The 144,179-nt window shown below is 44.2% G+C and overlaps 1 protein-coding gene across 1 annotated transcript; it reads right to left on the reverse strand.

The window, feature by feature from the left end:
• Nucleotides 1-35,400: 35,400 nt before the first annotated feature.
• On the reverse strand, nucleotides 35,401-70,835 carry LOC147972315 (uncharacterized). The gene is made up of 9 exons (XM_087524293.1): nucleotides 70,734-70,835; nucleotides 70,424-70,618; nucleotides 70,164-70,337; nucleotides 69,699-70,076; nucleotides 69,447-69,611; nucleotides 69,293-69,354; nucleotides 69,114-69,186; nucleotides 35,615-35,779; nucleotides 35,401-35,454 (listed from the first exon to the last, which is right to left on the reverse strand). The coding sequence occupies exons 1-9, from the start codon at nucleotides 70,833-70,835 to the stop codon at nucleotides 35,401-35,403; spliced, it is 1,368 nt and encodes a 455-aa protein (XP_087380419.1).
• Between the last annotated feature and the right edge of the window lie 73,344 nt (nucleotides 70,836-144,179).

The following is a 144,179-nucleotide window of genomic DNA, read 5'->3' on the forward strand; positions in this document are numbered from 1 at the left end:
CCTATAACCTGTGATAATTCTTTGTGGAATCAATTCATCTTTATCATTAGGAACAACAGTAATACCTCCCTTCTTAGGGACACAATGGACATGACTTACCCACTCACTATCAGCAACGGGATAAATTATACCTGCCTCCAGAAGCTTGAGTATTTCTTTTCTTACCACTTCTTTCATTTTAGGATTCAGACATCGTTGAGGATCATGAACTGGTTTGGCATCTACTTCCAAATTTATTTTATGTTGACATAGAGTGGGACTAATGCCCTTAAGATCATCAAGAGTATATCCAATAACAGCACGATGCTTCTTCAGAGTTTTCAATAATCTTTCTTCTTCATGATCTGAAAGGTTAGCACTAATAATAACAGGATATATCTTGTTTTCATCAAGATAAGCATATTTAAGATTATCAGGCAAAAGTTTAAGCTCAAACACGGGATCACCCTTGGGTGGAGGAGGATCCCCTAGGATTTCAACAGGCAAATTGTGTTTCAGAATGAGTTCCTGTTTAAAGAATACTTCATCTATTTCCCTTCTTTCATTCATGAACATATCATTTTCATGGTCTAGCAAATAGTGTTCTAAAGGATCACTAGGAGGTACGGCAATAGAAGCAAGACCAATAATTTCATCCTTACTAGGTAATTCTTCCTCACGATGTTGTTTACTAAATTTAGAGAAATTAAACTCATGAACCATATCATCCAAGCCAACAGTAACAACATTCTTTGTGCAATCTATGGTAGCATTGACAGTATTCAAGAAGGGTCTACCAAATATAATGGGACAAAAGCTATCTTGTGGGGAACCAAGAACAAGAAAATTAGCAGGATATTTAGTTTTCCCACACAAGACTTCAACATCTCTAACAATTCCCATCGCTGAAATAGTATCTCTATTGGCAAGTTTAATTGTGACATCAATATCTTCTAACTCAACAGGTGCAACTTCATTCTTAATTTCTTCGTATAAGTCATGAGGTATAACACTAGCACTAGCACCCATATCACATAAGCCATGATAACAATGATCTCCTATTTTAACAGAAATAACAGGCACGCCTACCACAGGTCTATGTTTATCCTTAGCACAAGGTTTAGCAATTCTACCGGTTTCGCCTTCGAACTGAATAACATGCCCATCAATATTATCAAACAAGAGATCTTTAACAATAGCAATATTAGGTTCTACTTTAACTCACTCAGGAGGTGTATAAGTTTTAATATTGCTTTTATGAACAACAGTTGAAGCTTTAGCATGATCCTTTATTCTAACAGGAAAGGTGGTTTCTCAACATAAGAAGTAGGAACAATAGGATCATTATAAGTGACAGTCTTTTCTTCAACTTTAATAGGTGCAGCTACTTTTACTTCTATGGGAGGATGATATTTAGACCACTTCTCCTTATTTAGTGCTACTTTCTCAGAGTCAAGTCCATATTTAGTGCTAAACTTACGGAAAATATCGGTATCCATAAAAGATTTAACACAATCAAACTTAGGTGTCATACCTGTCTCCTTACCTTCGTCGAGGTCCCAATCTTCAGAGTTGCGTTTAATTCTATCCAATAAATTCCATCTGAATTCAATAGTCTTCATCATAAAAGAGCCAGCACAAGAAGTATCGAGCATGGTGCGATTGTTTTCGGAAAGCCGAGCATAAAAACTTTGCATAATTATTTCTCTCGAGAGCTCATGATTGGGGCATGAATATAACATTGATTTAAGCCTCCCCAAGCTTGAGCGATGCTTTCTCCTTCGTGAGGCCAGAAATTATATATATAATTGCGATCATGATGAACAAGATGCATAGGGTAATACTTTTGATGAAATTCTAGCTTCAATCTTTTATAGTCCCATGATCTCATATCATCACATAACCTATACCATATCAATGAGTCTCCCTTCAAAGATAAAGGGAAGACCTTCTTTTTAGCAACATCATCGGGTATACTGATACGTCTCCAACGTATCTATAATTTTTGATTGCTCCATGCTATATTATCTACTATTTTAGGCAATATTGGGCTTTATTATCCACTTTTATATTACTTTTGGGACTAATCTATTAACCGGAGGCCCAGCCCAGATTTGCTGTTTTATGCCTATTTCAGTGTTTCGAAGAAAAGGAATATCAGACGGAGTCGAAACGGAACGAAATCAACTGGAGAAGTTATTTTTGGAAGGAAACACACCTGATGAACTTGGACCCCACGTCAGGGGAGACACGAGGTGCTCACGAGGGTGGGGGGCGCCCCCTAGGGCGCGCCCCCTGTCTCGTGGGACCCCCGTGGCTCCTCCGACGTCCTCCCTGCACCCATATATACCCACGTGACCTAAAACTTCCACAACGCACAGTAGATCGGGAGTTCCGCCGCCAGAAGCCTCCGTAGCCACCGAAAACCAATTTAGACCCGTTCCGGCACCCTGTCGGAGGGGGCAATCTTTCTCCGGTGGCCATCTTCATCATCCCGGTGCTCTCCATGACGAGGAGGGAGTTTCTCCCTCGGGGCTGAGGGTATGTACCAGTAGCTATGTGTTTGATCTCTCTCTCTCTCTCTCTGTCTCTCTCGTGTTCTTGATTTGGCACGATCTTGATGTATCGCGAGCTTTGCTATTATAGTTGGATCTTATGTTTCTCCTCCCCCTCTTCTCTCTTGTAATGAATTGAGTTTCCCCTGTGAAGTTATCTTACCGGATTGAGTCTTTAAAGACTTGAGAACACTTGATGTATGTCTTGCCGTGGATATCTATGGTGACAATGGGATACCGCGTGCCACTTGATGTATGTTTTGGTGACCAACTTGCGGGTTCCGCCCATGAACCTATGCATAGGGGTTGGCGCACGTTTTCATCGTGATTCTCCAGTAGGAACTTTGGGGCACTCTTTGAGGTTCTATGTGTTGGTTGAATAGATGAATTGAGATTGTGTGATGCATATCGTATAATCATGCCCACGGATACTTGAGGTGACAATGGAGTATCTAGGTGACATTAGGGTTTTGGTTGATTTGTGTCTTAAGGTGTTATTCTAGTACGAACTCTAGGGCTGTTTGTGACACTTATAGGAATAGCCCAACGGATTGATTGGAAAGAATAACTTTGAGGTGGTTTCGTACCCTACCATAATCTCTTCGTTCGTTCTCCGCTATTAGTGACTTTGGAGCGACTCTTTGTTGCATGTTGAGGGATAGTTTTATGATCCAATTATGTTAGTATTGTTGAGAGGACTTACACTAGTGAAAGTATGAACCCTAGGCATTATTTCTACACATTGCAATACCGTTTACGCTCACTTTTATCACTTGCTACCTTGCTGTTTTTATTATTTCAGATTACAAATACCCATATCTATTATCCATATACCACTTGTATCACCATGTCTTCGCCGAACTAGTGCACCTATACAATTTACCATTGTATTGGGTGTGTTGGGGACACAAGAGACTCTTTGTTATTTGGTTGCAGGGTTGCTTGAGAGAGACCATCTTCATCCTACGCCTCCTACGGATTGACAAACCTTAGGTCATCCACTTGAGGGAAATTTGCTACTGTCCTACAAACCTCTGCACTTGGAGGCCCAACAACGTCTACAATAAGAAGGTTGTGTAGTAGACATCAAGCTCTTTTCTGGCGCCGTTGCCGGGGAGGTGAGTGCTTGAAGGTATATCTTTATATCTTGCAATCGAGTCTTTTAGTTTCTTGTTTTATCACTAGTTTAGTTTATAAAATAAAACTATAAAAAAATGGAATTGAGTTTGTCTCAAACGCTTCACCTTTCTAATATCTTTCGTGAGTATGATGGAAAGGATAATTGTGCTCAAGTGCTAGAATAAGAAATCTATAAAATGTTTGGCACTAAATCTTTGAACGATGAGCATGATTGCAATGTTGTTAGTACGAATTCTTTGAATATCCATGATACTAATGATGATTGCACTAGTTATGATGAAAATGTCTCCTATAAACATGTCAATTTTTGTGGAGTGCATTGGGTTTGTAAGTACACACCCAATAGGGAAGATAGATATTACAAGAGGCATAAGTACTTAGAAACCAAATTGTTGCAAGAAGAGCTAGATGAATGTGCTGAAAAATTCAATATTTTTGGCGCTCCTTGTGAACTTTGCAATGAACATGGTCATTTAAATCTCCAATGCAAATTGTTTCATGACCGAATCGTATCCAAACATTGTGATAATTTGATTACCCTTGAGCATCATAAAGATCTTAGCCTTCTTTTGGGTTATGAAGAAATGAAACGTATAACTGAGGGTATTCCAAAGTTTAATCTTGATAAAGTTCTTCATTTTGATCTAGAGAATATTTATATGTATTGTGCGGTGAATTGTATTGAAAATCCTTATATTGCCAACTACATAAAGAAAAAAAAACAAATAGAAGATGAAGAGAATACTAATGAAAGGGAAGAGACTTCCCAATATCCTCCTATTATCTCTTATGATGAATCAGGTAACGAGGAGGAGCCTCCTATTCAACCAATCTCATTAATAAGGAGCTCCAAAAAGAGGATTGAACCCACACATGATGTGGTGAAGAAGAAGAAAAGAAAAAGGAAGAGAGGTAAAAAGATATCTCTCCCAAATAATGCTGCTCCTATTACTATTGTGCCTCATGAAAATATAATTGTGGAAGATAATGATACTTCTTATGATCTTGAAAATATTTTTGGCACATTCTTGGAAGAATATAATAATTGCTATACTATTGGTGTTATCCATGCTATTAATGATGAGAGTGATTATGCTTATGATACGAAAAGTCCCAAGCTTAGGGAAGCTATGTTTGATGAGGATGACATATTTGAGAATATATTTTCTGAATTAATGTTTGTCCCAAGCTTGGGGATGCTATGTTTAATAATGATGATATTTTTAGCCTTCCATGTTTTGATATGCAAAGTGATTATGATGAGAACAAAATTGCTACTTATGATGATTATTGTGATGAAACTTATGCTATAAAAAGTAGTGATGATTATATTTATAAAACTTGTCATGATTATGATTACCTATTTTCTGAACATTACTCTTTTATATGGAAACAATTTATAGTATTCGAGTTTCCTATGATACTCCCACTATTCCGAATGAGAAGAATTTTGCCTATGTGGAGAGTAATAAATTTTCTATGCTTGTAGATCATGAAAAGAATGCTTTAGGTGCTGGTTACATTGTTGAATTCATTCATGATGCTACTGAAAATTATTATGAGGGAGGAACATATGCTTGTAGGAATTGCAATAATGTCAAGTTTCCTCTCTATGTGCTTAAAGTTTTGAAATTATGCTTGTTTTACCTTCCTATGCAAGTTGATTCTTATTCCCACAAGTTATTTGCTCACAAAATCCCTGTGCATAGGAAGTGGGTTAGACTTAAATGTGCTAGTCATATTCTTCATGATGCTCTCTTTATGTTTGAATTCTTATCTTTTATGTGAGCATCATTGAAATGATCATGCCTAGCTAGGGGAATTAAACGATAGCGCTTGTTGGGAGGCAACCCAATTTTATTTTAGTTCCTTTCTTTTTGTTCATGTTTAGTAATAAATAATTCATCTAGCCTCTGTTTAGATGTGGTTTTATGTTTTCAATTAGTGTTTGTGCCAAGTAGAACCTTTGGGAAGACTTGGGGAAAGTCTTGTTGATCATGCTGTAAAAAATAGAAACTTGAGCGCTCACGAGAACTGCGGCCTTTTTTATTGGAAAGTTCTATTTAGTTAATTATTTTTGAAGATGATTAATAGATAAATTCCTCAGGTCCAGAAATTTATTTGAGAATTTTATGAGCTCCAGAAGTATACGTTTGATTCAGATTACTACAGACTGTTCTATTTTTGACAGATTCTGTTTTTCATGTGTTGTTTACTTATTTTGATGAATCTATGGCTAATAAAATAGTTTATAAACCATAGAGTAGTTGGAATACAGTAGGTTTAACACCAATATAAATAAAGAATGAGTTCATTACAGTACCTTGAAGTGGTGATTTATTTTCTTATACTAACGGAGCTTACGAGTTTTCTGTTAAGTTTTGTGTTGTGAAGTTTTCAAGTTTTGGGTAAGGATTCGATGGACTATGGAAAAAGGAGTGGTAAGAGCCTAAGCTTGGGGATTCCCAAGGCACCCCAAGGTAATATTCAAGGATATCCAAGAGCCTAAGCTTGGGGATGGCCCGGAAGGCATCCCCTCTTTCGTCTTCGTTCATCGGTAACTTTACTTGGAGCTATATTTTTATTCGCCACATGATACGTGTTTTGCTTGGAGCGTCAATTTATTTTGTTAGGATTTGCTTGCTGTTTGAATAAAATACCAAGATCTGAAATTATTAAATGTTAGAGAGTCTTCACATAGTTGCATAATTATTCAACTACTCGTTGATCTTCACTTATATCTTTCGGAGCAGTTTGTCATTTGCTCTAGTGCTTCACTTATACCTTTTAGAGCATGGTGGTAGTTTTATTTTGAAGAAATAGATGAACTATCATGCTTCACTTATATTATTTTGAGGGTCTTAAATAGCATGGGAATTTTCTTAAAATCCTAATATGCTAGGTATACAAGATTAATAATAAAATTCTCTTATGAGTGTTTTGAATGCTAAGAGAAGTTTGATGCTTGATGATTGTTTTGAGATATGGAGGTCATAATATCAAAGTCATGCTAGTTGAGTAGTTGTGAAATTGATAAATACTTGTGTTGAAGTTTGTGATTCCCGTAGCATGCACGTATGGTGAACCGTTATGTGATGAAGTCGGAGCATGATTTATTTATTGATTGTCTTCGTTATGAGTGGCGGTCAGGGACGAGCGATGGTCTTTTCCTACAAATCTATCCCCCTAGGAGCATGCGCGTAATACTTTGCTTTGATAACTTGTAGATTTTTGCAATAAGTATATGAGTTCTTTATGACTAATGTTGAGTCCATGGATTATACGCACTCTCACCCTTCCACCATTGCTAGCCTCTCTAGTACGGCGCAACTTTTGTCGGTACCATAAACCCACCATTTACCTTCCTCAAAACAGCCACCATACCTACCTAATATGGCATTTCCATAGCCATTCTGAGATATATTGCTATGCAACTTTCCACCGTTCCGTTTATTATGACACGCTTCATCATTGTCATATTGCTTTGCATGATCATGTAGTTGACATCGTATTTGTGGCAAAGCCACCGTTCATAATTCTTTCATACATGTCACTCTTGATTCATTGCATATCCCGGTACACTGCCGGAGGCATTCATATAGAGTCATATTTTGTTCAAAGTATCGAGTTGTAATTGTTGAGTTGTAAGAAAAATAAAAGTGTGATGATCACCATTATTAGAGCATTGTCCCAGTGAGGAAAGAATGATGGAGACTATGATTCCCCCACAAGTCGGGATGAGACTCCGGACGAAAAATAAATAAAAGAGGCCAAAGAAGCCCAAATAAAAAAAGAGGCCATACAAAAAAAGAGAAAAGGCCCAAATAAAAAATAAAAAATAAAATGAGAGAAAAAGAGAGAAGGGACAATGTTACTATCCTTTTACCACACTTGTGCTTCAAAATAGCACCATGATCTCCATGATAGAGAGTCTCCTATGTTGTCACTTTCATATACTAGTGGGAATCTTTCATTATAGAACTTGTCTTGTATATTCCAATGATGGGCTTCTTCAAAATGCCCTAGGTCTTCATGAGCAAGCAAGTTGGATGCACACCCACTAGTTTCTTTTGTTGAGCTTTCATATATTTATAGCTCTAGTGCATCCGTTGCATGGCAATCCCTACTCACTCACATTGATATCTATTGATGGGCATCTCCATAGCCCGTTGATACGCCTGGTTGATGTGAGACTATCTTCTCCTTTTTGTCTTCTCCACAACCACCATTCTATTCCACATATAGTGCTATATCCATGGCTCACGCTCATGTATTGCATGAAGATTGAAAAAGTTTGAGAACACCAAAAGTATGAAACAATTGCTTGGCTTGTCATCGGGGTTGTGCATGATTTAAATATTTTGTGTGGTGAAGATGGAGCATAGCCATACTATATGATTTTGTAGGGATAACTTTCTTTGGCCATGTTATTTTGAGAAGACATAATTGCTTAGTTAGTATGCTTGAATTATTATTATTTTTATGTCAATATGAACTTTTGTCTTGAATCTTATGGATCTGAATATTCATACCACAATTAAGAAGAATTACATTGAAATTATGCCAACTAGCATTCCACATCAAAAATTATCTTTTTTATCATTTACCTACTCGAGGACGAGCAGGAATTAAGCTTGGGGATGCTTGATACGTCTCCAACGTATCTATAATTTTTGATTGCTCCATGCTATATTATCTACTGTTTTAGGCAATATTGGGCTTTATTATCCACTTTTATATTATTTTGGGACTAACCTATTAACCTGAGGCCCAGCCCAGATTTGCTGTTTTATGCCTATTTCAGTGTTTCGAAGAAAAGGAATATCAGACGGAGTCGAAACGGAACGAAATCAACTGAGAAGTTATTTTTGGAAGGAAACACACCTGATGAACTTGGACCCCACGTCAGGGGAGACACGAGGTGCTCACGAGGGTGGGGGGCGCGCCCCCCCTAGGGCGCGCCCCCTGTCTCGTGGGACCCCCGTGGCTCCTCCGACGTCCTCCCTGCACCCATATATACCCACATGACCTAAAACTTCCAGAACGCGCAATAGATCGGGAGTTCCGCTGCCAGAAGCCTCCGTAGCCATCGAAAACCAATTTAGACCCGTTCCGGCACCCTGTCGGAGGGGGCAATCTTTCTCCGGTGGCCATCTTCATCATCCCGGTGCTCTCCATGACGAGGAGGGAGTAGTTCCCCCTCGGGGCTGAGGGTATGTACCAGTAGCTATGTGTTTGATCTCTCTCTCTCTCTCGTGTTCTTGATTTGGCACGATCGTGATGTATCGCGAGCTTTGCTATTATAGTTGGATCTTATGTTTCTCCTCCACCTCTTCTCTCTTGTAATGAATTGAGTTTCCCCTTTGAAGTTATCTTATCGGATTGAGTCTTTAAAGACTTGAGAACACTTGATGTATGTCTTGCCATGGATATCTGTGGTGACAATGGGATACCGCGTGCCACTTGATGTATGTTTTGGTGACCAACTTGCGGGTTCCGCCCATGAACCTATGTATAGGGGTTCGCGCACGTTTTCGTCGTGATTCTCCGGTAGGAACTTTGGGGCACTCTTTGAGGTTCTATGTGTTGGTTGAATAGATGAATTGAGATTGTGTGATGCATATCGTATAATCATGCCCACGGATACTTGAGGTGACAATGGAGTATCTAGGTGACATTAGGGTTTTGGTTGATTTGTGTCTTAAGGTGTTATTCTAGTACGAACTCTAGGGCTGTTTGTGACACTTATAGGAATTGCCCAACGGATTGATTGGAAAGAATAACTTTGAGGTGGTTTCGTACCCTACCATAATCTCTTCGTTCATTCTCCGCTATTAGTGACTTTGGAGCGACTCTTTGTTGCATGTTGAGGGATAGTTTTATGATCCAATTATGTTAGTATTGTTGAGGGGACTTACACTAGTGAAAGTATGAACCCTAGGCCTTATTTCTACACATTGCAATACCGTTTACGCTCACTTTTATCACTTGCTACCTTGCTGTTTTTATTATTTCAGATTACAAATACCCATATCTATTATCCATATACCACTTGTATCATCATCTCTTTGCCGAACTAGTGCACCTATACAATTTACCATTGTATTGGGTGTGTTGGGGACACAAGAGACACTAGTGCAGAACCGGGCGATAGCACCGGTTCGTAAGGCCCTTTAGCGCCGGTTTGGTAACCGGCGCTAAAATGTAGGCACTAAAGGCCCGCCCTTTAGTACCGGTTTAGCACGAACCGGTGCTAAAGGGCAACCACGTGGCACGAGCCAGCTTCGGGGGCAGGGAGCCCTTTAGTACCGGTTGGTGTCACCAACCGGTATTAAAAGGTTGGGGGGGGGGTTTGGTTTTATGATTTCTTTTTCATTTAATTTTGTGTTTTCCATTTAATTATTTTTCGTTTGCTGGCATTTTACGATACTACATATTGTACACGTTATGCATATATATAAATAGAATTTCTAGTAGAACCGATCATAATATATATATATATATCATCGAATGTCTCACAACCACCATTAATTAATTCACACATATATACACACATGTATATATATATATATATATATATAGTTTCTCCTAATTGGTGCCTTCGGAGCATGATAACAATTGGAAGTGGTTCATGGGGGCGGTAGCGGGTAATAGTATTCTCCTTTGGGATCTATGACCTGGTCGAGCAAACATCTCGCTATTTCCTCTTGAATTGCTTCTATGCGGTCCTTGCTAGGAGCTTGTCCCGCACCTCTTTGAACTGTTAAGAAGGAGATCAATATGCATGTGTATTAGTTGTGTGACTAGATATCGATAATGGTGTAAAAATTGTGAATAGTGTTCTGACAATCGATATCGTACCCACTCCTGTCTGTGAGATTTGCTCCTTTCGGACGCCATCATGCGAATGTTCTCGCAAACGTAGTACGCACATAGATCATTCCCCGGCGCCTGCTTCAGGGCCTTTAAGAGATGGCAGCTAGCTAGTACTACTTAATTACTTACCTTGGGTCGATACCATTTCAGATTTTGTTTCCATGGGCCTGGAGTGGACCTGATGAACTTTGCCCAAGCCCTGCCCGCCGACAAAGAAAATGAATAAATGGGTTATTAAATAGTCGTTATCAGGAAATGACGAACTAATTAAATAGGCCGAGATATAGTTAATAATGATTGAAATTACCTGTTGACTATCCCCTTCACGATGGTGTAGTCACTTGCTTTCTTAAGTAGTGAGTCTAGTACTTCAACTATTCCTTCATCAACTTTAATGATTAACAAGATCCAGTGAAATTTGCATGCACACACGTTTGCATGTCTTAATTAAGCGGGCATATGTAAGAAAAAACATGTAGCTAGCTAGTAGGGAAAAACAGAATTTGTAGTACAAGACAGTGTGACTCACTGGAAGTTGTAAGGAAGTAGTATATCTTCATTGTATTTGAGTTCCTTGAAGAACTATAGCATGCTTTCCTCTACACTTTTTTCGTGATATGGATCTACTTTCCATGTGTATTCATTAATGGTATTTGGGTCAACGAACCCAATGCCATAGCGTCCACCTTTTTTCATTTCATAAATCTTCATCCTGCATAATACCACATAAAAGAATATAGTGAGGATAATTACATGTAATGATTGATCAAAATGATCACTACAGCTAGCTTGAGACTTAAATTACAGAAAGAAATCACTTACAGACAATAGCAACTGACGATAGATTTGTCGAGTGCGTCTTGATTGTATAGCTGAAATAGTTCTGAATACTCAACGGTCACAGCTTTCTCATGGTAGTAATGATCCTTGTTGACATTCACCATGAGGGACTCTCGATTGGAAATCTTGGTAATGTCCATGTACCATTGATGCAATTCATACATTCTCGTTGGGAGCTTATGGACCTCCTCTGGCTCGACCAAAGGTTGGCCCCGGGCATATTTCCGTTTTATTTCCTCCTCTCTAGTCGGAGACATGGGCTCGATATCGAGGAGTTGTCCAACAGTGATCCCAATCGATTCAGCCTGCGCAATATGCTCCTCGGTTATTACCACATCGCCCACCCCGGGAACGTTAACGGTTTGCCCACAATAATATTGGGCGCGCCTACTCTCATGTGTTGTTGGCACAACAAGCGGGGGATTGATTGCGCCGCCTGTTCTCCCAGCCGGGGAACGGTTTTACCGCTCCTTTTGCCAGCTGATTGGCTCGAGCTCGAGCTCGCCTCTTTCTGTAGACGTGCTTGATTTAACTTCTTGATGTGGCGCTCATAGTCTGGGTCAACAGGCTTGGGAGCTGGTGCTCTAGCCATACGAATGAAGTGGTCAATCTTTTCCACAGGCACTTTTTCCCTTGGCGGCGGTGGCGGTTTCGGTGCAAAATGGGCTTCCACCTTGGCCTTCGATATGGCTATGTTTTCCTCCTCGGACTTGTCGTAAGGCCTCTGCGGAAGAGGCACGAGGCTTGGACCATATTGAAATCGCTTACCTCCGCCTGTACCTCCAGTACTACCTCGACTTGTACCGCTATGCACCATAGCTGAGGCGGCTCTCTTCCGTGATTGCTGAGGTGGCGAAGACGGCTGACGTGGCTGAGTTGGAGGAGGAGGAGTGGCCTAAAGCTGTGCCGGACTTGGAGGAGGAGTGGCCTGAAGCTGTGCCGGACTTGGAGGAGGAGTGGCCTGACGCTTTGCCGGACTTGGAGGAGGAGGAGTGGCCTGAAGCTGTGCCGGACTTGGAGGAGGAGTGGCCTGGCGCTTTGGTGGACTTGGAGGAGCGGGACTCTACTGACTCGGTGGCGGACTGCGATGAGGAGTCGGATGACGCGGTGTCGGTGGCCTTCGAAAGATGATGCAATCCTTTCTCCATAGGATGATACGATGGTTGGCCTCTCCTAATGTGTGCTCTTCGTCACCTCCAGGAATGTCAAGCTCTAGCCCCGAATATTGGTCCACCACATCATCAACCAAGACACGAGCATAGCCCGCTGGAATCGGGTTGCAATGGAAGGTTGCCTCGGGGGCATTTGTAAAAGCAAGGGCGTCCACCACCTTCATGGATATGTTCTTCATTTTGAAGTGTAGCTCACAGTTAGTGTTCTCCATGATGTCATCCACTGGGTAGCTATCCAACAATGCGTCACCCGGGGTGGTACCCACGCTGCTTCTCATCATGGATGGGACGGTGCTATCCAATGGTGGATAATCCGCTAGCTGCTGAGACCCCCTTTGCTGGCTAAGTGAGTCGATCTGCTCCTGCTGCCGCTGGAATTTGACTGCCAAGTCCGCGTGCGTTGATTCTAGGCCTTGAAGGCGTTCATAGTCTAGCTTCCTCTGCTCCTCCTCCATCTTCCTCTTCTTCTCCTCCGCAATCTTCTTTCTCACACGGGTTCTGTAGTCGGCGTTCCAGTCCGGAAACCCCTCATACCACGGAATAGCGCCCATGCCTCGTGTTCTTCCCGGGTGTTCAGGATTTCCTAGGGCACGCATAAGCTCGTCGTTCTCTCTGTTGGGCTCGAACAACCCCGATCGATCCTCTTCTATTGCAACAAGTAGCTTATCTTCGGCTCCGTCCAGACATGCCTTCTTCGAAACTTTGCCTGTCTTCGGGTCCAACGCCCCCCCATGCGCATAGAACCAAGTCCTGCACCTGGGGGGCCAGCTCAATGTTTCTGGAGTGACACCTGCATCCAGCATCTCTTTCTCAGACTTATCCCACTTAGGCATTCCCACCGCATAGCCACCTGGCCCCAGCTTATGGAACTTATCCTTTTTTGTGGCATTGGACTTGTTTATTCTCGACCATTCCTTAGATAATTCCGAATCCTTGAATTTCACGAAATCGTCCCAATGAGCACTTTTCTTCTCTAGTGTTCCCTCGAATACTGGAGTCTTCCTTCCTCCCTTGACGTACTTGGCCCATTCATGAATCTTGTGGTTCTTGAATGCAACCGCCATCTTCCTAAGAGTAGCGTCCTTGACTTTCTCCACATCTGCATCTGTGAAATGATCTGGTAGGGTGAAATGTTCCATGAGCGTTTCCCAAAGCAGAAGTTTTTGTCTATCATCGACAAAAGTAACTCCTGGACGTGGCTTTGCTGGCTCTCTCCATTATTGAAGGGAGATCGGGAGTTGGTCCTTCACAAGAACTCCGCATTGACGAATGAACTTGTCCGCAATCTTCTTAGGCGCTAATGGTTCGCCATTAGGTCTGATGGCCTCGATATTGTACTTTACGCCCTCCTTCAACTTTTTGTTCGGGCCACGTTTCCTGTTGCCTGAAGATTTGCTCGATCCGGATGGCTGAAAGAAGAAAGATCGATTCGTTAATATATCTTCAAGTCATTTAAAACATGTGATGATCACCAGATGCCTGCTTATATAAATATATATACCTCGCCGGTCTTTGTTGTATCAAGATCAACATTTTCTTCATCATGTTCATAGTTCATGACTTCATCAACTCGGTCGTCGCGATCGAATATCATATCACCCTCCCCGGTGTTGTTTAGATATTCAGAGCCGTCATAATCTTCTTCATTCTGATCATCATCTGGCCCGCGAGGATTGTGTATGATATTGAACAGGGCCTCTTCTCCCTCTCTGCCGGTATTGTCCGCCATAGGTTTTGTTTAACTAATCCAAAATAAATATATTCAAATTATAATGCATGGATGCAATCAATTAATAAGGAAAAACTGAATCAATCATAATACATAATAAGCATCATCAAATATAATCTCGAATACATCGTCTCGAATAATAGATATAATCTCGAATACATCGTCTCAAATAATAGATATAATCTCGAATACATCGTCTCAAATAATAGATATAATCTCGAATACATCACTAGCTAGCTAGCTAGCAAGCTAATAAAGATCGAATACTATAGAGTAATCTAGGCCACTCGCGGTTCCTGAGGTGCGGGCGGTGGACACCCAAAGAGAAGGAACCATCACTGGATCATAGCTCGGGTGATCTCCCAAAAGAACCTGCCAGGTATTGGAGAACCTGACGTCCATTGCAGCCATGTAGCGATGGACGTGCTCGTCCTCCTCCCTGACACGGCGACGTACCACCTCCGGCGGGGCCTGCTCCCTCCGCACCGAAAGTGGCCCACGCGAACGCCACCAAAGGAGATGAGGGTCGACGACGGGACCCGGGGCTGGGTTCCTCACCAAGCGTCGCACCCCTGAAGGTAGCATCTCCCAGTGCCAGCCCAGCGGAGCCCAGTCCCGGACATGGGTCCTCTGAAGCAGGACGTCGTCGCGAATGGGTCGACGGCGAGGATGCGGGCCGGGCATCGTCGACAACAAATACTATATGCCGCAAAAGTAAAGTAACATTTTTTAAATGATGGATTGTGATTTCATATATGCAAATTCTAAATTTTATAACTAAAACTAACATTTCTAATATTTCTATAACTAAAACTAACATTTCTAATATTTCTATAACTAAAAAACATTTCTATATAACTAACATTTCTAATATTTCTATATAACTAACATTTCTATATAACTAACATTTCTATAACTAAACTAATATTTCTAATAATTCTATAACTAAAAAGCAGAAAGATTGCTAACAATTCTATAACAATGTGTGGGTGTGTGTGTGGTTGGCGGCCGGGGCACAGCTCACCGGCGAGGCGCGACGACGGTGGGCGGCAACGGGGACGGGGACGGAGACGGAGACGGGGCGGCGATGACGGGGACGGGGAGGCGACGACGGGGACGGGTCCGGGCCGGGCGGGGACGATGTACGGGAGGACGGGCCGGGCAGGGACGACGGGAGGACGGGGCGGGGCGCGGCGACGGGGCATGGCACGGGGACGGGGACGGGGACGGCAACGGATGGCGACGGGGACGGCGACGGACGGCGACGGGGGCGGCGACGAGGGGCGGCGGCGACGGGGCAGAGGAGAAAGAAGCAGGGAGAGATGAGAAACTAACAATTTTTTGAAGTGTTTTCTTATATAGAACAACCTTTAGTACCGGTTGGAGCCACCAATCGGTACTAAAGGTCTGTTTTGGCCAGGCCAAGCGGCGGGAACGGCACCCCTTTAGTACCGGGTGGTGGCTCCAACCGGTACTAAAGACCCCCCCCCTTTAGTACCGGTTGGAGCCACGACCCGGTACTAAAGGGTGTGCACTGCCAGGCGAGGGGCGCAAAAGTTTAGTCCCACCTCGCTAGCCGAGGGGCACTCGCACCTGCTCATAAGCCCCGCCGTCGCTGCTGTCTCGAGCTCCTCTCTTAAGCAGGCCTTCTGGGCCTACCTCTTCTGCGATGCCCTATTGGGCCTACTGGGCTAGCGGGCCTGCATCCTGGCCCAACTAGAATTTGGGTTTCTAGTCGTATGCAGGCCGCTGTGGCCCAGTAGGTGGGCTTTTTTTTCTCTTTTTTTGCTTTATTTATTTTTGTTTTATTTATTTTAGAGTTGTTTTTGCTATATTTAGAGTTTGTTTGTGAATCTTTTTCCTTTAGGTACAAAAAATTACAAACTTTCTGTTAGTACCGGTAGTTTACAAATTTGAATAGTTTAAATTTTGAATTATTTGAAATTTGTGTGAATCACTAGTTTGTGAATAACTTAACTTTAAAAATAGATTTTTCAGCGATTCTTTTTTATTATGTTTAATATTAGTGTGTTTTATCATTATATTCAATTTGGTAATGCTTAGGTTATTTAAAAAATGAAATGCCTTTGTAACGGATGAGTTTTTGTCCGAAACCCTGATACTTCGAAAGAGGTTGTCCATTTTGTACACGAAGTGCATCCAGTTTTTGTGGTAACCCTCTCTACTTTTTTGCACATGCTATGTGGGTGAAATTATGATACCATGCCAACTTTCAACCTTTTCTGAGTTCATTTGTAATGCTTTTCAATTTCAGGGTCATTTAGTTGAAAAAATCAGTAAATGCATGAAAGAATTTGCTTGCACATAAAATTTCTTCGCGTTTCAAATGCCAAAACACATAACTAGCTACCCTAACTATTACAGAGATTCCCTCCTGGGTGTGAAACACAGAAGAAAGTGATGATAGTGAAGCTGATCACATCCCAGATCTTCGGGTGTGAAACTTTTTCTTCGCGTGTGTCCCTTTGCGCCGTAGCCATGGAAAATCTTCATCATTTAACTGGATGCTCGGGTCAATATTCACTGTGAATGGAGCAATTTCATCAAACTTTTCATAATCTCCTGACATGTCTGTCTTGTCATCCACTGCCATGATGTTTCTCTTCCCAGAAAGAACTATGTGCCGCTTTGGCTCATCGTACGATGCATTCGCTTCCTTATCTTTTCTTTTTCTCGGCTTGGTAGACATGTCCTTCACATAGAAAACCTGTGCCACATCATTGGCTAGGACGAATGGTTCGTCTACATACACAAGATTGTTGAGATCCACTGTTGTCATTCCGTACTGCGGGTCTTCCGTTACCCCGCCTCATGTCATATTGACCCATTTGCACCGAAACAAAGGGACCTTCAAACCACGTCGATAGTCAAGTTCCCATATGTCCTGTATATAACCATAATATGTTTCCTTTCCCGTCTTGGTTTTTGCATCAAAGCGGACACCACTGTTTTGGTTGGTGCTCTTCTTATCTTGGGCGATCGTGTAAAATGTATTACCATTTATCTCGTACCCTTTGAAAGTCATTATATTTGAAGATGATAACTGGGACAGCAAGTACAGGTCATCTTCAATAGAGGCGTCATGCATGGTACGTGTCTGCAACCAGCTGGGAAACTCCTGGTTTGTTCACGTGTAATCCAGTCATCAGACCGCTCCGGGTGTTTGGAGCGTAGCAAATTATTGTGTCCATACATATACGGAGCCACCAAGGCGGAATTTTGTAGAAGTGTGTAGTGTGCTTCAGTGAGAGAATGTCCGTCCATACATATTATTTGTTCCCCTCCTAGCGTGCCTTTTCCATCCAGTCTGCCCTTATGCCGCGATTCAGGAACACCATTCGGCTTAAGGTCAGGAATAAAGTCAATACAAAACTCAATGACCTCCTCATTTTCATGGCCCTTGGAGATGCTTCCTTCTGGCCTAGCACGGTTATGAACATATTTCTTTAAGACTCCCATGAACCTCTCAAAGGGGAACATATTGTGTAGAAATACAGGACCCAAAACGTTAATCTCTTCACATAGGTGAACTAGGACATGAGTCATGATGTTGAAGAAGGATGGTGGGAACACCAAATCGAAACTGACAAGACATTGCACCAAATCATTCTCTAACCTTGGTATGATTTCTAGATCGATTACCTTCTGAGAGATTGCATTGAGGAATGCACATAGCTTCACAATGGCTAATCGAATGTTTTCCGGTAGAAGCCCCCTCAATGCAACCGGAAGCAGTTGCGTCATAATCACGTGGCAGTCATGAGACTTTAGGTTCTGGAACTTTTTCTCTGCCATGTTTATTATTCCCTTTATATTCGACGAGAAGCCATACGGTACCTTAATACTGAGCAGGCATTCAAAGAAGATTTCCTTCTCTTCTTTGGTAAGAGCATAGCTTGCATGACCCTGATGTATGCTGTCTTTTCCGTGCATATATTGCTGGTCCTCTCGTGCCTCAGGTGTATCTTTTGTCTTCCCATACACGCCCAAGAAGCCAAGTGGGGTCACACAAAGATTCTTCGTCACGTGCATCACGTCGATTGCGGAGCGGACCTCTAGGTCTTTCCAATAGGGAAGGTCCCAAAATATAGATTTCTTCTACCTCATGGGTGCGCGTCCGTCAGCGTCATTCGGAACAGGTTGTCCACCAGGACCCTTTCCAAAGACCACCTTCAAATCCTTGACCATATCATGTACATCAGCACCAGTACGGTGGCGAGGCTTCGTCCGGTGATCCGCCTCACCTTTGAAATGCTTGCCTTTCTTTCTTACGGGATGCCTGCTCGGAAGGAATCGATGATGTCCCAGGTACACATTCTTCTTACAATTAGCCAAATATATACTGTCGGTATCGTCCAAACAGTGCGTGCATGCGCGGTATCCCTTGTTTGTCTGTCCTGAAAGGTTACTGAGAGCAGGCCAATCATTGATGGTCACGAACAGCAACGCCTTTAGGTCAAATTCTTCCCCCATGTGCTCATCCCACGCACGTACACCTGTTCCATTCCACAGTTGTAAGAGTTCTTCAACTAATGGCCTTAGGTACACATCAATGTCGTTGCCGGGTTGCTTAGGGCCTTGGATGATCACTGGCATCATAATGAACTTCCGCTTCATGCACAACCAAGGAGGAAGGTTATACAAACATAGAGTCACAGGCCAGGTGCTATGGTTGCTGCTCTGCTCCCCAAAAGGATTAATGCCATCTGCGCTTAGACCAAACCATATGTTCCTTGCGTCATCTGCAAACTCCTTCCTGTACTTTCTTTCGATTTTTCTCCACTGCGACCCATCAGCGGGTACTCTCAACTTTCCGTATTTCTTACGGTCTTCTCTGTGCCATCACATCGCCTTGGCATGCTCTTTGTTTTGGAACAAAAGTTTCAACCATGGTATTATAGGAGCATACACATCACCTTGGCAGGAATCTTCTTCCTGGGGCGCTCGCCCTCGACATCACCAGGGTCATCGCGGCTGATCTTATAGCGCAATGCACCGCATACTGGGCAAGCATTCAAATCCTCGTACTCACCGCGGTAGAGGATGCAATCATTAGGGAACGCATGTATCTTCTGCACCTCTAACCCTAGAGGGCAGACAGCCTTCTTTGCTTCGTACGTACTCTCGGGCAATTCGTTGTCCTTTGGAAGCATATTCTTTATCACTACCAGCAACTTTCCAAATCCCTTGTCAGATACACCATTCTCTGCCTTCCATTGTAGCAATTCCAGTGTGGTGCCCGGCTTTTTCTTGTCACCTACGCAATTCAGGTACAACAATTTTTTGTGATCCTCTAACATGCGCTGCAACTTCTTCTTCTCCAAATCACATGTGCAGTTTCTCTTTGCATCGGCAATGGCCCGACCTAGATCATCAACGGGCTCATCCGATGCCTCTTCTTCAGCTTCTTCCCGCATTGCCGGCTCAGCTTCTTCCTGCATTACCGGCTCAGCTTCTTCCCTCATTGTTGTATCATCGTATTCAGGGAACCCATGGCCAGGATAGCTATCGCCGTCCTCTTCTTCTTCATTGTCTTCCATCATAACCCCTCTTTCTCCATGCTTGGTCCAAACATTATAGTGGGGCATGAAACCGGACTCAAACAGGTGGACGTGAATGGTTCTTGACGTAGAGTAATTGTGACCATTCTTACAGCCAGCACATGGACAAGGCATAAAACCATCCGCCCGCTTGTTTGCCTCAGCCGCAAGCAGAAAAGTACGCACGCCATTAATGAACTCGGGACAACATCGGTCATCGTACATCCATTGCCGGCTCATCTTCAATACACAGCACCGAAAACACCAAATTAATACAATACATAAAGTTCATACATAAAGATCATACAACACTTAAATGCAACAAACAAATAACTCTCTAGCTAAAGAATTTAAATGCAACAACAAATGCGATCAGGATCGCAACTAAGGTAACAATTGATCCAACAGCATAATGATACCAAGCCTCACTATGAATGGCATATTTTCTAATCTTTCTAATCTTCAAGTGCATTTTCTCCATCTTAATCTTGTGATCATCGACGACATCGGCAACATGCAACTCCAATTCCATCTTATCCCCCTCAATTCTTTTCAATTTTTCCTTCAAATCCTCGTTTTATCTTTCAACTAAATTTAACCTCTCGACAATAGGGTCGGTTGGAATTTCCGGTTCAACTACCTCCTACATACAAATATCTATGTTAACTTGATGGGCATAATTTGTTATAAACACGAAATGCAATGAATAGTTTAAAAGAGAATATACCACATCCGAATCATAACCCGGACGAGGGCCGACGGGGACGGACATCAAAACCATGGCACTATGTATAACAAACAACGTATGGGTAAGATAATTATACGAGTAACTATATATCCAAATCACACAAACATCAATTTTTTATATAAAACTTCATGAACAAGAGGCTCACCACAAGGTGGTGCCGGCGACGGGACGTTGCGAGCGATCGACGGTGGTTACGACGGAGATTTAGAAGGTACTAAGTAAACCACACCTACATATGCAAACTAAGTGTTATAACCTCAAATTGCATATAAATCAAATACTAGCACATATATATAATTCCTCCCAAATTACTAAACTCAAAAATCAATCACTATATAAAGCATTGCACGAGCTAATCTAGCAATGAGAGATGAAAGGACAAAGTTGCTAACCTTTGTGATCATTTGAATGGATGGGGGCCTTCAAATCTTGACAAATTTTGGGCAAAATGTGTGATGAGCTTGAGAGGAAGAGGGAAAAGAACAGAGAGGAGAGGGGAAAGGGGAAGAACAGAGCGAGCTCGGGTGGACGAATGGTCTATGTAGGACGACCTTTAGTACCGGTTCGTGATACGACCCGGTACTAAAGGTGCTGGAGGGGCCCCGGACTGACAACATCCTGCCACCACTCACTTTTGTACCGGTTCGTGGCACGAACCGGTTCTAAAGGTTCTTCACGAACCGGTACTAATGAGAGCGGCCGGCTAGCCGTTGGAACCGGCACTAATGCACACATTAGTACCGGCTCAAATTCAAACCGGCACTAATGTGCTTCACGTTTAACCCTTTTTCTACTAGTGGGACTCTTTGTTATTTGGTTGCAGGGTTGCTTGAGAGAGACCATCTTCATCCTATGCCTCCTACGGATTGATAAACCTTAGGTCATCCACTTGAGGGAAATTTGCTACTGTCCTACAAACCTCTGCACTTGGAGGCCCAACAACGTCTACAAGAAGAAGGTTGTGTAGTAGACATCATATACCTGCAAGCTTAAATAATCCACATACTTCATCCACATATATTAAGTGCTCATCAGGATGCTTTGTTCCATCTCCTGTAAAAGGGTTAGCTAGCAGTTTTTCCATCATACCCGAAGGAAATTCAAAAGGAGTTTCATTTTCAATAGGTTCAGTAGGTTGAGGAGCAACTCTTTGCTCTACTGGACGGGGTGAAGATACCCCGAACAAGCCCCTCAGAGAATTACTTTCCATAGTAACAAGTGACAGTAAATTTCAGCACACTATATAAAATTTTCCTTACCAAATTCCACCTACCAAAGGCGCTACACTCCCCGGCGACGGCGCCAGAAAAGAGTCTTGATGACCCACAAGTATAGGGGATCTATCATAGTCCTTTCGATAAGTAAGAGTGTCGAACCCAACGAGGAGCAGAAGGAAATGATAAGCGGTTTTCAGCAAGGTATTCTCTGCAAGTACTGAAATAAGTGGTAACAGATAGTTTTGTGATAAGATAGATTGTATCGAGCAACAAGTATCAAAAGTAAATAAAGTGCAGCAAGGTGGCCCAATCCTTTTGTAGCAAAGGAAAAGTCGGAACAAACTCTTATAATAGGAAAAGCGCTCCCGAGGACACATGGGAATATCGTCAAGCTAGTTTTCATCACGTTCATATGATTCGCGTTCGATACTTTGATAATTTGATATGTGTGTGGACCGGTGCTTGGGTGCTGTTCTTACTTGAACAAGCATCCCACTTATGATTAACCTCTATTGCAAGCATCCGCAACGACAGCAAAATTATTAAGGTAAACTGACCATAGCATGAAACATATGGATCCAAATCAGCCCCTTACGAAGCAACGCATAAACTAGGGTTTAAGCTTCTGTCACTCTAGCAACCCATAATCTACTTATTACTTCCCAATGCCTTCCTCTAGGCCCAAATAATGGTGAAGTTTCATGTAGTCGACGTTCACATAACACCACTAGAGGCTAGACAACATACATCTTATCAAAATATCAAACGAATACCAAATTCACATGACTACTCATAGCAAGACTTCTCCCTTGTCCTCAGGAACGAACGTAATTACTCACAAAGCATATTCATGTTCATAATCAGAGGGGTAATAATATGCATATAGGATCTGAACATATGATCTTCCACCAAATAAACCAACTAGCATCAACTACAAGGAGTAATCAACACTACTAGCAACCTACTAGCACCAATCCCAGACTTTGAGACAAGAATTGGATACAAGAGATGAACTAGGGTTTGGAGATGAGATGTTGCTGGTGAAGATGTTGATGGAGATTGCCCTCTCCCGATGAGAGGAGCGTTGGTGATGACGATGGTGATTGTCGGTGTCAAAACCGGCGGATCTCGGGTAGGGGGTCCCGAACTGTGCGTCTAGGCCGGATGGTAACAGGAGGCAGGGGACACGATGTTTTACCCAGGTTCGAGCCCTCTTGATGGAGGTAAAACCCTACGTCCCGCTTGATTAATATTGATGATATGGGTGTTACAAGAGTAGATCTACCACGAGATCAGAGAGGCTAAACCCTAGAAGCTAGCCTATGGTATGATTGTATGTTGTGATTGTTGTCCTACGGACTAAAACCCTTCGGTTTATATAGACACCGGAGAGGGTTAGGGTTACACAAGGTCGGTTACAAAGGAGGAGATATCCATATTCGTATTGCCTAGCTTGCGTTCCATGCCAAGTAGAGTCCCATCCAGACACGAGACGAAGTCTTCAATCTTGTATCTTCATAGTCTAACAGTCCGGCCAATGGAGATAGTCCGGCTGTCCGGAGACCCCCTAATCTAGGACTCCCTTAGTAGCCCCCGAACCAGGCTTCAATGACGATGAGTCCGGCGCGCAGTATTGTCTTCGGCATTGCAAGGCGGGTTCCTCTCCAAACTCCATGTACCTGTCGAAATAGTGTCCGGTTTCTTATGAATGTTTGTACTCCTTGGCTTCTACGCCCAATAATGGCCACTTTCCACGTGTCGAGCGAATGTGAAGAGCCAGGGTGTTTTCACATTTACCCCCCTAGTTGTGCGAACGAGCCGCCTATTTAAAAAGACGAGGATTCAGATCCAAATCACACCATCCTCCCTTGGCGAGCCTTCATCGGAGCGCACCCGACAGAGATCCATTCCATCATGGCCAGTCGACGCAGCTCCTCCTCTCGCACCCCTAGCTCCAAGCCTGGAGATTGGGAGAAATGTTCCATCCCGCACAGCAAATTAGTGATGCTTCAGTCCAAGGGATTTCTTCCCCCAACGTACTTGGTCCCGGTTCGAGCCGGGCTTGCCACTTATAATGGCAGAGAGCAAGCAGAGAGCCTTCCCAATCCCTCCAAGGGAGAGAGGGTATGCCTTGTCCCTTATTTGGTAAGAGGGCTCGGATTCCCAATTCATCCATTTCTCCGAGGGCTCCTGGAGTTCTCCGGTCTCCAGTTGCACAACCTTACGCCTGCCTCCATGCTGCATATCGCGGGATTCGTAGCCCTTTGCAAGTTGTTTTTGGGCTGTGAGGCTCATTTCGCTCTGTGGAAGAAGCTGTTCTGCCTTGTGCCCCGTTCTCAGAAGGGGTCAATATATCAAGTGGGCGGGGCTGAAGTATGGCGTATTGTCGGGACCGGATACCTGTTCGGGACCCCAAAGAAGACGTCCGATGATTGGCCTTCAGAATGGTTTTATATAGAAGACGTCCCCTCCCGGATCCTATTCAGATCGGCCTTCCTCAGTTCGACAACGCCTCTTTAAAGAACCACCGGAGTTGGCGTCCACGGAGCTCCCTGGAGGAAGATGACAGGGACATTCTTTACCTGATGAGCCGGATAAGTTTTTTAGCTCGATCCGGATTGACCATGATCGAGGTCATGGCCACATGTATCATGCGGGGGTGCAGCCGCTTCAGTATAGAGGCCACCCCATGTAGGATTTCAACGGGGAGGATGACGCCACCCGCCACGGCCGCAAAGGGCCGGGATCAGCTGCCGATCTAATAAAGATCTTATCCACTTTGTACAAGGGAGAAGAGGAGGAATTCCTCCGTGTCAACCCGCAGGGCGGATTTTCTATGTACAATCCTCCGAGCTGGGTAAGCGGAGGCTTTTTATCGCCCATCCATTTTGTATTCCCATAGTTAAGTATTTATTCTAGCGATTTCATCGCAGGAGTTGCACCAGGCAGTAAAGGAGATAAACAACCCTCCTCCACAACCCAAGGACCTTGGAAGGTCCCTTGACCCGGCCTCCCAGGAGGATCTGGACATATCTGTGGAGCTGATCGATGGGGTATTTTACCAATGGAGTAATGACAACGCCTTGGTGGCCATTACGGCCGACTACCCTGGGCTAGTTCCAGCCTCACAGGTGACTGAGACCGAAGTTCCAGCCTCACAGGTGACTGAGGCCAATGGGATCCATCCTTGCGCTTTTTGATTGCCGTATAATAGCCGTATTTTGCAGGGGAGGCCCTCGGGGCAGAAGGCCGAGCCTGTGGCAACTAGCCAACAAGGGGCCACGAGGCCAGGCAGGCTGAAAAGACCCGCAGTCTGGATTGAGACGCCGGCGCAGCGGTACGGCGCGCCATCTTTATTGCAAGCCATTATTCTCAGAGGCATACTGACGCCCATGCCTTCTTTTCAGGAAAAAGAGCGCTCGCCGGACTATATCCGGAGAGGCTACCCATCGCGCCTCCACCAGCCAGGCTCCAAGGCCGGATTCGGAGGCGGGAACGAATATGAGGCGTGCACCGGGCACTCCTCCGACAGAGGATGCGGACAAACTGTCCGCCACCAATTCCGAGGTGGAAAGTGCCATGAACCACATGCGTCGCCAGACTGTTCTTCGTGACGCTTGTTTCTCCCAAGAGGCATTAGATGCCTTCAGCTCGGGAGACGTGCACCTCCATGCCGCTCAAAATGGTCTAGCCAGAGCCACGGAGCAGTATGTAAAAGACATACGGGTGAGAAAATTTGATGATTATATATATTAGTAGCCCCTGAGACTTGAAACAGTTAGGATAACTGATTTAAGGATCATTTGTTATGCAGGTTCTTACAAAAAAGAATACTCAACTGTCCCAGGAGCTGGAAGAGTGCAAGGCCCAACTTCAGGCCGCACTGGCCACGGCAGGGGAGCCCAAAGAGACCCCCTCTGGTAACATTTCCTTCGAATGATAAGTATCATATTTAGAATGCGGCATATATGCCGATCTGACGATAAAATTGCAGATGACGCCGGAGTAACTCCGGATAAGCAACAGCTCATACGCCAGCTGAAGGCCGGTGAGAGCGTGCTGACGAGGGTGAGGCAGGAGAAGAATGATCTCCAAGATGCCAACACCAAGCTGGGCGTGGAACTAAGAGATGTTCATGCCCAACTGTCGGACTCTGTTAAGGAGAATCGGCGGCTTCGACATGGCATATTTAGTAAGTGCTTGAACGAACTTTGAAAAAAGAGTTCGGCGAGGAAGCTGGCTAACAGAGTTATGTTTGTAGGTATGCTAACAGGTCGTCCTGCCGAGGAGATGCCTGGTTCAATGGGTGATCTTCTTCCCGAGCTCTCGCAGTTGCACGAACGAGTTCGACAGGTGATGCAAGGCGTCACCCAGGCCTTGTGGCCGTCCGTCTCCATACCCGAAGGCCTTGGAGAGCTTGCAGAAAAGCTGAAGGGGGCACGACGGCGCTTCCGATTATGGAAGATATCGGCCTGCCATCAGGGTGCCAGGGAAGCCTGGGCAATGGTGAAGACACGGTACACGAAGGCTGACCCGAACCACATGGCCGAAGTCGGACCTATGGGGCCTGATGGCAAGGAGATCCCTGTGAGTTTAGTGTACGGCCATGTAGAATTGGCCGCAAGTATTCCCAACAGGACTGTAGACTAGACAGCCTATTGGATGGCATTGAAGAGGAATTCAACTAGTCAAATTGACTATGTAATTTTAAAGTGACATGTATGATGCCTTCTAGCCGGATTGTAGATCGTTTGTCGTGGCGGACCTTTTCGCTTCAACCTCGGGGGCCCACGAGGTAGGGGGGCGCACCCTAGGGGGGGCGCCCCCACCCTCATGAGAAGGGTGTGGGCCCCCTGGCCTTCATCTTTGGCGAGGATTTTTCTTTATTTATTTTAAGATGTTCCGTGGAGTTTCAGGACTTTTGGAGTTGCGCAGAATAGGTCTCTAATATTTGCTCCTTTTCCAGCCCAGAATTCCAGCTGCCGGCATTCTCCCTTCTTATGTAAACCTTGTGAAATAAGAGAGAATAGCCATAAGTATTATGACATAAAGTGAAATAACAGTCCATAATGCAATAAATATCGATATAAAAGCATGATGCAAAATGGACGTATCAGCCCCCCCTATAGGGCGCGCCCCCTGCCTCGCGGGCCCACGGTGGCCCTCCTCCACTTATCCCAGCACCCATCTTCTTCCTCTATCTCACACAAACCCGAAAAACCAACTCAAGCACGAGTTCCAGCCACTTTAGCCGCGATTTTCGATCTCCTTGCTCAAAGCACCTCTCGCAAAACTGCTTGGGGAGATTGTTCCTTGGTATGTGACTCCTCCATTGGTCCAATTAGTTTTTGTTCTAGTGCTTTATTCTTTGCCAATTTGTGTTGCATAGGTGACCATGGTCTTGAGCTTGCATGTCAAATTTATATGGTTCCAAGTAGTTCTAATGTTTGATATAGGCTCTAGGCACTTGTAGGAGTAGTTACTATTAGTTTTATTGAGTTTGGTTACTTTTATTTCGAAGTTACTAAAAATTTCAGAAAAATAATGGGGAGAGTTTTGAGGGGCTCATCGAGCCAAAGCTCGAAGGAAAAGGCACCGAAGCCTATGTATAATTTGCCGCGCACCGCGGAGATTCGGGCGTGTGAATGGCCTTCTGAAGATTTCTTGAGAGCAGCCGGTATCTATGAAGATTTTCATGAATTGGCTCACAATGCAGGCCTCACCGCTTTCCTCCACGACCAATGCGATCAGTATCTCTTGCTCACAAATACTTTTGTGCAAAACTTTCATTTTCATTCTAGGAACTCACCACCTACGGTGGAGTTTCATTTATATGATGAGCATAAGGAGATGTCACTCTATGATTTCTGTCGGATTTGTTTAATCCCTTTGGAGGGCAAGACAGAAGAACCACATCATGATGAAGTGGCTGGGTTTATTGATACTATCACTGTAGGAGAAACTAGAAAGGTTTCCGATGCACGAATCACTAGCATACATTTTCCTGTTTTACGTTACTTTGCATTATTTGCTAGTCGTTGTTTAATTGGACGCGGAAACAGTGGAAACCTTAGTATCCCTGATATAATTATTCTTCACCACGGTTTATACAATGATAACACTTTTAGTATGGGCGGTATTATTGCTAGACGGTTAAGTATGAACAGTACTAAGGGTCCCATCTTTGGAGGCGTCCATGCCACACGCCTAGCTGCACATTTTAACATACCTATTAGGCATGCTGAGAAGGAAGAAAAGGTGCTGCCCGTGTTTATCTAGATCATAAAAGTATGGTGGCACATGATTTTATCGTGAAGAATAGGGCAGGAGAGCTTAAGTATCAATTGTTCTTTAACAAACATCATCCCGAGACTATTATCCTGCTTGCTCCTTCTTTGTTTAATTTTGTAGGACCCTACCCCGTTACGTGGGCTGCCATCCAAGCTTACAAGAATCCTGCACCAGCCCGAAACAAGAACCACAAGATGAGCCTCCACGACAATCTTTTTATTCTTGGGATCCAGAGCTGACTGTCAGCCAGTGGCAGTTAGAGTCTTCTTCTTCATCACAGTATGATCCCAACTATTCTTCCTCATCACAGTACGACCCCAACAACTATTATTATGGATATCCGCCAGGCCAGCCGTGGCCATAGACCAACTTAGGCCAATAGCCTAAGCTTGGGGGAGTATGTATTTCTCACCGGCATTACATTTATGTTCACACACACTCATTGCTAGATGTTGGTGCTCATACTTTTTCATTGTAATATCCATGCTAGTTTATTTTCTTTTTCCTTCTTTCTTCTTGTGTGTTTGATAAACCTTAAGAAAAACCAAAAAATTAGTAGTAGTTTATTTTCTGTTGTAGTAGTAATAACTAAAAAAGAAAACCCAAAAATATTTCACGTTCTTCTTTTGCTTGTTGGGAGCTTTCCCGTGTAAATAGTTTTATTTCTTTTCTTTTCTTTGGGGGTCGGTAGGAGAAGACCATAATTAAATTGTTGAAGTGGCTCTCATATGCATTATTGATGATTTAACCAAGAGCCCATATTGCCTTGTCTTCTCCTGTTTATTAAATGCTCGCAGATTCCAGCTTAGTCCAATGCACGTGCACTATTATTATTATCCACACCATTCGGTCGTGCAAGTGAAAGGCAATTATGATGATATATGATGGACTGACTGAGATGAGAGAAGCTGGAATGAACTCGAGCTCTTTTGTTTTTGTAAATATGATGAGTTCATCGTTCTTGATTCAGCTTGTTATGAATAAACATGTTTGCGATGACAATTAGAGATCATAGTTGCTTGTGCCATGGTTGATTAGCTATGCGTTATAATGGTTTACCTTGCGTGCCAACATGCTATTGAGATGGTTATGATGTGGTATCATGGGGTGGTATCCTCCTTTGAATGATTTAAGTGACTTGACTTGGCACATGTTCACGCATGTAGTTGAAACAAATCAACATAGCCTTCACGATATTTATGTTCATGGTGGATTATATCCTACTCATGCTTGCATCCAATGTTTATTAATTTTAATGCATGTACATGGCTGTTGTCGCTCTCTAGTTGGTCGCTTCCCAGTCTTTTGCTAGCCTTCACCTGTACTAAGTGGGAATACTGCATGTGCATCAAATGCCTTAAACCCCAAAGTTATTCCAGATGAGTCCACTATACCTTCCTATATGCAGTATCTACCTGCCGTTCCAAGTAAATTTGTATGTGCCAAAGTTACGTTGACAATGAAAGTATATAGCTCAAAATACAATTTATCTCTATTTCAAAACCGAGCTCTGGCACCTCTACAAATCCCTGCTTCCCTCTGCGAAGGGCCTATCCATTTACTTTTATGTTGAGTCATCACCCTCTTATTAAAAAGCACTAGCTGGAGAGCACAGCCGTCATTTGCATTCATCACTATTAATTTATATTGGGTATGACTATGATTGGATCTCTTTTACCATGAATTACAATGTCTAGTCAATCCTTGATCTTTAAAGGTGCTCTGCATTTATGTTTTGCGGTCTCAGAAAGGACTAGCGAGATACCATCTCGTTATATCATATTATGATTGTTTTGAGAAAGTGTTGTCATCCGAGATTTATTATTATGACTTGCTAGTTGATTACGCTATTGATATCAGTAATTATGAGACCTGAGAATTATTGCAAATGTGGTTAGTTATGATTTACGCTGAAAACTTGAATGCTGGCTTGACATAGTTACAATAACAAGAGCAAACAGAGTTTGTAAAAGTTTTCCTTTCTTTCTTTCAGTTTGTCAACTGAATTGCTTGAGGACAAGCAATGGTTTAAGCTTGGGGGAGTTGATACGTCTCCGTCGTATCTACTTTTCCAAACACTTTTGTGCTTGTTTTGGACTCTAACTTGTATGATTTGAATGGAACTAACCCGGACTGACGCTGTTTTCAGCAGAATTGCCATGATGTTGTTTTATGTGCAGAAAACAAATATTCTCGGAATGACCTGAAACTCCACGGAACATCTTAGAAAAACTAATAAAAAAATCCTCGCCAAAGATGAAGACCAGGGGGCCCACACCCTTCTCACGAGGGTGGGGGGCGCGCCCCCTACCTCGTGGGCCCCTTGGAAATCCTCGGACGCCAACTCCAACTCTATATATTTGCTTTCGGAGAGAAAAAAATCAGAGAGAAGAAATCATCGCGTTTTACGATACGGAGCCGCCGCCAAGCCCTAAAACCTCTCGGGAGGGCTGATCCGGAGTCCGTTCGGGGCTCCAGAGAGGGGGATTCGTCGCCGTCGTCATCATCAACCATCCTCCATCACCAATTTCATGATGCTCACCGCCGTGCGTGAGTAATTCCATCGTAGGCTTGCTGGACGGTGATGGGTTGGATGAGATTTATCATGTAATCGAGTTAGTTTTGTTAGGGTTTGATCCCTAGTATCCATTATGTTTTGAGATTGATGTTGCTATGACTTTCCTATGCTTAATGCTTGTCACTAGGGCCCGAGTGCCATGATTTCAGATCTGAACCTATTATGTTTTCATGAATATATGTGAGTTCTTGATCCTATCTTGCAAGTCTATAGTCACCTACTATGTGTTATGATCCGGCAACCCCGAAGTGACAATAATCAGGACCACTCCCGGTGATGACCATAGTTTGAGGAGTTCATGTATTCACTATGTGCTAATGCTTTTTTCCGGTTCTCTATTAAAAGGAGGCCTTAATATCCCTAAGTTTCCAATAGGACCCCACTGCCACGGGAGGGTAGGACAAAAGATGTCATGCAAGTTCTTTTCCATAAGCACGTATGACTATATACAGAATACATGCCTACATTACATTGATGAATTGGAGCTAGTTCTATGACACCCTATGTTATGACTGTTACATGATGAACCGCATCCGGCATAATTATCCATCACTGATCCGGTGCCTACGAGTTTTCGATATACTGGTTCTCGCTTATTTACTTTCCCGCTGCTACTGTTACAATCACTACAAAATACAAAAAACATTACTTTTGCTGTCTTTACTTTTGTTGCCGCTACCACCACTATCATATTACTTTGCTACTAAACACTATGCTGCAGATACTAAGTTTCCAGGTGTGGTTGAATTGACAACTCAGCTGCTAATACTTGAGAATATTCTTTGGCTCCCCTTGTGTCGAATCAATAAATTTGGGTTGAATAGTCTACCCTCGAAAGCTGTTGCGATCCCCTATACTTGTGGGTTATCACTCCTCTCAACTGGAAAAATAAGGATTAACTTGTCAATACGCTTTGGATTACTACCTATGGCATCATGTCCGCGGTCCATGTACGGACATAAAAAAAGACATCTGTGATGTCCGTTTAGGGGTAAGCATTGGAGACGCCCTTATGTTTTTAGGGTTGTACATGCTATATTTTTACTTGGTAGTTTTTTCAAAGTTATGAAAGTTATTTACGCCGTAGTTGGTTTGGTGTGTGAGGGAAACAATAGAGTGTTTTTATCTCTATTAGTCTGCATACCCCCCTGGTGGGCACGCTGCTCCATACCCTTAGCAGGAGGGCCACATATGGCCTCCGAATCGGCACGCCGATGAAGTGGTTGCGCCTCTGCCACGGCTTCGATGTCAGACATACTGCACTGCCTTCGGAGAGCCAGAGGCGATGAGCCTCGCACCGGATCCAAGCCCATTTGGGCGGACGCTATGGATTCCCGCCGGATCGAGTAAGACTGTCGTCGTGCATTTTTCTCATGGCCGCGGCGGAGCGTAATGCGGACGACCATATCCTCCATTGGCTCGCATGGGATGAGCTCCCCATCCGCCCATCAGGTGACAGAAGACTCAGATCTGCTGGCCGCCATGCCGGAGAAAGCCAGAGATCGCTGCAAGGGAGCTTGGGGATGAAGTGGAGTGGCTAAAGTTTGGTCCGGGAAGCTGATAAGGATGGACATATATGGGATTGTATGGGCCAACATGGGCAAGATTGAATGTGGCGGACACTCCCGGTCCGTCCTAAAGTTGAGCTGAATATGTGGAATGCCTGTGAACCGAGGTGTTTGGTTCATGTATGAGACATCCATTTGGAATGGTTTTTTCTACTGATTAGTAATCGAGCCCTTTTGTTCACCCTGTTTGGGCCGGTCTGAGGATTCCGGCTGTGAATGTTCCTACCTCTATCTTCGTCGATGTTAGAATAAATCCGAGGCATACCGTCGATCATTCGAGGGCCAAGCAATTACATGAGCACGATGCGAGATTTGTTAACGAGGTTCAACGATATGGCTACATCCCCGGGGCTTGACTATGGGCACTCCTCCCCATGACACTGCTACAATACCGCACTCGGTCGCCCTGGACGCCGGCACATACCACCGGCTTCCCCTGCATTCCAATGCTATTATGTTGGCATATGTTACATCATGTGTCTACCCCCACTATATATGAGAGGCCTAGGATACAAGTGTCTGCTACGTCTTGAGCTTGCGCTGGTTTTCCCCGAAGAGGAAGGGACGATCAGCAGAGTAGCGTAAGTATTTCCCTCAGTTTTTGAGAACCAAGGTATCAATCCAGTAGGAGGCCACGCTCAAGTCCCTTGTACCTGCACAAAACGATAGCTACTCGCAACCAACGTGATTAGGGGTTGTCAAGCCCTTCACAGTCACTTACGAGAGTGAGATCTGATAGATATAATATTTTTGGTATTTTTGGTATAAAGATGCAAAGTAAAAAGTAAAAGCAAAGTAAAAAGGAAAACAAGATTATGAGAATAGACCCATGGGCCATAGGTTTCACTAGTGGCTTCTCTCAAGAGCATAAGTATTCTATGGTGGGTGAACAAATTACTATTGAGCAATTGATAGAATTGAGCATAATTATGAGAATATCTAGGCATGATCATGTATATAGGCATCACGTCCGTGACAAGTAGATCGAAACGATTCTGCATCTACTACTATTACTCCACTCATCGACCGCTATCCAGCATGCATCTAGAGTACTAAGTTAAAAATAGAGTAACACCTTAAGCAAGATGACATGATGTAGAGAGATAAATTCATGCAATATGAAATAAACCCCATCTTGTTATCCTCGATGGCAACGATGCAATACGTGCCTTGCTTCCCCTTCTGTCACTGGGTAAGGACACCGCAAGATCGAACCCTAAGCTAAACACTTCTCCCCTGGCAAGAACTACCAATCTAGTTGGCCAAACAAAACGGATAATTCCAAGAGACTTGCAAAGATAACCAATCATACATAAAAGAATTCAGAGAATATTCAAATATTATTCATAGATAGACTTGATCATAAACCCACAATTCATCGATCGCAACAAACACACCGCAAAAAGAAGATTACATCGAATAGATCTCCACAAGAGAGGGGGAGAACTTTGTATTGAGATTCAAAGAGAGAGAAGAAGCCATCTAGCTACTAACTATGAACCCAAAGGTCTGAGGTAAACTACTCACACTTCATCGGAGGGGCTAGGATGATGTAGAAGCCCTCCGTGATGACGACCCTCTTCCGGCGGAGCTCCGGAACAGGCCCCAAGATGGGATCTCGTGGATACAGAAAGTTGCGGCGATGGAATTCGGTTTTTGGCTCCTGTCCTGATCGTTTGGGGATACGTGTGTATATATAGGACGACGAAGTACGTCGGTGGAGCACCGAGGGGCCCACGAGGCAGGGGCGCGCCCTAGGGGGGGGGCGCCCCCACCCTCGTGACCTCCTCTTTGATCCCTTGCAGTAGGGTCCAAGTCTCCTGGATCACGTTCGGTGAGAAAATCACGTTCCCAAAGATTTTATTCCGTTTGGACTCCATTTGATATTTTGTTTCTCCGAAACACTGAAATAGGCAAAAAACAACAATTCTGGGCTGGGCCTCCGGTTAATAGGTTAGTTGCAAAAATAATATAAAAGTGGAAAATAAAGCCCAATATAGTCCAAAACAGTAGATAATATAGCATGGAGCAATCAAAAATTATAGATACGTTGGAGACGTATCAGGCATCCCCAAGCTTAATTCCTGCTCGTCCTCGAGTAGGTAAATAATAAAAAGAGAATTTTTGATGCGGAGTGCTAATTGGCATAATTTCAATGCAAATCTTCTTAATTGTGGTATGAATATTCAGATTCGAAAGATTCAAGACAAAAGTTTATATTGACATAAAAAATAATAATACTTCAAGCATACTAACAAAGCAATTATGTCTTCTCAAAATAACATGGCCAAAGAAAGTTATCCCTACAAAATCATATAGTCTGGCTATGCTCCATCTTCCCCACACAAAGTATTTAAATCATGCACAACCCCGATGACAAGCCGAGCAATTTTTTCATACTCTAACTTTTTCAAAACTAGGAGTATCAATGGGCTATGGAGATGCCCATCAATAGATATCAATGTGAGTGAGTAGGGATTGCCATGCAACGGATGACTACAACATGACCCCTACTATAGCAACGCCTCTTTCTGTATCTAAATGTCCATATATGAGTTGCTAGGGTCTTTACCAACGGTTTGGGATGCGTAGCCTTATCCAGTGTTGCTAGCGCATAATACAACGCTTATACTATCGTTGGTAAAAGGGTCCGTTGCAAGAGAACAACAGATAAAATGGACTTTTACAACAATTTTATATGTTGGTGCCTGATGTACATGAATCCAAATCCCATTGCTTGGCAACGGAGAATTTCCAACGTTTCAAGTGTTGGTACATACATACTGCGAATAATAATATTATATGTATATGTATATGTATTGCTAGCAATTAAATTAATACTCCATGTAAAGGCGATAATTATGTATTTTAAGTGAAGGAAAAACAAGACAATATACTCACAAGAGAAAAAAACCCATATATTAGATCAGAACTGTTGGATTACAATAGTGGACATTACAGGAGGAACATCATCCAAATGTGATGCATAATCTAACAATTTTCTTGACAGTGGAACTTAAACTGAAAATCTCCATCTTAATTGAGGAACAACATCCGACAGGAACGACATCCCTACAACATAACTAAAACTAAAAGCATGCATGCATGCATCATCATCATGAAACAGATCATTGACATCATCATCATCATTGCAGTATAGTCACCATGCTCCCATATGCTCTTCGATTTATCTTTTCAATCTACAAACAAGAACGCAAATATGAGTTATTAACACACAATACCTTGACATGATGCAAGTAGTAATAGAGGCAAATATTAGTCACATACAAAGGTTGAAGGCCATGCAATCTTTTACTTTTATGCATTACCAAGAGTATTGCAGTTTTTGCAACTTCATACCAAATTTTCAGTTTGCACTCGTGCCATATCGACATGCACCACCCAGAATTCATTTCTAATTTCAGGACCATCAATTTTAAATTTAGGATCAGAACTTACTATTATATCTAGAGCTACGCCCTTGTTATGATTTTTCGGGCTCTTCAAGAATACTTTAGTTCCTGCCTGTTAGAGAAAATAAAAGTTGCCATATGAGAAGATAGAAACAAACCAGGGGAACATATGAAATGAATTCGAGCACAACCGATAGTTCATTAGCATCCATCCAACTCAACGAACCACTTCGAGCACTCTTACTGCATGCATTAGCACCTTATGTTGTTTTTGCGGTCTGGACAACAGACTGATAGAAAAGAAGTAATAAATAACTAAACAAGCCAGCACTATAGTTTGAACAAAATTTGTATGTGATTATAAAAAGATACCAGCTTGTTTGCAACAGAAGTTTTTTCTCCCTGACATGGACTAACATTCTTGTTCTCAACAGCATTCCGATAGCAAGACGACGTGTAGATACATAACCATTGGAGCAACATATTTTGAACATATTGTATATGGTAATGGAAATATACCTTATGTGTAGCAGAATATATTTCCCTTTGCCGTGCACTGAAATTCTTGTCCATTACATATCTGCTGCAACATGACAATGACCAAAAGTTTAAACAAATTATGTGAAAGACAATATTCTGTGGTCCTACTCGACCTTATGATAGTATCCCCACAGACGTGAAGACGACTAATTCAGATTTCAGCTCAAACAATCATATTTTGAAGTAATTTCTACCCCTACAATCAACAAAAATAAGTCTGACCACATTTATTCCTTATCTAATCAAAATAGCAACTCATTCAGTACTGGGTAGGTACTAGGAATACATCAAGCTATTCCTATTTCATAGTGAAAATTATGAACTAAGACACGAAACCGTTACTCTAAAATGTAAATTTGCAAGGGTCCATTATTTTGTTCGTCGGGTGTATAAGAAAAATAGCAAGTAACAAAAGGAGACTCCATATACCAGTTCTTTCGATGACCCGATGTTTTTTAGTTTTTTTTTCTATGCTGGTAACATTGCTATGTGTTTTCAGAGGGGGGGGGCACATGTTCAGCTATAACACTATCCACGGATAGTAAGAGGATCATAAGCTCAAGGACACCCAAGTTCATTCTCTTTGGTGTTAAGGAGGTTTCGTTCATGCACAAGCATTATAGCTAGGCTGATGAGATGTTATTTTCAAGATGGAATCGTGAGGAGATCCCATGGGCCAAGGCCGAGTGTGTTGACTATACATGTGTTTTCACTATTGTGCACATGGTTGTTCACTAATATTTATTTTGAGAACAAGTGTGTCGTTTTGTAGACTGAACTTGTAGTTGTGCTTCTGAAGATGATTCTCTAATATTCATAATAAAAGTAACATTTTATTAGGGCCTCACTAGTCGACAAGATACTTAGTGCAACTTGTCCATAGGTACGACCAAGATAACACTTCTAGCCACTCCATCGTTCATTTTCTACAAATGACACCCCCGCCAGATTACAGTATGATAGCAATAAGAAAATAACAAGGTCACCAACGTCTACACACACACGAAGAAAGAAAGAAACTATGCTAGATGTTCAATCGCAAAATGTTAGGCAAGAACTGACCCAGCTGTACTACCCAATTAGAACAGGATAGTCAGAATTGAGTTCCATAAAAGAAAGTCTATGAAGAAATTGAACTCACCAAGGTAGTAATGGTGCAGAACTACATTGAAATATTGCATGCGTCCACACACCTGAAACCTTAACAATTACTAGAGGCCTGTTCAGAGGGACTCCACTCCACAACTCCACTCCCGGAGCTGGTGGAGCAGCAGTTAAAAGTGCGGAGTTGGGAAAGAGGTGCTCCGCAGCTCCTTAGATTTCATGGAGCCGCAGGATTACCGAACGGCTCCTAGATTTAAGACGCCTCTTATGTTTAGTAAACCTACGAACACCAAAACAAACAGGCGTCAGGGCATTATAATAAATAAAACCTAAAAAGCTAATCTCAATCAAATAGGGAAGGTGTAACATTATAGAATAAGAATCAGAAACAACCCCCTCTATCTGAAGGCCCCCAAAATTCTAAATCGATAACAGAGGACAACTGTCAAACACTTGGTGCGCACTATCAAATTCACACAAGAGAAGAGTAATTAGAAAGCATAGAAGGGCTAGATGTGAACCTAGGGGGAAGGAGGCAAAATCGTCAAGTCGTACTAGTATTTACCTTGTGTTTCTATGAATCGAGGCTAGGGACTGATCTGCTTTCCGTCCCAGTTGCTGAACGAGACATGCCTCTTGTGCACTGAACCTCAATGAATCGGTGGGGTGAGCTACGAGGTTCAGGAGGGAGGGCAGGCCATGATCGATGTCCTCAAGATAGGGCTCCTACCAGACTAGGAAGGAACGGTATTGATATGGGGGAGGGGGAGGTTTCCGATTTTGATGGCACAGTTACCTCCTCGCGATACCTGATTTTGGTCTGCATTCTTGATTCGTATGACAGGTGGGGCCATGGTAATCAAGCGCGTAAATTGACCAAAATTAGTCGCTATTGGCGGGGGAGAATGGAGGGAAAGGAAACATTTTGGTACAAAATCAGAAAAGAATACGAGTAAAAAATTTAAGCGAAAAAATTTATAATTTTTGTTATTATCATATCTGGTCTTTGACACACACATGTACATATATTTATGCTAAACACAATGTGCTTCTTCTATGTTTATAAAAATTAGTGCTAGATGGGTGAAGTAATATTGATTTTTGTTGCTCAAACCGGGCTTGATTGGCCGCGACCTGCCGCTCGCAGCGTTTCTACTCGACTTCCTTCGTCGTCGCGCGCAGGGCACCGTCGGCGGCGCATAGTGACTAGGACAAGTCGGTCATGACCAATTGGTCGTCGAGGTGGCACCGGCGCCGCGCGTACATCTTCACTGGTGGTCTTCGACTGGTAGATGGTATAGGCCTCCGCCAGCGCGGCGTTTGCGAGGACCAGTCTGGCGCAACATCTAACATTGCGAACACAGCACAGTGATGGGCATTTCCCCGCATCACGAAACTCGGCCGCCGTTAGAGAATTGCAGCGACATTCTCCCACCATCGCGTCTGAGCTAAGGCACGAGGTGCCCGTGTGCGTTCGTGAGCTCCACATATGGATCCAGCTTCACAGCGACCGAGCATCGTTAGGACGACACTTAGTGATGACGCGGGGAAGGCAGTGGCGAGGGCGGCACCGAATTGTGGTCACGGAGGGAGCTGAAACTGTCACTGAAAGTCCTCGTCCATTGCGGCAGCCTCGGCGAGGAGGGGTGACTGTTACTGCTCTTGGTCATCCAAGGAGAGCACGACCTCCTTCTTTGATGGCATAGAGGAGAACGATGGGACAAAAGACCACGCGCGGCGGCGCCACGATCTGGAGAAAGATCCCTCCGCCAGCACCGAGAACAATCCGGAAGAGCCTGAGTAGCCTATCTTGCTAGTCCAGGAAAGGATCGGATTGGATCCTACGGTTGTGCAGAGAGGAGCAAAGATGACATAAAGATGGGGTTGGTCGACGCCGGAGCCCTAGATTGATGCTGCTTCAATGCGGCATGGCGGTCGGAGCATGCTTCTCGGTCGTCGTGCCCTCATTGAAGCGGTACCGCCCTCCTGTCCTATCTGGTGACTCCGACCCGCATCAAGGCCGTCGAATCGCGTCCATTCTGGAGTGTCTGGCCGACATCGATACGCGGGCGCAGTTCCTAAAGCGGGTCGCGTGGGAGAGTGTTTTGTTGGAACTGCGTACATTAGCATGAGTCCGGACTCCCGCAAACCTCCCCCAGCTTTGGTTCCGGTTCGAGGGAATTCTGGATCGCGGACTTAATTGTATATGTGTGTTTTAATACCTTTAATATATTATAATAACAAATATAAAATCATTCTGATTTTCTGTCATGCCTCATTATTTTGCGACCTCCTAATATGTCCCTACCGCTAAAAAAATTATGCCTACAATTCATAGTCCAATGCTCCTTAATTTTGCTCTTTTATTTCAATTTATGCCTACTGCAAAAAAATTCTATTTATGCCCGGGGTATGAAATTTTGTCCTAGAGCGGCGCGGGAGAGTGTTCTGGTGGGACTACGTACATTAGCACGAGTTCGGACGCCCGCAAACCTCCCCCAACTTTGGTTCTGGTTTGAGGGAATTTTGCCTCACGGACTTAATTGTATATGTGCGTTTCAATATCTTATTTTCTGTCATGCCACATTATTTTGTGACCTTGTAATATTTCCCTACTGCTAAAAAAATATTCCTCCAATTCATAGTCCAACGCTGCTTAATTTTGCTTTTTATTTCAATTTATTCCTGATGCGAAAAAAATAATGCCTGCGATATGAAATTTTTTCGGAAAACAACCAAGCAGAAGTTCGAACTTGGCCCTACTAGAATGGACGCAACGAATCACCAACGGGATAGACTAGGGTTTACGTATGCTTATGGCTACAACATTTATTTGTCTCTTGTTTTTAGGGGAACTTGTTGGATCGAAGGGAGAAAAGAACTTGGCCCTACAGAAGCGAGTTCTACTTGCCTTTCTCTCCAAGCCCATCTCTTATCCCGGGACGATGAGCCCATCTCTTATTTACTCTTGCTCCAAGCCCATCTCTTATTTATTCTCGCTCAACTTACCTTTATCGCCTCCTGTTTCTCTGCTCTCGGATGTGCTGTGCTTTTGATTGAGAAAAAAAACCGGCCACCGGTCCACACGATTTTCAAAAGTTCATAGAACTTTGATAAATTTTACAGTTTTCTAAACAAATCATGAAATTTAAAAAACTTCATCAATTTAAAAATGTTCACGAATTTCAAAAAAAGTTCACAGATTTGGAAAGTGTTAGCAAAAATAAAAAATCATATACTTGAGAAAAGTCTATGAATTTGACAAAAAATTCACAAGTACGACAAATTTCATCAATTTTGAAAAAAACTCATTGATTTCAAAAAAAGTACATCAAATTTGGAAAAGATCATCAATTTTGAAGAGAAGTTCTGAAATAGGTTCATCAATTTTGAAGCAAATGTAAATTTTGAAAAAAAGATCAATTTCAAAAAAAGTTCATCAATATTGAAAAAATCTCATGCATTTTTCAAAAATAAAAAATAGAAATAGAAAAAACTAGAGAAAAACTAACAAAAGCGGTCCAAAAAAACCCAGCCAGGGAAGCTTCCCAAAACGGGGGGATTCGCCGAACTGAAAAAAAACCCCGGGAAAATGAAGTTAATAGGCACAAGTATTTAGATGTCCTAGTGGTTACTGGGTTTGTCTTTGAAAGAAGAGGTCTAGAGTTCAAATCTATTGCCACTCATCATTAGCGGATATGTTTGCCACCTCATTCATTATGTGTGTCAGTGTGTCTAATTAATTTGTATTTTTAATTTTGTAAATTGGCAGTTTTATAACAAACATAATATACAACACATACATGGCAACATATAAGATCTGTTGCAATGTATGTATGACACTATGGTGATGAACTGTAAGTCTACAACGCATATGCTGCAACGCTTATATGTGTATCTCTCGTGAATTTTGCAACCTATAGTCAAAATGTTGTAGAATATGTGTTGCTTTATAGGGGGTATCCTTGTAGTGTATACTAGAGCTATAAATGTATGAAAGCTCAACAAAAGAAACTAGTGGGTGTGCATCCAACTTACTTGCTCACGAAGACCTATGGCAATTTGAGGAAGCCCATCATTGGAATATACAAGCCAAGTTCTATAATGTAAAATTGCCACTAGTATATGAAAGTGACAAAATATGAGACTCTCTATATGAACAACATGGTGCTACTTTGAAGCACAATATATGAGACTCGCTATATCATGGTGCTACTTTGAAGCACAAGTGTGGAAAAAAGGATAGTAACATTGCCCCTTTTTTATTTATTCATTTATTTTTTGGGCCTTTTTTTCTTTGGACTTTTTTTATTTGGGACAATGCTCTATTGAATGATGATCATCACACTTCTATTTATTTACAACTCAATGATTACAACTCGATACTAAAATAAAGTATGACTCTATATGAATGCCTCCGGCGGTATACCGGGATATGCAATGAATCAAGAGTGACAAGTATGAAAAATTATGAATGGTGGCTTTACCACAAATACTATGTCAACTACATGATCATGCTAAGCAATATGACAATGATGGATGTGTCATGATGAACTAGATGGTGGAAAGTTGCATGGCAATATATCTCGGAATGGCTATGGAAATGCCATAATAGGTAGGTATGGTGGTTGTTTTGAGGAAGGTATATGTAGGTGTACGATACCAGCGAAAGTTGCACGGTATTAGAGAGGCTAGCAAGGGTGGAAGGGTGAGAGTGCGTATAATCCATGGACTCGACATTAGTCATAAAGAACTCATATACTTATTGCAAAAATCTAGAAGTTATCAAAGCAAAGTATTACGCGCATGCTCCTAGGGGGATAGATTGGTAGGAAAAGACCATCGCTCGTCCCCGACCGCCACTCATAAGGAAGACAATCAATAAACAAATCATGCTCCGACTTCGTTACATAACGGTTCACCATACGTGCATGCTACGGGAATCACAAACTCTAACACAAGTATTCTATAAATTCACAACTACTCAACTAGCATGACTTTAGTATTATCACCTCCATATCTCAAAACAATTATCATGCTTCAATCTTTTCTTAGTATTCAACACACTCAAAAGAAAGTTTCACAAATCTTGAATACCAAGCATATTATTATTATTAAGAAAATTACCATGCTATTAAGAGACTCTCAAAATAATTTAAGTGAAGCATGAGAGATCAATAGTTTCTTTTAAAAAAAATCCACCACCGTGCTCTAAAAGATCTAAGTTAAGCACACAGAGCAAAATTATAACGCTCGAAATATATAAGTGAAGCATATAGAGCAAAATTATAACGCTCAAAAGATATAAGTGAAGCACATAGAGCAAAACTACTTAGCTCAAAAGATATAAGTGAAGCACATAGAGTATTCTATCAAATTTTAATTCATGTATGGCTCTCTAAAAAGGTGTGTACATCAAGGATGATTGTGGCATACTAAAAAACAAAGACACAAATAATACAGGACGCTCCAAGTAAAACACATATCATGTTGGTGAATAAAAATATAGCTCCAAGTAAATTACCGATGGAAGTGGACGAAAGAGGGGATGCCTTCTGGGGCATCCCCAAGCTTTGAATTTTTGGTGTCCTTGGACTATATTGGGGGTGCCATGGGAATCCCCAAGCTTAGGCTCTTGCCACTCCTTGTTCCATGATCCATCAAAAGAATTCACCCAAAACTTGAAAACTTCACAACACAAAACTCAAAATAGAAAACTCGTGAGCTCCATTAGCGAAAGAAAACAAAAAACCACTTCAAGGTACTGTAATGAACTCATTCTTTATTTATATTGGTGTTAAACCTACTGTATTCCAACTTCTCTATGGATTATAAACTAGTTTACTAGCCATAGATTCATCAAAATAAGCAAACAACACACGAAAAACAGAATCTGTGAAAAACATAACAGTCTGTAGTAATCTGTAGCTAGCGCAAGATCTGGGGCCCCAAAAATTCTAAAATAAATTGCTCGACGTGAGGAATTTATCTATTAATCATCTGAAAAAATAATTAACTAAATATCACTCTTCAAATAAAAATGACAGAAGTTCTCGTGAGTGCTAAAGTTTCTGTTTTTTACAGCAAGTTCAACAAGACTTTCCCCAAGTCTTCCCAACGGTTCTACTTGGCACAAACACTAATTAAACACAAAAAAACAAAAAAAACAGAGGCTAAATAATTTATTTATTAAATAACAGCAAGGAAAAATATTGGGTTGTCTCCCAACAAGCGCTTTTCTTTAAAGCCTTATAGCTAGGCATTGATAATTTTAATGATGCTCACATGAAAGACAAGAATTGAAGCACAAAAGGAGCATCATAAAGCATGTGACAAACACATCTAAGTCTAACATACTTCCTATGCATAGGCATCTTATAGGCAAACAAATTATCAAGGCATGCAAAAACTAGCATATGCAAGGAAGAGGAAAGAAACAATAACAATCTCAACCTAACGAGAGGTAATTTAGTAACATGAAAATTTCTACAACCATATTTTCCTATCTCATAGTAATTGCATGAGGGATCATAAGCAAATTCAACAAAATAGCTATCACACAAAAAAATTTCAACATGATCCATATGCATGCAAAGTTGACACTCTTCCAAAATAGTGGGATTAACATTAACTAAAGTCATGACCTTTCCAAACCCACTTTTATCAAAACTTTCATAAGATTGAACATTCACCAAATATGTGGGATCTAAAGTTGACACTCTTCCAAACCCACTTTCAATAATATTGCAAACATTATAATCAATCTCATATTCATCATGGGGTTTAAATAAATTTTCAAGATCAAAAGAAGAATCACCCCAATCATGATCATTACAACAAGTAGAGGACATAACAAAACTAGCATCCCCAAGCTTAGGGTTTTGCATATTATTAGCACAATTGACATCAAGAGAATTTATAGTAAAATCATTGCAATCATGCTTTTTATTCAAAGATCTATCATGAACCGCTTCATAAAGTAATTCATCACACTTTTCAGATTCACGAATTTCAAGCAAAACTTCATAAAGATAATCTAGTGCACAAAACTCAATAGCGATTGGTTCATCATAATTGGATCTCTTAAAAAGATTAGCAAGTGGATGAGGATCCATAGATCTTAGGTTCTCTGTCTAGTAATAAATGAACAACTAATCCAACCATACGAGCAAACAAGAAGCAAGCGGACAAAAGAGGCAAATAGAGAGGGAGGATAGAGAGAGAGGGCGAATAAAACGGCAAGGGTGAAATGGGGGGTAGAGGAAAACGAGAGGCAAATGTCAAATAATGTAATGCGAGAGATAGAGATTGTGATGGGTACTTGGTATATTGACTTTTTGCGTAGACTCCCCGGCAACGGCACCAGAAATCCTTCTTGCTACGTCTTGATCTTGCATTGGTTTTCCCCGAAGAGGAAGGAATGATGCAGCAGAGTAGCGTAAGTATTTCCCTCAGTTTTTGAGAATGAAGGTATCAATCCAGTAGGAGGCCACGCTCAAGTCCCTGTACCTGCACAAAACGATAGCTACTCTCAACCAACGCGATTATGGGTTGTCAAGCCCTTCACGGTCACTTACGAGAGTGAGATCTGATAGATATAATATTTTTGGTATTTTTGGTATAAAGATGCAAAGTAAAAAGTAAAATAAAAGTAAAAAAGAAAAACAAGATTAAAGTGATGGAGATTGATATGATGAGAATAGACCCGGGGGCCATAGGTTTCACTAGTGGCTTCTCTCAAGAGCATAAGTATTCTACGGTGGGTGAACAAATTACTGTTGAGCAATTGATAGAATTGAGCATAATTATGAGAATATCTAGCCATGATCATGTATATAGGCATCACGTCCGTGACAAGTAGATCGAAACGATTCTGCATCTACTACTATTACTCCACTCATCGACCGATGTCCAGCATGCATCTAGAGTATTAAGTTAAAAATATAGTAACACCTTAAGCAAGATGACATGATGTAGAGAGATAAATTAATGCAATATGAAATAAACCCCATCTTGTTATCCTCGATGGCAACGATGCAATACGTGCCTTGCTGCCCCTTCTGTCACTGGGTAAGGACACCGCAAGATCGAACCCAAAGCTAAACACTTCTCCCATGGCAAGAACTACCAATCTAGTTGACCAAACCAAACGGATAATTCGAAGAGACTTGCAAAGATAATCAATCATACATAAAAGAATTCAGAGAAGATTCAAATATTATTCATAGATAGACTTGATCATAAACCCACAATTCATCGGTCTCAACAAACACACCGCAAAAAGAAGATTACATCGAATAGATCTCCACAAGAGAGGGGGAGTACTTTGTATTGAGATTCAAAGAGAGAGAAGAAGCCATCTAGCTAGGGTTAGATATGTTTAGATATGTTCCTAGAGAAAAATTAGTTTAAAGTTGATAGTAGCAATTATGCGGACTAGGTCCGTAAACTGAGGATTGTCCTCATTGCTTCTTAGAAGGCTTATGTACTTAATGCACCGCTCAGTGTGCTAAACCTCGAACGTTGTCTGTGGATGTTGCGAACATCTGACATACACGTTTTTGATAACTACATGATAGTTCAGTTAAACGGTTTAGAGTTGAGGCACCAAAAACGTTTTTGAAACGTCACGAAACATATGAGATGTTTTGAGGGCTGAAATTGGGATTTCAGGCTCGTGCCCACGTCAAGAGGTATAAGACCTCCGACGGTTCTTCTAGCCTACATACTAAGGGAGAAAATCTCAATTGTTGAGCTTGTGCTCAGATTGTCTGAGTACAACAATCATTTGAATCAAGTGGGAGTTGATCTTCCAGATGAGACAGTGATGGTTCTCCGAAGTCATTACCACCAAGCTGCTAGAGCTTCGTGATGAACTATAATATATCAGGGACATATATGATGATCCTTGAGATATTCGCGATGTTTGACACCACAAAAGTAGAAATCAAGAAGGAGCATCAATTGTTGATGGTTGGTTAAACCACTAGTTTCAAGAAGGGCAAGGGCAAAAAGGGATGCTTCATGAAACGGCAAATCAGCTGCTGCTCTAGTGATGAAACCCAAGGTTGAACCCAAACCCGAGACTAAGTGCTTCTGTAATAAGGGGAACAACCACTGGAGCAGAATTACCCTAGATACTTGGTAGATTAGAAGGCTGGCAAGGTCAATAGAAGTATATTGGATATACATTATGTTAATGTGTACTTTACTAGTACTCCTAGTAGCACCATGGTATTAGATACCGGTTCGGTTGCTAAGTGTTAGTAACTCAAAATAAAAGCTACGAAATAAACGGAGACTAGCTAAAGGTGAGCTGACGATATGTGTTGGAAGTGTTTCCAATGTTGATATGATCAAGCATCGCACTCTCCCTCTACCATCGAGATTGGTGTTTTGCGTTGAGCATAGACATGATTGGATTATGTCTATCGCAATACGGTTATTCATTTAAGGAGAATAATGGTTACTCTGTTTATTTGAATAATACCTTCAATGGTCCTGCACCTAAAATGAATGGATCATTGAATCTCGATCGTAGTGATACACATGTTCATGCCAAAAGATAGTAATGATAGTACCACCTACTTGTGGCACTGCCACATAAGTCATATCGGTATAAAACGCATGAAGGAGCTCCATGTTGATGGATCTTTGGGCTCACTCATTTTTGAAAAGTTTGGGACATGCGAACCATGTCTATTGGTATATATGCATGAAGAAACTCCATGCAAATGGACCATTTTGTACTCGCTTGATTTTGAATCACTTGAGACATGCAAATCATACCACATGGGCAAGATGGCTGAAAGCCTCGGTTTCAGTAAAATGGAACTAGAAAGCAACTTGTTGGAAGTAATACATTTTTGATGTGTGCAGTCCAATGAGTGCTGAGGCATGTAGTGGATATCGTTATGTTTTTACTTCACAGATGATTTGAGTAGATGTAGAGTATATTTACTTGATGAATCACGAGTCTGAATTATTGAAAGGTTCAAGTAATTTCAGTGTGAAGTTGAAAGATCATCGTGACAAGAGGATAAAAGATCTATGATATGATCATAGAGATGAATATCTGAATTGCGAGTTTGGCACGAAATTAAGACATTGTGGAAATTGTTTCACAACTAATACAGCCTGGAACACCATAGTGTGATGGTGTGTTCGAACATCATAACTGCACCCTATTGGATATGATGCATACCATGATGTTTCTTATCGAATTACCACGGTAGTTTATGGGTTAGGCATTAGAGACAACCACATTCACTTTAAATAGGGCACCAGGTAATTCCGATGATATGACACCGTATGAACTATGGTTTAGAGAAACCTAAGCTGTCATTTCTTAAAAGTTTGGGACTGCGACGCTTATGTGAAAAAGTTTCAGGCTGATAAGCTCGAACCTAAAGCGGATAAATGCATCTTCATAGGACACCCGAAACAGTTGGGTATACCTCCTGTCTCAGATTCGAAAGCAATAAGGGATTGTTTCTAGAATCAGGTCCTTTCTCGAGGAAAAGTTTCTCTCGAAAGAATTGAGTGGGAGGATGGTGGAGACTTGATGAGGTTATTGAACCGTCTCTTCAACTAGTGTGTGGCAGGGCACAGGAAGTTGTTCCCGTGGCACCTACACCAATTGAAGTGGAAGCTTATGATATTGATCATGAGACTTTGGATCAAGTCACTCCCAAACCTCGTGGGATGACAAGGATGCGTACTACTTCAGAGTGGTACGTAATCCTGTCTTGGAAGTCATGTTGCTAGACAACAATGAACCTGCGAGCTATGGAGAAGCGATGGTGGGCCTGGATTCCGATAAATGGCTTGAGGCCATATAATCCGAGAGAGGATCCATGTATGAAAACAAAGTGTAGACTTTGGAAGAACTACTTGATGGTCGTAAGGCTGTTGAGTGTAGATGGATTTTAAAAGGAAGACGGACAATGATGGTAAAATGTCACCATTAAGAAAGCTCGACTTGTCGTTAAGATGTTTTCTGACAAGTTCAAGGAGTTGACTACGGTGAGATTTTCTCACTCGTAGCGATGCTAAGAGTCTGTTGGAATTATATTGGCAGTCACTGCGTTATTTATGAAATCTTGCAGATAGGATGTCAAAACATTGTTTCCTCGACGATTTTCTTGAGGAAAGGTTGTATGTGATACAACCGAAAGGTTTTGTCAATCCTGAAAAGATGCTAATAAGGATGCAAAGCTCCAGCAATCCTTCTAAGGACTGGAGTAAGCATCTCGGAGTTGGAACGTATGCTTTGATAAGATGATCAAAGTTTTGGGTGTATACAAAGTTTATGAGAAACTTGTATTTCCAAAGAAGTGAGTGGGAGCACTATAGAATTTCTGATGAATATATGTTGTTGATCGGAAATGACGTAGAATTTCTGGAAAGCATATAGGGTTATTTGGAAAGTGTTTTTCAATGGAAAGCCTGGATTAAGCTACTTGAGCATTGAGCATCAAGATCTATAAGGATAGATCAAAACGCTTAATAGTACTTTCAAATGAGCACATGCCTTGACGTGATCTTGAAGGTGTTCAAGATGGATCAGTCAAAGAAGGAGTTCTTGCCTGAGTTGTAAGGTATGAAGTTAAGACTTAAAGCTCGACCGCGGCAGAATAGAGAGAAAGGACGAAGGTCGTCCCCTATGCTTAAGACATAGGCTCTACAGTATGCTATGCTGTGTACCGCACCTGAAGTGGGCCTTGCCATGAGTCAGTCAAGGGGTACCAGAGTGATCCAAGAATGGATCACAGGACAGCGGTCAAAGTTATCCTTAGTAACTAGTGGACTAAGGAATTTTCTCGATTATGGAGGTGTTAAAAGAGTTCGTCGTAAAGGGTTACGCCGATGCAAACTTTGACACTAATCCAGATTAATCTGAGTAGTAAACTGGATTCGTATAGTAGAACTGTTATTTGGAATAAGCTCCAAATAGAACGTGGTAGCTACATCTAGGAGATGACATAGAGATTTGTAAAGCACACACGGATCTGAAAGGTTCAGACCCGTTGACAAAAACCTCTCTCACAAGCAACATGATCAAACCCAGAACTCATTGAGTGCTAATCACATAGTGATCTGGACTAGATTACTGACTCTAGTAAACTCTTTGGATGTTGGTCACATGGCGATGTGACCTATGAATGTTAATCACATGGCGATGTGAACTAGATTATTGACTCTAGTGCAAGTGGGAGACTGTTGGAAATATGCCCTAGAGGCAATAATAAATTAGTTATTATTATATTTCCTTGTTCATGATAATCGTTTATTATCCATGCTATAATTGTATTGATAGGAAACTCAGATACATGTGTGGATACATAGACAACACCATGTCCCTAGTAAGCCTCTAGTTGACTAGCTCGTTGATCAATAGATGGTTACGGTTTCCTAAACATGGACATTGGATGTCGTTGATAACGGGATCACATCATTAGGAGAATGATGTGATGGACAAGACCCAATCCTAAGCCTAGCACAAAGATCGTGTAGTTCGTATGCTAAAGCTTTTCTAATGTCAAGTATCATTTCCTTAGACCATGAGATTGTGCAACTCCCGGATACCGTAGGAATGCTTTGGGTGTATCAAACGTCACAACGTAACTGGGTGACTATAAAGGTGCATTACAGGTATCTCTGAAAGTGTCTGTTGGGTTGGCACGAATCGAGACTGGGATTTGTCACTCCGTGTAAGCGGAGAGGTATCTCTGGGCCCACTCGGTAGGACATCATCATATGCGCAATGTGACCAAGGAGTTGATCACGGGATGACGTGTTACGGAACGAGTAAAGAGACTTGCCGGTAACGAGATTGAACTAGGTATTGGATACCGACGATCGAATCTCGGGCAAGTAACATACCGATAGACAAAGGGAATTGTATACGACATTGATTAAGTCCTTGACATCGTGGTTCATCCGATGAGATCATCGTGGAACATGTGGGAGCCATCATGGGTATCCAGATCCCGCTGTTGGTTATTGACCGGAGAATGTCTCGGTCATGTCTGCATGTCTCCCGAACCCGTACGGGTCTACACACTTAAGGTTCGGTGACGCTAGGGTTATAGAGATATTAGTATGCGGTAACCCGAAAGTTGTTCGGAGTCCCGGATAAGATCCCGGACGTCACGAGGAGTTCCGGAATGGTCCGGAGGTAAAGAATTATATATAGGAAGTGCTATTTCGGCCATCGGGACAAGTTTCGGGGTCACCGGTATTGTACCGGGACCACCGGAAGGGTCCCGGGGGTCCACCGGGTGGGGCCACCTGCCCCAGGGGGCCACATGGGCTGTAGGGGGTGTGCCTTGGCCTATATGGGCCAAGGGCACCAGCCCCAAGAGGCCCATGCGCCAAGAGAGAAAAAAAGGGGAGAGTCCTAAAGGGGGAAGGCACCTCCGAGGTGCCTTGGGGAGGATGGACTCCTCCCCACCCTTGGCCGCACCCTTCCTTGGAGGAAGGGGCAAGGGCTGCGCCTCCCCCTCTCCCTTGGCCCTATATATAGTGGGGAAAAAGGAGGAGCAAACTGATCTAAGGCCTGGCGCCTCCCTTCCCCTCCCATGACACATCTCCCTCCTCCCGCAGCGCTTAGCGAAGCCCTGTTGGAATCCCGCTACTTCCACCATGCCGTCGTGCTGCTGGATCTCCATCAACCTCTCCCTCCTCCTTGCTGGATCAAGGCATGGGAGACGTCTCCGTTCCGTACGTGTGTTGAACGCGGAGGTGCCGTCCGTTCGGCGCTAGGATCATCGGTGATTTGAATCACGACGAGTACGACTCCATCAACCCCGTTCTCTTGAACGCTTCCGCGCGCGATCTACAAGGGTATGTAGATCCACTCCTCCCTCGTTGCTAGATGACTCCATAGATAGATCTTGGTGACACGTAGGAAAATTTTGAATTTATGCTATGTTCCCCAACAGTGGCATCATGAGCTAGGTCTATGCGTAGTTTCTATGCACGAGTAGAACACAAAGTAGTTGTGGGCGTTGATTTTGTTCAATATGCTTGCCGTTACTAGTCCAATCTTGATTCGACGGTATTGTGGGATGAAGCGGCCCGGACCAACCTTACACGTACTCTTACGTGAGACCGGTTCCACCGACAAACATGCACTAGTTGCATAAGGTGGCTAGCGGGTGTCTGTCTCTCCTACTTTAGTCGGATCGGATTCGATGAAAAGGGTCCTTATGAAGGGTAAATAGAAATTGGCATATCACGTTGTGGTTTTTGCGTAGGTAAGAAACGTTCTTGCTAGAAACCCATAGCAGCCACGTAAAACATGCAAACAACAATTAGAGGACGTCTAACTTGTTTTTGCAGGGTATGCTATGTGATGTGATATGGCCAAAAGGATGTGATGAATGATATATGTGATGTATGAGATTGATCATGTTCTTGTAATAGATGATCATGGAGCCCCAAGATGGAGATCAAAGTAGCTATATGATATTGGCCATATCATGTCACAATTATTTGATTGCATGTGATGTTTATCATGTTTATACATCTTATTTGCTTAGAACGACGGTAGTAAATAAGATGATCCCTCATTAAAATTTCAAGAAGTGTTCTCCCCTAACTGTGCACCGTTGCTACAGTTCGTCGCTTCGAAGCATCACGTGTTAATCGGGTGTGATAGATCCTTTCGTTCACATACAACGGGTGTAAGACAGTTTTACACATGCAAAAACACTTAGGGTTAACTTGACGAGCCTAGCATGTACAGACATGGCCTCGGAACACAGAGACCAAAAGGTCGAACACGAGTCATATGGAAGATACGATCAACATGGAGATGTTCACCGACGATGACTAGTCCATCTCACGTGTTAATCAGACACGGCTTAGTCGACTTGGATCGTGTAACACTTAGATGACTAGAGGGATGTCTATCTGAGTGGGAGTTCATAAGATGAACTTAATTATCCTGAACATAGTCAAAAGATCTTTGCAAATTATGTCGTAGCTCGCGTTTCAGTTCTACTGTTTAGATATGTTCCTAGAGAAAAATTAGTTTAAAGTTGATAGTAGCAATTATGCGGACTAGGTCCGTAAACTGAGGATTGTCCTCATTGCTTCTTAGAAGGCTTATGTACTTAATGCACCGCTCAGTGTGCTAAACCTCGAACGTTGTCTGTGGATGTTGCGAACATCTGACATACACATTTTTGATAACTACATGATAGTTCAGTTAAACGGTTTAGAGTTGAGGCACCAAAAACGTTTTTGAAACGTCACGAAACATATGAGATGTTTTGAGGGCTGAAATTGGGATTTCAGGCTCGTGCCCATGTCAAGAGGTATAAGACCTCCGACGGTTCTTCTAGCCTACATACTAAGGGAGAAAATCTCAATTGTTGAGCTTGTGCTCAGATTGTCTGAGTACAACAATCATTTGAATCAAGTGGGAGTTGATCTTCCAGATGAGACAGTGATGGTTCTCCGAAGTCATTACCACCAAGCTGCTAGAGCTTCGTGATGAACTATAATATATCATGGACATATATGATGATCCTTGAGATATTCGCGATGTTTGACACCACAAAAGTAGAAATCAAGAAGGAGCATCAATTGTTGATGGTTGGTTAAACCACTAGTTTCAAGAAGGGCAAGGGCAAAAAGGGATGCTTCATGAAACGGCAAATCAGCTGCTGCTCTAGTGATGAAACCCAAGGTTGAACCCAAACCCGAGACTAAGTGCTTCTGTAATAAGGGGAACAACCACTGGAGCAGAATTACCCTAGATACTTGGTAGATTAGAAGGCTGGCAAGGTCAATAGAAGTATATTGGATATACATTATGTTAATGTGTACTTTACTAGTACTCCTAGTAGCACCAGGGTATTAGATACCGGTTCGGTTGCTAAGTGTTAGTAACTCGAAATAAAAGCTACGAAATAAACGGAGACTAGCTAAAGGTGAGCTGACGATATGTGTTGGAAGTGTTTCCAATGTTGATATGATCAAGCATCGCACTCTCCCTCTACCATCGAGATTGGTGTTTTGCGTTGAGCATAGACATGATTGGATTATGTCTATCGCAATACGGTTATTCATTTAAGGAGAATAATGGTTACTCTGTTTATTTGAATAATACCTTCAATGGTCTTGCACCTAAAATGAATGGATCATTGAATCTCGATCGTAGTGATACACATGTTCATGCCAAAAGATAGTAATGATAGTACCACCGACTTGTGGCACTGCCACATAAGTCATATCGGTATAAAACGCATGAAGGAGCTCCATGTTGATGGATCTTTGGGCTCACTCGTTTTTGAAAAGTTTGGGACATGCGAACCATGTCTATTGGTATATATGCATGAAGAAACTCCATGCAAATGGACCGTTTTGTACTCGCTTGATTTTGAATCACTTGAGACATGCAAATCATACCACATGGGCAAGATGGCTGAAAGCCTCGGTTTCAGTAAAATGGAACTAGAAAGCAACTTGTTGGAAGTAATACATTTTTGATGTGTGCAGTCCAATGAGTGCTGAGGCATGTAGTGGATATCGTTATGTTTTTACTTCACAGATGATTTGAGTAGATGTAGAGTATATTTACTTGATGAATCACGAGTCTGAATTATTGAAAGGTTCAAGTAATTTCAGTGTGAAGTTGAAAGATCATCGTGACAAGAGGATAAAAGATCTATGATATGATCATAGAGATGAATATCTGAATTGCGAGTTTGGCACGGAATTAAGACATTGTGGAAATTGTTTCACAACTAATACAGCCTGGAACACCATAGTGTGATGGTGTGTTCGAACATCATAACTGCACCCTATTGGATATGATGCATACCATGATGTTTCTTATCGAATTACCACGGTAGTTTATGGGTTAGGCATTAGAGACAACCACATTCACTTTAAATAGGGCACCAGGTAATTCCGATGATATGACACCGTATGAACTATGGTTTAGAGAAACCTAAGCTGTCATTTCTTAAAAGTTTGGGACTGCGACGCTTATGTGAAAAAGTTTCAGGCTGATAAGCTCGAACCTAAAGCGGATAAATGCATCTTCATAGGACACCCGAAACAGTTGGGTATACCTCCTGTCTCAGATTCGAAAGCAATAAGGGATTGTTTCTAGAATCAGGTCCTTTCTCGAGGAAAAGTTTCTCTCGAAAGAATTGAGTGGGAGGATGGTGGAGACTTGATGAGGTTATTGAACCGTCTCTTCAACTAGTGTGTGGCAGGGCACAGGAAGTTGTTCCCGTGGCACCTACACCAATTGAAGTGGAAGCTTATGATATTGATCATGAGACTTTGGATCAAGTCACTCCCAAACCTCGTGGGATGACAAGGATGCGTACTACTTCAGAGTGGTACGTAATCCTGTCTTGGAAGTCATGTTGCTAGACAACAATGAACCTGCGAGCTATGGAGAAGCGATGGTGGGCCTGGATTCCGATAAATGGCTTGAGGCCATATAATCCGAGAGAGGATCCATGTATGAAAACAAAGTGTAGACTTTGGAAGAACTACTTGATGGTCGTAAGGCTGTTGAGTGTAGATGGATTTTAAAAGGAAGACGGACAATGATGGTAAAATGTCACCATTAAGAAAGCTCGACTTGTCGTTAAGATGTTTTCTGACAAGTTCAAGGAGTTGACTACGGTGAGATTTTCTCACTCGTAGCGATGCTAAGAGTCTGTTGGAATTATATTGGCAGTCACTGCGTTATTTATGAAATCTTGCAGATAGGATGTCAAAACATTGTTTCCTCGACGATTTTCTTGAGGAAAGGTTGTATGTGATACAACCGAAAGGTTTTGTCAATCCTGAAAAGATGCTAATAAGGATGCAAAGCTCCAGCAATCCTTCTAAGGACTGGAGTAAGCATCTCGGAGTTGGAACGTATGCTTTGATAAGATGATCAAAGTTTTGGGTGTATACAAAGTTTATGAGAAACTTGTATTTCCAAAGAAGTGAGTGGGAGCACTATAGAATTTCTGATGAATATATGTTGTTGATCGGAAATGACGTAGAATTTCTGGAAAGCATATAGGGTTATTTGGAAAGTGTTTTTCAATGGAAAGCCTGGATTAAGCTACTTGAGCATTGAGCATCAAGATCTATAAGGATAGATCAAAACGCTTAATAGTACTTTCAAATGAGCACATGCCTTGACGTGATCTTGAAGGTGTTCAAGATGGATCAGTCAAAGAAGGAGTTCTTGCCTGAGTTGTAAGGTATGAAGTTAAGACTTAAAGCTCGGCCGCGGCAGAATAGAGAGAAAGGACGAAGGTCGTCCCCTATGCTTAAGACATAGGCTCTACAGTATGCTATGCTGTGTACCGCACCTGAAGTGGGCCTTGCCATGAGTCAGTCAAGGGGTACCAGAGTGATCCAAGAATGGATCACAGGACAGCGGTCAAAGTTATCCTTAGTAACTAGTGGACTAAGGAATTTTCTCGATTATGGAGGTGTTAAAAGAGTTCGTCGTAAAGGGTTACGCCGATGCAAACTTTGACACTAATCCAGATTAATCTGAGTAGTAAACTGGATTCGTATAGTAGAACTGTTATTTGGAATAAGCTCCAAATAGAACGTGGTAGCTACATCTAGGAGATGACATAGAGATTTGTAAAGCACACACGGATCTGAAAGGTTCAGACCCGTTGACAAAAACCTCTCTCACAAGCAACATGATCAAACCCAGAACTCATTGAGTGCTAATCACATAGTGATCTGGACTAGATTACTGACTCTAGTAAACTCTTTGGATGTTGGTCACATGGCGATGTGACCTGTGAATGTTAATCACATGGCGATGTGAACTAGATTATTGACTCTAGTGCAAGTGGGAGACTGTTGGAAATATGCCCTAGAGGCAATAATAAATTAGTTATTATTATATTTCCTTGTTCATGATAATCGTTTATTATCCATGCTATAATTGTATTGATAGGAAACTCAGATACATGTGTGGATACATAGACAACACCATGTCCCTAGTAAGCCTCTAGTTGACTAGCTCGTTGATCAATAGATGGTTACGGTTTCCTAACCATGGACATTGGATGTCGTTGATAACGGGATCACATCATTAGGAGAATGATGTGATGGACAAGACCCAATCCTAAGCCTAGCACAAAGATCGTGTAGTTCGTATGCTACAGCTTTTCTAATGTCAAGTATCATTTCCTTAGACCATGAGATTGTGCAACTCCCGGATACCGTAGGAATGCTTTGGGTGTATCAAACGTCACAACGTAACTAGGTGACTATAAAGGTGCATTACAGGTATCTCTGAAAGTGTCTGTTGGGTTGGCACGAATCGAGACTGGGATTTGTCACTCCGTGTAAGCGGAGAGGTATCTCTGGGCCCACTCGGTAGGACATCATCATATGCGCAATGTGACCAAGGAGTTGATCACGGGATGATGTGTTACGGAACGAGTAAAGAGACTTGCCGGTAACGAGATTGAACTAGGTATTGGATACCGACGATCGAATCTCGGGCAAGTAACATACCGATAGACAAAGGGAATTGTATACGACATTGATTAAGTCCTTGACATCGTGGTTCATCCGATGAGATCATCGTGGAACATGTGGGAGCCATCATGGGTATCCAGATCCCGCTGTTGGTTATTGACCGGAGAACGTCTCGGTCATGTCTGCATGTCTCCCGAACCCGTAGGGTCTACACACTTAAGGTTCGGTGACGCTAGGGTTATAGAGATATTAGTATGTGGTAACCCGAAAGTTGTTCGGAGTCCCGGATAAGATCCCGGACGTCACGAGGAGTTCCGGAATGGTCCGGAGGTAAAGAATTATATATAGGAAGTGCTATTTCGGCCATCGGGACAAGTTTCGGGGTCACCGGTATTGTACCGGGACCACCGGAAGGGTCCCGGGGGTCCACCGGGTGGGGCCACCTGCCCCGAGGGGCCACATGGGCTGTAGGGGGTGTGCCTTGGCCTATATGGGCCAAGGGCACCAGCCCCAAGAGGCCCATGCGCCAAGAGTGAAAAAAAGGGGAGAGTCCTAAAGGGGGAAGGCACCTCCGAGGTGCCTTGGGGAGGATGGACTCCTCCCCACCCTTGGCCGCACCCTTCCTTGGAGGAAGGGGCAAGGGCTGCGCCTCCCCCTCTCCCTTGGCCCTATATATAGTGGGGAAAAAGGAGGAGCAAACTGATCTAAGGCCTGGCGCCTCCCTTCCCCTCCCGTGACACATCTCCCTCCTCCCGCAGCGCTTAGCGAAGCCCTGTTGGAATCCCGCTACTTCCACCATGCCGTCGTGCTGCTGGATCTCCATCAACCTCTCCCTCCTCCTTGCTGGATCAAGGCATGGGAGACGTCTCCGTTCCGTACGTGTGTTGAACGCGGAGGTGCCGTCCGTTCGGCGCTAGGATCATCGGTGATTTGAATCACGACGAGTACGACTCCATCAACCCCGTTCTCTTGAACGCTTTCGCGCGCGATCTACAAGGGTATGTAGATCCACTCCTCCCTCGTTTCTAGATGACTCCATAGATAGATCTTGGTGACACGTAGGAAAATTTTGAATTTATGCTACGTTCCCCAACACTATCGACCCGAAGGTCTGAGGTAAACTACTGACACTTCATCGGAGGGGCTAGGATGATGTAGAAGCCCTCCGTGATGACGGCCCTCTTCCCGCGGAGCTCCGGAACAGGCCCCAAGATGGGATCTCGTGGATACAGAAAGTTGTGGCGGTGGAATTAGGTTTTTGGCTCCTGTCCTGATCGTTTGGGGGTACGTGTGTATATATAGGAGGAATAAGTACGTCGGTGGAGCACCAAGGGGGCCACGAGGTAGGGGGCGCGCCCTAGGGGGTGGGGAGCCCCCCCACCCTCGTGACTTCCTCTTTGATCCCTTGCAGTAGGGTCCAAGTCTCCCGGATCACGTTCGGTGAGAAAATCACGTTCCCGAAGATTTTATTCCGTTTGTACTCCGTTTGATATTCTGTTTCTCCAAAACACTGAAATAGGCAAAAAAACAGCAATTCTGGGCTGGGCCTCCGGTTAATAGGTTAGTCCCAAAAATAATACAAAAGTGGAAAATAAAGCCCAATATAGTCCAAAACAGTAGATAATATAGCATGGAGCAATCAAAAATTATAGATACGTTGGAGACGTATCAGTGTCCTATTAGGACACGACCCCACATCCTATCTAAACACAATACTACTACAAGTCCAACTGTAACCTACCTTGTACACCATATTCGGCACAACTCTAACAAACTCCACCTTGGCGAATATTCTCCACCACCCTGAATTTCTCAATGCGTCAAACTTCCATGTACACTGGACTTGAGGTTATCCCATGAGTACCGCTGCTACTCCAAAGACTCCATATGACTCCACTTGCAACTTGTAGTCCCTTCTTGTCTTGACCACAGTCAACACTCGAGCAAAATTAAGTTCCTTGTTACTCTAGTCTGTGCTCCCCAACTTCCACAGTATCAATCCAACGCCATCACACACTAGTCACTGACCTGCGTGAAAATGAACTCACATATTAGGCGTCGCACATAAGAGTTACCTAAACTCAACATCACCGATCCTTTCTTGATCACCTCTATGAAACTTGAAAGAATTTCACCGTTGCTTGTAGTCATCCCGAATCAAATTCGCAGTTGTCTCACCACATGTATGACCACCAGAGCCCTGGTCCGTCTCCATGTCCCGTGCATACCGCATGACTCATCGCTATTACCGCGTCGAGTCTCCGTTGTCCTGGTCGAGTCTCAAGGGTCGCGAACCCACACCACTCAACCCCCACTGCAGAGTACCACCGATCATCACCGATCAATGACGAGTTTTATGCTTCCATCAAACCACTGGGCTCCAGTCCGAACTACGTGTCACTCGCTTTATTTCTCGCTGAATAGGCTTCGACTCTCTGTCGACTTACACCGTAGCCCCTCAATCAGCACCGAGTGAATTCTTCCGCCAGACCTCAGGTCCACCTTCAACATGACTCCATGGTAGATGATCAGTCCACCCCGCGGCTTGTCAACTTCAAGCTCTCATGTGCACCGTCTTGAATCAACCCCGCGCCATAGTCTTGAAGCCACACAGGCCCTCGGGGATGTGCCACGTGTTTCCACGTCTCAGAAGTCGATCACCATCAAGATCAAGCTCCTATATCATTGTTGCCGATCCCACCACCGTCTTCTGCACCAACCGACTTGCATCAATCCGTCAGATTGTCTAGTCCAACCCAACCGAACTTGTTCGACTACAATCATGCTTCACCCTGCACCACGACCGCTTGCAAATCAGTGCATGTCTTGGACGCTCTGTGTTTGCATGATCCTCATGTCGCGCTTTCCCCCGCGCTTCCGAATCCTATCCACGTGTTTCAAGCCATCTCAACAAACCGACCCAGAAAAATGTTCCGTGCAACCTGCATAATTTTTCTTGTCTCTATTTGTTGTTGTAGCTTCTCCATGCACCTTGGCAGAAAAAGATCAAATCCAAAACTGCCCATGTACACACACATGGCTTTGGCACCTTTTTTCTCAAACAAATCTCACGTCTTAGCTTCCATGTTGGTTTTTTTAGGGGTAAGGCAAATTTTATTCATCAAAGACCACAATGGGTGGGATACACCTCGGATCATGGGGTTGGCCTAACCAGAGGTGGCGCCCCGGACCGAGACTAAGCGAATATTTGGCTAATTTATGTGCTTCGACATTAGCAGCACAACCTTCAAAAGAAAATTTACACTGAAATAAAGTTTCCCTAGTGTTGATCTCTTGGACAATAGAACCACTCACTAGTAGAAAAAGGGTCAAATGTGAAGCACATTAGTGCCGGTTTGAATTTGAGCCGGCACTAATGTGACCATTAGTGCCAGTTCCAACGGCTAGGCGGGTGGACATCATTAGTACCGGTTCGTGGGCAACCTTTAGTACCGGTTCATGCCACGAACCGGTACTAATGAGGCCAGTGCGGCTGTGGTCAGGCTGGGGCCCCCACGAAGACCTTTAGTACCGGTTCATGGCATGAACCGGTAGTAGAGTTTCTTAGTAAGCTGATTTTTAGTCCCACCTCGCCAAGAGAGAGGCAGTATGAGTGGTTTATAAGCCGTGAGTGCAGAGACAATGACGAAGAGGTGTAATGCTCATCTGCACGTTGCTTAGCTTCTAGCCTTTCGAAATAGCATAGATTGCACTGAGCTATGTGCAGTGCAGTCTACACTATTTCGAAAGGCTTGAAGCAAATGAACCAGCATTGCACCTTTTTTTATTTTTAATAACTTATTTGAACTCCAGACTTGTGTTCAGTATGCAACATTCAAAGCGATGTCATCAATTTCCAACATGTTCTGACATCATTTGCTGTTTTTCAGTCATTTACCGAATTGTTTAAAGAGCTAAATGACCGTGAAATTGAAAATCACTATAAAACGAACTGTGAAAATGTTGAAATTTAGCATGGTATCATCATTACACTCGCATAGCATGTGCGAAAGAGTAGAGAGGGTCACGGCAAAAACTGGACGCACTTCGTGCACCAACTGGACAATCTCTTTTGGAGTATCAAGGTTTCGGACGAGAACTCATCTGTTACACGGGCACTTCAATGTTTTTTAAACTTATTTGAACTCCAGACTTATTTTGTGTTCGTATGTAGCATTCAAAGCGACGTCATCAATTTCCAACATGTTCCGACATCATTTGCTGTTTTTCAGTCATTTACCAAATTGTTTAGAGAGCTAAATGACCGTCAAATTGAAATCACTACAAAATGAACTGTGAAAATGTTGAAATTTGGCATGGTATATATATCATCATTTCACCCGCATAGCATGTGCGGAATAGTAGAGAGGGTCACAGCAAAAACTGGACGCACTTCGTGTACAAACTGGACAATGTCTTTCGGAGTATCAGGGTTTCGGACGAGAACTCATCTGTTACACGGGCACTTCAATGTTTTTTAAATTTATTTGAAATCCTGACTTCTTTTGCGTTCAGTATGCAGCATTCAAAGCAGCGTCATCAATTTCCAACACGTTCTGACATCATTTCCTGTTTTCAGTCATTTACCGAATTGTTTAGAGAGCTAAATGACCATGAAATTGAAAATCACTACAAAATGAACTCTGAAAATGTTGAAACTTGCCATGGTATCATCATTTCACCCGCATAGCATGTGCGAAAGAGTAGAGAGGGTCACGGCAAAAACTGGACGCACTTCATGTACAAATTGGACAATGTCTTTCGGAGTATTAAGGTTTCGGAGGAGAACTCATCTGTTACACGGGCACTTCAATGTTGTTTATACTTATTTGAAATCCCGACTTCTTTTGTGTTCAGTACGCAACATTCGAAGCGGCGTCATCAATTTCCAACATGTTTTGACATCATTTGTTGTTTTTCAGTCATTTACCGAATTGTTTAGAGAGCTAAATGACCGTGAAATTGAAAAGCACTACAAAATGAACTCTGAAAATGTTGAAACTTGCCATGGTATCATCATTTCACCCGCATAGCATGTGCGAAAGAGCAGAGAGGGTCACGGCAAAAACTAGACGCACTTCATGTACAAACTGGACAATGTCTTTCGGAGAATCAGGGTTTCGGACGAGAACTCATCTATTACACGGGCACTTCAATGTTTTTTATACTTATTTGAAATCCCGACTTCTTTTGCGTTCATTATGCAGCATTCAAAGCGACGTCATCAATTTCCAACACGTTTTGACATCATTTGCTGTTTTTCAGTCATTTACCGAATTGTTTAGAGAGTTAAATGACCGTGAAATTGAAAATCACTACAAAATGAACTCTGAAAATGTTGAAACTTGCCATGGTATCACTACAAAAAAATACACTTTTGTAATGATACGTGTTTGTCACAGTAGGTCGCATTTTTTGTCATGCATGTACATCCATGACAAATTTATGACAGAATCAAGATAGTCATACCTGTGCTGTAGTAGGAGTGTTCCATGACATTACCAAAATTATCATCACGGAAGTGTCCACTTCCATGACGATAAATCGCGCGTCACAGAAGTGCTTTCATCAAGGGTGACCGACAGTGGCATCCACGGTAACGGAACACCGTTAAGCTATCGGGTCGGGTTTTGGATCCGATAACTCGTTAACAACCCCGACCAATGGGAAATTTCCACGTATAAAATTCTTATTGTCCGGACGAAACATGTGTCATCTAGTCAGTGGGTCAGATAGGCGCCTATGATACGTCGACACGTGGCACGGCCCAACAGAGGCCTATTCCTGTGAAAAGGCCGACCCATTTGACTTGGTCAAAAGGTGGCGGGCCGGCCCATGTAAAGCCTGGTAACGACCTGTTCGCATATAGCCCATTTACAGCCCGCTAACCCAAGGCCCGTTACGCCCTATCCGAATTAGGCCCAGTAGCGTCATCTGGGCCATCCAATATGATTCTAGCCCGTTTTCACTTCTGGCCCATGTATGGCCCATGACGTCTTTCGGCCCATATGAGGCCCTATGTAACTCTTGGCCTATTAACGGCCCATGGTGAAACTGGCCCATAATGAACAGTGTATCACTTTACACCCATTAACGGCCCGTGGTGAAACTGGCCCGTAATGAACAGTGTATCACATTATACCCATTAACGGCCCGTTATTCCGTTGGACGTTTCCAGCCCATGTTATCTTTCGGCCTTCTCAGAGATCATTTATTCTTGGGCTCATTTCCAGCATTCGTTTACTTACGGCCCGTTACTGTCATTTTCTGCTTGTGGGCCAAATTCAGCCCGTGGTTACAGTCGGCCCGTTTGTAGTCCGTTAATACGTTGGGCCATTTTCATAGCGTCATCAAATACAACCAATTAACGATGGCCCGTTACGGTCGGCCCATGAACGGACGATTCCAACTCTAGCCCGTTTACGGCCATAATGCGGCCTGTTATTGGCCCATGTTTGGCCAATCGATCATACGGCCCGTATAAGGCCCATTGATGATACGGCCCATAGAAGGCCCATTGTTTCTACGGCCCGTAGAAGGCCTACTGTTTCTACGGCCCGTAGAAGGCTCACTGTTTCTACGGCCCGTAGGAGGCCCAGTGTCACTACAGTAAATATTAGCCCATGGTTATTGTGGCCTAGTTTTAAAAAATAGGTTATTGCAGCCACTAGTTAACCGCGGAAAAAGAACTACAATGACTACAAGCAAACAAATAAACAAGACAACAAGGAAATAAATAAGCAAGCAACTAATGCTAGGCTATCACGGCTATTACACATATTACATCCACTCGGCATCAAAGTTCGCCACCTGTGCAAATATAGGGAACAAAGCAGCATATCATATACACTGGCCGTCAAAATTGGCCACCAGTGCAAATAAACGCGGCAGCAAAACAAGAGCATAACTGAAGCAACTTCAGAAGAGCTCAAGAAACGTTATCCTGGGTATCCACCATGCTGGCAATAAGCTTAGCAAGCTGATTAGCTTTGTCCTGTTTGGCGCTAAAATCCTCCAATGCTTGCTATTGCACCAGAAAGTATGCATCTGAATGCTCCAGGGACTTCCGCAGTCCTTCTGCTTCTTGTCGCAGCACAGCTGGTCGATGTCTTTCAGCTTGTGGTTGAGACTCAAGAAACCGAACCGATTCAGACAGTGAGTTTGAATAGCTTGTGCAAGCAGTAGTGGCCAGTAACTCCAACACTAAACCAAGACAGGATGTGTCACTATCCTAAACCTTATCTGCATTACTTCCTTTACCGTTGCTTAATAAGGCACTCTTCCCCAATATTCCGCCAGCATTCTAAAAGAAGAAACAAGCAGACACATAACAAGTTTAGCATGTACTAGTATATGAAACTCATTTCGGTGAACCAGTTCATTAGTAAGGTGGACAGGATTAAACTACCAAGTCTTCTATTGCCAAGTACTAGTACATAATAAAAGCATCAAACAAACATATATCTATGTCCTATGGTAGCAATGGAATCTTAAATTAGAACAATTGTTCTTCAGGTTTAGGCACTTGTTCTACATGAACAGAGTACAGTAAGACGCAAGAATATAATACTTAAAAATAGAAAATGAGCTCGTAGACCTTACCACATTCTTGGTTCGGGACCAGTACAGAACAAGGCATTCCCAGTCATCGTCCAGTAAATGTGTCTCAGGAGAACGTAAGGGAATTTGATGAGTTTCTTTGCTGGTGAAGTATGTTTTCTTCAGGTAATTCCGATACTGCCACCAAGCATTCTTGAAGATAGCAGAGGTATTAGCACAGGTTACCTCATCCTGAGTTTCCAAATCGGTCCTTCTCTATAGAGAAAAATGGGAAATTTTGCTGTATTATAACCATCATGGAGGTAGGATGTATGGGACGAAGCAAAGTAATTGCCATGAATAACATTACTTACACATAACTCCTGGACAAACGCCTGCAACTGGCATTTTCCTTCATCTTCAGTATAATATTTCCAAGATGGGAAGATACGCACATACGATTTAACAAAATCAAATGCGATAGATGCTAAACTACGACTAGCTGGTTGTGCTTCCTCCACAGGAATAAGCGTACTAACTGGTGGAGTTGGGGTTCACCGTGATAGTACTGGCCCTTTGGGCACTGGAGCTGCCTTACTAACTGCTCTTGTTTGGGAGCTCTGTGGTGGAGATGGTGCTATGTCAACAGGAACTGGGTTACTATCAGCTGGGGTTGGGATTAGATTGGGTGAAGCTGGTTCTCTGTCCATCGTAATAGGGGTACAATCTGCGAGAGTTTGGGTTATGTGTGGTAGGGCTGGTTCTTGTGCATGTACAACCGGGGTGCTATCTCCACCAGGAGGTAGCACTGTTTTATTTGAAGACCGTGTTTTTAGTTCGCTAGATACTGGCATCACCCACGTCTACGCACAAATCGTCCACAAGGACTACTACATGCAAGAGGAGGACGATAGGACGCTGGCCTTCTTGGAGCGCAGGGCAACCTTGGACGACACTGTTCAGAAGCACGTTGAGCTCGCCGCCAACGCCGCTGCTCCTCACACATCGGTTGGTGACCCGGCGCACTAGGGCGTGAGGATGTCGTTGAACGTTGATGGATCCGTATGTATTTTTATCTTTCCGTCAAATCCATGTAGTAGTATATGATACTACAGTAATTATCTTACCTTTCGCATCAACTTCATAATTTTTGTACGTACTCCATGCATGAACGGCGCCAAAACCAAACTTCTCATTACTCTAGGCAAAATCGTTATTTTCTATCTATCGGTCGCGGCATGGAGCAGAACCAAATTTTACAAGTTACGAGTTCAAAAGGAAAAGCCTACCGTGTTCGCGTCGCACCCGCACACGGTTGGTCTGGCACGCCGCTCAAACAGGAATGCGTGCGGTGTTGCATTTTCACTTACAAGTGGGACCACGGTTGAGCAAACCGACTATCGGCAAACCCCCACCCCGCCCACCGCGCGATGGCTGAGAAAACAGGAGGGAGAAGAGATGGCTGTAGCACGGACTCCAAGAAAATTGGTGTCGGATGGGACTCGTGTGGGTGGCGTGTGCCGTACTGCTAGACGTGAATGCTATTTATGGCCCATGCCACCCCACTATATCGAGGTATGTAGAACAAATTTCCAGCAGTCTGTGCTCAGCCCTCCCCTATCTCTCTTCTCAGCCAGCCAGCAGACGCACGGAGCCCATCATCTGTTTTCTCACATGCGGCCCCACATGTCAGTGAAAATGCAAGAGGACCCACTAAACCTTCACATCTTTCACCTCGATGTGCTGGTGATGAAAAAAATCCAATAAAGATCTTCGGTGGCCGCTTTTGGAGTTACTCCCTCCGTTTCTTTTTACTTCGCATATAAGATTTGGTCAAAGTCAAACTGCACAAAGTTTGACCAAATTTACATAAAAAATTATGAACATCTACAATACTAAAACTATATAGTATGAACATATGTTTCATGGTGCATCTGATAATATTGATTTCATATTGTGAATGTTTATATTTTTTAATATAAAGTTAGTCAAACTCTACAAAGCTTGACTTTGACCAAACCTTATATGCAGACTAAAAAGAAACGGAGGGAGTACTCAAGAGTAGTAAGATTCTATTTATAGTTTAACCCAAGATGCACATCTCGTGGCTTCAACTACCACTCTATTTTCTTTCATGACACGACCTGGATGCTGGATGTCCCATGTGTCGGCAAAAGGAGGAAGAACCCGACCAGATCTTCGGTTCTGCTCTCAGATGAGATTAGTGCATTTGTTGATACTCCTACTAGAATAGAGGCTAGACACGATACTAGATGCGAGGAAGCAACGTCTACTTCTTTACACTCGAAGAAGAAAGAAGCCCGCAAGATCGAGCCTCCGTAGATCAACAATGAATGCATCAAGAAGGCACTAATCCAACTTACAGGAGTAGTAAAATGTATTCTTGTGGTTCTTGTTTTCTTTGGTCTTGCTTTTCTAGTCAAAATTATTGTTGGAGTTCGTGCAAAATGGAGGTCCGTTTGGGGTCGTGCGTTGGAGTTGGCCTTACAAGTGGGACCGCAGTTAAGGAAACCGACTATCGGCAAACCCCCACCTCGCCTGCCGCGCGATGGCTGAAGTTAGAGAAACGACGAGGTTGAAGAGATTGCTCTAGCACGGACTCTAAGAAATAATATGGTGTCAAATGGATGTCGTGGTGGTGGCGTGTGCCGTACTCCTGGACGTGAATGCTTGTTCTGGCCCATGCCACCCTACTACTCCTACTACTTACTCCTACTATATAGTACTAGTATCGAGGATTCGAGGTGCTGGTTACGTACAGCGAACACATTAACATGTGGCTACAGTAAAAACACCCGCCCAACGCGCGAAGCATGTGAAGCTAGGACAAATAGTGTACTACTATTGTTGATTGGCCTCATCCGATAACCTATTGCAATGCATGTACAATTATGTATTCGAAAAATATATTTTTTCCTCGTCGCACCACTTACTCAGAGAAGTGACTCGAAAGCCATTCATAAATTTAGTAAGTTTATCACAGGCATATCATTTTATTACATACAACAAGTCTTCAACCCACATCGACAATGAGGATACATTATAAATACTAACACTACTAGAATCTGGCACTTGGCCATCTGCCACGGCAGATGGCAAAGGCATGGTCGGCAGATGGCAAAGGCTTTGCCATCAGCCAACAGATGGCAAACAGTTTATCTGAAACCCTACCGGCAAAGGCTTCTTTGCCATCTGCTGGCTGATGGCAAAGAGCCTGTGGCTTTGCCATCAGTTGGCAGATGGCAAAGCCTCTTAACGGGGTGAGCCCCGTTAGAAGGCTAGCGACATACTTTGCCGTCAGCCAGCGGATGGCAAAGGCTGCAGGCTCTTTGCCGTCTGCCAGTAGATGGCAAAGTATGCAGGCTCTTTGCCATCTGCCAGCTGATGGCAAAGTATGCAGGCTCTTTGCCGTGAGCCAGCAGATGGCAAAGGCTGCATGCTTTGCCGTCTGCCAGCACATGGCAAAGAGCTTTGCCATCTGCTGGCAGATGGCAAATAGCCCAAATAGGCCAGACCAAATTTTATGTGTAGATGACACGTGGCCTCTTTGCCATCTGCCAGCTGATGGCAAAGCTCTTTGCCATCTGCCAGCAGATGGCAAAGTGACTATATTGCCCCATTTAATTTTGTTTTTTCTTATATCAATTCATTTTCACAGAATATCAAACACAAATATATTTATATGACCAATATAGCATATTCAACAGATATTACCAATAGTCATGAACACATATATCCAATACATGTTACCAATAGTAGCAAGTTTCATCCGTACATATACATAGTTTCATCAATATTACACAGTTTCATCCATAGGTAACAAGTTTCACAAGGTCAAAACAAAAACTAAATACAAGCACTCCATCAACCCAAGCTTCCGTGATCTTAAGCAAATCTATAAAATGGGAAAGAAGAAAGTTAGAAGAAGAAGACTAGAAGAAGAAGATTATTATGAGACGCTTGTAAGCTTCTAACGTCTCTACGTCTCATCCATAAGCTAAGCATATGAAGTCATTTAGGACCTAAAATATGTCATTTCTTAAGCATATTATATCATTTTAGAGCTAGCTAAGCATATTAAGTCATTTTGGAGGAAAAGATGCTAAGTATTGGTCATTTTAGAGCTATCCTAGGTTAAATATGTCATTTTAAGCTAGCTAAGCATATTAAGTCATTTTGGAGGAAAAATGCTAAGTATAGGTCATTTTAGAGCTATCCTAGGTTAAATATGTCATTTTGGAGCTAATTAAGCTTATTATGTCATTTTTGAGCTAGCTAAGCATATTGAGTCATTTTGGAGGAAAAAAATGCTAAGTATATGATTATGTCGCTAGTATCCATATGGCAGAGAACCTAGGCCGACATGACTAGTCATATAACCAATGTGGCACAAACGTACAAGGACAGGCATACATGACCCAGCAATGCACGTGTCGGTCATCAGCGAGTGCAACCAAGTCGTAGCAAGCTACAAGGACTTAGGTGATACACCGCGTGACATTTCCCCGTAGGGACAGACACAAGAGCAAAGGACACATGCTGGTCAATCCATGTGTTCCGGAGCAGTAGCGAACTACCATGGCTCAGTGGAAGCACTAGGAGGCATTTCCCTATATGGAAGGCTACCAAAGGCACACGACTAGGTGTCGAATCCCACACATACAATGCATTTCAAACATACACACATTATGCACGATATGTGTAGATACAACATGGCATCACAACAAAACCCTATTAAGCAAAACACTTGGGAAACTTACCGTCATCACGGAGGTGTAGGTGTAGGTGTAGGACCGGTCGCGCCAGTGGCAGACGGAGAAGGATCGGTCGATGCTTGTCGGGAGTTACACTGCACCAAAGATTATTTCCAATGTATCGCTAGCATGATGCAACTCAAATGTGAAGACTAGTAACTAATGACCATTCAAAGGAAACTCACCGTGCCCCCGGAGCAATGACTGGCATCGGCGGAGGGGTCTGGCCGTTCTTCTCGCACATGGACTGCACATTTGGTTTTGACGAGTCAATCATATTAGTTACTAATGAAAGGAACATTGCGTGCATGATTTAGCTAATATGCAGAAGAAACTTACCACGAAGAGCTCATACATGGCCCGGTTAGCCAAGTCGTTCCGGTTCCTATTCTCCTCCAACAACCTAGCCGTCCTCTCCTCATTCTCCCGGTCCCTCTCCGCCAACTGCCGGTCCCTCTCCTCAAAAACAGCCTGGGTCTTCGCTCTCTCTGCCTCAATAGCAGCCTGCAACACCACTCGTTAGCATTGTAATCATCGACGGCCGCAAACACAATGTAATGGATGAAAGGCTACTGAGTTCGTATAACAAACCTGGAATTCAATTTCCACTGGTCGTAAACGAGGCGGTATCTCAGGATCAGAGCTGGTCTGGCGCTTCTTGATCTGCGGGAGAGTGCTACTACAACGTATCAGTCCATTACCAATGGCTAACGATCCATGGGACCTCCCGCCACCAGATATCATCACCAGCTCTGGATCAAGAGGCCGGCTCGGGTTAAAGTCCGGCCCTTTCCTCGCCTTCCCCTGCTTAACGTACTGCACCATCTTGTGGTGGGAGGCCTTCTTGCTGAAGTTCTCTGCATTTTCGAGGTCAGACTCAGAGAATGCCTTGGCCTTCTTGTACGGTGCAATATTGGACATGCCACAGAGGTCGAACAGCTCTGGCACTAGAGCCTTGTTGTGTTTTGACTAAAAGAGAGGAACAGAGTATTAGTTAAGGACTCAAACTAGCACAAAGAATGAATTTGCATGAATCATCAAGCAAACCACACATACCCAGTTTTTCCCGTACCCATGTAGGTTGACGCTGCCTAGATGGTGTGGCACACCTTTCATTTTGAGACGCTTCTCCTTTGTAATGTTGTGGTCGACGCGCCATTGGGGAGAGCACCACTCATCCACCAATGCCTCCCAGCAGTCCATCTTGTCCGCACACCATCTCGGGGGCACCTAAGTTAAGCAAGAGAAATTTGAGCGCTACGCCTACGAATCAAATCAAGGAAACTAAGTACAAGGCCTTAAGAATAGGTAATTACCTTCATGTACTTCTCCTTAATCAGATACTTGTCCCGGCACTTCTCTTTTCTCCTCCTAATACCAGTCTGTGCTAAGTAGTCTCGAACAGCCTGCGTCCGAGCCTCGTGCCGAAAGTTTCCAAGTAGGCGCTTGCACTCGGCGTCGATAACCCGAGCCGCGGCCTCCTCCTGTCCCTCAGCACACCTGTATAAGGTCTGCAATCAAACAAGAAAACACGGATTAGAAGTTCTGCAATCAAACAAGAAAACACATGTAGAAGGTATGCAATCAAAGAAGAAAACACAACGTAAATGGCAAAGGAGAAATTACCCAAAACGTGGCAATCACAATGTCGGCCACTGTGTCGCACTCGACATCGCCGACCCTACGCTCCGGCGGGGCCGGGGCAGGCAAGTAGTGCTCCCAGGTCATTCCTAGCTCTGGAACCCGGCCCTCACCGGGCAACGCGACCCACCCCGGGAAGCACTGGCGACAAATCACACCAAGGACAGTGTTGGGCCCGTGGACACCATCTTCGTGTGTCCAAGAACTGCAGTATGACAAGGCCAATGCATTAGATATTCGAAGAAACGTCAAGGCAAAAGGTTAAAAAAGAGTAAATGCACTTACTTCTCCCCGTTAAGCGCAATCAACCACCTCTGGTCGGGGGTCGCCGGGGTGGGCGGGAGCTTTGTATGACCACGCTGGTAGACTTTGCGCCCCTCAACCCACTCACCCTCGCTATAGCTATCAGGACTATAGTCTGCACCCTGAACACGACCATGTGCACTCGACTCCGTCCAGTCCTCCGATGGGCTCGGCTCCGACTCAGCGTGACCCCGTCTGAGCTCCGGAGTCTCGTGGGGCGAAGACTCGGTGGCCCGAGGCTCGTCGGCCGTAGGCGCGCCTGCCTTAGGCTCGCCGGCCGGAGGCTCGTGGAGTGGAGTCTGAGATGGGTCCACCTCAGATGGCTCGATCTCAGACGGAGCAGTCCTGTGGTCGGGTGACTCAGCTGGGGGTGGCAGCAAGGAAGGTGTAGCAGCCTTCCTACCTCTCCCGCCGCCACGTCCACCTCTAGCAGCCTTCTCCTTCTTCTTACCCGCGACCTCTCCCGGCCGAAGAAGAAGCGACCGTCGCTGGACTCTGCAAACTGAGATCTAGCGCTCTCCGGAGGCTATGGGGTGGAATGGAACTACCCCTCCCACCACGTGCCGAGGTAGGAGCCTCAGAGCGCTCTCGACCCGCGCCCACCATCTGTCAGGACCTGAAATGACAAAGAGTAAACGAAATTAGTACAACATAAAAAAATGAATACCTGACATGAATAATAATATATATATATAAATTCATTTTAGAGGAATAAATGCTAAGTATAGCTCATTTTAGAGCTATCCTTGGTTAAATAGGTCATTTTTGAGCTAGCTAAGCATATAAATTCATTTTGGAGGAATAAATGCTAAGTATAGCTCATTTTAGAGCTATCCTATGTTAAATAGGTCATTTTTGAGCTAGCTAGGTTAAAACTTGAACTAATTAATAATATATATGTATATAATAATAATGGAATACCTGACATGAACTATAATATTAATCTTCATCGTCATCATTAATAAATGCATCATCATCGTCTATATATGCTTCGGGGTCAGTAAATGCATCATCCTCATCACTATCAGTAATGACGTGCTCATCATCATCATCAATAAATTCATCAACATCTGGAAGGCCTCCTGTATGTAATCGGTCAAGCATTGACAGGTCATCCGCAGCAGTAACCTCTTCTTGTTCCGGCTCTTCTTGTTCCTGCTCAGGCTCGGATTCACTGCGCTGTCTACTTGAATGTTCTGAGGTGAGCGGTTCTTGAAATGTTTTTTTGGAAAGACGTGTTTCTTGGAACAATTCTCCTTCATATGTGCCTGGATTAATGTGAGGTTCATAATCCTCTTCATTGGGGGGAGGTGGTCTAACACGTGGCGGCACTTCATAAACGACATCCCAACCTTCAAGATTTGGATCACTTTGGCAAGCCCACGGTAGATAGAAAACTTGGGTTGCCTGTTGAGCCGTAATATAGACATCGGGAACATCCAAATGGGTGCTTTGTTTGATTTCGACTAGCCCTAGATGTTCATGAGTCCTTCTAGTCTCTTTCGGCTGGAACCATTGACATTTGAAGACTACGACGTTCGGTGGGTTTGCACCATAGAATAGAATTTCATAAATTGCTTCAACTCTTCCATAATACTCGGTATCTCCTTCGCCGATAGCAGAGACACAACAATTTGTAGACTTTCGGTCGGCCATAGATAGCTCTTTGCCATAGGTACGAAAGCGATACCCGTTGATGTCGTATTTGTCAAATGAATGTCGGTCACCCTCCTCTGCCTTTCCTCCGGGCAATGCAACCTCCCCTGCAAATCTCAAGTGGAGAAAACAAAATCAGATAGGGTTTATCCAGCTCGTGTCTAGGTTAGTATCTATTTGTGAACCTGATTGTTCAAATATAAAAGCTAAGTAAGCCAAACCAGCACTAAACAGAAAAAGCTAGGTTAAAAATCCTCTTAAAATTATAGGCCAGCCTCTTAAAATTTCTTTCTCAGATAAATTCATGGGATAACTTACATTCAGATTTTATCTGAATTCATGACGAATGCGTAACTAGGCACGTAAAGTTTGAACAAACAAGTATGAAATGAGTAATTTGGAATCTGCGGAGTAGCACATAGCAGTGCCAAACAAGTCAAAATGCTTTCTGCCACCAATTTATTATCTAAAATGGAAAAACAAAGTGGACATGAAATAAATTAGACGGCATGCACTATTGTGTAAAGCATGCGTGTGTATCTCTCCTTTCCCCTCTGATATATCTCATATGAAACTGTACCCGGAGTGGATGAATTAGCTTTCTATATATGCGACATAAGAGAGCGAGGAAACAAGCACTCTCTTAAAGAGGATATCAAGGAATCAAGGAAATATGAGCCAAAAAGATAAGGCTAAATTAACCTTCTATATATGCGAAATAAGAGAGCGGGGAAATATAAGGAATGAAAAAGAGGCTAAAAAAGATGTTGCATGTATAATTTATAAGGAGGAGAGGGACATGCACATTAAATCATCTTTCATGATCAAGAATGAAATATAGTAGAAATAGAATGCAAGTATGGCGGTAATGCAAGTAGAAACAGATTCCAAACTCCATTACAACTATGGTGTTGATTGGTACCTAATCCGTTGAGCAACGGTCTTGATTTCGGTATCATGGCGGAAGAAGCCGTGCTCTCAGCCTATGAATGGAACCAAGTATGATACTTATATTCTTACCAACAGAAATATAGAGATACACATTCTGTGCTATACCCAGGTAATGGTTTTGGTTGGGGCTTAAGCTTTGGGAGAGATGAGAGCAAGATACGTGATAAAGGCAAGGTGGTTGCTTTTCTATTTACTGCTTAACTTCCATACATAGGTACATCTCTTTTTATAAGCCAAGTATATAAGCGTGGTGATCAAATCCTGCCTTTAATTCTAGATTCTCTGTGGAGTTCCATACAGAAAAATAATGTATGCAAGGGGGTTGCTTCCAAAGAGCTGACCAAGATTTATATTTATGAGGTTTGCAAATTTTAAATCTTTGAGAAACCACAAGGTAATGGGATTTTAGAATAACATACATATTTTTGAATTTTGAAAAATATAAGTCTTTTGTTGGCAGCTAATTAATATTTCGGATTTACAATTTAGCTTGTGTAGGTGCATTTCCCTTCCAAAAAAGTTTTAGAGTTTTTTTATTTGTTTTGAAATTAGTAAATTATTTTTTGCGTATAGGGTGCGCTGGCTTCACTCACTACTTTATTCAAAACTTGTAATCAAGCCAATACGTAAGACAATTCAAACTTCGGATCACAAGGCACAAAAAAATCCCACTTGCATTAGTGTCATGCATATCTTTTTTTTGCGAATATATCTGATTTGGTTGGGTTCTGAAAAAGATAGCCTTCTCAGACTGTAGTCATTACTCCAATAGGTAAACTTGTACATGAAAACAAGTTCTTATAGTTAGGGGTTTAAGCAAATCTTTAGCAGTTTCTACAAGAACGCTTTCACTACACATTCCATGCATATCACGTGGTCATTTCCATGCGTAGAAAATAACATATACTAGTATAGACAGATTTATGGACCGATTTAATACAAGAGGCCAAGTTACTGCATTGGATCGCACACGTCATTCAGGAGAGCCACACCATCTTTGATGCCATATAGGGAACCAATGGAGAATGGCCCCAAGAGATTGGAATGACTTGCAAAAGAGGTTATGGCCCTGTTTATTTGGGCTTTTACTTCTGCTTTTGCAGCTTTTCTATTTTGGTAAAAAAGACACAAAAGCTCCTAAATATGGGCTTTTTTGCTTCAGATTGTGGCTTATAAATCAATATTGTTATATGATGGTATAAGCCAAAAGCCAAATCAAAAGGCACCCATTTAGAAGCTTTTTTTTACTTTTTTACCAAAGCGAAAAGCTGCAAAAGTAGAAGCAAAAGCCCAAACAAACGGGGCCTATGTCCCGGCTTGGGTGACATCCATGTAACTTGATTTTTAACCATTGATTTCATGCTCAGTATCACACTGTTTAGATAGGCCCTCATTGATTTCAATGATGCAACAAACAGTTCTAGTAAATATGTAATGTAAGTTTATATATTTATGATACGGTGGTCGGGGAGCTAATGCAAGTAGGGAATCCACTTTGTAGCTAATTAGATCAGTGAGCGAGATGGTCAATGACTACATATTGATCACGTCACCGGCTACCTCCACCCATAATATATCCATCTCTAGATGCTTTAGAAATGGATTTAGTTGAGAATGATACAATAGTCGATCTACTCAAAAGAACGTAAAATAGAGCAACACTAATCTTGGCCAGCTAAATTAAAACAAGAAAAACACATTAAGGGTGCAAGGAGATAACATTTAAGAGAGAGGGGAAGACATCCTTCTCGGGATTCAGTTAGACTTGAGAGAGGGGAGACGGTTGCTCACAGGAGGATGGCGCAGTGGCGGGAAGGGGGCGGCGCCGCAGCCTGGCTCGATGGAGGGGCGGGCGCAGGGGCGGACTCCGGTGGCGGGGAGGGCCGCGGGGCACGCCGCGGTGGCCGGGAGGGCCGCGGGGAGAGAGCGGCGCCGCGGCCTGGAACAGTGGAGGGGCGGGCGCAGGGGCAGGCTGGCATGGAGGGGAGGGGCAGGGGAGGGGCGGGCTGCGGTGGCGGGGGAGGGGCGGGCTGCGGTGGCGTGGAGCGGCGGGCCAGCGTCAGGAACGTGGGGCGGGGGCGCGTGGTGGTGGGCGGGTGAGGTGGGGAGAGAGAGAGAGGGTGGGCCGAGCTGGGAGAGAGAGGGGTGGGGCCGGGCTGGGAGAGAGGGGAGGAGATTTTTTTTGAGAGTTGGGAGAGGAGATAGTCCCACCTCTTTGCCATCAGCCAGCGGATGGCAAAATCCCACTTCTTTGCCATCAGCCAGCGGATGGCAAAGCCCCACCTCTTTGCCATCAGCCAGCTGATGGCAAAGAATCTTTGCCGTCAACTGGCAGATGGCAAAGAGGTGGGGCTAGTGGGTCGTTACAGCGCCGTTATCCACTGGGCCCACCCACTTCTTTGCCATCTGCCAGCGGACGGCAAAGATTCTTTGCCATCCGCTAGCAGATGGCAAAGAACTGGCTGATGGCAACCAGGTTCTTTGCCATCTGTCAATTCTTTGCCATCTGTTTTTTGTAAGCGGATGGCAAAGAAGTTCTTTGCCATCCGCTGGCAGACGGCAAAGAGATGACTGATGCACATCTCGTGGCTTCAACTACCATTCTATTTTCTTTCATGACACGACCTGGATGCTGGATGTCCCATGTGTCGGCAAAAGGAGGAAGAACCCGACCAGATCTTCGGTTCTGCTCTCGGATGAGATTAGTGCACTTGTTGATACTCCTACTAGAATAGAGGCTAGACGCGAGACTAGATGCGAGGAAGCAACGTCTACTTCTTTACACTCGAAGAAGAAAGAAGCACGCAAGATCGAGCCTCAGTAGATCAACAATGAATGCATTGAGAAGGCACTAGTCCAACTTACAGGAGTAGTAAAATGTATTCTTGTGGTTCTTGTTTTCTTTGGTCTTGCTTTTCTAGTCAAAATTATCGTTGGAGTTCGTGCAAAATGGAGGTCCGTTTGGGGTCGTGCGTTGGAGTTGGCCTTACAAGTGGGACCGCAGTTTAGGAAACCGACTATCGGCAAACCCCCACCTCGCCCGCCGCGCGATGGCTGAAGTTAGAGAAATGACGAGGTTGAAGAGATTTCTCTAGCACGGACTCCAAGAAATAATATGGTGTCAGATGGATGTCGTGGTGGTGGCGTGTGCCGTACTCCTGGACGTGAATGCTTGTTCTGGCCCATGCCACCCTACTACTCCTACTACTTACTCCTACTATATAGTACTAGTATCGAGGATTCGAGGTGCTGGTTACGTACAGCGAACACATTAACATATTGCTACAGTAAAAACACCCGCCCGACGCGCGAAGCATGTGAAGCTAGTACAAATAGTGTACTACTATTGTTGATTGGCCTCATCCGATAACCTATTGCAATGCATGTACAATTATGTATTCGAAAAATATTTGTTTGCCTCGTCGCACCACTCACTCAGAGAAGTGACTCGAAAACCATTCATAAATTTAGTAAGTTTATCACAGGCATATCATTTTATTACATACAACAAGTCTTCAACCCACATCGACAACGAGGATACATTATAAATACTAAAGTTTTCACCACACAACAAATAACAAGCCATGAAATGAACTTCAACTCAACCATTCCGCGGCGTTGGAAACGCTTGCTTTGAACCACAAGTGATTCTCTGGGACGGGCCATCCGTTGTCGATCTGGAGACCAATGCAGGACTGATCATCCATGCTGAAGCGGCCTACTATATCAGTACTAGGGTAGGGAACCACCCAAATGTCCGAGGTATAGACACAGTTGCTTCTCATAAATGTGTCAACAGCAGTTGGATCGCCTTTCACCATCATCGGATAGTTTTGTCCAAGGAAGAGCGAGTTTTCTCCAAGACTATCAATTCTGTGCCAGGGAGGAGTTGGTGCTTGCACACTAGTATCCATCCCGAATACCATGCAATGGGTGTTAGAATAGGTCCGGAGAGTGCGTCCATGGGAGACACGTGCTTCCTTAGCAGTAACATCATCAGTGGGCTGTATATACACAAGAAGAGGTGATCCATCGAAATTAGTTGCCACGCGCCACAGTGTATATGGGCGCTGCTCGTCATCATCACCATCGGCATCTCCCCCTTGGTTATATATTTTTTCAAGTATAGGTGGTGGGATGTTCACAGGACCTTGGAAACACAAGAAGAAAGTTAACTAGTAAAGGGAAACTTGCTAACCCGCATGCATGTGGATGAAACAATTATAATTACGGTGGAAGACAAACGTACCGAAACTACGAGGATACCATGCAAAAAGAGTGCCACGAGTGCTGGCAGCAAACACAAGGCCCTCGTATTGAATTGCATCACAATACTCATTCGTGCACAAAAACTGATTTTTGAGCAATGTCCATCGAGTCAAACCACTAAGGATGGCAACAAGCTTGTCGAAGATAGCAACAACTTCATAGTTGTTGTAATTCCAAGAGCGGTTGGGAACTCGACAAATTGCTATCTTCTGTAGAAGACAGTCACCATGATCGTATTTGAATGCGCGTACATTACTGGTGTGCTCAACCTCTGGGCAGCGTGCTGAGATTTTTGGAAGTGAAACCCGGTGACGAGTGTACAGATTCACAAGTTCCCACTCGCAGTTGGACCCAATGTAAACTACCCAATCTCCATTTGCGCCCGCCGAAGCCTTGCCCTCAAGCGATGGCATCTTAACATCATACGTATCATTATCAAGCGGCATCAACTTGCACAGGGCGAGGCCTCCATCGTGCCGGTGCCAGTCATCATCAGGGTCACGGCGAAGAAGATAGGGGAGATCAAACCGCTCCTTGACTCTTGGGTTCTTTGTAATGATGTTATTAGTTGAGTCGAGAATGGGCTTGAACGAACCTGCCATGCTAGCCGAGGTGATGACGTCGCACCGATCAATGAGTTCCCCCACCACGTCATCTTTCAGATCGGGGCAAGAATAACGGGGTCGTTTCCGGCCTGTTCCCTCCATGGAGAAGACGATCGAAAAATGGCAGAAGAAAGGGTGAAGGGCTGAAGGAAAATGGAGGAGGGAGAGGAAGAGCGTGCGACAGCAGTTCCAAATCGAGAGGGAAAGGCGAAGAGTCGGTGGACAGTTGCGAGTTTGCCATGGTTCACGAAGAGGCGCCCCGCCTACACGTCCGTTCGGAAATACTCCTACTACTCGCCGTCGTCTCACTGATATGTTGGAACGGGACCACATGTCAACGAAACATGGTGCGTAATTTCTCGTGCAAAATGCGATCTGGCCGCGTTGGCCCGAGGTGCCGCATTAGTTATCGACCTTTATTTTTTTAATGGCGTGCCGATTAGTTTTGAAGCACGACTAACTGGTACTGTACGTGGAGAGGATGACAGCAGGGACCCGCCAAGGTCATGCCAGTACGCAAGCAAGTGCCTCCTTATTTCAAGCCAATAAAAAATGGCTCCTCCTAGTGGATTTCTGACATCTGGGTCCCATGCCATTTTCAACGTAGTCAAAAACCGAGAGAATTGCAACAAGCGGCTGACACCAGGGACCCAGCAGCTCGCCCAGTTATTTTTGTTTTGGGTTAATTTTATAAATGCGACTCCAAATCTGGTGTATCCGAGAAATGCCACTGTAATTTCCAAACTTTGAAAAATGCCATTTCATGCCATTTCTAGTGGCATTTTTCGAAGTCTGGAGTGGCGTTTTTCAAAGTTTGCAAACTGCAGTGGCGTTTTTCAAAGTATGCAAAAATTGCAGTTGCATTTTTCAAAGTTTGGAAATTGCAGTGGCATTTCTATGAATCACCATAATTGGAGTGGCATTTATCTAATTTGTTTTTAAGATGGAAGCAGTGTGTCAACTGGGCTGTGCGGGACACTCTGGCCTGTCTAGACAACCTTTGCTTTTATGTTTACCACAGACCAGCCCATAGTTTTTTTTTCTTTCTGAAAATGGCTAGCCCAGTTCTTTTGTGATTTGTCAAGTAAGTCGCTTTATCAGGCCTGTTGGGCTGCAAATCTTACAAGACGAGGAGAGCTTCATTCGGCTGACCGAGAAAATGGCCTATCAGTAATGAGAAATGGGCTATACATTTTTAAAACACATCAAACCGGCAATTATTTTCAAATATCTTTTTTTCATTTCGAGATTTTAAATTGCATTGATTTTTATGCGTGGACAATTTATTGGATTTTATATTGGTATACATTTATTTTTAAAATCAGTCTGAATATGACTCGAAATTTCGGGATTAAAAACAGTTCAGACCGCACCAACATATGCAAAATTTTGTATAATTTTTTAACCGTGGCCACAATATGGGCTATAATGCTAACATAAAGAATATGAGCTCCAAAAAAAACCCATAAGAATTAGCAAATGGGTTGTAAATTATTTGAAATAATGGCAGATGGGCTGTATGCTGTTTTCCACAGATTTGAGGCTTTCCACAGATGGCCTGTATACTGTTGGATGTCCATCCAATGGACGTCGTGCTTTTTCAATCTCTGCTCTTCCTGCTCTAGTCGCTCAAACAAGCACCGACGGGACTGCCTGCTCCCTCCTCCCCGCGACCGGCTGTGCTGCCGCGCAGGCCTCACCGCCCCATCGTACTCCCATCGCTGGCCTTGCCATCCCTCTACTCACCCACACCTGCTGTTATTCTTCGGCGATGGCAGACGAACCAATAAACCCTCCTATAGTCGTACTCCCCTCCGTGTGGGAAACAAAAACAACGACCGAGTCTTCCCTGCCTCCGTGTCGTTCCCTTCCTAGGCCTCGCCGTCGTCCACCACCCTGGTGCTCTCGGCGTGGCGTGGTCAGCGTGGTCAACAACCTACATGCATCTGAAGTGGACTGTACGTGGAGAGGCTGACAGCTGGGTCCATGGCCGCAGCAAGGAAATGCCTCCTTATTACACGCAAAATAATGATTTCCTCCACCTGGCATCTGGGACCCACCGAAACGGCCTCTGTATTTCGTGAAAAAAACGTTACCGCCGCTGATAGCTCGGACCCACCAGCTATATCTTCGCACGCAAGGAAGTGCCTCCTTATTACGCACAAAAAATGAATACTCCCCCTGCTAGCTGGGACCCAGTATAGTGGTCCTACTAAGTTGACGGGGAAGAAGGGCTTTGTCAACTTAGTCAATATGCACGATTCTAGCTCGACTGACCGTATGATGTCCATCCAACGGTCGTAGTGCTTCTTCAACCTCTGGTCTTCTTGCTCCAGCCGCCCAAAGCAGCGCCGGTCATGCCGCCTGCTCCTGCCTCCCATGGCCGGCTGTGCTGCCGCGGAGACCTCACCGCCCCCATACTACTCCCACCGCTGGCCAGGCCATCCCTCCACTGCACTCACCCACACCCCCTATTATTCTGCGGCGACGACAGCGCAGCCGAACCAGTGAACCCTCGTACTCCTCTCTGCGTGGGCATCCCCTGCCGCTTCTTCCCCGGCTCCGCGTCGTCCCCTTCCTAGGCCTCGCCGTCGTCCACCGCCGTGGTGCTGTCGGCGCAGCGTGGTCAATGTGGTCAACGACCGAATTCCATCGGAAGAATACTGTACATGGAGAGACTGACAGCTGGGTCCACGGCAGCCGCAAGGAAGTGCCTCCTTATTACGCGGAAAATAATTATTCCTCCACCTCACAGCAGGGACCCACCGGACGCCCACCAGTATATCGCGAAAAAAACGTTTGCCCCTAACTGCTGGGACCCACTCGACGGGCCACCGTATTTCGTGAAAAAAAAACGTTCCCCCTGCTGTCAGCTCGGACCCACCGGAAGTGCGTCCTTATTATGAACAAAAAAATGAATACCCCCTGCTAGCTGGGACCCACCTTAGTGGCAGGATGACTTGTGGGCCTACTAAGTTGACGGGGACGGAGGGCTTTGTGAACTTAGTCAATATGAACGATTCTAGCTCCACTGACCGTACGATGTCTAGCCAACGGCTGTAGTGCTTCTTCAACCTCTGGTCTTCTTGCTCCAGCCACCCAAACCAGCGCCGGTCGTGCCTCGTGCTCCTGCCTCCCGTAGCCGGTTGCGATGCGGCAGAGGCCTCACCGCCCCCTACTACTCCCACCGCTGTCCAGGCCATCCCTCTACTCACCCACACCCCCTGTTATTCTGCGGCGACGGCAGCCTCACACCGCAACGAACCAGTGAACCCTCGTACTCCTCTACGCGTGGGCATCCACTGCCGCGTCTTCCCCGGCTCTGCATCGTCCCCTTCCTAGGCCTCACCGTCGTCCACCACCCTGGTGCTCTCGGCGCAGCGTGGTCAACGTGGTCAAGGAACGGCTTCCATCGAACGTGGACTGTACGTGGAGAGGCTGACAGCTGGGTCCACAGCGGTAGCAAGGAAGTGCCTCCTTATTACATGCAAAATAATTATTCCTCCACCTGACAGCGGGGACCCACCGGACGGGCCACCAGCATTTTGCGAAAAAAAGCGTTTCCCCCTGACTTCTGGGACCCACCGGACGGGCCACAGTATTTCACGAAAAAAACGTCCCCCCCCCCCCCCCCCGCTGTCAGCTCGGACCCACCGGATGCCTCCTTATTACGCACACAAAAATGAATACTCGCCCGGCTAGCTGGGACCCACCTTGCTGGGAGGCTGACTTGTGGGCCTACTAAGTTGACGGGGACGAAGGGCTTTGTCAACTTAGTCAATATGAACGATTCTAGCTCCAGTGACCGTACGATGTCCATCCAACGGCCGTAGTGCTTCTTCAACCTCTGGTCTTCTTGCTCCAGCCGCCCAAAGCAGCGCCGGTCGTGCCGCATGCTCCTGCCTCCCGTGGCCGACTGTGCTGCCGCAGATGCCTCACCGCCCCCTACTATTCCCACCGCTGGCCAGGCCCTGCGGCGACGGTAGCCTCACACCACAGCCGAACCAGTGAACCCTCATAGTCCTCTCCGCACGGGCTTCCACTGCCGCGTCGTCCCCTTCCTAGGCCTCGCCGTTGTCCACCGCCATGGTGCTCTCCGCGCGGCGTGGTCAACGTGGTCAAGGAATGACTTCCATCGGAAGAGTAATATACGTGGAGAGGCTGACAGCTGGGTCCATGGCCACAGCCCAATTTTTTTGTCATTTGCCAAGTAAGTCGCTTTGTCAGGCCTACTGGGCTACAAATCTTTCAAGACAAGGAGAGCTTTCATTCGGCTGGCCGAGAAAATGGCCCATCAGTAATGAGAAATGGGCTGTACATTTTTAAAACACATCAAACCGACAATTAGTTTCAAATATCTTTTTTCATTTCAAGATTTTAAATTACATTAATTTTTATGCATGGAGAATTTGTTGGATTTTATATTGATATACATTTATTTTTAAAATCAGTTTGAATGTGAGTCGAAATTTCGAGATTAAAAACAGTTCGGACCGCACCGAAATATGCAAAATTTCGTATAATTTTTTAACCATTGCCACAATATGGGCTGTAATCCTCACAAAAAGAATATGGGTTCCAAAAAATCCTTAAGAATTAGCAAATGGGCTGTAAATTATTAGAAATAATGGCACATGGGCCGTATGCAGTTTTCCACAGATTTGAGGCTTTCCTAAAAAAAGGTTGACGCACAAGCACTCACTGTTGGATGTCCATCCAACGGCCATCGTGTTTCTTCAATCTCTGCTCTTCCTGCTCCAGCCGCTCAAACAAGCGCCAGCGGGACTACCTGCTCCCTCCTCCTCGCGGCCGCCTGTGCGTACGCGCAGGCCTCACCGCCCGACCGTAGTCCCATCGCTGGCCTAGCCATCCCTCTACTCACCCACACCTGCTGTTTTTCTCCGGTGATGGCAGACGAACTAGTAAACCCTCGTACAGTCGTACTCCCCTCCGCGTGGGAAACAACTGCCGAGTCTTCCCTGCCTCCGTGTTGTCCCCTTCCTAGGCCTCTCGGTCGTCCACCGCCCTGGTGCTCTCGGCGCGGCCTGGTCAACGTGGTCAAGGAACGACTTTCATCGGACGTGGATTGTACGTGGAGAGGCTGACAGCTGGCTCCACGGCCGCAACAAGGAAGTGCCTCCTTATTACGCGGAAAATAATGATTCCTCCACCTGACAGCTGGGACCCACCGGACGGGCCACTGTATTTCGCGAAAAAAATGTTTCCCCTGACTGCTAGGACCCACCAGCTAAATCTTCACACGCTAGGAAGTGTGTCCGGACAAAAAAAACCATTCGCCCCCTGACTGCTGGGACCCACCAGCTACATCTTCGCGGACAAGGAAGTGCCTGACAGTCGGGACCCACCTGGTCAAAGCGTACGTAGCGTTGTCATTCTGGTCGTGAACGTGTACGTACATACTGGTCGATGTAGATGCGCACACGTGTCGTAGTAGAGGCGCGCACGTGTTGTAGTAGAGGCGGGCACGTAGCATGTACACGTACGTACAGCGGCCAGGGTGCAAGAAAGAAAATACGGCCACGTATGTGTACATAAGGGCGGGGTCTCGAACGCCTACTCGCGCATACATACGGCCAGGGCTCGTGTACATGGCTGGGTTGGAACGGAGAAACAGCGTCGTCTTCGTGTTCATGGGGAGGCAACGGAATGCGTCGTGTTCATGGGGAGGCAACGGAATGCATCGTGTTCATCCGGAGGCAACGGAACGCGTGGGAGCCAACCGGCTGGGTCGGAACGGAATGTGTGGTCGTGTTCATCGGGAGGGCTTGGACGGAACAGGCGATGGAAACGAGGCATGGCGTACCACACAACGGAGGAAACGGACCTACTACATTTGGAACGGGGTCCTGTTGATCGGGAGGGGTCTGGCGTATCGCAAAACGGAGGAAACGGACCTCCTACGGTCGAAACAGGGGTCCTGTTCATCGAGAGGGGTGTGGCGTACCGCAGAATGGAGGAAATGGACTTGTGTTGGAGCACTACGGTCGAAACGGGGGTCCTGTTCATCGGGAGGGGTGTGGCGTACCGCAAAACGGGACTCCACGGGATACTGTTCATCTCCACCGTCGACCCCCTCCAGCCTCCACAAGCTACTGATCATCCACCGTCGACCTCCTCCAGCCTCCACCTGCGACTGTTCATCCACGGGCTCCTGTTCATCCAGCCTCCACCGCGTGCTACTCCATCGGCTACTGTTCAACCAGCCCTCTCCACGGGCTCCTGTTCAATCACCCCTCTACGGGCTACTGTTCATCCTGCCCTTCATCGTCTACTGTTCATCCTGCCCTCCACGGGGTGGTCCTGTTCATCCAGCCCCAACCGGCTCGATCGATCGGGGTCCTGTTCATCTAGAGGCAACACCACGGGGTCCTATTCATCAGCCCCCACCGGGAACTGTTCATCCACCCCCCCCCCCCCGCAAAGCTCACTGTTCATCCAGAGGCAACATCGATCGGTTTCAGTTAGCAGCAGTAGCGAAGGAATCGCTCGATCGGGTTCAGTTAACAGCCATCGATCGATCGCTCGGGTTCAGTAACGCGTAGCCTGCAGTGCAATCACTCGGGTTCAGTTAGAGCCCAACGCCTCGCTCGGGTTCAGTTAGAGCCAACGCCTCGCACACACGCACATACATGTACGAGAGAAGCGCGCATCGCTCAGCCCCGACCTCCCACCGTAACCGGGAACTCCCCGAAATTTTCCTCGCACTTGCTTCTACCACGGTTTTTTCCGTCATGGACGGCCCAAAGAATGTCATGGAGCTGCGTCTCCGGCCCGCCCAGGACGAAAAGCCCATTTTCTGTCATGATTTTTTGTCACAGAAGTACGAGCCCACCACATCTATGATGATACCGGGTTTTGCCTCAATTATCGTCATAGAAGTGTCATATGTATGACAGAAAAAATTTCGTTCGGCCCAAAATGTCACGGATGTGTCTTTTTTTGTAGTGTATCATCATTTCACCCGCATAGCATGTACGAAAGAGTAGAGAGGGTCACGGCAAAAATTGGACGCACTTCGTGTACAAACTGGACAATGTCTTTCGGAGTATCAGGGTTTCGGACGAGAACTCATGTGTTACACGGGCACTTCAATGTTTTTATACTTATTTGAAATCCCGACTTCTTTTGCGTTCATTATGCAGCATTCAAAGCGACGTCATCAATTTCCAACACGTTCTGACATCATTTGTTGTTTTTCAGTCATTTACCGAATTGTTTAGAGAGCTAAATGACCGTGAAATTGAAAATCACTACAAAATGAACTCTAAAAATGTTGAAACTTGCCATGGTATCATCATTTCACCCGCATAGCATGTGCAAAAGAGTAGAGAGGGTCACAAACAAACTAAATACAGAAAAAATAATTACTCAGAAATAAATAGAAGAAAATAAATAAAGCATAAAAGAAAAAACTATATAAAAAATTACTCAAAATAAATAGAAGAAAATAAATAATGCAGAAAAGAAAAAAAAACTATATAAAAAATTACTCAAAAATAAATAGAAGAAAATAAATAATGTAGAAAAGAAAAAACAAAAAATATTGTTGGGGCGCTGCCCAGTGGTCCTGCTAGACCTAGGGTGTGCAAATTCAGGCCCAGAAGGTCCGGCAGACTCACAGGGCAGCGCGCCATAGTTAGGCCAAGAAGCCTGCTATATAGAGGAGTTCGAAGGAGCAGCCGTGGCTGGGTTTATAAATTAGTGCGGCTGCCCTTCGCTCGGTGAGGTGGGACTAAACATTGTGCACCGCGGGTGCCAGCGCAACACCTTTAGTACTGGTTTGTGCCTCCAACCGGTACTAATGGGGGGCCTTTAGTACCGGTTGGAGCCACAAACCGCTACTAAAGGGGTCCGCTTCCCGCCTCTTGACCTGGCCAAAATTGGACTTTAGTACCGGTTGGAGCCGCCAACCGATACTAAAGGTCCCTCCTATATATATGGCACTTATGAAAAATCCAGTTTTCTTCCACGCGTCGCCCGTCTTCTATCCAACTAGAGCTTCATCGCCCGATATCGTTGTCGCCGCCACCGCTGTCGCCCATCGCGCGCCACCCTCGCCGCCCGTCGTCGCCATCCCCGCCCCCACCGCCCGTCGTCACCGTCTCGCGCCGACCCTGTCGTGCGCCGTACGTCGTCGTCGCCGCCCCCGCCGCCCGTCGTCGCCGTCTCGCGCCGCCCCCGTCGTTGCCATATCGCCCCACCGCCCGTACGCCACTGCCCTCGATCTTACACACACACACACACAAGGACGTACACGCACACGCGCGCGCACACACACACACACACACATTTTTTACTTATTTTCTGTTTCTGTTTTTTAGATTAATGCATGTCAAATTGTTAATTAGATGATCGAATTAGATGAATTACTTAGATAAGAATGTTAGAATGTTAATGTTAGATGAATTAGATAGAGAAGTTAAATATTAATGTAAATTGTTAGATGAATTAGCTAGATATTATTTAATTAGGTATATGAGATTATTTGAACTAGTTGAATTAATATAACTAGTTTATTTTTAGTAAATGCTTAGTTGAACTAGCTAGTTGAATTAGTACTAGTTTATTTTTAATAAAAAAATTTAGGTATATGAGATCTGATGATCTAATTAAAATATTACTATATATAGCTACTTTATATATTTTAGTAAGAAAATTAATAGAACTAGTTTATTTTTAGTAAATTCTTAGTTGAATTAGTTGAATTAATAGAACTAGTTATTTTTAGTAAGAAAATTTAGGTATATGAGATTTGATGATCTAATCAAAATATTACTATATAGAGCTACCTACTTTATTTTAGTAAGAAATTAATAGAACTAGTTTATTTTTAGTAAATGCTTAGTTGAATTAATAGAATTAGTTTATTTAGTTGAATTAATAGAATTAGTAAGTGTTTAATGTTTCACCTATATATGAACATATCTTAGATATTAATGTCAAATGTTAGATGAATTAGATATAAATTATATGTAAGATATATATTTAATTTAGTTATATGAGATTTGATTATGTAATTAACATTTTACTATCACTACTAGGAAAATGCTTATACATAGAATTTTAGCAGTAGCGCTTGTTTGGGCACACACGCTACTGGTATTTACTAGTAGCGCCGGCTAGAACGGGCGCTACTGCTAGTGAGTAGTAGCAGCGCTGGTTGGCTCGGGCCGCGCTGCTATTTAGCGGGCCGCCGGGGCCAAAGGGAAGGCCACTTAGTTGTAGCGTGTGTTTTGCGCCAGCGCTACAGCTAGTGGGCTTAGTAGTAGCGCTGGCCCATTGCCCGCGTTGTTGTTAAGCCCACTCCCTCCCCCCCCCCCCCGCGCGCCCCCGGCCCGGCCTGCCTCATCTCTCACTAAAGCTCACTCACACTCTCCACATTCCTTCCTCTCAATCCCCCATGCGCTGCCGTCGACCCGCATGCTGCCATCCCCCGGGCTGGCCCTCCTCCCTACTGCTTCGGCCGCCCTCGCCCGCGCCGGCCCTCCTCCTCGCCGGCAACCCTCCCCCGCGTCAGCCTCCTCCCCCGCAGGCCGCCCCGGCCCCCGCGCCGGCTCTCCTCCCGCGCCAGCCCTCCTCCACCGTACCAAGAGGTACTCCTCCCTCTCCTTCCTCCTCCTCCCTCCCCCCTAGCTTGTTATAGTTATTAGAGTAGTTATTTTGAATCCTATGTAGTTGAAAAAATGTATGTTATTAGAATAATTAGGTATGAACCCTAGTTAATTCGTATGAACCCTAGGTTTTTAAATTTAGCTAGGTTTTAAAGTTAGGACATAAATTTAGCTAGGTTTTTAATTAGGTGTAGTTAATAGAATTTAGGTGTTTTAGTTGTTTTAGGTGTAGTTAACAGAATTTTAGGTGTTTTAGTTGTTTTAGGTGTAGTTAACAGAATTGTAGGTATTTTTTTAGTTAAAGCAATTGTTGTTAATTTTTTAGTTAAAGCAATTTTTCCTGTTATATGCAAATTTGTAGTGGACATGTCATATTTGGAACATGTCACATTTTGGACAGGTCATATTTTTCCGAGTGGCCTATGTTTTGCCAGAAATGTCGATTCGTTTACGTTCTGGCAAATTTCAGGCGCTCGATATGTCCTATTTTTAGCAAAGGTCATGCCAAATTTTGCCAAGTGTTTATTAATTTTGTTTTCATAATTAAGCATTTAGTTCTCGACGTCGATGATGCCTATCCCGCATCCTCGTCGTCGACTCGGCGGAGGACTCCTGGTTGAGCCGAGGGGCCATGTCCGGGACTGGGCTCCGCCGGGCTGCTACTGGGTTGTGCTACCTTCTGGTGAGCGCAGCTTAGTGAGGAGCCAGCCCGTCGTCGACCCGGAGCGTCTTTGGTGGCAGTCACGTGGGCCTGCATCGGTGGAGAGGCTTGAGTCCCCCGCGCAGGTGGTACAACACCGTGTCACGGAGGAGAACACACACGTCCAGTGCTACTTGGTTGCATTGGCGATCGGCCAGTTCTCGAATACCTGGCAGATTATTTGGGGATCTCACCGGAGCTATGATCCGGTGATGGTTCCTTCTCTTTGGGTGTACACCGCGGCCCACTGAACCTAGAGGAGCTATTATTCGAGATGTATTAGTGATATTATATGATGATCTTTTCTACAAACTACTATATATGTATTCGATGATGGATTATTAATTACCTATTAGTTAGTTGCTTATTGAATGCAAAAGATGAGCGCCGTTTGTGCTACAAACTACTATATATGTATTCATGATGGATTATATGATGATCTTTGCTGCAAACTACTACAAACTACAAATTTTAGGTGTTTTAGTTGTTATATGATGATCTTTGCTACAAACTACTGTATATGTATTCGATGATGGATTATTAATTACCTATTAGGAAATGTCTGACGACGAAAGGGAATTCGCTATGTGCAAGTACCGCGAAGATAAGCGCGGTCTTTGTGACAGGCCTCACTTGGTAGAAGGTCGGCGCTTCAGCATCAAGCTCCAAGAGACCTTCGATGTTGAAACGGTACGCAACGACGACACGTGTTTTTTGTTATTTTTTGCACGACTTCTCTGCTTCTTCAACGTGTAATTTCCGTCTTTTACAATTCGAATAGCTTATCCCATGCCATGCAAGACACTATGTCTTGGAGAAGATGGGTTTTGAAGATCATGAAAGAATGGAGACAAAGATAATTCAACTAAGGACCCATCATGGTTATGATTTTGCTGTAAATCTATACAATTCTGCGAACTCATCCAATTTTGGTTGCCTGAATTGGCAAGCCCTTTGCAAGGCATATGATTTTCATGAGGGTATGCTTCTCACCTTCGATCTTGGTGATCCTGACATCAACGAAAATGATATGACCATTTGGGTCCTTGTTGACACGCTTCCAGTTCTACCACTGTGTGAGTTTCTTAAACATATTTACTAAGTAATTTATATTGTTTATTTAAAAATATTTGACAGTTTATTTCCATTGACAGCTTATTTTCATTCTTCAAAAAATGTACGGAAAATGCTAGACAGAACCTACTACTACAATGATGAAGCACAATTAACTTATAAGGAGCAAGATGGTCTTATCACATTTTTTACTGATATTGAGAATTACAATAGCTATTATCAAACTCCTTCACATTATGGTCAATACGTGCCACTAGTGCACGTGTTGAACTACGGTAACATCAATGGAGATATCATGGTAAGATTTTCTACTATTACGACATCCGTGCATCTTTTGCATAAATTCTTCTAAAACTAAACTATATTGCTAACTACAAAGTTATTACTATGTTTTTTAACAGAAAATCCTGATGGATTGTGTGTCTCATCTAATGTTGTCGAGAGGTCGCGTTAATGTTATGAGCTTACGGCCACCATAGCTAGGTCAGCCGCAGTATCCACATCACTCCTGTCCATACCAGATTTCTAAAAGCGAGGAAGCCATGATAATTGATGATTTCAAAAAATGTTTGAACCATCGTAGAGAGCTACTTGGAAGCAACATTGTGCGTAGGCCAAGACTTGGAGACAAGATGATCTCCGTTCTTTATTATGGAGAGTCAATTTTCCTTAATGCAGCGTCAATGCCTATCTTGTTTTATGATATTTTACCTAAGAGACGGTAGAGTAGGTCCTATGAGAGGAGTAGGTCGTAGCTAGAATGTGTTATTATGTGCTACAATGTGTTAGAGTTGATGATGAGGAGGAGGAGTTGTGATTATGACTAGTGACCAACTTGTTATATGATGTCTCATTGACGAACATTGTTTGATGGTGATGACAAGTGGTAATGAATATGCTATTTAAACATACTAGTTCCTGATGAGTTGTTATTGTATAAAAGATATATCTGTTTAAACATGTACATCGCCAAAATGCTAAAAAAAACATAAAAGTTAGCAGTAGCACTGGCCTAAAAACGCGCTACTAGTAGTTGAACTTACCAGTAGCGCTGGCCTAAAAACGCGCTACTAGTAGTTGAACTTACCAGTAGCGCTGGCCTAAAAACACGCTACTGCTACAAAATAGTTGTAGCATTGTAGTAGTAGCGCTGGTGCCAGCGCTACTGGTAGCACAAAAACCGACGCTACTGGTAAGCATTTTCCTAGTACTGTATATAGAACTAGCTACCTTATTTTTAGTAAGAAAATTAATAGAACTAGTTTAGTTGAATTAATTAGTTGAACTAGTTAGTTGAATTAGTTGAGCTACTTTATTTAGGTATACTTTTCGTAAGTGCTTAGTTGAATTAGTTGAATTATTTAGTTGAACTAGTTGAATTAACAGAACTAGTTGAATTAGTTGAATTAATAGAACTAATAAGTATTTAATGTTTCACCTATGAACATAGGAATGTCGTCTGACGACGAACACGATTTCATTATGTGCGAATACTGCGAAGACTAGCGTGGCCTGTGCGGCAGAAATTTTCTAGTTGATGATAAGCGCTTCAGCATCAAGCTGGATGAGAACTTTGAAGTGGATACAGTAAGTTAGAACGATAAGTCTTTTTTCATAATTAAGCATGACTTATGCTTCATTTTCTTCAACTTTTAATTTTAATTTTTTTTCACTATTCTACTAGCGTATCCCCTGCCATGCAAGAATTTTTGTCTTGGATAAGATAGGTTTCAGTCCTACCAAAACTATGGAGGTAAAAAAAGTTTACTTGAAGACCGAGCATGGTTATACCTTCAACGTCAAGTTATACAATGCAGACACATACACCTATTTTGAATGCAAAACTTGGCAAGCACTATGCAAGGCTTATGCATTTGAGCCTGATATGGTTATCACCTTTGATATTCGTCCGGAATATGATATTGAAGGTAATAGAGACATCTGGGTCGATGTGCAGACGCCTCCAGTTCTACCATTATGTGAGTTTCTCAACCATATTTATGTCTTCGATATTGTTTATTCAAAAATAGTTGACAAGTAATTTATATTGATAGCTTATTTCCAATCAAGCAAACATGTCCGGCGCTTGGTAGACAGGACCGTCCACTGTCCCGGGACTGAACTAAACTGTGAGGAGACAAGTCATTATGTTTCATGGCTTGAGGATCTTGATGCTGTCAAGACAATTTTTTTTCCTGCACTTAGAAATGTTAGTACTCAAAACGTGCGACCAATAGTGTTCGTACTAAACTACGGTCACATGTATTTAGGAAAGATGGTAAGATTTCTACTATTTCTTCTTAGTGCATCTTTTGCATACATTATTTTTTTAAGCTAAACTTCATTGCTAAGTATGTTACTATACGATGTTCTTCAACAGGGACTCTCGATGAATGTTGTGCCTGATTGGATCGAGACTAAAGGTACCATGAATATTGTTAGCTTACGGCCAAGATATCCTACAATGCACTTTAGTGCATTCAGGATTTCTAATAGCGAGGAATGCTTGATAGTAAAAGACTGGAGAAAAATTGTGAACGATCGCAGAGAAATACTAGGGGGTGCTACCTCTTGAGCACTGCGTTGGATTTCCCCGAAGAGGAGAGGATGATGCAGCAAAGTAGCGTAAGTATTTCCCTCAGTTTTTGAGAACCAAGGTATCAATCCAGTAGGAGGCTACGCGTGAGTCCCTCGTACCTACACAAAAACAATAGCTCAACGCAACCAACGCGCTTAGGGGTTGTCAATCCCTTCACGGTCACTTACGAAAGTGAGATCTGATAGAGATGATAAATAATATTTTTGGTATTTTTGGAATAGAGATGCAAAGTGAAAAGTAAAAGGCAAAGTAAAAGCAAAGCGATAATAAAGTGATGGAGATTGATATGATGAGAAAGACACCCGGGGGCCATAGGTTTCACTAGTGGCTTCTCTCAAGAGCATAAGTATTCTACGGTGGGTGAACAAATTACAGTTGAGCAATTGACAGAATTGAGCATAGTTATGAGAATATCTAGGTATGGTCATGTATATAGGCATCATGTCCGAGACAAGAAGACCGACTCCTGCCTGCATCTACTACTATTACTCCAATCATCGACCGCTATCTAGCATGCATCTAGAGTATTAAGTTAAAAACAGAGTAACGCCTTAAGAAAGATGACACGATGTAGAGGGATAGTTTCATGCAATATGATTAAAAAAACATCTTGTTATCCTTGATGGAAACAATACAATACGTGCCTTGCAACCCCTTCTGTCACTGGGAAAGGACACCGCAAGATTGAACCCAAAGCTAAGCACTTCTCCCATGGCAAGAACAACCAATCTAGTAGGACAAACCAAACTATAATTCGCAGAGACTTGCAAAGATAACCAATCATACATAAAAGAATTCAGAGAAGATTCAAATATTATTCATAGATAGACTTGATCATAAACCCACAATTCATCGGTCTCAACAAACACACGGCAAAAAGAAGATTACATCAAATGGATCTCCACGAGAGAGGGGGAGAACATTGTATTGAGATCCAAAAAGAGAGAAGAAGCCATCTAGCTACTAACTATGGACCCGTAGGTCTGAAGTAAACTACTCACACTTCATCGGAGGGGCTTGGATGATGATGTAGAAGCCCTCCGTGATCGATTCCCCTTCCGGCGGAGCTCCGGAACAGGCCCCAAGATGGAATCTCATGGATAGAGGAAGTTGCGGCTGTGGAATTAGGTTTTTGGCTCCATCCCTGATCGTTTGGGGGTACGTAGGTATATATAGGAGGAAGGAGTACGTCGGTGGAGCTTCGAGGGGCCCACGAGGTAGGGGGGCGCGCCCTAGGGGGGCGCCCTCCACCCTCGTGACCGCCTCGTGGCTTTCTTGACGGAGGGTCCAAGTCTCCTGGGTCTTACCTGGTGAGCAAATCACGTTCCCGAAGGTTTCATTCCGTTTGGACTCCGTTTGATATTCTGTTTCTCCGAAACAGTGAAATAGGAAAAAAATACAACAATTCTGGGCTGGGCCTCCGGTTAATAGGTTAGTCCTAAAAATAATATAAAAGTGGAAAATAAAGGCCAATATGGTCCAAAACACTAGATAATATAGCATGGAGCAATAAAAAATTATAGATACGTTGGAACGTATCAAGCATCCCCAAGCTTAATTCCTGCTCGTCCTCGAGTAGCTAAATGATAAAAAGAGAATTTTTGATGCGGAGTGCTACATGGTATAATTTTAATGTAATTCTTCTTAATTGGGGTATGAATATTCAGATCCGAAAGATTCAAGACAAAAGTTCATATTGACATAAAAATGATAATACTTCAAGCATAGTAACTAAGCAATTATGTCTTCTCAAAATAACATGGCCAAAGAAAGTTCATCCCTACAAAATCATATAGTTTAGTCATGTTTCATTTTCGTCACACAAGAATGCTCTCATCATGCACAACCCCGATGACAAGCCAAGCAATTGTTTCATACTTTAGTAATCTCAAACCTATAAACTTTCACGCAATATATGAGCGCGAGCCATGGACAGAGCACTATGGGTGGAATAGAATATAATGAAGGGGGTTATGTGGAGAAGACAAAAAAGGAGAAAGTCTCACATCAACGAGGCTAATCAATGGGCTATGGAGATGCCCACCGATTGATGTTAATGCAAGGAGTAGGGATTGCCATGCAACGGATGCACTAGAGCTATAAATGTATGAAAGCTCAACAAAAGAAACTAGTGGGTGTGCATCCAACTTGCTTGCTCATGAAGACCTAGGGCACTTGAGGAGGCCCATTGTTGGAATATACAAGCCAAGTTCTATAATGAAAAATTCCCACTAGTATATGAAAGTGATAACATGAGAGACTCTCTACTATGAAGATCATGGTGCTACTTTGAAGCACAAGTGTGGTAAAAGGATAGTAACATTGTCCCTTCTCTCTTTTTCTCTCATTCTTTTGGGACTTCTCTTTTTTATGGCCTTTCTCTTTTTTTGGGCCTTCTCTTTTTTATGGACTTTCTCTCTTTTTTATTTATTTATTCCTCACTTGGGACAGTGCTCTAATAATGATGATCATCACACTTCTATTTATTTACAACTCAATGATTACAACTCGATACTAGAACAAAGATGACTCTATATGAATGCCTCCGGCGGTGTACTGGGATATGCAATGAACCAAGAGTGACATGTATGAAAGAATTATGAACGGTGGCTTTGCCACAAATACTATGTCAACTACATGATCATGCTAAGCAATATGACAATGATGAATGTGTCATGATGAACAGAATGACGGAAAGTTGCATGGCAATATATCTCGGAATGGCTATGGAAATGCCATAATAGGTAGGTATGGTGGCTGTTTTGAGGAAGATATAAGGAGGTTTATGTGTGAAAGAGCGTATCATATCACGGGGTTTGGATGCACCGGCAAAGTTTGTGCCAACTCTCGATGTGAGAAAGGGGAATGCGTGGTACCGAAGAGGCTAGCAAGGATGGAAGGGTGAGAGTGCGTATAATCCATGGACTCAACATTAGTCATAAAGAACTCACATACTTATTGCAAAAATCTACAAGTCATCAAAAACCTCGGTACTACGCGCATGCTCCTAGGGGTATAGATTGGTAGGAAAAGACCATCGCTCATCCCCGACCGCCACTCATAAGGAAGACAATCAAATAACACCTCATGTTTCAAATTTGTAGCATAACGTTTACCATACGTGCATGCTACGGGACTTGCAAACTTCAACACAAGTATTTCTCAATTTCACAACTACTCAACTAGCATGACTTTGATATTATTACCTCCATATCTCAAAATAATAATCAAGCATCAAACTTTCCTTAGTATTCAACACGCTCATAAGGAAGTTTTATTATTAATCTGGCATACCAAGCATATTAGGATTTTAAGCAAATTAACATGCTATTAAGACTCTCAAAATATAAGTGAAACACTAGAGCAAAACTATAAAGCTCAAAAGATATAAGTGAAGCACATAGAGTATTCTATCAAATTCCAAATTATGTATGGATCTCTCAAAAGGTGTGTACAGCAAGGATGATTGTGGTAGAATAACAAGCAAAGACTCAAATCTTAAAAGACGCTCCAAGCAAAACACATATCATGTGGTGAATAAAAATATAGCTCCAAGTAAAGTTACCGATAGAAGTAGACGAAAGAGGGGATGCCTTCTGGGGCATCCCCAAGCTTTGGCTTTTAGGTGTCCTTATATTATCTTGGGGGTGCCATGGGCATCCCCAAGCTTATTCTCTTGCCACTCCTTGTTCTATAATCCATCAAATCTTTACCCAAAACTTGAAAACTTCACAACACAAAACTTAAAGTAGAAAATCTCGTGAGCTCCGTTAGTGAAAGAAAACAAAAGACCAGTTCAAGTTACTGCAATGAACTCATTATTTATTTATATTGGTGTTATACCTACTGTATTCAAACTTCTCTATGTATTATAAACTATTTTACTAGCCATAGATTCATCAAAATAAGCAAACAACACACGAAAAACAGAATCTGTCAAAAACAGAACAGTCTGTAGTAATCTGTAGCTAGCGCAAGATCTGGAACCTCAAAAATTCAAAAATAAATTGCTGGACGTGAGGAATTTATCTATTAATCATCTTCAAAAAGAATTAACTAAATAGCACTCTCCAGATAAAAATTACAGCAGTTCTCGTGAGCGCTAAAGTTTCTGTTTTTTACAGCAAGTTCAACAAGACCTTCCACAAGTCTTCCCAACGGTTCTACTTGGCACAAACACTAATTAAACAAAAAAAACACAACCAAAACAGAGTCTAAATAATTTACTTATTACTAAACAGTAGCAAAAAGCAAGGAATAAAAATAAAATTGGGTTGCCTCCCGACAAGCGTTATCGTTTAACGCCCCTAGCTAGGCGTAACAAGCAAGGATAGATCTAGGTATTGCCATCTTTGGTAGGCAATTCTTCAATGAGGCATCTATCTTCCTTAGGAATTTCTTTCTTTCTAGTAATTATCAAACTCTTAGGCACAAGATCAAAAAATTCATTTGTAGCAATTGGTTCCTTAATGATAGCAAAAAGATTGGGCTGAATACTTATAGATTTAAGATCCGCAGTTTCCTTACTAGATGATTCACCCTTATTTTTAGGAACATACATAAGCTTGGCAATTTTAGTAGGAGGACTTGGAGTATTCTTTATGGAAGAAAAAATGGTTCCCAAGTTCGTAATGATACCCTCAAGTTTATTGATTCTAGTGGAATCTAGATTATTTTCTCACTAACTATGGGTTCCTTTTCCTTAATATTTTTCAAAGTCATTCCTACCTTAGATCCATATTGGGTAATTTGATTGTGGATATTTTTATCTAGACTTTCAATTAATTCAATGGTAGCAACTTTATTTTCAATAATTTCAAGTCTTTGCATAACATGCTCCAAAGTTAACATAGTTCCATTAACCAAAAGAGGTGGTGAGCCAAATAAATCTATCATAGCATTATAAGAATCAAAAGTATGGCTACCCAAGAAATTCCCTCCGGTAATGGTATCAAGGATATATCTATACCAAGGACTAGCACCTACATAAAAATTGCGGAGAAGAACTGAAGTAGATTGATTCCTGGTAGATCTATTTTGAGCATTGCAAATTCTATACCAAGCATCTTTTAGATTTTCTCCCTCCCTTTGTTTAAAATTTAGAACTTCATTCCCGGGAGACAACGGAGAATATATGAGACTAGCCATGACGACAAGCAAACAAACTAACACACGAGCAAACAAAAAGCAAACGGGCAAAAAGAGGCAAATAGAGAGGGAGGATAGAGAGAGAGAGGGTGAATAAAACGGCAAGGGTGAAGTGGGGGAGAGGAAAACAAGAGGCAAATGGCAAATAATGTAATACGGGAGATAGGGAGTATGATGGGTGCTTGATATGTTGACTTTTGCGCAGACTCCCCGGCAACAGCGCCAGAAATTCTTCTTGCTACCTCTTGAGCACTGCGTTGGATTTCCCTGAAGAGGAGAGGATGATGCAGCATAGTAGCGTAAGTATTTCCCTCAGTTTTTGAGAACCAAGGTATCAATCCAGTAGGAGGCTACGCGCGAGTCCCTCGTACCTACACAAAAACAATAGCACAACGCAACTAACACGCTTAGGGGTTGTCAATCCCTTCACGGTCACTTACGAAAGTGAGATCTAATAGAGATGATAAATAATATTTTTGGTATAGAGATGCAAAGTGAAAAGTAAAAGGAAAAATAAAAGCAAAACGATAATAAAGTGATGGAGATTGATATGACGAGAAAGAGACCCGGGGGCCATAGGTTTCACTAGTGGCTTCTCTCAAGAGCATAAGTATTCTACGGTGGGTGAACAAATTACTGTTGAGCAATTGACAGAATTGAGCATAGTTATGAGAATATCTAGGTATGATCATGTATATAGGCATCACGTCCGAGACAAGTAGACCGACTCCTGCCTGCATCTACTACTATTACTCCACTCATTGACCACTATCCAGCATGCATCTAGAGTATTAAGTTAAAAACAGAGTAACGCCTTAAGCAAGATGACATGATGTAGAGGGATAGTTTCATGCAATATGATAAAAAGCCCATCTTGTTATCCTCGATGGCAACAATACAATACGTGCCTTGCTGCCCCTTCTGTCACTGGGAAAGGACACCGCAAGATTGAACCCAAAGCTAAGAACTTCTCCCATGGCAAGAACAACCAATCTAGTAGGCCAAACCAAACTGATAATTCAAAGAGACTTGCAAAGATAACCAATCATACATAAAAGAATTTATAGAAGATTCAAATATTATTCATAGATAGACTTAATCATAAACCCACAATTCATCGGTCTCAACAAACACACCGCAAAAAGAAGATTACATCGAATAGATCACCACGAGAGAGGGGGAGAACATTGTATTGAGATCCAAAAAGAGAGAATAAGCCATCTAGCTACTAACTATGGACCCGTAGGTCTGAAGTAAACTACTCACACTTCATCGGAGGGGCTTGGATGATGATGTAGAAGCCCTCCGTGATCGATTCCCCTTCCGGCGGAGCTCCGGAACAGGCCCCAAGATGGAATCTCGTGGATAGAGAAAGTTGCGGCTGTGGAATTAGGTTTTTGGCTCCGTCCCCGATCGTTTGGGGGTACGTAGGTATATATAGGAGGAAGGAGTACGTCGGTGGAGCTTCAAGGGGCCCACTAGGCAGGGGGCGCGCCCTAGGGGGGCGCCCTCCACCCTCGTGACAGCCTCGTGGCTTTCTTGACGGAGGGTCCAAGTCTCCTGGGTCTTATCTGATGAGAAAATCACATTCCCGAAGGTTTAATTCCGTTTGGACTCCGTTTGATATTCTGTTTCTCCGAAACACTGAAATAGGCAAAAAAATAGCAATTCTGGGCTGGGCCTCTGGTTAATAGGTTTGTCCCAAAAATAATATAAAAGTGGAAAATAAAGCCCAATATGGTCCAAAACAGTAGATAATATAGCATGGAGCAATCAAAAATTATAGATACGTTGGAGACGTATCAGGGGGCAGCAATCAGAAGCGCAACCCACGATTAGGATACAGGTTCATCTGCGTGCTCCAATATGATGAATCAGGAAAGCTATACATGTTCTGTGCTATTTGACCTCAGAGAGAGCAGCAGGAGTGATTAGCTAGTTCATGCTCTTAGTACTTGTCCTCTCATGTCCGTGTTCTTCGTCCTGAACTTAATCTGAAAGAGTGATTTGCTTTTGTGGTGTTATGAACGCTTATAATATCATTACCATGTTGAACTCGATGATATCTTTGCTTCTGGTACAAGTGAATGTTTGTTCTTTAAGCTAGTGTTGGTGGTGATTAGATAGCGGTAATGACTATATGATGATTAAGTAGTGGTAATGAGACGACTATTATATGATGATTTTTAGCTAGCTATGAAAACTGTTGTTGGTGATGATATATATGATGCAAGAGTTTTTATATTAATATGATGATGATGATGGGTTGTTATATCCTTTATGAAAGAAACTGCAGATTAGTTTCAACTGGATGGATTCTAGATAAGTGATCAAGTATATGCCATATCCATATTACCTCGATCACTTAATTAGGTGATCAAGTATATATATAATATGGATATGGCATATACTTGATGACTTAGCTAGGATCCACATGCATCCAGTCAAACTAATCTGCGGTACTTTCACCTAATGATTTAACAACTCATTATAATGTAAAAGAATCACTAAATTAAATTGAAAACACAAAATTAAAGTAAAAATAAAAATAAAACCAAAACACACCCAAACATTTAGTACCGGTTGATGTTACCAACCGGTACTAATGTCCTACACGCCCCCAGAGCTGGCTCGTGCCACGTGGTTGCCCTTTAGCACTGGTTCATGCTGAACCGGTACTAAAGGGGGGAGGCTTTAGTGCCCACACTTTAGTGCCGGTTACCGAACCGGCACTAAAGGGCCTTACGAACCGGTGCTATTGCCCGGTTCTGCACTAGTGACTCTTGCCTCTGCCTCCACATGAAATATCAGCCACTGTTTGCCTGGAATCAGATGCCACAAGGAAATTATATAGATTGAGATCTTCCGCTAGCGCCAAAGCCTCTCTCCAAGCAATAGTCTCAAGTATTGTTGGATCCTCTAGGCCAGCTACCACCAAAGCGGGGATGCCTAGGAAATTGCCTTGCCTGTCCCGACAAACTGCTGTTGCTGGTCCACCCTTCCTTGCTCTTACTCCAGCATCTACATGGATCTTGGCATAGCCAGCCGGGGAAGCTTTGGGGCGTGCAGCCCGTGTCTGGCCCGTAGCTTGAGCTCCTCCCCTCATCGTAGGGTTTCTCACATTAATCATGATGAGTTCATCTATGAAGCACCTGACAAAGGAGTTAGTTGCTTGCGGTGATTGGAAAATTCCTTCATGAATAGCCTTGCACCGCACTGTCTAGATCGCCCAGAGTGTGACCGGAAGCAATACAAACTGGTCATGCAGTAGCGAATGCATGAAGGTGAAGAGCCACTGCTTGGCTTTGGGTTCCGTGTTTGAGACCAGACTTTGTGCTAGCTCCTCATCAACCAATGTCCACACACATCTCGAGCTAGTGCGGTGTACCAGAGAATGTCTCCGTGAATCAGGAGAGCCACACAATCCGCAGTAAGCATTATCTGCCATGTGTCGATGAGCCCTAATGTCCTTCATGGGGAGAGAGTGCCGTGATAAATGCCATAGGAACATCCTGACCTTTGTCGGAACCTGGGTCTTCCACAACGTTTTCTACGATCCCTCCTCCGATCCACTATTTGATGTTCCAGCCATGCCCTCAAGCCATGCCTCCCGGCGCTGTCTTGTCGCTACAAGCATGCGATAAGCAGATTTGACGGTGAAGTTTCTGCTAGTCTCAACATTCCAGCTCCATAAGTCCTCTAGGTTACGAGTGCACACCAGAATCCCCATAATGATGCATGCATCCATGGGCATAAATACTTGGTTGATTAGCTGGCTATTCCACGAGCACTTGTGTGATCGATCAGTTCTGAAAACAGATTTGGCGGATTAGGATGAATACTCCCGTATGGCCGTAACATCTCATCTCTTGGTATCCACGGATCTTCCCAAATATGAGTAGATTGATCATTGCCAATTCTACGGATGAGCCCTTGTTTGAGTGTGTCTTTGCCTTCGATAATGGCTCGCCATATCTGACTGGGATGGTTGCCCAAAGTCGCCTCCAAGATGGTGGAGTCAGGGAAATATATGCTCTTCAATAAACGAGCACTAAGGGACTCTGGTGTTTGGAGTAATCTCCAAGCCTGCCGTGCCAACATCACCATATTGAAAAGTTCAAAATCTTTGAACCCTAGGCATCCCATTCCCTTCGGCCGCGTCATACTTTTCCAAGATACCCAATGAGGTTTCCTTTTTTATCTTTGCTTCCCCACCGGAACTTCCTGATAAGCATATTAAGATGCTCACATAATCCCCTTGGGAGTTTAAAACATGACATGGAGAATTCCGGTATGGACTGGGTAACTGATTTGACTAGAACCTCCTTGCCTTCCGATGAGATGGTGTTTTCCACCCAGCCCTGCACCTTACTCCATAAATGATCTTTGAGATATTTAAAGGCCCCATTCTTCGAACTCCCAATATCTGATGGCATCCCTAGATACTTCTCATTTAAAGTTTCATTGGGTACATTGAGTAGGCCTTTTATTTCAGTCTTGTTAGCTTCTGGCACTCCCTTGCTAAAGAAGATTGATGATTTTGCAAAGTTCACTCGCTGACCTGATGCTTGGTAGTATGTATTCAGTACTAGGTTCACCTCATTAGCTCCCGCACTGTTTGCCTTATAAAACAGCAGGTTGTCATCAGCGACTAATAGATGGCTAACTGGTGGCGCTATAGGAGCCACTTGTACACCACCCAGATTGGATGACTCACTCTTTGATTTTAAAAGGCACAACATGCCCTCTACTGCTAGCAAGAACAAGTACGGAGATATTGGGTCCCATTGTCTGATTCCTCTTGAAGGTTCGAATTCCTCCAAACTCTTCCCATTAAAAATGACAGAAAAATTAACAGTTGTGACCAGTCCCATCTCTCAGTGAACCCCAACTTTACCATAATTGCTCTCAAGTATGGCCACTCCACCCTATCATAGGCCTTCATCATGTCAAGCTTCAAAGCAAATGACTGGTGCTTTTTAGCTTTATTTCTCTTCATAAAGTGTAGGCACTCTTAGGCAGTGATGATGTTGTCGGTGATAAGTCTACCAGGGACAATAGCAGATTGTTCCTCAGATATAATGTCAGGAAGTATCACCTTCAGCCGGTTAGAGATCACTTTGGACGCAATTTTGTAGAGAACAATACATAAATTGATGGGACGAAACTGGCTCAATAAGGTTGGATTTTTTACCTGGGGAATCAACACCAAGACTGTCTCATTGATCCATGCCACAGATTCTGTGCCTTCAACAATTTTAAGCACGACTTTGGTGATTTCTTCTCCCCATATCTCCCAGTGCCGCTGAAAGAAATGAGCGGGAAAGCCATATGGTCCCAGTGCCTTGGTGCGAAACATTTGAAAAAACGGTTGTCTTAACTTCTTCTGCGTTGTACGGGGCATTCAACGTCGCGTTCATTGACTGTGTAACCTTGCATGGTACTGTTTCTAGGACCCGTGCCATGTCACCCACCCCTTCTGCTGTGTACAAGTCCTTATAGAAGGAGGTCGTCATATTTTCCATCTCCAGCACGTTCTCTGTAACCTGACCATCAGCACGCTGCAATGATTTAATTTGGTTTTTCCGCCGTCGCCTGCTCGCTCTCATGTGAAAGAAATAGGTGTTTTTGTCGCCATGCATGAGCCAATCAATCCTAGCTCGTTGCCTCCACAAAATCTCTTCGCGGTGAAACAACTTGATCAGGCGGTCACATATTTTTGTCTCCTGCCTTGAGGGACCAGATCTTCCTGGGAGTTCGCGCATCACCTGTAGCTCCTTTTTAATTCGGCAATCTCCCTACAAACACTGCCAAAGTGTAGCCGGTCCCAAGTTGCTAGGTCGCCCGACAGCGTTGGAGTTTTCTTTTCACCTGGCCCACTGAATCCCCTGGCACCTGATTCCAACCCGCATGCACCACTCTCTCCAGCATTGGGTTGCGCTCCCAGCATAACTCTTATTTAAATGGTTGTGGTCCCCTTCTGCATGCATGCACTACTTGGAGCCTAAGTAACAACGGGACATGGTCGGACGTAGCAGCAGTAAGATGCGCCAGAGATGCATCTAGGAAGGCCAAAGCCCATGCAGGGTTAGCCATGCTCTGGTCCAAATGCACCCTGGTGTACGTGCCGCCCACCACCTTCTTCTCAAAAGTCCAGCTCTATCCCTTGTAACCTATGTCTGATAAACCACATGTGTCAATAGCATCTCGGAAGGCATCCATCTGTGCTTGGCTTCGTTGGCCGATTCCATCGTGCTCATGGGCATGAAGTACTTCGTTGAAGTCTCCAATCACTACCCATGGATCGTTGCTCGTTCCTGCAATTCCGCGCAACATGTCCCAAGTTTTGTACCTCTCACTTGTTTGGGCCTCACCATAAACAAAGGTGATTCTGGTTTTAATTTCTACCATCTGCTCAACAACAACGTCTATGTGGTACTCAGAAAACACGTTAACTTCGAGCTTTATTTCCTCATTTCAAAAAATTCCTAGTCCACCGCTCCTGCCGGAGCTGCTTACAACAAAGCTTTTATTGTAACCTAAAGTTCCTACCAAATTCTCAACACACGAGCCCTCTAACTGAGTTTCAAGAATGCATACAATAGAGGGGGCAAGTAGCTTCGATAGATCTCGAAGCTCTCAAACTGTCACATGTCTGCCAGCCCTGCGACAGTTCCAAACTAGGCAACTCATTGTGCCGGGTGCGACCCGTTGACAGGGCCCGCCATTTGCGCATTGTTTTGGGTGTTTGAGAATTTGTTCTTCCCTTGGTTCTTTTCCAGCTAAGGGGGGTTGGTCTTTGTTCTTTTGGGATCTTGCTTCGACGAAGGGCTCTGTGGAACAGTGGCTATAGCAAGGGTTTGGGCCATCATCGAAGATGATGGACTCGTTCCTGGAGTAGTAAGCAAGAGTGTACTTGCAAGGGCACCTCTCGTGTGATTTCCTTCTCCTTCTTCCATATATGTATCCAGATCAGCAGTAGGGTCAAATTTATCTTATTGTGTTCGACTGGAGCCACGCCCTCCACGTCCTGCACGGCCATTACCTCGCCCTCGTCCACCTTCAAAGCCTCTTAACGCACCTCGTCCGCGACCTGGACCCCTGAACCAGTCCGCTTTCAGGTTTTTGAACACTAGCGCAGATGGGGGATGAATCCCATCGCCGCACTCTTTGAACTGATGGCCTAGCATACCACAGAAAGCACACCAATCTGGAAGCCTCTCATACTTCACCCTAAATATCTGTGTCCTCTTCTTGATCCCCAGCGAGACATCGTTCTTGAGCGGCTTTGTGACATCCACGTTCACCCGAACCCTAAAAAGTTACCCTCAAAATCCTGGGATTTAGGCTCCGCATGAAGTCACCAACAGTAGCTGCTAGCGATTTAATCAAGTGGAAGAACAATTTAGGGAGATCATGAATCTGAATCCACATCTCAATCTTATTAATAACAATAGACGATGGCCTAGTGAAACCATCATAGGGCTCAATCACGACCGCTTTTCCTTTGTAGGTCTAGGGGCCGTCCTCCATGACTCTCTCCGAATCACCCAGGTAGGAGAATTGCAGGGTATCACTACAAAAAAAAGATACATCCGTGACATTTTGGGCCGAACGAATTTTTTTTTGTCATACATATGACACTTCTATGACGATAATTGTGACAAAACCCGGTATCATCATAGATGTGGTGGGCTCCTACTTCTATGACAAAAAATCATGACAGAAAACGGGCTTTTCGTCCTGGGCGGGCCGGAGACGCAGCTGCATGACATTCTTTGGGCCGTCCATGACGGGAAAAACCGTGGTAGAAGCGAGGGGGGATTTCGGGGAGTTCCCGGTTACGGTGGGAGGTCGGGGGCCGAGCGATGCGCGTTTCTCTCATACACGTACGCGCCTGTGTGCGAGGCATTGGCTCTAACTGAACCCGAGCGAGGCGTTGGGCTCTAACTGAACCCGAGCGATTGCACTGCAGGCTACGCGTTACTGAACCCGAGCGATCGATCGATGGATGTTAACTGAACCCGATCGAGCGATTCCTTCGCTACTGCTGCTAACTGAAGCCGATCGATGCTGCCTCTGGGATGAACAGTGAGCGTTGCCGGGGGGGTTGGATGAACAGTGAGCGGTGGCGTTGCCTCTGGATGAACAGGACCCCGTTGTGTGGTGGAGGGCTGGATAAACAGTAGATAGTGGAGGGGTGCCCGTGGAGGGGTGGTTGAACAGGACCCCGTGGTGTGGAGGGCTGGATGAACAATAGACGGTGGAGGGGTGGTTGAACAGTAGCCGGTGGAGTAGCGCGCGGTGGAGGCTGGATGAACAGGAGCCCGTGGAGGCTGGAGGAAGTTGACGGTGGAGATGAACAGTATCCCGTGGAGTCCCATTTTGCGGTACGCCACACCCCTCCCGATGATCAGGACCCCCGCTTCGACCGTAGGAGGTCCGTTTCCTCCGTTTTGCGGTACGCCACACCCCTCCCGATCAACAGGACCCCCGTTTCGACCGTAGGAGGTCCGTTTCCTCTGTTTTGCGGTACGCCAGACCCCTCCCGATGAACAGGATCCCGTTTCGAACATGGCCGGTCGAACACAAGGCCGTTTCCTCCGTTTTGCGGTATGCCAGGCCTCGTTTCCATCGCCTGTTCTGTCCAAGCCCTCACGATGAACACGACCACACATTCCGTTCCGACCCAACCGGTTGGCTCCCACGTGTTCTGTTGCCTCTCGATGAACACGACGCATTCCGTTGCCTCCCCATGAACACGACGCATTCCGTTGCCTCCCCATGAACACGACGACGACACTGCCTTCCCATGAACACGACGACGGCGTTGTTTCTCCTTTCCGACCCAGCCATGTACACGAGCCCTGGCCGTATGTGTGCGCGAGCAGGCGTTCATGTTGGAAATATGCCCTAGAGGCAATAATAAAATGGTTATTATTATATTTCCTTGTTCATGATAATTGTCTATTTTTCATGCTATAATTGTGTTATCCGGAAATCATAATACATGTGTGAATACATAGACCACAACACGTCCCTAGTGAGCCTTTAGTTGACTAGCTCGTTGATCAAAAGATAGTCATGGTTTCCTGACTATGGACATCAGATGTCATTGATAACGGGATCACATCATTAGGAGAATGATGTGATGGACAAGACCCAATCCTAAGCATAGCTCAAAGATCGTGTAGTTCGTTTGCTAAAGCTTTTCCGAATGTCAAGTATCATTTCCTTAGACCATGAGATTGTGCAACTCTCGGATACTGTAGGAGTGCTTTGGGTGTGCCAAACATCACAATGTAACTGGGTGACTATAAAGTTGCACTACGGGTATCTCCGAAAGTGTCTGTTGGGTTGGCACGAATCAAGACTGGGATTTGTCACTCCGTATGACGGAGAGGTATCTCTGGGCCCACTCGGTAATGCATCATCATAATGAGCTCATTGTGACCAAGTGGTTGATCATGGGATCATGCATTACGGTATGAGTAAAGTGACTTGCCGGTAACGAGATTGAACGAGGTATTGGGATACCGACGATCGGGTCTCGGGCAAGTAATGTACCGAATGACAAAGGGAATTGTATACGAGATTGATTGAATCCTCGACATCGTGGTTCATCCGATGAGATCATCGAGGAGCATGTGGGAGCCAACATGGGTATCCAGATCCCGCTGTTGGTTATTGACCGGAGATTCGTCTCCGTCATGTCTGCGTGTCTCCCGAACCCGTAGGGTCTACACACTTAAGGTTCAGTGACGCTAGGGTTGTTGAGATATTAGTATACGGTAACCCGAAAGTTGTTCGGAGTCCCGGATGAGATCCCGAACATCACGAGGAGTTCCGGAATGGTCCGGAGGTGAAGATTTATATATAGGAAGTCAAGTTTCAGCCATCGGGAAAGTTTCGGGGGTAATCGGTATTGTACCGGGACCACCGGAAGGGTCCCGGGGGTCCACCGGGTGGGGCCACCTATCCCGGAGGGCCCCATGGGCTGAAGTGGGAGGGGAACCAGCCCCTAGTGGGCTGGTGCACCCCCCTTGGGCCTCCCCCTGTGCCTAGGGTTGGAAACCCTAGGTGTGGGGGGCGCCCCACTTGGCTTGGGGGGCAAGCCACCCCCTTGGCCGCCGCCCTCCTTGGAGATTCCATCTCCTAGGGCCGGCGACCCCCCTAGGGGTCCTATATATAGTGTGGGGGAGGGAGGGTAGTCGTACCCTAGCCCCTGGCACCTCCCGCTCCCTCCCGTGACACCTCTCTCTCTCGCTGAGCTTGGCGAAGCCCTGCCGAGATCACCGTTGCTTCCACAACCATGCCATCGTGCTGCTGGATCTCCATCAACCTCTCCTTCTCCCTTGCTGGATCAAGTTGGAGGAGACGTCTTCCCAACCATACGTGTGTTGAACGCGGAGGTGCCGTCCGTTTGGCGCTAGGTCATCGGTGATTTGGATCACGACGAGTACGACTCCATCAACCGCGTTCTCTTGAACGCTTCCGCTCGCGATCTACTAGGGTATGTAGATGCACTCCCCTCTCCCTCGTTGCTATATGACTCCATAGATTGATCTTGGTGATGCGTAGAAAATTTTAAAAATTCTGCTACGTTCCCCAACAGTGGCATCATGAGCCAGGTTTATGTGTAGTTTCTATGCACGAGTAGAACACAAAGCAGTTGTGGGTGTCGATATTGTCAATTTACTTGCCGTTACTAGTCTTATCTTAATTCGGCGGCATCGTGGGATGAAGCGGCCAGGACCGACCTTACACGTACGCTTACGTGAGACTGGTTCCACCGACTGACATGCACTAGTTGCATAAGGTGGCTAGCGGGTATCTGTCTCTCCCACTTTTGTCGAATCGGATTCGATGAAAAGGGTCCTTATGAAGGATAAATACAAATTGGCATATCATGTTGTGGTTTTGGTGTAGGTAAGAAACGTTCTTGCTAGAAACCTATAGCAGCCACGTAAAAACTTGCAACAACAATTAGAGGACGTCTAACTTGTTTTTGCAGCATGTGCCATGTGATGTGATATGGCCAAAAGGATGTGATGAATGATATATGTGATGTATGAGATTGATCATGTTCTTGTAATAGGAATCACGACTTGCATGTCGATGAGTATGACTACCGGCAGGAGCCATAGGAGTTGTCTTAATTTATTTTTGACCTGCGTGTCAACATAAACATCATGTAATTACTTTACTTTATTGCTAATGCGTTAGCCATAGTAGTAGAAGTAATAGATGATGAGATAACTTCAAGAAGACACGATGATGGAGATCATGGTGTCATACCGGTGACAATGATGATCATGGAGCCCCGAAGATGGAGATCAAAAGGATCAAATGATATTGGCCATATCATGTCACTATTTGATTGCATGTGATGTTTATCATGTTTTACATCTTATTTGCTTAGAACGAAGGTAGCTTAAATAAGATGATCCCTCGTAATAATTTCAAGAAAGTGTTCCCCCTAACTGTGCACCGTTGCGAAGGTTCGTTGTTTCGAAGCACCACGTGATGATTGGGTTTGATAGATTCTAACGTTCGAATACAATGGGTGTAAGCCAGATTTACACACGCAATACACTTAGGTTGACTTGACGAGCCTAGCATGTACAGACATGGCCTCGGAACATGGAAGACCAAAAGGTCGAGCATGAGTCGTATAGAAGATACGATCAACATGAAGATGTTCACCGATGTTGACTAGTCCGTCTCACGTGATGATCGGACACGACCTAGTTGACTCGGATCATGTTTCACTTAGATGACTAGAGGGATGTCTATCTGAGTGGGAGTTCATTGAATAATTTGATTAGATGAACTTAATTGTCATGAACTTAGTCTAAAATCTTTACAATATGTCTTGTAGATCAAATGGCCCATGTTGTCCTCAACTTCAACGCGTTCCTAGAGAAAACCAAGCTGAAAGATGATGGCAGCAACTATACGGACTGGGTTCGGAACCTGAGGATCATCCTCATAGCTGCCAAGAAAGATTATGTGCTAGAAGCACCGCTAGGTGACGCACCCATCCTAGAGAACCAAGATGTTATGAACGCTTGGCAGTCACGTGCTGATGATTACTCCCTCATTCAGTGCGGCATGCTTTACAGCTTAGAACCGGGGCTCCAAAAGCGTTTTGAGCAACACGGAGCATATGAGATGTTCGAAGAGCTGAGAATGGTTTTCCAAGCTCATGCCCGGGTCGAGAGATATGAAGTCTCCGACAAGTTCTTCAGTTGTAAGATGGAGGAAAATAGTTCTGTCAGTGAGCACATACTCAAAATGTCTGGGTTGCATAACCGCTTGACTCAGCTGGGAGTTAATCTCCCGGATGACGCGGTCATTGACAGAATCCTTCAGTCGCTTCCACCGAGCTACAAGAGCTTTGTGATGAACTTCAATATGCAAGGGATGGAAAAGACCATTCGTGAGGTATATTCAATGCTGAAATCAGCGGAGGTGGAAATCAAAAAGGAACATCAAGTGTTGATGGTGAATAAAACCACTAAGTTCAAGAAAGGCAAGGGTAAAAAGAACTTCAAGAAGGACGGCAAGGGAGTTGCCGCGCCCGGTAAGCAAACTGCCGGGAAGAAGTCAAAGAATGGACCCAAGCCTGAGACTGAGTGTTTTTATTGCAAGGGAAGTGGTCACTGGAAGCAGAACTGCCCCAAATACTTAGCGGACAAGAAGGCCGGCAACACTAAAGGTATATGTGATATACATGTAATTGATGTGTACCTTACCAGTACTCGAAGTAGCTCCTGGGTATTTGATACCGGTGCGGTTTCTCACATTTGTAACTCAAAGCAGGAGCTACGGAATAAGCGGAAACTGGCGAAGGACGAGGTGACGATGCGCGTCGGGAGTGGTTCCGAGGTCGATGTGATCGCCGTCGGCACGCTGCCTCTACATTTACCTATGGGATTAGTTTTAAACCTCAATAATTGTTATTTAGTGCCAGCTTTGAGCATGAACATTGTATCAGGATCTCGTTTAATTCAAGATGGCTACTCATTTAAATTCGAGAATAACGGTTGTTCTATTTATATGAGAGATATGTTTTATAGTCATGCCCCGATGGTGAATGGTTTATTCTTAATGAATCTCGAGCGTAATGTTACACATATTCATAGTGTGAATACCAAAAGATGTAAGGTTGATAATGATAGTCCCACATACGTGTGGCACTGCCGCCTTGGTCACATAGGTGTCAAACACATGAAGAAGCTCCATGCAGATGGACTTTTGGAGTCTCTTGATTACGAATCATTTGACACGTGCGAACCATGCCTCATGGGTAAAATGACCAAGACTCCATTCTCAGGAACAATGGAGCGAGCAACCAACTTATTGGAAATCATACATACTAATGTGTGCGGTCCAATGAGTGTTGAGGCTCGCGGTGGCTATCGTTATGTTCTCACCCTCACTAATGACTTGGGTAGATATGGGTATGTCTACTTAATGAAACACAACTCTGAGACCTTTGAAAAGTTCAAGGAATTTCAGAGTGAGGTTGAGAATCAACGTGACAGAAAAATCAAGTTCTTGCGATCAGATCGTGGGAGAGAATACTTGAGTCACGAATTTGGCACACACTTAAGGAAATGTGGAATAGTTTCACAACTCACGCCGCCTGGAATACCTCAGCGTAATGGTGTGTCCGAACGTCATAATCTCACTCTATTGGATATGGTGCGATCTATGATGTCTCTTACCGATCTACCGCTGTCATTTTGGGGCTATGCTTTAGAGACTGCCGCATTCACTTTAAATAGGGTTCCGTCGAAATCCGTTGAGACGACACCGTATAAATTATGGTTTGGGAAGAAACCTAAGCTGTCGTTTCTAAAAGTTTGGGGATGCGATGCTTATGTCAAGAAACTTCAACCTGAAAAGCTCGAACCCAAATCGGAAAAATGCGTCTTCATAGGATACCCTAAAGAAACCATTGGGTATACCTTCTATCTCAAATCCGAAGGCAAGATCTTTGTTGCCAAGAATGGATCCTTTCTAGAGAAAGAGTTTCTCTCGAAAGAAGTAAGTGGGAGGAAAGTAGAACTTGATGAAGTATTGCCTCTTGAACCGGAGAATGGCGCAGCTCAAGAAAATGTTCCTGAGGTGCCTGCGCCGACTAGAGAGGAAGTTAATGATGATGATCATGAAACTTCAGATCAAGTTGCTACTGAACTTCGTAGGTCCACAAGGACACATTCAGCACCAGAGTGGTACGGCAACCCTGTCCTGGAAATCATGTTGTTAGACAATGGTGAACCTTTGAACTATGAAGAAGCGATGGCGGGCCCAGGTTCCGACAAATGGCTTGAAGCCATGAAATCCGAGATAGGATCCGTGTATGAAAATGAAGTATGGACTTTGACTGACTTACCTGATGATCGGCGAGCCATAGAAAATAAATGGATCTTTCAGAAGAAGACAGACGCGGATGGTAATGTAACCATCTATAAAGCTCAGCTTGTCGCTAAGGGTTATCGACAAATTCAAGGGGTTGACTACGATGATACTTTCTCACCCGTAGCGAAGCTGAAGTCCGTCCGAATCATGTTAGCAATTGCCGCATTCTATGATTATGAGATATGGCAAATGGACGTCAAAACGACATTCCTTAATGGTTTCCAAGGAAGAATTGTATATGATGCAGCCAGAAGGTTTTGTCGATCCTAAGAATGCTGACAAGGTGTGCAAGCTCCAACGCTCGATCAATGGGCTGGTGCAAGCATCTCGGAGTTGGAACATTCGTTTTGATGAGATGATCAAAGTGTTTGGGTTTACACAGACTTATGGAGAAGCCTGCATTTACAAGAAAGTGAGTGGGAGCTCTGTAGCATTTCTCATATTGTATGTGGATGACATACTGTTGATAGGAAATGATATAGAATTCTTGGAAAGCATAAAGGCCTACTTGAACAAGTGTTTTTCAATGAAGGATCTTGGAGAAGTTGCTTACATATTAGGCATCAAGATCTATAGAGATAGATCGAGACGCCTCATTGGTCTTTCACAGAGTACGTACCTTGACAAGATATTGAAGAAGTTCAATATGGATCAGTCAAAGAAGGGGTTCTTGTGTGTATTGCAAGGTACGAGATTGAGCACGGCTCAATGCCCGACCACGGAAGAAGATAGAGAAAAGATGAGTGTCGTCCCCTATGCCTCGGCCATAGGGTCTATCATGTATGCTGTGCTGTGTACCAGACCTGATGTAAACCTTGCCGTAAGTTTGGTAGGAAGGTACCAAAGTAATCCCGGCATGGAACACTGGACAGCGGTCAAGAATATCCTGAAGTACCTGAAGAGGACTAAGGATATGTTTCTCGTTTATGGAGGTGACGAAGAGCTCGTCGTAAAGGGTTATGTCGATGCTAGCTTCGACACAGATCTGGATGACTCTAAGTCACAAACCTGATACGTGTATATTTTGGATGGTGGGGTAGTAAGCTAGTGCAGTTGCAAGCAAATCGTTGTGGCGGGATCTACATGTGAAGCGGAGTACATGGCAGCCTCGGAGGCAGCACAAGAAGCAATCTGGGTGAAGGAGTTCATTACCGACCTAGGAGTTATTCCCAATGCGTCGGGCCCGATGACTCTCTTCTGTGACAACACTGGAGCTATTGCCCTTGCCAAGGAGCCCAGGTTTCACAGGAAGACCAGGCATATCAAGCGTCGCTTCAACTCCATTCGTGAAAGTGTTCAAAATGGAGACATAGATATTTGTAAAGTACATACGGACCTGAATGTGGCAGATCCGTTGACTAAACCTCTCCCTAGAGCAAAACATGATCAACACCAGGACTCTATGGGTGTTCGATTCATCACAATGTAACTAGACTATTGACTCTAGTGCAAGTGGGAGACTATTGGAAATATGCCCTAGAGGCAATAATAAAATGGTTATTATTATATTTCCTTGTTCATGATAATTGTCTATTGTTCATGCTATAATTGTGTTATCTGGAAATCGTAATACATGTGTGAATACATAGACCACAACACGTCCCTAGTGAGCCTTTAGTTGACTAGCTCGTTGATCAAAAGATAGTCATGGTTTCCTGACTATGGACATTAGATGTCATTGATAACGGGATCACATCATTAGGAGAACGATGTGATGGACAAGACCCAATCCTAAGCATAGCTCAAGGATCATGTAGTTCGTTTGCTAAAGCTTTTCCGAATGTCAAGTATCATTTCCTTAGACCATGAGATTGTGCAACTCCCAGATACCGTAGGAGTGCTTTGGGTGTGCCAAACGTCACAACGTAACTGGGTGACTATAAAGGTGCACTACGGGTATCTCCGAAAGTGTCTGTTGGGTTGGCACGAATCGAGACTGGGATTTGTCACTCCGTATGACGGAGAGGTATCTCTGGGCCCACTCGGTAATGCATCATCATAATGAGCTCAATGTGACCAAGTGGTTGATCACGGGATCATGCATTATGGTACGAGTAAAGTGACTTGCCGGTAACGAGATTGAATGAGGTATTGGGATACCGACGATCGGGTCTCGGGCAAGTAACGTGTCGATTGACAAAGGGAATTGTATACGGGATTGATTGAATCCTCGACATCATGGTTCATCCGATGAGATCATCAAGGAGCATATGGGAGCCAACATTGGTATCCAGATCCCGCTATTGGTTATTGACCGGAGAGTCATCTCGGTCATGTCTGCGTGTCTCCCGAACCCGTAGGGTCTACACACTTAAGGTTCGGTGACGCTAGGGTTGTTGAGATATTAGTACACGGTAACCCGAAAGTTGTTCGGAGTCCTGGATGAGATCCCGGACGTCACGAGGAGTTCCGGAATGGTCCGGAGGTGAAGATTTATATATAGGAAGTCAAGTTTCGGCCATTGGGAAAGTTTCGGGGGTAATCGGTATTGTACCGGGACCACCGGAAGGGTCCCGGGGGTCCACCGGGTGGGGCCACCTATCCTGGAGGGCCCCATGGGCTGAAGTTGGAGGGGAACCAGCCCCTAGTGGGCTGCTGCGCCCCCCTTGGGCCTCCCCCTGCGCCTAGGGTTGGAAACCCTAGGGGTGGGGGCGCCCCACTTGGCTTGGGGGGCAAGCCACCCCCTTGGCCGCCGCCCCCCCTTGGAGATTCCATCTCCTAGGGCCAGCGCCCCCTAGGGGTCCTATATATAGTGGGGGGAGGGAGGGCAGCCGTACCCTAGCCCCTCGCGCCTCCCTCTCCCTCCCGTGACACCTCTCTCTCTCGCTGAGCTTGGCGAAGCCCTGCCGAGATCACCGTTGCTTCCACCACCACGCCGTCGTGCTGCTGGATCTCCATCAACCTCTCCTTCTCCCTTGCTGGATCAAGTTGGAGGAGACGTCTTCCCAACCGTATGTGTGTTGAACGCGGAGGTGACGTCCGTTCGGCGCTAGGTCATCGGTGATTTGGATCACGACGAGTACGACTCCATCAACCCCGTTCTCTTGAACGCTTCCGCTCGCGATCTACAAGGGTATGTAGATGCACTCCCCTCTCCCTCGTTGCTAGATGACTCCATAGATTGATCTTGGTGATGCGTAGAAAATTTTAAAAATTCTGCTACATTCCCCAACAGTTCGAGACCCCGCTGGTATGTACACATACATGGCCGTATTTTCTTTCTTGCACCCTGGCCCCTGTACGTACGTGTACATGATACGTGCGCGCCTCTACTACGACACATACGCGCCTCTACTATGACACGTGCGCGCCTCTACATCCACCAGTAGATATGTACGTACACGTTTGCGACCAGAATGACAACGCTACGTACACTCCGACCAGGTGGGTCCCGACTGTCAGGCACTTCCTTGCCTGCGAAGATGTAGCTGGTGGGTCCCAGCAGTCAGGGGGGCGAATCGTTTTTTTCCCGGACGCACTTCCTTGCGTGCGAAGGTGTAGCTGTTGGTTCCCAGCAGTCAGGGGGGCGAATCATTTTTTTGCCCGGACGCACTTCCTTGCGTGCGAAGGTGTAGCTGGTGGGTCCCAGCAGTCGGGGGGCGAATCATTTTTTTTCGTACGCACTTCCTTGCGTGCGAAGATGTAGCTGGTGGGTCCCAGCAGTCAGGGGGGCGAATTGTTTTTTTTCAAACGCACTTCCTTGCGTGCGGAGATGTAGCTCGTTGGTCCCAATAGTCAGGGGGCGAATCATTTTTTTCATGAAATATGGTGGCCTGTCCGGTGGGTCCCCACTGTCAGGTGGAGGAATAATTATTTTGCGTGTAATAAGGGGGCACTTCCTTGCGGCTGCCGTGGACCCAGCTGTCAGCCTCTCCACGTACAGTCCACGTCCGATGGAAGTCGTTCCTTGACCATGTTGACCACGCCGCGCCAAGAGCACCAGAGCGGTGGACGACAGCGAGGCCTAGGAAGGGGATGACATGGAGCTGGGGAAGACGCGGCAGTGGATGCACACGCGGAGAGGAGTACGAGGGTTCACTGGTTCGGCTGCGCTGTCGTCACCGCAGAATAACAGGGGGTGTGTGTGAGTGGAGGGATGGCCTGGCCAGCGGTGGGAGTAGTAGGGGGCGGTGAGGCCTCCGCGGCAGCACAACCGGCCACGGGAGGCAGGAGCAGGTGGCACGACCGGCACTGCTTTGGGCGGCTGGAGCAAGAAGACCAGAGGTTGAAGAAGCACGACGGCCGTTGGATGGACATCGTACGATCACTGCAGCTAGAATCGTTTATATTGACTAAGTTGACAAAGCCCTTGGTACGTCAACTTAGTAGGCCCACAGGTCAGCTTCCGAAATGGTGCGCCCCAGATGTCAGGGGGAGGAATCATTTTTTGGGCGGGTGAAGCTAGAATATCCGAGATTGGAGAAGAAGCACGGCATCCGTTGGATGGACATCCAATGGCCACTGCTGCTAGAACCGTGTGTTGACTATAAGTTGACAAAGCCTTGCGTACGCATCAACTCTGTTTTTTTGGGGGACGCGTCAACCTAGTAAGGCCAGCAGTGTGTGCCAGAGAACTTATAGCCCATTAGAGATTTGTAATAATGTGTAGCCCATTTTTGAATTCTAATGGAATTTACTCCAGCCCATTTACAGTTTGTTAAAATACAGCCCATTTCAACCAACCGTTCAAAACAGAATTTAATAAAAACTTCCCACATTTTGATGGGACCTGAAATATTTTTATCCCGAAATTTCTAGTCAGGTTAAATATAATTTCAATATAAATTTATATTACGTAAAAATCCAACGAAACATTGCGCTCGCAACAATTAATGAAATTAAAATTTTCAATATCCAAAAATAATATTTTATAAAGTAATCACGTGTTTGGTGCATTTTTTATAGTTACTGCCCAGTTTTTATAATACATCCCATTTATTATTTCTTAAAGCCCATTTTTTTGTTAAGCCTAATGCATCCCTCCTAGGAAAGATTTGCAGCCTAGTAAGGCGGAGAATAACAACTTGACCTTGCCAGGGTATTCCTAAAAAAAGTATAGCTGGGCTAGCCATTTTCAGCTTGAAAAAAATTAATATCTGGGCTGGATATCTGGCCTGGGCTAGAAGGGCCACAGCCCGCCCAGTTAGTACCTGCAGCGATGTTTTCGTTTTTGTTCAGAGGATAAAAATTAATATCTAGGCTAAACATCAAAAAACTCTGAAGTGCTCACACCTCAAAAACACAAATACTGCTCGAGTTGCTTGGTCCCAGCTGTCGGCCGCTTCTTGTGCAATTCTCTCGTTTATTGACTACTCCCTCAATTCAAAATTCTCACCAACCAAGGTAGATGATGAGTGGTGGAATATTTTTTGTAGTTTGCAAAAGCACCCAATTAATGCTCTTGTTTTCCTCAAAAAATTATGTTTACGAATGCATTAATTGCAATGCATGCATGCATAAAGTGCATGCATTGGTTAGTTTTCTCTTAGTACTTGCATGCAATGATTTAATGCACCTTGAAGTCTGAACATGTGATGGGGAACAACCAAATTGAGCCTTATAAAATGGAAAAAACTAAAATTTTGAGATAATCCCTATAAACCGGAAAGGAGGGAGTACTACATAGGTTGACAATGGTGTGGGACCATGATGTTAGGAAACCAGGAGGAAGCAAAATAAATTATAGTTATATATATATATATATAATAAGGAGGCACTTTCGTACATGAGGCTACGGACCTGGTGGGTCCCAATTGTCATCCTCTCCAAGTAAAGTCATCTCCTCGCCCGCGCGCGCTTTCCGCCCGAAACAGTGAGCGCCGCCCTCCCCGCTTCCCGGTGCAGGCGATTGCTCCGCCTTCAAACGACACAAGTGCCGTCCATCCATCCATTTGCCGCCCACATTAATGATACACGGTTGCCGAGGCGGCTACTCTGGCGCCACAGGTCCGTCCCTCAACCCGCCCACCATTGCTATATAAACTGCTGCGCCGGCCATAGCCGCAGTCATCCGCATCCGTTCCCTTTCTCCTATCCATAACACTACTACCCACCATGGCTTCCTCGCGCTCCAGCGCTCTTCGGGACGGGCGGACGACGGACCACAAGGAGATGGCAGCCATTGCTGCCGACCGGCTGGCCGGCAGGCAGCCGGAGGACGATGAAGTCCCAATGGAGAACATGGTAGTCGATGATCCGGCGCCAACCCCTCCCCCGCGTCATCCTCGCCGGTGCATTGCACCATGACCATCGGCGAGGCCCATGCCCAATATATGGATAGGGTGAGGCAGATGCGTGAGGAGCAGTTCCGGGAGGCGCAGGCCGACGCCGCCTACAACCACCATCTCCTCGAGGAGCACCTGCAGGCGGAGGAGCAGATCGTCGCGGAGCAGGCAGAGCAGGAGGCGCTGCTCGACTCGTACCGCTCCGCCCGCAAGGGCCGCCTCAAGCGCTGGCGGTACCGCATGCAGGTGGCGGAGGCTGCGGCCGCCTACAAAGAGGCTAGCAAAGAGGGCGATGAAGCGGGTGAGGCGCTGTTTGGCGAGACCGAGGACGAGGCAGAGGACAATGCCGGCTCCGACGAGTCCCCGCTCCACTGGCGTCGACGAGGCCCTGCTCCGCCGAGGCCCCGTGGCGCCAACAACGAGGCAGAGGACACCGCCGGCTCCGCCGAGGCCCCGCCCCGCCAACAACGAGGCAGAGGACACCGCCGGATCCGTCGAGGCTCCGCCGAGGCCCCGCCCCACCAACAACGAGGCAGAGGACATCGCCGGCTCCGCCGAGGCCCCGCCCCGCTGCCAACGATGCCGCGCCACACAGAAAACGAGGAAGAGTAGAACACGGTAGGTCGCCGCCGCTCGGGTCCAAGTAAGGCCACCGCTGTTACCCTCCGGTTGAAGCCAAGCTAGGCGGGTTAACCATTGACGGCCGGTTAGCTTCTTGGCGGCGACGTGGAGTCGGAGAGCTGCGCTGGAGAAGAACACTGCTTCTACTTAACTGCTGGTGCAGTTGGCTGACTGACACGTGGGCCCAACAGGCCACATGTCAGTTACGCAACTGCACCTGTAGTTAAGTCACTGAAGCTTCTGTTCGGCTCAGCGGGACACAGGTGGGTAGCTTCGGTTAAATAATTATACCTCCAGCGCACCCCTTTTTAGTTGAAGAATGTATGAAATGTAATGAAATCCGGCATGTTTATATGAAATCCGACCGTGTATGAATGAATTTATTTCGATTAGTTCGAATTCCTGTATCACTGGCATTGGATGAACATGCAAAACAATACGTACTAGCATTATTCCCAGGGTGATCACATGTACTCCCTTCGGTCCTTTCTAGTCTGCATACAAGTTTTGTCTGCAGTCAAAGTATCTCTACTTTGACCAATATTTCACAATGTGCATACAAAAAAGTATGCAGTTTCACAATGTGCGAAGTAAAAAGGAACAGAAGGAGTACAAAGAGTTTGAGCAGCTTTTTAGTGTTTATGTACATTGCAATCAAAGACACGGGCCTGGCAATTCATAGAGAACATTCAAAACAATTGATGATTATGCATCTCAGCGACTCACATGTCAGAGGCAATATTTACTTCACAACTAAAGAATAAAGAAAAAATTGATCGACGCTGCTGACAGCAAAGGGTGTCCCATTCGAAAATATCAAATGCATGTCTTGCTAAAATCAATGAGCAAAATTTGACAAGGTTGTCCCATTCCAAAATATCAAATGCCTACGATTGTGGAATGGGAAGGGTTTGCCATCAGTTCGGACATTGACATGGCACCTCGTGCTAAATAAACCAGCTGTTCTTTTTGTGCAATTCCACCAAAATCAACCAAATTCGCGCGTAGCTTGTATGATTTCGCCCTTATATGTTGCAACGCCTTGAACTTATCGGCACTACCTTTCTTATGATGGAAATGAATGATTCGATGTATTCATGAACATTTTGCGTAGTTCCCATTGAAATCAAGCTGAGCACCCCAGTTTGCACAAATACGAAAAAGTGATTAGTATAAAGCAAACTATACTATGAATTGAAAGTTTGAACAGGCACATACATGGTCCATGTAGAGCACACTTTTAGAAAAATGGAACTCACCAGAAAGAATCCTAGAACAACATTGTAGTCGCGCATCACAGCAAAAAGATGGAGATTTGTCAGTCCTTATGAGCTGAAGTTAGTTTGGTCTTGTGGGGAGTAATGTAACCATCCTTCAACTGCTCCTTCTGATGAGAAGATAGACAGGGCTTCTTCATTACAGCACTGGGAGTTGATTTTTGTTTTTCTTCCGCTTGTTCTTCCCCTTCATCACTTGGTTTAATAACAGACAAGCTTCGCCTTCAATGTAAGATTTGGCATGTCAATTAGGGAGCACAAGTATAGTACTAAGCTTAATTTTCTGATGAAAGTGGCAAAATACAGGCCAGCAGTTGTGAAATATCCTTATCTTACCTCAATGGGATATTATGGTGCACATACATATTGGAAGTCTTGTCTCCTTTTGTGCAGTTCACTAAAATCAAGCAACATTATCGTACAAGTAGCACAACATATGAAAGCACATTGCAGAATCATGTGAAAGAAGGCTAGTACTGACCTCTCATGATGCGGAATTCAAACAACTCACAAGAAGAAGATCTGAACCAAATTCGCCTTAACGGATAGGAAGTAAGATCTCCTCTTGTGCAGTTCCACTAAGGTCAAGCAATTAAGCAACGTTGTCGGTGTGACATTTTGGTTGAACTACACAAAACACTCTTAAAACAAAAGTGGTTTGTGCAGTGCAACAAAAGGTCACAATGGCAACGAGGTGAAGTAGATAACCCTGTTTACACAGAGGAGCAAAGGAAACAATTAGTGGTCAATAACGGTGGATGACACAGAAGCCAGAAGCATCTACCTTATCTAAATGGGAAGGAAAGCAAGACAGTAGCATTTCTCAAACGGTGGCATTGATTAATATTAACATAGAGATTATATTAACAATAAAATTCGTTAAACATGTAATTTGCTTTTAACTGTGGCATTGCATCAATTTTCCAGCGGCATTATTAGATGGTGTTTGTTTACAGGGACATTTTTGTGTAGGGACTAAAAAAACTCCGTGTCAGTCCCATCTAAACCAAACAGGAGGGACTTTTTGGGACTAAAAGTGGGCATTTGGGACTAAAGAAAGAAGACCCCGAGGGATTCTTTTTGGGACTTTTTCCAACAGTTGCCCCTGCCACGCATCGCACCTTGTCTCTATTAGTTCATTACTAGGGGTAACATGGTCTTTTAGCATGTCATTAAATAACCTCTAGTCCATGTTTAGTCCCTGGAACCAAGCAGGTAGGGACTAGGGAGTTTTTAACCAAACAGGGCCTTAGATTAACAACAGCTAATGAGTTGCACGGGACAGTGGACGCACCAGCACCATGTGCATCTACCGATGTACTGTGGTCATGCACAGTCTGTTGCAACAAAGAACAAACAACCAAGGAGCATATGTGTTGGTTCCAGTTTGTTATCTTTAGACACATTTCCCTATGTGAGCGCAGCAAATCTAGTCCTGCTCAAAGACTACAGCCTTGTCCCTTCCTTTCCTTTTTGAACTAGTACTTTCGCCCCTTCCTTTCCTCTTTGAACCACGTCCTAGATTTATGCGATACAAATTTCCCCACTACTTTCCCCCATTCCTTTCCTCTTTGAACCACGTCCTAGATTCATGCTATACAACTTTCCCTCTTCATTTCCACTTTGAACCATGTCCTAGATTCATGCTATATACAACTTTTCCCACTACTTTCCCCCACTCCTTTCCTCTTTGAACCACGTCCTAGATTCATGGTATACATGCAGCTAGAGCAATGCATGTGGAGTAAGTAATTATACCTTAAGGATCTTGGGGCGTGGTTCAGTGGGCGACGGGACGGCGCCGAAGAAGAAGGGGTCGGAGGCCCTCCCGCGCCGCCGCTGGGTGGAAAGTGAACAGCTGCGCCGGTAGTCCCTCGCCGACGGCGACAGCGTTAAGCCTCCTTCCCTTCCCGGCGGACGGATCCTGCCAGCTCTTTGAGCAGCAGTGAGGGGAGAGAGAGGCGTGTGAAGAGAGCAACTACAAGTGATGAGGCTCCAGCGTGTATATATATATTGGAGAGAGAGTGTGAAGCGTACAAACCCTAGAAAACATTTTGACCAGTCAAAGAATCCTCCCGTTACACAATCCTCCCGTTATGTTCAACGAGAGGGAAATAACCTTTTATACATTCCTGCATTCGTGTGACAAGCATGCCGTGTTTTTTGTGTGTGTGTGTGTGGGGGAGTCATTGGGATTTCAATCATAATCGTGTCATGTGGCTTTGGTGGTAAGACTATCCACAGTGGTGCAGAAATAATGCAGCCTTAGTCACCTTACCTCTCTCCACGTAGTACATTGGGTCCCACCAGTCAGAGGGTGAAACAAACAATTTAATAAGAAAAATTAAAAGCGCCCGGTGTATCTTACGTCACACATCTCGCTACTGCTCGGGAACACTGTCCAATTGATCCCTCTGTTCGCTCATGTACTATTTTAAGTGAATCCTTATTATAACATGCACACAAATTTTGGGCACTTGTATTCGACTTAAGTCAGTGTGCCACCGTATCTCGTATACTTACTACTCCCTCCGTCTAGGTGTAATAAGTCACGTTAGAAGGTGCAACGGGACCAAGGTGTGTGTGTGTGTGTGTGTGTGTGTTTAACAGCGTGTGTGTGTTAGAGAGAGCGACAGATCGACCTACTCCTACAGAGAGATGTTGTGTAGTGTACGATTTTAGCCGCGAGAGTCAGTGCATCCTCTCGTTTCCGGGCGTGTCCGGTAGGGACATGCGGACAGCTGCCACGCCCGCTCCTGACCAGCCTGGCCCACCCAAAGCCCCTCCATCGCTCGCGCGCGCTTCCCGCCCGAAACGGTGCAGCATTCATGCCCGGGCAGAGCGGACGCGACCTCTCACTAGCGCAAGAGTGATGGTTGCTTCGTCCGTCCAACTTATTGCTGGGTCTATGTGATTTGACGGCTCATTGGTCTTTATTACTGAGGTGGTAGGACTACTGGATGTCCCACGCTTTCGGCGAAAGGAGGTACTACTACTAGATTATAATTTTCTCCATTCTTACAACAAAGACGTGCAAGAGCAGTGAAAACACGCAGGCTCAATGATTACATGGCCCACCTCACACTATCACCGTGTGACACCTAACTCTTTACATAGTACTCCCTCTGTTCCTAAATATTACTAGATGAGTGCCCGCGCGTTCCCGCGGAACAACGGTATATCTCTGTGCGCAAAATTATCGATTTCATAGAACTAAAAAAACTCTATAACCGCATGACAAATGTGGTAGCCAAACTAAATAAACTCCCATCATCATTTAGATCTTCCCACGTAAGTAAAAACGATCAGCAAACTCCTACTGCATAATGGGATTATATTTTTCTTTTTGACATGTTAATGGGACTTAAAAGCTCAGTTACATGCATGCTACCGGTGCATGCTTGCATGCAGACATGTTGATGTGATTTAAAACCCACTCACATGCATGTGCCACGGTATTTCTGCATGCTTGCATGTGGCTTAGTGCGGAGCCTCTCAACGTCTAGATCAGACGGCTATTATGGACTGATTTACTTCATCTAACGGCTACATCAATTTTGATTATGTGGCTCAAGGAGAGGATAGACAATTCCTTGTAGTGGGGCTAGCTATTACTAGTAGATAAGTCTTTGTAGAGATTCCACTACATACGGAACAAAATGAATGAATCTACACTTAAAATGCATATATATACATCTGCATGTGGTTCATGGTGAAATCTCTACAAAGACTTATATTTAGGAACGGGGGAGACGGCGTACTAAGCAAGCTTCTCCTCGTTCTACGAGTTGACGGGACACATCAAAAGTACTCCTAGGGATGGCACCCGCAGGGTATGGGTACAGGTGGAGCTACCCCATACCCTTACCCGTCCGTCGTGAGTTTACCCATCACCCATACCCATACCCGTCAAGGGTACAGTTTTTTCCCATACCCATCACCCGACAGGGTATATGGGTACCCGCGGGTAAAAATACCCGCGTTTACAACACATCAATTGAGTAGAAAATAGTTGTAAAAAGTAACATATAATCATAAATTATTAATAGAAATAAATCTTAAACAACAATGTACAACAACATATTCTCATAAAAAAAGTACTTGCCTATAAAGTGAAATATAAAAATGTTAAACAACAACACATAGTCATAAATAACAACACATATGCATGCACTTTAAGTTCAGGAAATCATGATAAATTATAAAGATCATTTGAATACACATTAGAGTTTTTACCTAGCGTGATTAGGAGGGGAAATGAATACATTGGGATATTAACGGAAACCCACATGTCAACATTTTAGATGGGTACACGGTTACGCGGGCATGGGTTATACGATCCCATACCCGTACCCTCTCTACCCGATGGGTATGATATTTTCCCATTTAAGTACCCATGGGTAATTTTTTGTCCCATACCCTTACCCTAATAGGGTTTTTACCCACAGGGTACGCGGGTAATGGGTACCCATTGCCATCCCTAAGTACTCCAGTGTATAGAGCCTTGCCTCTAAGGTAGGCCCCACATGGTTTGCCTCTTTTTTTAACATAACACGTCAAGTCGCAATTTGTTTGATCACCCGTGGTAGACGATCCTCCCTCCACCAAGTGGACAACCAGTACACGTGCCAAATTACCATGTGGGCTGCCTTTTTCGTACAGAAATGAGCTCCACGGTGTACCCGCACGGGTGTGGTTGGGAAAGAGACGGGAGTACGTGCGCATTGCATGCACCTCTTCTCTTCGTGCACGTCCCCCACCTACGTGGGTGTGTGTGAGAGATACAAACCGTGTTCGTGAGTGTTTTTTGTTTTGGGGTGGGGGTAGGGTGGGGGTTGATTTCGTGAATTATTTTTGGGAATATGTGTCGATGACATCTCAAACAAAATTTTGCATGCAATGTGTGTGAAATGGAGGCATATCCATATCATACATAGAGGGTCGGGCAATCCACGAGAAGAGAAGGAGGGGTCATAGCTATCGATAGAGTCGAAGAGAGGATCAAGTGGGTGGGTGCGAGATCGATGAAGAGAGCCATCGAAATTGTGTGAGTGTGCAAGTCAAAGATATAGGGTGACTGGCCTACCAGAACGTTAGAGGGCACATGTCAAGTTTGTGTGTGGCAGGGAGACATGACTAGAGCGCTCGATGTATCGGTGTGTGTGGGGGGAGGAGGGTGGGGGGAGGGGTAGGCAGAGGCCTAACTATATAGGTAGAACGACTCGTATATGTGTTGAGAAGGAGAGACCCAACTATGTCTTGAGGGAGATCGGTCGACATCCATAGATAACTGAAGGACGGGAAATATGATGGGACAGAGAGAGAGAGGAGAGAGAGGGAGGGAGAGGGAGGGAGAGGGGTAGAGTGCTGGATGGGTGATGGAGTTGCTTCTCGAAGATGGTGGGAGAGGCCTACTAGACAAACTGAGGGTGGAACTGCAATGTTATCAATAAGAGTGGGGATGTGTTTCTGTGTGTGCTTGTGAGTGATAGATCTGTCGGGACGCATCCATGGATGATGAAGGGGAACAATGTGTTTGGTAAGCAAACCTAACTAGATCGGTAGATCAATTGTTGTTTGTCGGAGGAAGGGAGAGACACAACTAATGAGGTAGATCGATTGATGTGTGGGTAAAAACGAGTTATAAGGACCTAGCTAGCTATATGTATAGCGAGAGATCGGTCGGTGTACGTCCATTTGTTAGAGGCAAATATGGCCCAGCGAGACGGATAGACTGAGAGAATGGATCTAGGAGGTGGTGCGAGAGGCCCAACTACTAGCTAGATACGGGGAGGAGTGTGCGGGTGTGAGATCGATGAAAAGAGGGGCGAGAGTTTACACATGTGTCTGACCGTATGAGAGACACGAGGCAAGGACACATAAAGGAGGAGATTGAAGGTGTGTGTGTGTGTGTGTTGTAGGCAGGCATCGCTGGAGAGGTTTATCGATCGGTGTGTGTCGGAAAGGAGTTGTGGAGACTCTGGGATAACGACCTAAAGAAAAAAAATGAATGTGCCCGGTGTATGGAATGCCGAGGGAGGGGGAGGGCGAGGAGGGCGTATGCATGCACGAGAGAAAGTTAGTGATAGCTACAAAGGTTAGAGGATTGTGTGGGTGTAAGAGACTAACAAAGATCATAATTTGATATGAAAGCGGATTCATATATTTGAACAGGAGATCATAGTGTTTTAAACATTGCATGCATGAATATAGCGGTGATACACGTGATGTGCACATGTTAACCATAATGTGATAATGCATGGCGTTTGCAACTCACAGCTAAATGACGAACAATCTAAACCATACTACATCAAACAATCTCACATTTTATTTGAATTTGTGATAATGTGTGGCGTTTGCAGTTTACAACTAAATATCGAACAATCTAAACAATACTATATATCGAACATTCTCACATTTTATTTGAATTTGTGGTAATGTGTGGTGTTTGCAACTCACATCTAAATACTTGTAGGCGTAGGGGGCGGGGCACCATACATAATGTGATAAACACATTATACATATGAGACATGGTTTAGATTATGAAGATCTAGCTAGAGCTAGAAATGTAATGTGACTTGAAATCAAAATAAAGTGGATTCAAAAAATCTAGTTCGAGTTCATATAGTACACATAGTTCATATGTAACTCGAGACTAATCATGCGGTGTGCTATGAAGATAATACACGAACGATGGTTTAACTTGACAATAATGATGATTGTGGATCTTATTAAAACAGAGAAATGAATTCAAATGCTTTGACTTCACAACAATCATTACTGTAGATCTTATTCAAATAGAGAAACAAATTCAAATTTAGTTCATATTGAAACGGTAGTATATACGTTTGGAATGCACTAAAACATTCATTTGAGTAGTAGGTTGCATGCATTATACATGTAGCGAAATATTTTAATTGAACATAACATGAATTCAAAGTTTTGAATGACATTTGTAGTGTGCATTGATTTGGTACAGTACACGTTAGGCTTGTCCGGAAATTTCAACCCGCGCCTTGTTAGCCCGAAATATTTAAGATATATCTTTGTCTCATTGTGCTCCGACAACTCCCTCCATCTCAACCCGCGCCTTGCTATTCCGAATTTACAACGCGCGCGAAAACTCCCACCTCCTGTGAAATCCCGACACGTGAAATGCCCGTGGTACCCCTGAACCGAAAGAACCAACTCAAATCGGTGGGGGAACTTTCGTAACTTACCCCACATATCGGACAAGCGCATCTCTAAGCCATGGTTCCCCACTTCCATCCCATCCGCCCACCCATTCGTACACCGAGGCCGCGAAAACCCACGACGAAACCCCAAACCCTACTCTGTCCGCCACCCAGCCGGAGCCTCTTCCCCGACGACATCGTCCACAGCAACACCTCGACGTCCCTCATCGTCCCGCCGGTTGATACGTCTCCAACGTATCTATAATTTTTGATCGCTCCATGCTATATTATCCATTGTTTTGGACTATATTGGGATTTATTTTCCACTTTTATATTATTTTTGGGACTAACCTATTAACCGGAGGCCCAGCCCAGAATTGTTGTTTTTTGCCTATTTCAGTGTTTCAGAGAAACAGAATATCAAATGGAGTCCAAACGGAATAAAATCTTCGGGAACGTGATTTTCTCACCAAACATGATCCAGGAGAATTGGACCCTGCTCCAAGGAACAAAAGAGGCGGTCACGAGGGTGGGGGGCGCGCCCACGCCTAGGGCGCGCCCCCTGCCTCGTGGGCTCCTCGTTGCTCCTCCGGTGTACTTCTTCCTCCTATATATACACACGTACCCCCCCAAACGATCAGAAGAGGAGCCAAAAACCTAATTCCACCGCCGCAACTTTCTGTATCCACAAGATCCCATCTTGGGGCCTGTTCCGGAGCTCCGCCGGAGGGGGCATCGATCACGGAGGGCTTCTACATCAACACCATAGCCCCTCCGATGAAGTCTGAGTAGTTTACCTCAGACCTACGGGTCCATAGTTAGTAGCTAGATGGCTTCTTCTATCTTTTTGGATCTCAATACACTGTTCTCCCCCTCTCTTGTGGAGATCTATTCGATGTAATCTTCTTTTTGCGGTGTGTTTGTTGAGACCGATGAATTGTGGGTTTATGATCAAGTCTATTTATGAATAATATTTGAATCTTCTCTGAATTCTTTTATGTATGATTGGTTATCTTTGCAAGTCTCTTCGAATTATCCGTTTGGTTTGGCCAACTAGATTGGTAGTTCTTGCCATGGGAGAAGTGCTTAGCTTTGGGTTCGATCTTGCGGTGTCCTTACCCAGTGACAGAAGGGGCAGCAAGGCACGTATTGCATCGTTGCCATCGAGGATAACAAGATGGGGTTTATTTCATATTGCATGAATTTATCTCTCTACATCATGTCATCTTGCTTAAGGCGTTACTCTGTTTTTAACTTAATGCTCTAGATGCATGCTGGATAGCGGTCGATGAGTGGAGTAATAGTAGTAGATGCAGAATCGTTTCGGTCTACTTGTCACGGACGTGATGCCTATATACATGATCATGCCTAGATATTCTCATAATTATGCTCAATTCTGTCAATTTCTCAATAGTAATTTGTTCACCCACCGTAGAATACTTATGCTCTTGAGAGAAGCCACTAGTGAAACCTATGGCCCCCGGGTCTATTCTCATCATATCAATCTTCATCACTTTAATCTTGCTTTGCTTTTTTACTTTGCCTTTACTTTTTACTTTTCATCTTTATATCAACAATACCAAAAATATTATATCTATCAGATCTCACTCTCATAAGTGACCGTGAAGGGCTTGACAACCCCTAATCGCGTTGGTTGCGAGTAGCTATCGTTTTGTGCAGGTACGAGGGACTTGAGTGTGGCCTCCTACTGGATTGACACCTCGGTTCTCAAAAACTTAGGGAAATACTTACGCTACTCTGCTGCATCATCCCTTCCTCTTCGGGGAAAACCAACGCAAGCTCAAGACGTAGCAAGAAGGATTTCTGGCGCCGTTGCCGGGGAGTCTACGCAAAAAGTCAACATACCAAGTACCCATCACAATCCCTATCTCTCGCATTACGTTATTTGCCATGTGCCTCTCGTTTTCCTCTCCCCCACTTCACCCTTGCCGTATTATTCACCCTCTCTCTCTCTATCCTCCCTCTCTATTTGCCTCTTTTGCCCGCTTGCTTTTTGTTTTCTTGTGTGTTAGATTGCTTGTTTGTCGCGATGGCTCAACCGAGATTTGGTGATCTTCACCTTAAAAGGTTAGAGGAGATCGAAACCAACGTTAGGAAGTTTATGGTTTTGCAATTTGAGCATAATAATTTCTTTAGAAACGAGCTTAAGGAACAAAAAAGTTTTATGAGTTTTATGAATAAAGAGCTTGATGATATGTCTAAAGAATTTGGGGGTATAAGATCCCAAATTGCTCGTCTAGAAAAGATGACTACTGAAATTTCGGATATGCAAGCCACCTTAGTCAATAAGATGGCCGCTAAACCGAATTCCTATGAAAATCAAGATGAAGATCTAAAAGTTATTGATGTGTCTCCAATTAAATCTTTATTTTGCAATATGAATCTTGATGAAACTGAATATGATCTTCCTTTACCTAGAAGGAGTTCTAAAAATTCAGAGTATTTAGATCTTAATGATGAAATTGATGAAAGTGGGATTGAAAGAAATAAAATCTAGATGTTTCTAAACCCACTATATTGGATTTCAAGGAATTTAATTATTAAAGTTGCTCTTTAATTGATTGTATTTCCTTGTTGCAATCCGTGCTAAATTCTCCGCATGCTTATAGTCAAAATAAAGCCTTCACCGAACATATTGTTGATGCCTTGATGCAATCTTATGAAGAAAAACTTGAGTTGAAAGTTTCTATCCCTAGAAAAATCTATGATGAGTGGGAACCAACTATTAAAATTAGAATTAAAGATCATGAGTTTTATGCTTTGTGTGATTTGGGTGCTAGTGTCTCTACTATTCCCAAGACTTTGTGTGATTTGCTAGATTTCCGTAACTTTGATGATTGCTCTCTAAACTTGCATCTTGCGGATTCCACTATTAAGAAACCTATGGAATAATTAATGATTTTCTTATTGTTGCAAATAGGAATTATGTGCCCGTAGATTTCATTGTTCTTGATATAGATTGCAATCCTTCTTGCCCTATTATTCTTGGTAGACCTTTCCTTAGAACGGTTGGTGCGATTATTGATATGAAGCAAGGGAATATTAAATTTCAATTTCCATTAAAAAGGGCATGGAACAATTTCCAAGAAAGAAAATAAAATTACCATATGAAACTATTATGAGAGCCACTTATGGATTGCCTACCAAAGATGGCAATACCTAGATCTATCCTCGCTTTTATGCCTAGCTAGGGGCGTTAAACGATAGCGCTTGTTGGGAGGCAACCCAATTTTATTTTTATTCCTTACTTTTTGCTCCTGTTTAGTAATAAATAAATTATCTATCCTCTGTTTTGGTTGTGTTTTTTGTGTTTAATTAGTGTTTGTGCCAAGTAGAACCGTTGGGAAGACTTGGGGAAAGTCTTGTTGAACTTGCTGTAAAAAACAGAAACTTTAGCGCTCACGAGAACTGCTGTCATTTTTATTTAGAGAGTGATATTTAGTTAATTATTTTTGAAGATGATTAATAGATAAATTCCTCACTTGCAGCAATTTATTTTAGAATTTTTGGGGTTCCAGATCTTGCGCTATCTACAGATTACTACAGACTGTTCTGTTTTTGACAGATTCTGTTTTTCGTGTGTTGTTTGCTTATTTTGATGAATCTATGGCTAGTAAAATAGTTTATAATCCATAGAGAAGTTGGAATACAGTAGGTTTAACACCAATATAAATAAAGAATGAGTTCATCACAGTACCTTGAAGTGGTCTTTTGTTTTCTTTCGCTAACGGAGGTCACGAGTTTTCTTCTTTGAGTTTTGTGTTGTGAAGTTTTTCAAGTTTTGGGTGAATTCTATGATGGATTATGGAACAAGGAGTGGAAAGAGCCTAAGATTGGGGATGCCCATGGCACCCCCAAGATAATCCAAGGACACCAAAAAGTCAAAGCTTGGGGATGCCCCGGAAGGCATCCCCTCTTTCGTCCACTTCCATCGGTAATTTACTTGGAGCTATATTTTTATTCACCAACATGATATGTGTTTTGTTTGGAGCATCTTGTATTATTTGTGTCTTTGTGTCTTAGTATGCCACAATCATCCTTGCTGTTCACACCTTTTGAGAGAGCCATACATGAATTAAAATTTGATAGAATACTCTATGTGCTTCACTTATATCTTTTGAGCTAAGTAGTTTTGCTCTATGTGCTTCACTTATATCTTTTGAGCTAAGTAGTTTCGCTCTATGTGCTTCACTTATATCTTTTGAGCGTTATGATTTTGCTCTATATGCTTCACTTAGATCTTTTAGAGCACGGTGGTGGATTTGTTTTAAAGAAACTATTGATATCTCATGCTTCACTTAAATTATTTTGAGAGTCTCTTAATAGCATGGTAATTTGCTTAATAATAATATGCTTGGTATTCAAGATTTGCGAACTTTCTTTTGAGTGTGTTGAATACTAAAAAAAGATTGAAGCATGATAATTGTTTTGAGATATGGAGGTGATAATATTAAAGTCATGCTTGTTGAGTAGTTGTGAATTTAAAGAATACTTGTGTTAAAGCTTGTGATTCCCGTAGCATGCACGTATGGTGAACCATTATGTGATGAAGTCGGAGCATGATTTATTTATTGATTGTCTTCCTTATGAGTGGCGGTCAGGGACGAGCGATGGTCTTTTCCTACCAATCTATCCCCCTAGGAGCATGCGTGTAATACTTTGCTTTGATAACTTCTAGATTTTTGCAATAAGTATATGAGTTCTTTATGACTAATGTTGAGTCCATGGATTATACGCACTCTCACCCTTCCACCTTTGCTAGCCTCTCTAATACCGCGCACCTTTCGCCGGTATCATACACCTACCATATACCTTCCTCAAAACAGCCACCATACCTACCTATTATGGCATTTCCATAGCCATTCCGAGATATATTGCCATGCAACTTTCCACCATCTAGTTCATCATGACACATTCATCATTGTCATATTGCATATCCCGGTACACCACCGGATGCATTCACATAGAATCATATTTTGTTTTAAATATCGAGTTGTAATTGTTGAGTTGTAAGAAAAATAAAAGTGTGATGATCATCATTATTGGAGCATTGTCCCAGTGAGGAAAGAATGATGGAGACTATGATTCCCCCACAAGTCGGGGTGAGACTCCAGACGAAAAAATAAAAGAGGCCAAAGAAGCCCAAATAAAAAGAGGCCATAAAAAAGAGAAAAGTCCCAAATAATATATATATATATATGAGAGAAAAAGAGAGAAGGGACAATGTTACTATCCTCTTACCACACATGTGCATCAAAGTAGCACCATGATCTTCATAGTAGAGAGTCTCTCATGTTATCACTTTCATATACTAGTGGGAATTTTACATTATAGAACTTGGCTTGTATATTCCAATGATGGGATTCCTCAAATTGCCCTAGGTCTTCATGAGCAAGCAAGTTGGATGCACACCCACTTAGTTTCTTTTTGAGCTTTCATATACTTATATCTCTAGTGCATCCGTTGCATGGCAATCCCTACTCACTCACATTGATATCTATTGATGGGCATCTCCATAGCCCGTTGATACGCCTAGTTGATGTGAGACTATCCTCTCCTTTTTGTCTTCTCCACAACCACCATTCTATTCCACCTATAGTGCTATATCCATGGCTCACGCTCATGTATTGCGTGAAGATTGAAAAAGTTTTGAAAAAGTTAGAGTATGAAAAAATTGCTTGGCTTGTCATCGGGGTTGTGCATCATTTAAATACTTTGTGTGGTGAAGATGGAGTATAGCCGGACTATATGATTTTGTAGGGATAACTTTCTTTGGCCATGTTATTTTGAGAAGACATAATTGCTTTGTTAGTATGCTTGAAGTATTATTATTTTAATGTCAATATAAACTTTTGTCTTGAATCTTTCGAATCTGAATATTCATACCACAATTAAGAAGATTTGCATTGAAATTATGCCAAGTAGCACTCCACATCAAAAAATTCTCTTTTTATCATTTACCTACTCGAGGACGAGCAGGAATTAAGCTTGGGGATGCCTGATACGTCTCCAACGTATCTATAATTTTTGATTGCTCCATGCTATATTATCCATTGTTTTGGACTATATTGGGCTTTATTTTCCACTTTTATATTATTTTTGGGACTAACCTATTAACCGGAGGCCCAGCCCAGAATTGCAGTTTTTTGCCTATTTCAGTGTTTCGGAGAAACAGAATATCAAACGGAGTCCAAACGGAATAAAATCTTCGGGAAGGTGATTTTCTCACCGAACGTGATCCAGGAGAATTGGACCCTGCTCCAAGGAACAAAAGAGGCGGTCACGAGGGTGGGGGGCGTGCCCCCCTGCCTCATGGGCCCCTCGTTGCTCCTCCGGCGTACTTCTTCCTCCTATATATACACCCGTACCCCCAAACGATCAGAAGAGGAGCCAAAAACCTAATTCCACCGCTGCAACTTTCTGTATGCACGAGATCCCATCTTGGGGCCTGTTCCGGAGCTCCGTCGGAAGAGGGCCGTCATCATGGAGGGCTTCTACATCATCCTAGCCCCTCCGATGAAGTGTGAGTAGTTTACGTCAGACCTTCGGGTCCATAGTTAGTAGCTAGATGGCTTCTTCTCTCTCTTTGAATCTCAATAAAAAGTTCTCCCCCTCTCTTGTGGAGATCTATTCGATGTAATCTTGTTTTTGCGGTGTGTTTGTTGAGACCGATGAATTGTGGGTTTATGATCAAGTCTATCTATGAATAATATTTGAATCTTCTCTGGATTCTTTTATGTATGATTGGTTATCTTTGCAAGTCTCTTTGAATTATCCATTTGGTTTGGCCAACTAGATTGGTAGTTCTTGCCATGGGAGAAGTGCTTAGCTTTGGGTTCGATCTTGCGGTGTCCTTACCCAGTGATAGAAGGGGCAGCAAGGCACGTATTGCATCGTTGCCATCGAGGATAACAAGATGGGGTTTATTTCATATTGCATGAATTTATCTCTCTACATCATGTCATCTTGCTTAAGGCGTTACTCTGTTTTTAACTTAATACTCTAGATGCATGCTGGATAGCGGTCGATGAGTGGAGTAATAGTAGTAGATGCAGAATCGTTTCGGTCTACTTGTCACGGATGTGATGCCTATATACATGATCATGCCTAGATATTCTCATAACTATGCTCAATTCTGTCAATTGCTCAACAGTAATTTGTTCACCCACCGTAGAATACTTATGCTCTTGACAGAAGCCACTAGTGAAACCCATGGCCCCCAGGTATATTCTCATCATATCAATCTCCATCACTTTAATCTTGCTTTGCTTTTTTACTTTGCCTTTACTTTTTACTTTGCATCTTTATATCAAAAATACCAAAAATATTATATCTATCAGATCTCACTCTCGTAAGTGACCGTGAAGGGCTTGACAACCCCTAATCGCGTTGGTTGCGAGTAGGTATCGTTTTGTGCAGGTACGAGGGACTTGAGAGTGGCCTCCTACTGGATTGATACCTTGGTTCTCAAAAACTGAGGGAAATACTTATGCTACTCTGCTGCATCATCCCTTCCTCTACGGGGAAAACCAACGCAAGCTCAAGACGTAGCACCGGTTCAGCCACCCCATCCTCCACCTCCAAGGAGCTGCCCCCACGTTCCCCTTGTCTTTCGCGCCACCTCCATTCCCACACCACCGTCTTCACCTGCACCACCGGAAGAGCATCATCATCACCGTTTCTTGGATGAAGCTGCGGCCTAATCGACGCCACAAAAGAGGTTGTACACTAATCGCCGCATTTTCTTCTTGATTTGATATCACGGTGCTGCCTGCGCTCGGTCCCGAGCCGACACGGCGCGGCTCCATCCACGGCGGCGTCGCCGGCCACTTCCTCCACGGTGTCGCTCCCTCGGCGGCGATGTCCACATCAGTAGGAGCTACTGCTGCTTTAGCTCTCGCTCGTGCTGCTGCTCTGCTCTTGCTCTCGGTCCCCTGCCTGGTCTGCTCTTGCTATTGCTCTTGCTCGCGCTGCTGCTCTCGCTCTTGCTCTTGCTTGCGATGCTGCTCCGATTTAGCTACACTTCAGTCGACTGAATTGACTTTTGGGTCAGTCGATTTTGAGGGGGGGGGGCTCGCCGGGGTGAAGGAAGAACCAGCCGCAGCGGGGAGGGGGGCTCGCTGGAGAGGTACCCCACTATCTTTCTTAGGGTTCAGGATGGGGGCCGTGGTCGCCGGCGGTGGCGGGGCTGTGGCATGGGGATCGCCGGAGAAAAAGCTCGGCACGGGGGGCCTAGAGGGATGGCCGGGGCGGCGGCGGACCGGCGGTGGGTAGTATTTTCGGGGCGGGCGGGCGGGGCGGTGCACCGCCGGCCGCGGGCGGTGGAGGCTGCTGTTTGGCCGGTGGTGGCTGGCGGCTCAGGGGGGTGGAGGTTGAAGATGAACCGCAGGCCCTTGATTTCGTATCCAACGGTTGCAAAATCGACTGACCAGAGATGAAAAAGTCAGTCGACCGACGTGTAGCCTCACCTTGCTAGTGCGTTCAGTTTCGACAGCAAAATTCAGTTTCAACAACAAAATTCAGTTTCGACAGCAAAATTCAGTTTCGACAGTTAAGTTTAGTTTCGACAGTTAAGTTCAGTTTCGACAGTTAAGTTCAGTTTCGACAGTTAAGTTCAGAGATGAGCGGATGATGTATTTTACATCTAGCACTTTGTGGTTATGTATTTTACGTCATGTATTGGAGATGCTATTAGAATTCCACTCAGGTTAACGTTGTTCGTTGTCTCTCTTGTCCTGCTTCAGCCTCGGCATCGTACAACTCACCGGAGCTGCTCCAACGATGAAACCCTCCATCACAGTGGAGCAGTACCTCGGGCTCCATCTCCAGACGCCTAAGATCTTCTTCCCCTCCTCCGACAACAAAGTTAGCCGGAGCATCCTCACCGGCCAACCCAATCACGTTGAGATCGACATGGCTTCGCCAAAGAGGTTGTATACTTGTTGCATCTCTTTTTTACTCTACATGTTATATATATTGTCCACTGAGCACACGGATTTGTTCCTTTAGTGTCTCCTTGAAAGAAAAAACATAGGAATTTTAATTTTCACTTGTCCTCCTTTTCAAATTCCTATTCATGAAGCACAAGACTAAGAGATAGTAGCATAATAGCATTATAACCGTACATTTTCTTGTGGTTTGACTTAATCTCACCATGCTTCTTTGCATCCTGTGATCTTCCAATAGTTGTGAATCAAACACCCAGATTGGCAGAAATCCTATGTTTTTAAATTCTCTGTTTTGCACGTGCATTCCTATCCTATTCCTGTCTATTTCCTATCCTTGCATTGTTGGAATCCTCCAATTCAAACGAGCCCTTACATAATTACTTCTCTTACAGATAGTTGTCAAAGAAAACCTTCCGTGGTTTGTCCCGCTCCTGCTGCGCCGTCATCTACCCTAGCTCAGCTGCTCCAACGACAGAAGGGTCCAGCACAGCAGGGATCCGGCCTCCAGACTGTCTTTCGCCGCCTCAGATCTTCTTCCCTGCCGCTGGCAGCCATGAAAACTGCATTACCATCATCAACCGAGCAGATGACCTCGAGGCCTACACGGGTCCGCAAGAGAGGTCGCACTCTTTCGTGTCTGCTTACGTTATGCATCGCTTAATATTACATGCTACTTTATCGTCCTGTTCACCGATTAGACTCTGAGTCAGCTCCAAACTAATGGTCAAACTTGAGTTTTCAAATGGTTGTGGGGTACATATCGGGGCCGCTATCAATAGTATCTATCTACTATCTGGTTAATCTCCGGTGTCTACTATGAGTTTCATGTTGGGTGGGAAACAAACAGTAAAGAAGACATTATCTGTATTTTTTAACTGAAGCCATTATCTGCCTGCTATTATTGGTTTTGGGTCTATCCACAGGTTGCTACCATCACTCTGGATTTCTGCATGCACTCCTTACATAATTTCACTATGTTTTATTCCTATGCATGATAGTTATTGTAAACAATGGAACTGAACATGTAGAGCAAAATTGACGAACCTTGCGTGGCAATAAAATTTCATGCAGACGTCGCTCCATGGTAGATGCAAAGGCAGCCCCCCTCCATGCATTTCGGATTGTAATCGAGAGGAAGATATTTGTTCTGAGGGGGATTCAGAAGGAGAAGACAACTCCTATTTACCCCATGAGGTCTTCGCTCTAACTTGGCATGCTGATGTTGGTTATATCATGCATATGGTGTCTTGCATTGCTTACTTTATACATCAAATATGTCATCTGCTTAGTTTAGACATCCTTTGTGTGAATGCCATCTGTTTAGTTTATTCATCGTTTATGTGAATTATGCAATGCCATCTTGTTTAGCCGGGCATCATATATGTGAATTTTGCAATGCCATCCTGCTTAGCCAGTCATCTTATATGTAAATTATATCAGGCCATCCTTTTTTTCGTTAGATATTACATTTGTCAACAATGCTAGTACATTCAACTGCTCTTCATGCGCATCAGTCATTTGACATGGTGATGGCAAATTCTGGAGTGAAAACAAGGTCTTCAGAGTAGACTATGCTATCTGACGAAGCGCATATCTCGCTGGTTACGGATAGCTCCTCAGAGGAGGATTCAGAGACAAATGACCAGTCCTATCCCCCCCCCCCCCGAGGTGTGTGCTCTAACTTGGCAGGATTATGTTGCTCATATCGTGCGTATGGTGTCTCGCATTGCTATGTCATTTGATTAGTTTAGACATGCTTTGTGTGAATGCCACATGTTCAGTGTCTAATTACCATATATGTGAATTATGCATTGCCATCTTGTTGCAAGACATTATATATGTGAATTATACAATGCTATCTTGTTGCAAAGGCATTATATATGTGAATTATGCAATGCCATGATGTTTAGCCAATCATCATGTATGTGAATTATATCATGCTATCATTTTTTTGTATTACATGTTCCATTTGTCGACAACGTTTGTATATTCAACTACTCTTCCTGTGCATCAGCCATTTGAAGCGGTGATGGAAGTATATGGAGTGAAAACAAGGTATTCAGAGCAGACAATGCTACCTGCTAAAGCAGACATCTTACTGGTTACAGAGAGCTCCTCAGAGGAGGATTCAGAGACTGATGACCAGTCCTATTTCCCCCAGAGGTCTATGCTCAAACTTGGCAGGGTTATATTACCCATGTCATGCATGTTGTCTTGCATTGCTTAGTTTTTACATCATATATGGATTGCAATCTGCTTACTTGCTTACTATATAAATCATATATTTCAATTATACCATGCCATCATGTTTACATAGTACATACACATCATCTATCTGAATTATGGCATGACAGCCCATTTAATAAAGACATCATATAGTTATATCATCTCATTCTGTTAAGTGTTTACAGTCATCATATTTTGAATTATGGCATTCTATCCGTGAATGTATGTGAATTATGGCATGCCAACCTATTTAATAAACACATTATATAGTTATGTCATGTCATCCTGTTTACATAGTCTCATATTTTGAACTATGTCTTTCCATCTTTTTTAGTTAGTCATCATAATGTGAAATTGTGTCATGCTATCCTGTTTAGTTAGCCATCATATATGTGAAATTGTGTCATGCTATCCTGTTTGGTTAGACAACATAAATATGAATTATTTCATGCTCTCTTTTATTCCCCACTATCCATTGCACTTGTCTGTCATACAATGTCTATACTTCCAATTACTTTTCTTGTTTATCAGCCATTTGAATTGGAGAGTGTGATGGCAGTATCTAAGGGAGTAACAACTCGGTCTTCAGAAAAGATAGTGCTACTAGTTGATGCAGATAGAACCACGGTTGTACTTGCCCAAGGACCAGATCCACCACACATAACCCAGACTCTCGCAGATTGTACCCCTACCCAGTTGGACAGAGAACCAGCTACACCCCTTCTAACCCCAACCCCGGCAGATAGTAACCCAGTTCCAGTTGACACATCACCGTCTCCACCACAGAGCACCAAAACACGAGCAGTTAGTAAGGGAACTGCAGTGCCCAAAGCACGAGGACCACCACTCTGAATCCCAACTCAACGCTTAAAGGAGAAGAAGATTTGTTCTCAGGTCAGGTTCTGTAGCTATGGTTACTCCTTTGCTCTTGCATTACTGTATTTACTCATACCAACTATTTTCAAATTTGAAGGATGGAATTGAAACTCCAATGGCGCAACAGGTATGTTTTAAACATGTTTCTTTAACTGGTTTGCTGTTGTAACCTGCTCTATGTTGATTTCGGTTTCAATTGAATAAACAGTTATATTTTCATGTCATGCACATTACAAGTGTTGTTATTGCTCTATAGTTACCCACACTTATATTCTGTCTATTTTGCTTTGTCTTGAACAAATATTATTTGAATTGTGTCTCTATCTTGATTTGGCAACAAAAACTAGAATGATATAGACCATAAAGTGACCATGGTACATAGATATATGTTTGTTTCATGCTGTTATCCAGTCCACTTTACTACTGAACTCATTTACCAAAATGAGTTTCATATACAACATGGTAAACATGTGATGTGTCTGCTTGTTTCTCTTTTAGAATGCAGAAAAAATATTGGAGAACAGTACCGCGTTATCCAATGGTAAAGGAAGTAATGCAGATAAGGTTCAAGATAGTGAGACATCCCTGTTGGTCTCCAAGAGAGCCGATAAAAACTATCTTGACGAAAGTGAGGAAACCCAAAAGTCATGTCTTGATGTAGTGTTCGAGTTACTGGCCACTACTGCTGGCACAAGCTCTTCGAACTCGCTGCCTGAATCAGTTCGTCTTCTTGAGTCTCAACTTCAAGTTGAAAGACATCGATCAGATGTGTTGCGACAGGAAGCTGAAGGACTGAGGAAGTCCATGCAGAATTCAGATGCATATTTTCTGGTGCAACAGCAAGCGCCGGAGGATTTAAGCGCCAAACAAGAGAAAGTTAATAAGCTTGCTAAGCATCTTGCCAGCATTATGGTACCCAGGATATTGTTTCTTGAGATCTTCTGAAGTGGTTTCAGTTCTGGATTTGTTTTGCTGCGGCGTTTATTTGCGCTGATCGCCAACTTTGACAACCAGTGTATATGATATGCTGCTTTGTTCCCTATATTTGCACTGGTGGCAAACTTTGATGCCCAGTGGATGTAATATGTGTAATAGCCGTGATAGCCTAGCGTTAGTTTCTTGCTTATTTATTTCCTTGTTGTCTTGTTTATTTGTTTGCTTGTAGTCATTGCAGTTCTTTTTCCGCGGTTAGCTAGTGGCTGCAATAACCTATTTTTAAACCTAGGCCACAATAACCATGGGCTAATATTTACTGCAGTGACACTGGGCCTCCTACTGGCCGTAGAAACAGTGGGCCTTCTACGGTCCGTAGAAACAATGGGCCTTCTACGAGCCGTACAAACAATGGGCCTTCTACGGGTCGTATCATCAATGGGCCTTATACGGGCCGTATGATCGATTGGCCAAACATGGGCCAAACAGACCACATTATGGCCGTAAACGGGCTAGAGTTGGAATCGTTCGTTCATGGGCCGACCATAACGGGCCATCGTTAATAGGCCGTATTTGATGACGCTATGAAAACGGCCCAACGTATTAATGGACCACAAACGGACCGACTGTAACCACGGGCTGAATTTGGCCCACAAGCAGAAAATGACAGTAACGGGCCATAAATAAACGAATGCTGGAAATGAGCCCAAGAATAAATGGGCTCTGAGAAGGCCGAAAGATAACATGGGCTGGAAACGGCCCAACAGAATAACGGGCCGTTAATGGGTATAATGTGATACACTGTTCATTACGGGCCAGTTTCACCACGGTCCGTTAATGGGTGTAAAGTGATACATTGTTCATTACGGGCCAGTTTCACCACGGGCCGTTAATAGGCCAAGAGTTACATAGGGCCTCACATGGGCCGAAAGACGTCATGGGCCATACATGGGCCAGAAGTGAAAACGAGCTGGAATCATATTGGATGGACAAATGACGCTACTGGGCCTAATTCGGATAGGGCGTAACGGGCCTTGGGTTAGCGGGCTGTAAATGGGCTATATGCGAACAGGCCGTTAACAGGCTTTACATGGGCCGGCCCGCCACCTTTTGACCAAGTCAAACAGGCCGGCCTTTTCACAGGAATGGGCCTCTGTTGGGTCGTGCCACGTGTTGACGTATCATAGGCGCCTTCTGTCCATTGAGTGGATGACATCTGTCCCAACGATGAGCCAACACGTGTTTCCTCCAGCTAATGATGATTTTACACGTGGAAAATCCCCATTGGTCGGGGCTGTTAACGGGTTATCGGATCCAAAACCCGACCCGATAGCTTAACGGTGTTCCGTTACGGTGGATGCCACGTGTCGGTCACCCTTGACGAAAGCACTTCTGTGACGCGCGATTTATCATCATGGAAGTGGACACTTCCGTGATGATAATTTTGGTAATGTCATGGAACACTTCTAGGACAGCACAAGTATGACTATCTTGATTCTATCATAAATTTGTCATGGATGTACATGCATGACAAAAAACGCGACCTACTGTGACAAACACGTATCATCACGGAAGTGTATTTTTTGTAGTGTATAGAGGTTTTCTTCTAGAGGGCGGAACTTAACTTCTTGCGCTAGATCCCATGCAACATGCATGTTGCGGAAAAACCAGTACTGGCTGTATGGCTTATCCATATGAACCCGCGCGATCGCCATCCACCGCGCCGCTTCCTCTGGTATATCACCATCCTGAACCACAATATCCTCTAGATCACCTTCTTTCAGGCCTAATTCCATCATCATAGCTTCCATCTTGCTCATCGCAGCGGCAGAAGCCGACGTTGAGCCTTCCATCAGATCTCTTGCCCGAGAAGAAGATTTCCGTGGGCGGGAGGGCCCAAGCCAGATCACCCAGCATGCACACAAGCCAGTTGTCCGAAGCCACCAACGATCGGTGGTCTGGCAGATGCAGGGGATCGCGATCTCCACGTCGGTGCCAGGCGCCGCCGAGAGGAGAGAAAACCCTAACTAGAGGGGAGACTATTACACCGCCTTCAGCTTCCATGTTGGTTGTGTCGCGTGTATCAGCAGCACCTCGTAAGTTAGACCCCACCAGGCCTTGCCCAAAGCCTCAAGGGCCTAGCCCATCAAGCACGCAACCAGCTAGCCCCACTAGGCCAGCCTGCCACACCCTAGGCTGCCCACGAGCCTCCTCGGCTTCGGCTCCCTGTGACTTAGGTCCACGCCGCTTCGATCGAGCCGCTGCCTACATGTCCGTCTCGCCGAAACAGATCGATGTGGACATCTGGCACCGATCCGATCGACAAGAAGTCCCAACGCACTCGCCTGACATCGCCTTCAGAGTTCAGATTGCTTCCTCTTCTAAGGCTGGTCATAGTGGGAGTAACTTAGCAAGTAACATAGCGCATTTCAAGACAGTTTTTCTTATGTGGCATAGAGTTAATGAGGAGAGAGGTGTTTGTTGGGTAACGTAGCAGAAATTCAAAATTTTCCTACGTGTCACCAAGATCTATCTATGGAGAAACCAGCAACGAGGGGAAGGAGAGTGCATCTACATACCCTTGTAGATCGCTAAGCGGAAGCGTTCAAGAGAACGGGGTTGAAGGAGTCATACTCGTCGTGATCCAAATCACCGGAGATCCTAGTGCCAAACGAACGACACCTCCGCGTTCAACACACGTACAGCCCACTGACGTCTCCCATGCCTTGATCCAGCAAGGAGAGAGGGAGAGGTTGAGGAAGACTCCATCCAGCAGCAGCACAACGGCGTGGTGGTGGTGGAGGAGCATGGTGATCCAGCAGGGCTTCGCCAAGCACCGCGAGATATGAGGAGAAAGAGAGGTAGGGCTGCGGCAGGGAGAGGTCAGAAACACATGTGTTGGCAGCCCCAAAGACCTCAACTATATATAGGGGAGAGGGAGGGGGCTGCGCCCCCACCTAGGGTTCCACCCTAGGGGCGGCGGCCAGCCCAGATCCCATCTGGTGGGGCGGCCAGGGGAGGGGGAGAGGGAGGCGCACCGGGCATGTGCCCTAAGGCCCATCTGCCCTTAGGGTTTGCCCCCTCCTCCCCTTAGGCGCCTTGGGCCCTTGTGGGGGGGCGCACCAGCCCACCTGGGGCTGGTCCCCTCCCACACTTGGCCCATGCAGCCCTCCGGGGCTTGTGGCCCCACTTGGTGGACCCCCGGGACCCTCCCGGTGGTCCCGGTATGTTACCGATAAAACCCGAAACCTTTCCGGTGACCAAAACAGGACTTCCCATATATAAATCTTTACCTCCGGACCATTCCGGAACTCCTCGTGACGTCCGGGATATCATCCGGGACTCCGAACAACATTCGGTAACCACGCATATCTATTCCTTATAACCCTAGTGTCATCGAACCTTAAGTGTGTAGACCCTACGGGTTCGGGAACCATGCAGACATGACCGAGACGTTCTCCGGTTAATAACCAACAGCGGGATCTGGATACCCATGTTGGTTCCCACATGTTCCACGATGATCTCATCGGATGAACCACGATGTCGAGGATTCGATCAATCCCATATACAATTCCCTTTGTCTAGTGGTACGATAATTGCCCGAGATTCGATCGTTGGTATCCCGATACCTTGTTCAATCTCGTTACCGGCAAGTCTCTTTACTCGTTCCATAACAAATCATCCCGTGATCAACTCCTTGGTCACATTGTGCACATTATGATGATGTCCTACCGAGTGGGCCCAGAGTTACCTCTCCGTTTAC

Source organism: Triticum urartu, chromosome 5A, assembly GCF_056163025.1.
Source record: "Triticum urartu cultivar PI428250 chromosome 5A, HENAU_Tu73, whole genome shotgun sequence".
NCBI classification, from domain to species: Eukaryota; Viridiplantae; Streptophyta; class Magnoliopsida; order Poales; family Poaceae; genus Triticum; species Triticum urartu.

Coding starts and splice junctions, on each gene's coding strand:
- LOC147972315 (XM_087524293.1), bottom strand. CDS start 70,835: ATGACCTGGGAGCACTACTTGCCTGCCCCGGCCCCGCCGGAGCGTAGG. Junction 69,612..69,698: donor CAGTGGAAATTGAATTCCAG/GTTTGTTATACG, acceptor GTGGTGTTGCAG/GCTGCTATTGAGGCAGAGAG. Junction 35,780..69,113: donor CCTACACCTCCGTGATGACG/GTAAGTTTCCCA, acceptor TTTCTCTAACAG/GCAGGAACTAAAGTATTCTT.